This window comes from Siphateles boraxobius, unplaced genomic scaffold, assembly GCF_051911475.1.
Source record: "Siphateles boraxobius isolate OS27281-9 unplaced genomic scaffold, OSU_SipBor_1 66, whole genome shotgun sequence".
In the NCBI taxonomy this organism is placed as follows: Eukaryota; Metazoa; Chordata; class Actinopteri; order Cypriniformes; family Leuciscidae; genus Siphateles; species Siphateles boraxobius.
The window spans coordinates 25,670,971-25,815,149 of NW_027509193.1; the positions used below are offsets into that span (position 1 = coordinate 25,670,971).

The 144,179-nt window shown below is 38.9% G+C and overlaps 3 protein-coding genes and 2 long non-coding RNA genes across 11 annotated transcripts in view; 3 read left to right on the forward strand and 2 right to left on the reverse strand.

Annotated features, from left to right (window-relative positions):
* The first annotated feature begins 15,394 nt into the window (after window positions 1-15,394).
* Window positions 15,395-102,021, forward strand: tnrc18 (trinucleotide repeat containing 18). 6 transcript variants are annotated; one of them, XM_077213293.1, is made up of 30 exons: window positions 15,395-15,571; window positions 16,953-17,288; window positions 44,530-44,676; window positions 54,505-54,609; window positions 57,324-59,072; window positions 60,665-60,767; window positions 63,574-63,779; window positions 64,308-64,454; window positions 64,626-64,810; window positions 65,208-65,634; window positions 66,337-67,296; window positions 67,704-67,855; window positions 68,158-68,291; window positions 68,419-68,568; window positions 68,653-68,845; window positions 69,112-69,481; window positions 70,152-70,412; window positions 73,896-74,132; window positions 74,851-75,254; window positions 75,647-75,775; window positions 77,302-77,446; window positions 78,578-78,695; window positions 85,802-85,877; window positions 86,318-86,426; window positions 86,963-87,079; window positions 87,551-87,709; window positions 88,036-89,333; window positions 90,170-90,406; window positions 90,543-90,617; window positions 90,703-94,749. In XM_077213293.1, exons 2-30 carry the CDS (start codon window positions 17,078-17,080, stop codon window positions 90,907-90,909), a joined length of 8,811 nt encoding a protein of 2,936 aa, XP_077069408.1. In that variant the 5' UTR covers window positions 15,395-15,571; window positions 16,953-17,077; the 3' UTR covers window positions 90,910-94,749. The 6 variants fall into 6 exon arrangements, with proteins under 6 accessions (XP_077069408.1, XP_077069411.1, XP_077069412.1 ...); XM_077213296.1 differs by having other exon boundaries at window positions 77,305-77,446; XM_077213297.1 differs by having other exon boundaries at window positions 75,650-75,775.
* Window positions 102,022-110,632: 8,611 nt separating this feature from the next.
* Window positions 110,633-114,427, reverse strand: actb2 (actin, beta 2). The gene is made up of 6 exons (XM_077213305.1): window positions 114,232-114,427; window positions 112,808-112,937; window positions 112,448-112,687; window positions 111,698-112,136; window positions 111,416-111,597; window positions 110,633-111,328 (listed from the first exon to the last, which is right to left on the reverse strand). Exons 2-6 carry the CDS (start codon window positions 112,928-112,930, stop codon window positions 111,185-111,187), a joined length of 1,128 nt encoding a protein of 375 aa, XP_077069420.1. The 5' UTR covers window positions 112,931-112,937; window positions 114,232-114,427; the 3' UTR covers window positions 110,633-111,184.
* A 1,623-nt stretch (window positions 114,428-116,050) lies between these two features.
* LOC143722115 (uncharacterized) lies at window positions 116,051-122,741 on the forward strand. The gene is made up of 2 exons (XR_013196829.1): window positions 116,051-116,169; window positions 122,649-122,741. It is a non-coding gene; the product is annotated as an uncharacterized LOC143722115 (long non-coding RNA).
* A 5,791-nt stretch (window positions 122,742-128,532) lies between these two features.
* LOC143722477 (uncharacterized) lies at window positions 128,533-131,126 on the reverse strand. 2 transcript variants are annotated; one of them, XR_013196901.1, is made up of 4 exons: window positions 131,078-131,126; window positions 129,971-130,072; window positions 129,765-129,892; window positions 128,533-128,618 (listed from the first exon to the last, which is right to left on the reverse strand). It is a non-coding gene; the product is annotated as an uncharacterized LOC143722477 (long non-coding RNA). The 2 variants fall into 2 exon arrangements; XR_013196900.1 differs by lacking the exon at window positions 131,078-131,126 and having other exon boundaries at window positions 129,971-130,280.
* A 10,568-nt stretch (window positions 131,127-141,694) lies between these two features.
* Window positions 141,695-144,179, forward strand: part of fscn1a (fascin actin-bundling protein 1a) — a 7,207-nt gene continuing 4,722 nt past the window's right edge. The window contains exon 1 of the mRNA XM_077213288.1: window positions 141,695-142,678. Within this exon, the coding sequence (XP_077069403.1) occupies window positions 141,856-142,678 (823 nt within the window). The 5' untranslated portion in view covers window positions 141,695-141,855. The remainder of the gene's footprint in view (window positions 142,679-144,179) is intronic.

Here is a 144,179-nt window from a genome sequence, read left to right on the forward strand (position 1 = left end):
TTGTGTCGAAAAGGAGAGCATATAAACCTTGTGACGTCACTCTTGGCAAGCCAGCATTCAATGAAAGTCATTTTAAGAATTGAAGCTGTGCTGTAACTCTTCTCCAGTCAGGCTTCACAGTTGAGTACAAGTGCGTTTTATTGTTCTATAAACCTGGTTTGTCAGGACAACCACTGTTCTCTTCTTCCACTAACAGTTTTCACAATGTTAATGGTTCAAAAAGGACTGCATGTACTGTAGGAAAACTCATATTTAATTTCTATCAAATGAGTCAGTGAAAAACTTTAGCTGCAGAGGTATGATTGGGCAGTTTTGTTATTAGAAACAATTCTCAGTCAGTACAAAAGGAAAGTGATCTGAATACTGAAACATTCCAACACAGCTCCTACATGCAATATTTCACATTATAATATTTATAAAATGTATATTTATAATTTTATATCAATTATACTTTCCCTTAGTCAAAAAAAAAAATTCTGTCATAATTATAAAAAATATAAATTCAATTTCTGTCATAATTTAGAACCAAATCTAAGGGTTTCCAATGGGATTTCCCTAGGATCAAAGCCCCGATATAAAAGCTACATTTACGGGTAAAAATATACATGTGCCGCCAGGGCCGTGGGGGGTCCTTTCGTGTTCCGTTGGGGCAGCGGTATACTGTTCAATGTTTACCAGCCAGAACGAACTTTTCTGGAAACTTCACTCTGGCAAGCTGTGTCGAACTCCCAAAATTAACTTCATGTAGCCTGATTTTCATCACACCAGTTCATAGCTTGAAGTATATCGGGGCCTTAACAGCTTAACACAAAATAGAAACCTAGTCCTATATATTTTAGAACACGTATGGTTTCCAAAGATTATCTGGATAAAGTGGTTCTCAACCTTTTTGACAGCAAGACCCCTCCCAGCCCCTTGAGTACAACACTATTCAAAGGCCCCATGATTTTTTTTTCCAGATTTGTGGATCTATTGTATAAGGTTTAGGAATAAGGATTTTATTAAGGATAAAGGATTTAATTCTACCCTATATATTAAAATAGGCATAACTATAAGTTTGGCATAACTAGGACATTTTTAATTGATTTTTTAAATTTACATGGTGTCAAGTACAGGTGTCATCACACTTTTAAAACAGGCTTTCTCATATATTCAGATTTTTCAAGATAGATGGGTAATCTAATATAAGAAATATATTGATTTGTAGTTGTTTTGGCTTAATGTAATGCTTGTTTTGTCTTATTTTATTAAATCTTTTTAGGTCATCTTGTGTCTCCCTTATAAGTTTGCTGAGGCAGTGGGTGGAAAACAACTGCTCTACAACCTCAATAGGAATTTCAATAAAATCTCTTCAGGATTGATTTTAAAGCTCATATTGTTCCTGTGTTTTTTTAAGTGCCAACAATACGTCATTTGAAACTACTAGAAGATTTCTGATAAAGATGACACAATATCCAAAAATAACTCTTAAGAATCAACTAGAAATCCAAAAAACCTGTATAGATCACATTTGACTTGATTCCATTACATTTTGAAAAATTCCTCAGGGATTGTTTTTTACCATGAATGCTTTAAACAATTCTTGTAAGAACAGCAACGATTTCAATCTTGAACAAATGCTCTGTTCAAAAGAAGACAGCCAAGTCATAGGAGTATTTAGATAACGTTGTTTCACTGAATACAGCTATAAGGCACAGCAATTCAGACAGCATCAGATTTTGCAGGGTGCGTTTTCAATATCCAAGCCACATTTACTGTCACTATAAAGCACCCCCAAGGATGTCTGGGATGCCTGTAAAAAATTGCATCCATCAATGCTTCGTTCAAGCGATCACAAATCCAGGAAAAACTATTTGACAGCAAGGACATGGGTGTGGGTTTTTGTAATAAAACATGTTGATTGAATCTGTGCAAAATTATAAAAAACATTCTTAGGTCTTCAGATGATGGGATGGCTTCTGTTTGTCATGCTCCCCGGCTTCTGCTCTGTTAAAGGCCATGCAGGCTGGGCTGGTATGACCCAGATTTGCAGACAGCTGTTTCTATGCATTGGACACACCCCAGAGAGCACAGGAGATGGAGCCATTAGAAATTAAAAGGAAACAAAGTGCGATCAGCCTTGCTAGGCTTGAAATAGCATATATGTTTTACTGCTCCTTCCTGCCAATCCTTTATTCAGGTTTTATAATTTTATTCTCCCCACACAGCTGGGTTTCTCGTTCTGGAGAAGGGTTGCTGGTAACAGCTTATTTGGTCTGTGCCAGAAAGCTCATAAGGCAAAATGAGTAATGAAGGTTTCCACCCATGCGGTATGACTAACATTTTAGAGACATTACATCCTTGGAGGAAAAACACTGCTTGCATGTAGGATTCAAACATGGCAAGGGCTGCTTCACAATGCTGTAGTAAATGTGTTTGACAGTCAATCCCTGCAGACATGAGCTGCAATTATATAATGTGTTGCTCGAGTTTAGAACTACACAATGCCAAAGGTCGTTGAAATTTGTGGTTTGCGTTCACCACACATGCTACATTTTAAGCGAGAACATTATTATCCAGATGACATATTTTCTACTGCAGCCCAGCAAAACAATTACGAGTGTGATAATGCTTTTGTACAAGTTCTATAAACTAGGGAACTAGAAGTTGATATGAGTACACTTTAATAAAAAATAAAAAATGTCAATTTTACAGTAATTTTACAGCTGCGGTTGCCAGAACTTTACTGTACAAATACGCCAACTACATTTTACAGATTGACCTTAAATTTACAGTAAAAAATAAAACATGCTACATTTTAAGCCAGAACATTATCATCCAGATGACATATTTTCTACTGCAAAACAATTACGAGTGTGATAATGCTTTTGTACAAGTTCTATAAACTAGGAAACTAGAAGTTAATATGAGTATACACTTTAATAAAAATAAAAAAATCTGTCAATTTTACAGTAATTACAGTAAATTACAGTAAGCTGTGGTTGCCAGAACTTTACTGTACAAATACGCCAACTACATTTTACAGATTGACCTTAAATTTACAGTAAAAAATAAAACATGCATTTCATTAACTGAAGTCATGTTAATTACCAAATCACTCAAATCTGTGTTTTACATTTATAATACTGACAACCATCATTTAGAAACCAGGTGGTTAGGAGAAAGAAAGCCAAAGTTCATCACATGCAGCTTTTACTCAAGCTGACGTAAATACACAAGCTGAGGCACACAGTGTCATACACACAAACACAAAACACCATCATAACACACACAAAACACTAAAATAATGCAATAAACATTCATTTAACATTAACAACATAAAATGTAACATAAAACCCTATATAGCTGATAAGAAAATACTAGAAAAGAAACTTCTTAGTAGCCTATAGAGTAAAGTCCCGTTAACAGGGTTTTACTGCATTTTACCATTAAAATTACAATATTGTTTACAGTGTAACTTACATTTTAGAAGCAATATGGACAGTTACTTTGTATTTTTTGCTTAATCAAAAAAAGATACAAACAAAGCTACAACAGAATGAACTGTTGAGTCTCCGCGGACACACCATACCCTTATCCACCTTATTTTACAAGAGCGGGCGCGGCCATTTGTAATTTTAATGTGTCTTCTACTGTCATTCTCTTTTAGATAACTGCTTTTTAGATCAGAAAGTGTTACAGAAAATCGCTGCTTTTCAGGAGCAGTCACACAGACAAAACACAGTGAAAAGTGTCTGTATTTTTTATCTGTGTGTATCCGTACACAGAATAAACAAAAAGGTTTCTTTCTTCTTCTTTTTGAAGAAACAAAAAGGTATATATATTATTATAGCCTACACCTTAATCAAATGGAAGTTATCGTGAGAAATGTGACCCGAGAGTCTTTATAAAAGCCAACACGATTTCGGCATGCAATTCCATCATTCATCTGAAAGTGTTGTTAGCAACATGCACATATTTCCTGAGCATTAGCACGACACCGTCAGCTGGATATAGAAGATCTACAGTGGCAGTTTCATTAAAGTCTTTCAAACATTTGTCTCTCATTCTTGTAATATGAAGTAGCTTTTGTGCCAAAGCGGCAAAGCTTCTCTCATCTGCGTGCACTTGTCTAGTTTGTGGAGTGACACGAACAGCTGCATCTTGACGCCTTTTCAGAGTAGGAAGCCGATACTCATGATGTCATGATTAAAAGAATGCTGAAAAGACCGAGTGTAACTGTAAGGTATTGTTTGGCATGCTAAGTCTCGGCTCATGGGGTGAGCTGTGGTTTTCATGCCCAGAAATGGTATGCATGTTGCGGTTGATGGAGGCTGACGCCCGCACTCTAGAGGCCTCAGATTCACCGACGCAAACCACACACACGGGTAGATGAAAATGGAGTGTGGGTGCATTCAGAACGAGACGGTGCATATTAACGTGAGTTTGTTTTTGTCATGCTATGCTATTTTTGCACAGTCGCTAGCAAACTTCAAAGCCACTTCCACGCTGGGTTTTTGCAGACGCATACAATGCACATTTGCTCTTTGTTGCATAAAACCTAACTTCCTTTTATTCCAGCAGCTGCTGAACATGATGATTACTGTGATTTAGTAATGAGTAAAACGTTTGACTGTAGTTGATTTCAAGGGTTTTGTGCAGCAATACAGCCTGTTTGTATTAAGCCATCATCCTCTTTCTGTCAAGCTTTATGCTGCCTTCCATATGTCAATATTTCACAACACATTTACCAAACCGAATAAAATATATCAAAATAATAACCTTGATCGTGGTCAGAAGCAATGAAATATTAACAATTTATAACCCTAATGTATGCACTTTATTATTTTTTTTAAATCCATGCAGGATTACAGAAATTTAGGCATCCATCATCCCGGTCATAGTTTCCAAGAGATCAATAATGCAAAATGACACTTTTTATATGCAGGCTCAAAGCGAAAGCCTTCCATTTTCTGTGTGATTTATTTCTGTGCTAGAAGCTGTCACCTTCCATCACAGCAGCTTTTATCACTAAATAAAAAGCTGTGCTATAAATCGCAAGCATCGTGGGTCATTGTATCACAATGCACTGATGCTCACGCTGTGCCACAGCAATCCTGCTCTTCATCTGACCAATTTATTCAAAGCATCAGGCCTTTATTTAACACGGGAAAGGTCAGATGACCTTCAAAGGTAGGTGCGCTTGGGTTAATGGCAAACAGCTGAAGCACATCACATTGTATTTCCCAGAATTCATAGCCAGCTACACTTACCATCCAGCTCTGAGTCACCTTCATGCACATAAAGACTATTCAGACTCAGATAAGCATCACGGTAGCACAAAATCAATATTGTGTTTTTGTTGCTTCATGTCCTAAAACATGTCTTTTTTGATAAACACTCATTTGTGGCACAGTCTTTGATTGCATCACTTGAAAACATCATGCTGAATGTTTACCTTTTTATCTCGTATAGAATGTAGCTTGACGATGACATAAAAAAAAGTCCACACCTGTTAATTTAGATTTACGTACTGCTCTTTTATTACTATCATGTATTTATAACCATTGGCATTTATAATTAGCCATTTAATGTGACTAGGTTCCCATAAATGTTTATTTATGATACCATGAATGCATTCTGCAGGAGTTTTCATCTTCTATGTATTGACACAGAAAGCAAATGCATCAAACAAAATTATTTCTATTGTATGTGATTTATGACATGAAGCAAAATGAGAGCAAATGAGCAAGACTGATGGAGTCCCAGTAACAAAGCAGAAAATGACTGTCATTTGTCCCTCTTCTATGGATCAATACGAATACAATGAATTCTGAGAATGTCATAGGAGGGTTTTGTTCCACCGCTTGTTTGACACGGCTCTCATAACCAAATAAAATAAGCCGATGAATATTTTAATAGCATCTCATGCTCCTTTTTTAGGGTCTCTATGCTGTTAGCACATTCCACTTTTCGACCACAGTCAGTTCTACTACAGTAAGAAGTCCTACGTCTAAAATCGAGAGTGGGAAGCTTTAGCGATGACATGCAACACTGGCATGTATCCACAATTAAGCATTTTAAAGGCAAAAACAACATGTTTTGAGGTAAATTAAATCATAAACGGGTTTTGCAGAAACTCCCAGTGTACATGGTCTGTATATAAACAGATCTAACTCATATTGTAATCCATTATAAGACAATTCAAAAACCTATTTAAAACTTCAAACTTTAATTATTGTATGAAAACGATAAAAGCAGCAGTGGCAGAGCTTGTGGGTACCTGAATAGGTGAAATGCCTGGGAATAAGTGAAAACTAAAAAATTATTTCACTTTGTGATTATTTGGTATAGTTTTCAATCATGTTAATGCATCAGCTTCCCTTGTTTAATATATATCATTTACTTTTACCTTAGTGTTTTATGTAATTGTTGAACAATTCATCCAACTTTTTTGCTGTTTTAAAAATTTTTTTTTACCCTTTTGAATTAAAGGGTTAGTTTACCCAAAAGTGAAAACCGTGTAATTAATTATTCACCTGTAATTTCAAACCCCTAAGACCCAAGTGGTTTAACCTCATTTTTATTTATCGGTGTGAGTAGTTTGTTTGCACAAAATAAACCCCACATTATTTACCAATTTATTTACAAAGAAAAAGAAAAAGTCTCGCTACTGTATATCAGTGCAAGTAAAAGTTGTGAAGTTATTTTATACAGTTGATAGAGAGAATTTAACATTTAAGCGTAGTCATTTTATAGCTTCGTTTATTGATTCTAATGCGTATTTATATTAGCTTTATAAATGTATTCATTTAAACTCTGCGTAATAATAATTGATTAACTAAAATTTTACATGTGTGATCGATTAAGGGTATAATAATTACATAAATATCTAAATCATACAAAATTATTATTCTAAATAAGCATTACTAAAAGCCGGACGATTTTGTCCTTAAAAACCATTTGCTGTTTAGTGATCTTTAATTTGTAGTGGAAACAGGTGGAGTGACTTTATCGCATCAGACATGTCACTTTGCTCACAGCTGATTGGTCCAAGTTCGGTTTGCAACCTCTTACCTGGAACATCACCTGCCCCGGACCAGGTTAGCCGTGGAGTGTAAGTTACTATAGCGATGAACACTGCTAAAAGCCAAACCACTTTCAGGGTGCCTAAAACCCAGGGGTTGCGCAAACTAAACTGAAACATATCGGGATAGCCACCTAAACCGGCTTAGGCCCCTGACGTTTTGGGATGAACAGGAGTTGGAGATTAATATTTTGTAAATAAATTGGTAAATTATGTTTTTTTTTGTTTTTTTGCGCAAACAAAGTACTCCCGTCGCTTCAGAAAATTTAGGTTAAACCACTGGATCCACATGGATTACTTTTACGATGTAGCCTTTCTACCTTTAAAAGTGGTAACTTAGTTGTGTAGCTGTCAATGGAGGGACAGAAAGCTCTCAGATTTCATTAAAAAGATCTTAATTTGTGTTCCGAAGATGAACAAAGGTATTACGGGTATTTTCATTTTTGGGTGATCTATCCCTTTGAAAAAAATTGCGCACTAATGAAGTGGGTGAATTGGGGGAAGGGCCTGAAGGCTGTTGGTTTAAAAAACAACTTTTTATATTTTAATTGTAATTTTAAAAAAGTAAAGTAAAATAAAATAACTGCGTTACGGACATTAAAGCAAATCATTTTACAACACTCCCTGGTCTCCTAGCAATTTTTTCCCCAAATAATATTTCTATTCAAAAGCCATGTTCACTGAATTGACTGTGACACGCACTAAAACTCCACCATAGATGAGCAGCTGAGATAAAGCATGTTTTTTTCCCCTGAAAATCAACCTCTTTCTTTAGAATCTTTCATGCGTCTATTTACGGTTATGTTGTTCCCATGACTTTTTAATGACAAGTTTTCAACCATCGCCGTCCTCAGAACACAGTGCCAGCTTTGTGCTATTTAAAGATGGTGGGAACAACAAAGTGTGTGAACATTCTGATTTTGTGTACTTTTTATTATATTCCCTTTGTACCTCAGCTGTTTAAAAGTAACAAGATCTTTTCCCCATCACAGAAAAAGCAAAATAATTTCCCCATATCACGGAAACATGCGGTCCAGGCGTTCAAAGACACAATAACATAAAATTAAAATCAGAAGCACTAGGAACATAAATATGCATGGTTTTATTCTACAATCTCATCTCTAATCCACATCAGAAAGCATGTAATCAGCTAGTCTTTCTGTGGAGTTTGTTAAATAAATAAAGAAATGACTTTAAAATAATACTATTCTCAACTCTGAAGCCCTAAAGATCTCTTTTGATATTAAGGTTTAATTGCAGCTCTGATGTGCATCAGATCAGAGTGTTTTGAATATAACAAAACACAAACTTGCATAAACAACATCATTACGGAACCCAAGCACACTTACAAGAGGGGAAAAATGGCTTAAAAAGCCAATCTGTAGTGATATGTTTATGATCACAGAGCTTAAATCAAAGCACGTCGAGGGACACCAAATGCTCCATGCTGTATTGTGAATAACGAAATGGTCAGATAAGTCGCAGCCTCTTGAAACTGGGGGGTGCGAACATTGTGGCTAGACGACAGTAGTGTTGCATGAGGGCCTTATTTCCCCATGCTGAGGACTGAGTGTCATGTGTGTGCGAACTCAGCCAAAGCTCAGGGGGAGAAGATGGACTTAAATTCTGCTCTGGCAACAAAATTCTATTCTGACTGACACTTGAGGACCAGAAGTCAGTTGAAGCTGGCAGAGAAAGAGAGCGGGAAGGTCACGGTAGGTCAGGCATGCAGGGTTATTGGGGAAGAGCTCATGTATGTGCGTAATTCGGCTCTGGCTGAAACGTCTGAAGCATTGCCCTTTTGAAAGTCTGCATCTCAACTACTGCTGGTTTGTGATGAACCCAGGGATAATACAAAGCCTGAGTTAATTAAAAATGTCAAACGCTCTCCCACCCACATTGAACACCCCTTCAATAGGGGCTGATTTGAACTGTGTTTAATTTTTCATTGCAATAAGTTTAATTTCCTGAAAGCTCTCTCTGACCCTAAGTCTGATAGACGCTTTGTTTTAAGTCCCTGATTGGATTTCACTGGAAATGTTTAAGCCACAACACATTCTTATTCACAACGTCTCTTTCCAGAGGAAGATTACGGTTTTACAAATGGATTTGCTGTAGTCCTTATACTAAAAACTGGAAACTAAGAAATATTTTGAAAAATAAGTCACCAGAATTTTGAGTGATAGATTAATTTCTTTCTCTTATAGTCTTTATATATTAGATTATTTTCTTGAATCATTTCTGAAGTTATATTAAAACACTTTTTTTTTTCTCATGAATGAATGTCCAAAAAAATGTAGTCTAAAGTTTTGAGGACTTTGAATTTAAATATAACTGCCATTAATAGCTTTCATTTAATTTGTATTTTCATGGCTGTTGGGGCAGATATAATGCTAGTTATTAAATACAATAATTTACAATAAATACAATAATTCTGAAAATTAAACTGTAGGCTATATTTTCCAAAAGAAATAAAAAATGTGTGACTCCAAAGAAAAATGATATGATGCAGGTTTAAACAATACACTTTGGCTTTAAACACATACTATTCCTGAAAGCTAAAAGAATGAAACGAAAGGAAAGGAAAACCTTTTCACAAATATTAAAAACTATTATAGCAATGGTAAGCTCTTGTGGATTATTTTCATTTTTTATATATTTTTTTTCATTGTTGCAATTACCCTCAACAACTGTAAAAAAAAAAGCATTAATTTCCAAATTCAGTATTATGAAATTATTATTATAAGTCTGTCAAAAGTACAGCTTTTGACACATTTCTTAAGTTGGCAGTTAAATATAGTTTGTGAGTTATCAAAGAAAATGGTCAGGCCTATTGATTTCCTTTTAAAATAAAAAGAAGACTATTATTAGATCTAGTGAAATGTGCACCATGAATATCACATCTCACTGTATGATTTGATGTGTAATTCTTTTTTGTGCGTTTAGATCAGTCTGGTCTATCAGCCGTTCTCTTGTCACTCACAGACAGACGCTGCACAGGGGAGAGAGCACTCTAACAAAAGGCAAACAAACTCATGAATAAAAGAGCCATGAATATATGTGATGGTGTAAAGTGGGTTGGGACACACTGGCTGGAATGTGAATATCCTGGGGTACATTTGATCCAGCGCCCATAGCAGACACAGACAGTGCATGATGAATGTTGCCCAGTGAGAATTAAAAGCTGTCATAGGAACGGCCCACCACACTGAGATTAAGCCCCAGAAGGGCTCGACATCCTGGGAAGGTCTCTGAGATCTGTGGCAGGTTGTCTCACTCGCCTGTCAAGCGCTGAGTTGTCATTGCTTATAAGACCGAAGGCACAGGAAGGCAGAAAGCTATATTCCCTGAGGATTTCTACCAAGGATCTCTCAAAAAAATGCAAGTCTGTAAAGCGCAATACATTCACTATCCAAACATATATTTCACATAAATGCTATTCAGAAGACAAGCAGATTTTCTCTTGTTAAGTGATGTAAAATAGGGTTGTGTTTTCTTTTTTTTTCCAGTAGAGATCTCTAAGCTGTTTATTTACCTTTGGATGCACTGGAGTATTTTCCCAGTAAGCAGTTGTGCCTCCATAAAGTGCAGATAAAGCCGTAAAGTATATTACATCTGCCCCAGGCGACCAATGTAAAGCATTTGTGTGACTGAAATCACAGATATAGGAAAACCAATGGAATCAAACAGGCACGGCTGAACTTAAGGGCATCATTTTTACTTGTGCATACCGATTCTTGATTTTTCTTTTTTGTATAGGTTTAGCTCTGCCAGATGTCAAACAACTACAAAAAAATACCTCTCTTAAATTATCACGCTGGCATTCCCCTTGCACTGCACGTCTCTGCTCAAATTCCCAGTTGTTTAACTGGTTTAACATAGCTGTCAGAAAATATGATTAAATATATATTTAAAGAGAAGGTTTTCATCTTTTACACAAGCAGAAATAATAGCCGGCTTCATGTATGACATCATCATTATAACAACGTGCCTGCTGCAATATTTAAAAATTAGGATTTCTTTATTTAATTTTTAATGTGAATGATTTTTACAAATTCAAACACGTATGGCTTTATTTGCCAATGTATTAGTGAACATATGACTTTTAAATTATTAAATAAATATATGGGGAAGGTTAACACAACATCTTTACTACACTTAGTGCACAGCACTGGCATTACTTTGCCCTTGACTGTAAATTATATCTGTTGATAAACAGTAATCTTTATTGCTGATGGAGTAGAAAAGATTGCACTTTTGGCTAGCATCCACAACATGTGAGCTTTTCTGTTTATTGCATAGTTAGTGCAAAAGTAGATGCTTTGGTTTATGTCTATTTTATGGAGGTTTTTCCCCATCCACACTTTTATGAGTAGGGGTCTTACCTTCACTGAAAGAGAGGTGAATTTATTTTGCATGTATTGTATGAAAATTATAGGGTAATAAGTTATAAAAATGAGCTTAGCCAGCTGTTAAAATATCAAGTTTAGATACAAGTATGTTGAATTGCATGGTTGGCTAAGGTCAGCTCTCTCTCCTCCCTTTTTCAGGACCTTGAGATAAGAAGCCCACTGACACACACTACAGTGTGTGGCCGCTACTTTTAGGTGGCGCTGTTTCTCATGACACTTTCACATTTTTTTTTGCGTTGAATCACGATCTTTTCAATCCTAATAATTTTATATCCACAGTAATCATTAATGAGCTGGTGACATAATAGTGCAACAATTTCGGCTGAACTTGAAATTTCATATGCAGCAGCATGACAGCAGGCAGGGTGAAATCATCTTCTTACCTTCCACTAGCCTGTGATCGATCATCAATGAAAGCTAGTAGCCTATAAGCAATTATTTGCCACTTTATACACAATTATCCACTGAATTTACACACAGTGTATCAAACGTCCCATTCTATAAAATTCCATTTATTAGTCTTCCATTTTTCTCAAACCACCCGAAAGCATTTAAAACAGAACATGTACTGCATCAGATATGTTTGAGATTGTTAGAGAATAGAATCCACAACAATCCTTTATAACCCTCTCTCTCTCTCGCGCGCGCGCGCGCACACACACACACACACACACACACACACAACTGATTCAAAAAGAGGCTGTGGGAGGCAGATCTTATCTTTATTTTATAGAACTGACCTTTTGCTAAACTGGCAGAGAGGCAACATTATACTATCATATATTTGGTTACAACAAGTTAGGGCTTTTGTTACTTTTGGAACCTTGCTTGGTAAAAATGTGTCTGCCAAGAACATAAAAGTCTATTGTTTTAGGAAACTGATCCCTCATGATTGTAGGATATTTTCCCAGCATTTTTTTAATTCACCCAGGCAAGATTCAATGTTTGTTTACCTTCGGCTAAAGATATGCCATATATATATTCCTCATAAATTCCTGCCAAAGGGAGTAAATTGAAAACACCTGGACATCAGCCATTTTTAATAATCATCAAATCACAAGTTATTTATACTCTCTGCACAGTAAATGTTTCCACATTTCCCAGAAATATGATTATTAATAACATTTATTTTTGTGAAATTGTGAACACATGAAAAAAGTCCAAAGTTTTCATAAAACAAGAACGGGTATTGTTCAAAATTCATGTATAACTTTGATGAAAGGTTTTGATCCTATTCAAATGTTGATTACTATACATGATGCCTCAAGTCAGATGTCAATAATATAGTGTCAAATACTAATAATGTTTGCTTATTCACAAGTGTGTATGTATATATAGGCTTATATAACGGTATGGCTTGTCGATGGTGATTGTTTCAATGCTTTAATCCTGTCATGAATTTTCTGAGAATTTGCATTATAATTACAAACATACCTTCCAGTTCATTGTACAAGGGAAGTAAGTTAAACCAGTCTGACTTGCAAATTCAGGGCATTAGTTGCTTATATTTGCACATTTCAGGAATAAAGCCTGTTACGCACATCATGCAAAATGTGTGTTAGTTTACATCTGTACTTTGCTTATTATTAAATTATTTAGTTCCGTTCTGGTTTGAATAAACAAAGCTTTGCATATAGCTCAAAAGTCTTCCAAGTCAAGCCCTGCATTACAATTCTCATTGATCTGAGAATTATATAGACTTAACCATTTACACTAACTTGACGTATGAGGAGAGGATGGACAATGAAACTGGCACAATTCTCATATCATTTTTGACATTATTTGATTAAATGTTTCATTTTATTTTAGCCCTCATCTGAAGCATTCAGAGACTAATTAAAGCAAATTAAATACACCAGACATTTATCTTTTTAAATGCATTTAATAACTTTTTGTTTGGATACATTGCACTTTGCTTTGAGGCATATAAATGATTCTGATCAAATATAAATTGTGTAAAAAAGAATGGGTAAAATACAATAATATGCTCATGCCAGAGTTTATTTTGCTAGTCCCTCAACATTTTTCTTGGATTCATAATATAATACACTACTAAATGAACGCTTAGGCTTCAAAATATTTAACAATTCTTAATTTTCTTTAAACAATAACCATGAAAGGCAGAACCATTAAAAACATAGGCCTGTTAACTTATGTGTAAAATGTTTACTTCCACGACACGCATTCAACACCCACCTTAACAATAGAGAAGTTGGGTCTTCGAGAACAATGGACGAAAGAAAGGATCCTAAATCAGCAATCCATGCTGATTTTAGGCATTGGGAAAGGCGCACGTATGCAACCAACATCCAAAGGAAAACAGTTATTTTATCAGTACAGTTAAAATTGCCAACACGAAAAAACCCGACTGCGTCAGCCATTTACTGTCGCTCCGCTGCTAATGAACATGAACGCGTTCAGAGAGCCATGAAGCTGTAGGGCTCTGCACTGATGACCATGCAGAGTCTCGAGACCAGGGTTTCCACAGCAGATCGGCGCTATTGTTCCCGCGGGTCCTTGGAGAAAACCACCAGTCCTGAAGCTCAGCTTTTCCCGAAAGTGTTGTCATTTTGGTAGGAGTTGCAACTGAGGCTTGGTCTTTTAAAACCTGACAATTCACGTAGGTCTTTTCCTCCTGGTGACCCGTTTGTACTGCTTTCACGGGACGCCTTGAAACCGCCTCACTGGTGAGGCGCACTAAGGGGCGGTTAGAAACCGCACCCGTTTTTTTCCTAATCATCTTTTTTCCCTCCAGTGTGGAAAGGTCTCGTGAACTGATCGATTGAGCACCCTAGAGTTTGCGGTTCAAGTTCAGATGAAATCGTGATGTCATGCTTCACTGACTGACTTTGGAGTGAATGGGTGATTCAGAAAACTGGAAAAATAATCTTTGATATTTATTTCTTGAGCTTGTTTCACAGGCGGTGATTTGTCGTATGGAAATCATCACACCCGGTTATAATTAATTTAATTAAATTTAAATAAATAACACGCCTTCGGTAAAGTGGGTTAGAGAATCGTATATGTGTTCAACTTCACACTATTCAAATAAGATTATATTTCCATTTATAAAAAAACAATTTATACTTTGTGCAAAAATATATCAAGTGATAAATTAAATAATTCAAATTGTATGGCCATTTTACAAAAGCTAAAACTAAAAACATTATCTTGAGATATGGCTTGACAGGTTATTTTTTCCGATTGTCTTGCATCCTTAATGTGAAGACGACAGTATGAAGATAAACTCGATAGAAAGATAGACCTATAACAAAATATTCTTGGATGTAGGCCTATGTGTCGCTAAACTAAAGAGGCTATAACTTAATTTTATTCAGTTAAAAACTAAGGCTGTCAGTATAATAAATTATTTCAGCGTTTTCGGGATTTCTGATACCAGAATGGAACGGTAATAAGATCAAATAATGTGTTGAACATAATAAATTAGGTTAACGTGTAACCCCCCCCAAACATATTTTTCGCGGAACCCCTAGCCCCCTTGCGATACCCGGTACCTCGAAAATGCCTGGTCTGAGCTACTAAGTAGGCCTACAACTACAACTCATACAATGAATGCTTTAGACTAGAGATTGGACTCATGTAGCTATAGTGTGTGTTCATTGAGTCAGCTATAACCCAAGTCCGCATCCGTCTTTTTTTAATGAGTCGAATTTGAGCGGCCTTGAAACTGCCCTCCAAAAATTCTTCGCTTGTTTTTGATCATCGAAGTCTTGAAGGAAGGGGAGCTTGAAACAGTTCAACCTCCTTGTTCCATAATTGGTTTTATAGAGCTGGCGAGGAGCCAAAGTGTTTACATGGAGTTGATTGACACATCTGTAGACCAATCATATGCTTCGCCGTTGAACGTATCTGGTGAGATTCACGGAGGCGGAGCTTGTTAAACAATGCTTGTTTCATTGCAGAAGAGTTTACCGAGAGCTACAGTGGTTTGAACGCAGGGCCTTCCCCCCGTATGTGCTTTCGCTCTGCGTAACTACGGATGGTTTGTAAATGGAGTCTAAGAAATTTTCCAACACACGTCTCACGGATTTTGCGAAGAAGCTGGATTTTATAAACTGAGTCGCCATTTCAAGTAAGATGTCGCCAGCCTTATCTCCGCACATGATCCGTCACACAGTAACATGATGTTTATGAAGCAAAATCGGAGACTTTTAAAAAGAATGAGCTGCTTTCGCGATGAAAAGGCGGGGGGTAGTTTGACTAACAACAAGCTTTAGTATTGCTCTATCTGCAACGCATTTAACCGTTGGTTCGAGCGATTAACGTTTGGGCGTAAAAGTTTCGTTGCTGGAAATGGAAACGGGAAAGTTTGAAACGTGGCTGTCGATCGGCTTGGTGTTGCCATCATGAAGCATGGCTGTATAACATACCCGTATTTAAACTTTGATTCGTCGTGATTTTCATTCGTGTTTGTTTTCGTACCGATTACTTAACCTTGGCATTTGCAGCAACGTTCAAGCTACTAAAAGTTGCCGCGTGAAAAGGTCATTCGAATAACGCGTTATTACAATTCCTGAAATAATAAACACTTCAACTTCATAACGTAATGCGTTAAATTATTTTAGGAAAGGAAGAAGTGGAACCGCACAAATTATATTTTAGTAGCTAACGTTACCATCTGTTTGAAGTAATAACGCCTAAAATTACGATGAGGGTGCAGTGACAAACTGTTCAGCAGGGTATTAACGTTAGTTACATGATTCAAACTGTTTGTATCTGCATTCAAATCTAGCTATTAGTTTTCTGGGGTACTACCGTCATAATTTAGATATTATATATTACAGACTTATGTGCATTATGCTGTTGCAGCCCATTTGCAGTAGACAAACCTGGTTTGTTTTCAAACAAACCTTTCGCTGAGGAAAATAACAGTCCGTTAAAAGGTAACCTGCAATAAGCAAAAAAAGAAAATAATAGTGTTTTATAATCATTAACATGTTTAGTTTACCTAAATGGACACCAATTAGACATTCGTAAGTGGTGGTTTTTACGTCCGTGTTCTCGAAATAATTTGTTTTTGCTATTTCGTGCACGTCGCGCGTTGAAGCGCTACACGGACTGTTCTTGACCGTTAATAGCCTACGAAGAATATATGTTTGTAATGCGTTTGAATTAGCCTATCGGTCACTTATTGCGCGAAAAATCGGTCAAGTCCCCACCAAAAGGCTGGATTTTCGCCCAATATACTGCCTGCATGCAGATTACGCGATCCATTGCCGTCTGTTGATCCTAAAACAGACTTTTCGAGAGTGATATTAAACGTTTTTTGATGTCTGTGTGCAGCCTCACCACTCGCACTTGAGATTTCTCTCTTTTTCCAATGATCTAGTTCAGATTAAAACTGCGTCATTATGACAGCACTGTTTGTGTTCATCTCCATGTAATTTTGGATTCAGTTCGGTAGTGATCTACAGCTATCAAGAATATTTTCTTCTTCTGTTTTGTTTTTGTAGGTCGGCAGAATGCCGGATAAGGACACTGATTTCCCTGGGAATCTAGGGACATTATAGCCATTAAGACTGGCTCATTCGGATTACCCCGACCGGACTGTTTCTTTGATCAAGTTGGGTCATTGTGGATGATGGATGGCCGAGACTTCGGACACCCCAGATCTGTTCACGTACCGCCGCCCCATCTCTCGGGGCTGCCCATGGAGTCACACCGACTCGGCGCGGCCGCTGCAGCCGGCAGAATACCACCGTCTCCCGGTCATCTGGGCGCGGGCCACCCGGCGGCTCTACACACTGGGAAATATCTCTCATCGGCCATGAACCTACATTCTCACCACAGTAAGTTCAGTTTTAATTTCCCTCGTGTCAGTAAACAGCATTTTATTTGTTTTTAAAGTGAAAACTATAACGTCGCTTTCTAACTTTTATAGTGGCTTGTAAACAATTTGCTGTGCTGGTCATATCTTCGCATTTTTATATCGCTTGATACGACTTTACAGAAATCTGGGAATGAATAAATAGTTTAATAGTGTTAAATAATTATTTAATGCACCGTTTTAAGTTTATGCGGAGGGTTGTGAATGTGCGCTAACACTTGTGTAAAATACGTACAATAATGAATATATTCACAAAGAAATACTCGCGTTCGGCTACAGATAAGCACTTTCTCATTAGCGTTCAGCTGTCGTTATAAACATTTATGCGAACAGTTGTTTTTAAAAGCTGTAGACTAGCCGAGTTTAAATCACCCGTGTAATAATTGTTCTCTGTTCGCTCTCAAACAAAATTAAAAAAAATACTAAAACCACGGAGAGTAATGCATTTTGTCATAACTTTCAAATTCAGCTGTTTGAGTGTAGCACGAGGTGTGTTTTGGGCAAAAGACCTAATGTTTTAACTAGCATCTATTGAAAATCGACAGTATAGATTTATGACTGAAATTGCCCCATTTGTTTTCCATCACTCCCCCTCCACTGGTTGGGGCAAACACTACAATTATTGCTCTTCTCGAGTGAACTATTGCCTTCCCTGTCACTCATTTAAGGCGCAGTGTCTGACCATTGTGTTTAGAAATGCTCTTTGATGTCCACCCTGCATATTAAAGGAAATTATGTTTCCTGAGATGGATTTGGTTCTGTAAGTGTTATGAAGATCTTACGCAGAATGCATAGAGCTGAATTTACTATTGTAACATGTTGATATGTTGTATAGTCATATGGGATTAGTCATGATATAGTCATGATATTTGTTGTAGTTCTTTATTAGGGGAAACAGATCTTTAGGTTGTGGACATTATAAGATGCCTAAAGAGTAACAAATTATTTTTGAAGTTAAAAATGTCATACCTAATGACCCTTTTCAAGCAAAATCCACTAATTTGTACTGCATAGACATAGTTTACTGTGTTTAATTGGATGGTGAGGAGAACATTGTGTTGTAATGTCCCTTCAAGGATGCAAAAAAGCTTTATTGTGAGGATATTGAGTTCAGAGAAAGAACTCATGGTGTATTATGTATTTCTGCATAGATTTGTGTTACTGTCTCGGAGTTTTGTAAAATTGTGGCTTCTGTCATGTGCACTAATTGAAATGAATGTTACATCTTATATGTCTAAAATAATTCAGTAGCTATTGTTGTTTATTGTTATAGTTGTTAAATTCTAAATTGTAGGTCTTCATTAAACAAAGAACAGCGTTAATGATGCCACATAGAATATGCCTTGTGTCCTGGGGCTGGACTCAATGCAAATTATTTGTAACAAATGTAGAAACCTCCATCTACAAAGGCTGTCACAAATGACGACAATGCTGGTTGGGATTGTTTGGTGAAGAAAAAAAAAAATCAGTGATGTTTCAGCTTTAAAATTAAAAAAAGGTGTACTGTGTTGTATCACTGTATCTCTTTTTATGTAGTGATTAATGAAGTTTCAGACTTTCTTTTCCTTTTACCCCTTCCACTAGATGTTACACTCTGTTGTTTAGGGGTGTGTAGATGTCGACAGTTTACCCATCCATATTTCCCTTCTACCTGAGAGAGCTTTGTATTAGTTTTAGTCACCCTCACCTTAACCTTCGTCTATCATGACATTTTTACATGTTATTGGATGCATTTTACTGATAAGATTTGGATAGTGAGTGTAATAAATGATATCACTGCATCTGACAGCACCTTACCGTTGGATGATTAACTTTCAGAGATGATGGTTTTTATTATTGCTTTGAGTCACCTTTTTTTTTAAGTATTAAAAAAAAGAATTTTGTTGCATTGTACAAATACGCATCTAACTTTATCTAGCAATTTCTTACAATAATCATTAGAAACAAGACCTTTAAATGGCATGTTCTCTTTGCTCACATGCCCAAATACATGCTCTTGTTTATTTTTTGATCTTGCAAACATGGGTGCTAAAATTGCATATTGAAACTAAATATGTTGTATAAAAACCATAATTCTGGCAACATTATATAAGAGCATTTATTGTTAAAACGTACCTCTTCCAAGTGGACATCACACTGACTTGTTTCTCATTGAGATGTTTGTCTGTATTTTATGACCCAATACCCCCCCCCCCCCCCCACCCATAAATAGTCGTCTTGCGTAGTTGTAACAAGTGTCGGATACATCATGTGTTTATAGAATGACTCAGTTTCCTGGGAACTGTCTGAACATTCCATTCTTTCCAATAATAACTGTTCAATAGCCAAAATTCCTCTGTTTGAAAGAGAAAACAGATTTCAGTCTCTTGTTCTGCCGTTCACCAGATTCTATGGAATATGTTCTTTTCGTGACTAGATGCATTAGTTACTGAATAGGATAGATGGAAGAGTTAAGAGCAGTAGCCTATGTAATCATGCTATAAATCAAATTTGTTCAATGTTCAGTATGGTGCGCAGTGTCGGGAAGTGAGATTTTAAATTATATTTTCAAGCACTTCATACGCGTATGTTGAAGTTGTAAAGGACGGCTGCTTTTGAACCCCAGTCTCAGTGCCAGGTTACGAGGAGGGTGGCTTCTGGTTTGTTGGATTTAAACCAAGTCACATAGTGGGACATGAGGCTGCATGTGAGCAAAATTTCATGTGGAATATATGAACATATTTAATTTGAGTTTTGAATGTACATGGCCTTGTACATGTGGGGTGGAAAGAAAGCAATCTCATTTTGTGCCATATGTGTGCTTCCCAACAGATTCAGAAGTATACTGGTTTTAACCTAGCCGTTTGTAACGCTGCATTACTTACTGCTCTGCTGTTTGATTCTGTAAAACTTTATAGAATTGCCCACTTTTCAGAAGAAAGAATAATGCAGTAGTTCTGGATGGGATAGAACTGTTTAAATTAGTAATTTAGTTTGTTATATTGATTGTCTCTTACACGAGAAAAGTAGCTAAAGCTAAATTAAATGTAAGTGTCACTCTGTTTTTAGAAAGGGGTGGTTGAACCTTTTGGAGTTTTTGCACCAGCTTGTGAAGCAAACATGTACAACATTGAACACTCGTTCCAAAAATTTCACGCATGAATCCAAGTCACCAGATGGCTGTTATTGGATTGCAAAGTGACAACATTCTGTCCCTTAACTTTAATGCTATACATTGCTGAGATGGAAAAGCTTTTTACTGAAATGTAGTTACAGAGCATTTCTATAGGAAATGCTTTTTTCCCCTCCACAGATTTAATCTGTAATATGTCCTAATAGCAACCAATTTTTATTTTCCAATCTGAAGAGGCCTTATGCATTATGAACTGTACATCATCATAATGTTAATAGAACTACAGTTATTTTCTTTCCCTTTTTTAGATGTATTAAAATGGGAAAATGTTATATTTATTTAATGGCCATTTATTTTCCTGAGCAGAAGCATGTTTGTTTCCTTTTGACTAACGTACAGTTTCGATTCTTAGAATGTTGCACATGTATCTACTCATGTAAATCAATTGATCTTTAGAAGCAAATCAAACATGTTTTGAACACCTCTTGATATTTACAGTGCAGCAATTTAAAAGCAACCCATAAACACGGCAGAAATTATATGTATCCTCACCCAAAGGGCCGTGTTTTTGGGCGTCTAGTAGGAAATACCAGCGGATGTTGAGAGCTTAAAGTGATGGTTTGAGAAACATGAATCCTGGAGCATTTTATAGGTATGTAACCTGCCCATCTGCAGGTCTTTACATTTAACAAGGAACTGAAAGAGGAATGCAGCAAAGCATTATGCATAGCACTATATGAGTCCCCTTTATTTTATATATGATATAATTTATATGATAGTGTAATTGATGGTGATTTGCATGGCACGTTGAAACTAGGTGGATTTATTCACCTTCATGGTAACTGTAGTTTAGGGACAGTAGCATTAACATGGTTTTTCTGGAAGGAGGATAAGGAGAGCAAGCTTAAATTGTGTAATACTCAATTTCTGGGCAATGACTGACATGTTCAGAGATTGTTAAAGGATGTTAATTTACCTGAAGATTATCTGGCTTTCTAAACTTCAGAGAATGATTTACTAAGTTCGTTTTGACTTGCATTTTCTGGTTGATGGTTTTTCCTTTCGTATTGTCTTGGAGTCAGTAATTGACTATTATTCAGATTAAATGATCATCCATTAATTTTTTTTTCCTTCCTTGTCTTATATTAGTAATGCTAGCTTTAGCAATTGTAATAGTCTTACTAATAGGGGGATGTTAATGTTTGTTTGACGTGGAGAACATGAAATGTATTGTGTGAAACTTGCCTTTCTACTCCACTAAGCACTCGTTTAACAGGGTTCCCATGAAACTTTGAATTACTGAAGCATCATGGGAAAAGGCAAATCTTTGCTTGATTTGCCTTTGAAGTGCGCTGCCTTTTAGAATGAACGAGTGATCGATTTTTATATGCCGCATCAGAGGATCATGGAGTTGCAGCCCTGATGGTGGTTTATGGGCTGTTTTTAATAGAGGACCCTGGTGTTTGGCCTCAAGATAGGAATGACTGCCTCCACATGGTTCACTCCCCTCTAGATTTTGGGGTTGGTTTTATTGATTCCATTTGAGCACCCTCTTTTTGCAAAAACCCCAAATGGCAACTCGGTTTTCTGTGAAATGGTCTATTTTTGAAGAACTATCTTAGCTCTTTCCTGTCGTTACACTAGCTTGCGGGTATCCAGAGCTGAGCATGAACGTTCTTGTTGTTACATTTGTTATTTCAGCCTTTTCTGTTTAATAAGCTGTACATTATACCGTTGTTTTGATGACTTCACCAGAAATGGCTGCGCTGCCTAAATCAGGAAGGGAACAAACCCTTATTTATACCCTGAGGGTGCTTTTAGGGGGGAAACCCACTTGTAAAAATGGCCTTTGCCTTCCAGGTGTTATCCTTTCATGCTCTGTATGCTGAGGTTTCAAGGTTACAGGAACCTTCCTATGAAGTGCTGAGAGGGGGAAGGAGCTAAACCAGTGATTTGTTGCTGTTTATTTAGCAATGGGATGCGGCGAGAGCCGAATTAATGTGTGACCGTCCTCTGTGCTGTCTGGTTCTATCACTGCAGTGGAACTTACTCTGTGGTCTGCCTGCAGCGTGGGCCGGGAGCAGGCCGTAGTAGACAGTATGAGACCTGTCCTTCATTGTGATCTGCTGTGACAGGCGAGGAGCTCGGCTGAAAGAGTGAATGGTAAAATACAGGAGTCCAACCCCCTCTTGTCCTGAGTGGTATGGAAGGAGAGAAGAGACTGATGGAAAGAGAGCAAGTGGGGAGGATGTGTGTAAACGTCCTGCAGCCTTGGCTTTCCTCTGAATTAAACATAAAGTGTTTAGTGTCCTACCGCGTAGACCCCATTTGGTCATCCTATATTGGTTATGCTCTGCGCACATTTGAAATAAAATGCCCCGGCTGTTAGACATGCTCACATGAACGTGTTTTACGAGGAGTGCTGAGAGTCTCACTGGAGAGTGTTTGCCGCTTTATTTTTCCGTTTTAAGTGCCCGGATGATTCGGAATTTTCTTTCTTTCTTTTTTCTCATTACCGTATTTTCCGCACTATACGGCGCACTGGATTATAAGGCGCACCTTCAATGAATGACCTATTTTAGAACATTAACTGTATATAGGGCGCACCGGATTATAAGGCGCATAAGATACTGCAGTCAAACGTTTGACTGGGTTTGCGTTATGCATCCACTAGATGTGCTATTTAATGTGCTATTAGTGCTATTAGTAAGTAATATTAATAAAGATGCGTTTATTAGTAAGCGTGAGCGTGCTGGGGCGGGCACGTAACTTACATTCGTAGCCAGCTGACTCATATGAGTATTCATGTGCGGCGGCTCGCTGACATCGATGGCACGCTGTTTCATATATGACGCCCCGGTTACCTTGGCTTGAACGGGGAACGTTTTCTGAGAGCTTTGTAGCGAGTGCGCGGCGCCGGAGGCGAGGCGTTTATTAGTAAGCATGAGCACGCTGGGGCGGGCATGTAACTTACATTCGCTGCCTGACTCATATGAGTATTCATGTGCGGCAGCTCGCTGACAGCAACAGCTGGCTGTTTTGAATGAGACGACCCGGTTACTGTGAACGGGGAACGCTTTATGAACATTTTGTGACACGCGAGCAGCGCCGGGGACAGTGTGTATGTTCGTATGTCTGTTAGTAAGAGTGAGCGCTCGTGAGCGGGCACGTGACTTACACACATAACCTGATTTATACGAGATTGAACTGGCCGTGTGACAGAGCGGGCATAAGATGGACACGAGCGCGAGTTCGCGGGCGAATTTAATAACGCAGAGCGTTATTAACCAATTGATCCAATTAACCAATTGATCCATATATAAGGCGCTCTGGATTATAAGTGCGGAAAATACGGTATTTGAAGCTCTTCTCCCTGAGTGTTTGATCTTTAGTATTTCTTCATAATGCTGCCCGAAAAAAAAGTGGGAAAAATGTCATTAAAACGTGATTTGACTAAGTGATTGGAAGGGTGATTAGGGGGCTTTCACACTGTTTGCCAGGGTCCGAATCCGAGTGCGTTTGTTCGAGGCGTTGGGCTGGTTTCACACTCACTTGATTCTATCGAACCCTGGTGCCTTTGCATTCATCTTACGTCATCACATTCAATATATTGTAATTTTTTTATTTTATTTGGTGTGTGCTGCAAGAAGGCGGCTTTCTGCTGCTTGCAAATGGACTCTTTTCAGGAGACGGCAGATTCCGAGCCATTCATTTGCCTCTCAGATTGCACTCATGTGATTACACTAAGGCATAAAAAAAAAAAATTTGGTTCCGGTTGGTTGTCAGTTGAGGTCATGGGTCGGTAGGGACTTTTTTTTTTTTTTTTTTGTCCAGTGGCAGCAAGTGATAGAAAGGAAATTATTCATATTATTTTTTTAGTTTTTATTTACAGTAGCGATGGAAAAGATACTCTATTTTTTCATAACATAGCCTACCTATACATGTACTCTACCACCTTGTGTGTCCCAGCATGTTACACACACACACGCTGATTTTAAATGTGTGCGCGGGGGCAAACGGGACGTCAGACGTCTCGTGAGTTCAGTGTTGGAAAGATCAGTTGTTTTAACCATTCATTAAAACGAATCGGTTCAAATGAGTCATTAGTTCGCGAATTGGACGTGTCATTATCGGACGTGTGCGCGTTGTGTGATTATCCCGGCGGTAAGGACATCCCACAAGATTTGTGTCATCATCACAGAAAACATTTCATCACTGGATAGTTTTTTCTTTTATTTAAAGTGTGGTTTATATGTCAGCTGAATGTGTGGAACGCTTTGCAGAGAAGAAAAGGCAACGTATTTTAGCACAATTCCCACCCAGCGGTAATTCAGGAAAAAATAAATCTCCGAATGCTCCACATGAAACTTTAGTCTTCCGACCTTGCCATCGTGTCGATTTATTTTCATTAATATGTGCGAGGGAGAGAGAGCACGACAGTGCTTAGTTTTGAGACGGTGAAGCCTACTCTTTCGCCGCGCGCACGCGCGACCGGGGCTCTCTCTCTATCTCTGCTCGTTCAGTTCATGCGCCCTGTCACGAGTGCAGCAGTGCATCTACATGACAACAACGATGTGTGAACGCCCGTGGCTGCCTCGTTTGTTCGCATTGCTGGAGGACAAAGTTTTTTATTTGTGTATTTATTTAATTTGCATTATTTCTTCCCCAAGCTCATAAAATAAATTTGGGTCGCACATAAATTGACAGGGTCGGTCGGAAACCTGAACCAAACAAATTTTTTTCTTATGCCTAAACACTCATTCTCGCTCGTATCCTAGGTAAATCATCACCATTATCATTCTAGGGATGCTAACCGATGACCGTTTGACCGATGGTTGACCGTCTCAACGTTAACCGATCAAAGTTGTCGGTAGTCGGTTAAAAAAAAAAAGTGATCTCTAAATTAGGCTATTATAGACAGTGGACTAAAAGCTACTACAGTTAGCCATCTCATTCCAAGATATTTTTGTGTGAAGTGATAAAATCCCTCACACTCAATTTTTCATAACTCGCCTGTTTGTAGCCTACTTAATTAACCAATAAAAACATTTGGCGCGAGGTCACAGCGTTTGGGTTCGCGTGCTCACAAGGTTTGCGAAAAGTAAAGGCTACAGGCTAAAACACTGGAGGTTAGAGCCAGGGCAGACGACAGGATGAAGCGTGCAAAGAAACGTAGTGTGTGGGACCATTTCACCAAAAAGAATGACACAGTAAGTTGCAACTTGTGTGATACAGTGCTTAAATACAGTAGTAATACTGTAGAAATACATTACATCTACATTTCAGTGGTAACAGATAAGGTGATGATGATCATCATCTTTCTTTATTATTGTTAGCACTAACGTTACCTCAAACTAAAGTGGAGTCTCTTCGGAGCAGTCATTTTCTTAAATGAGCCGCTGCAATGTTTCAAATGAGCTTCTAACCCTAGACTAACGCCTTTATATTCAACGCAATCACCTTGTACCCAAACCATTTAAAAACTAAGGAGCTATTTGTCCTCCGATTAGATACAAGCTCCTCGGCGCCGCGTTTGCGGTACTCATGTTTCGCGCTGTAGGGGATTTTAAAAAAGTGATGTGAGTGGAAGCGCGGCGCCGGGGCAGTGTGTGTGTGTGTGAGCGGGAGGCAGAGAGAGATGCGACAGAGTTGCAAAATTGCAGGCGTGGCTCGAAATGGCTGTTATTTCAAATAGCGTGGCATATTTTAAACTAATCGGTTAACCGGTTTCAACCGGCTAATGAGGCTCGGTGGTCGGTCAAGAACATTTTTAGTTTTCGCCATCCCTATATCATTCCCTACATGTGTTTTGTTGAACTAATGAAGCCGTCATTGTCTAAAACGCATGTGCATGTTATTTTACTTCCTGAACCAGAGCACACCCAAGTCCGAGTTGCTTTCACATTTACACAAATCGCACCACAGTTCCGGTGTATCCGAACTCCTGGAGGTAGTCTCGGGTTCGGTACTCCGATGCGCTCACAGGTCCGTATTACAGCTTTGGCTAGAGATGCGCCGATTGATCGGCTGGTGATCGGAATTGGCCGATTTTCCAAAATGCACAGAATTTGCATGTCTGGTGTGTTTTAACAAGAACTGGAGTAGGCTGTGTCAGAAAAGAAAATGAAGATTCAAAAATGTTTATAGAAAATTTACCCATTTAAACTTTGTTTATATTATTTCCCAATCCTCGAGCTTACCTCTTTGCACCATGTACAAGCGTTGACAGTGAGCGCTTGTTTAGTCTGGCTGGACATGTGGCAGAGAGAGAAAAAGCAGACTATCTGGTGACAAAGCAGAAATTCTTCTGTTTCCGAAGAAAAACTTGCCATTGATGTACAAGTTATTGCAATAGGGCTGTGTGTGTGTTTTGAGAAATATCTTTATACTGCAGGGCTATATTTATTTTATTTTTATTTGTTATTTATATATTATTTTATTGCCATTACTTGTTTTCATACAGAAGTTTAGTTTGCTAAATATATCACATTTTTTTTAGTTGGATATTGGATGTGAAAAAAAGAAAATGGTTCTTCCATAACACTGCACTTTAGATGTGTGTGAATTTCCCACACCAGGAGAAATTTATATAGTTCTATTTTATAGCGATTATCTGATCAAAAATATTCTATGTAAAATGTTCTATTAAAGAAAAGATAGAAAATAAATATTTGTGTTTGCTGTAAAGTGGTTAGAAAAAAGGAAATAGGAATCGGCTAAAATCGGTATCGGCAGGTCAAACTCAATGAAAAATTGGAAATTGGAATTGGTGCATCTCTAGCTTTCGCATTACCTTTTTTTTTTATGCAAACCATGCTGCGTTTCGATCTAAACAGCCAGTGTGAAAGCAGCACCCTAGATCAAGTTTCTATGTTGCAGAACCTCATGGCCTAGAAAAAGCACACCAATGTCTGTTGTTTAGTTTGGAATTCTTTGCAAATGGACAACGCTGAAATAACTTTTTATTTTTTTATTATGATTTATTCCATATTTAGGTTTTCTCACTCTTCACATTAATAATTGGGATTTGTACTTTTTTTGTGCATTTTATATTTTAATTTAATATTTCACATTATTTATTATTATTATTATTATATTGCATTATTTGATTTTCAAACCTTTGCCCCAATGAATGCTTTGCTGGAAGTTCTTTTGTAAATTGGTATCTAAAAATGATTTTATTGGCTGATAATGACATTTTACAGTACATTGAGTCACTAGCAGTAATAATTAGTGTTCTCATTTGAAGTTGCTGGGGCTGCATGTGCACACGAGTCTGAAGGATGGGTCAAAGGGCAGTGAGGGTGGTGTCGAGACTCGAGACCGGTCTGCATGAAGATGAGGTAGTTTGTGTCGGGGGAAGGGCCATACAGGGTAGCAGTGACCTGACCTGGGATTAGGCCGTGCCTCTGAAAAGCTAACAAAGGATGTGAAATGAAAGCCAGCACTACAGCCCTGCTCTCATATCACTGACTCCAGTTACAGTGCCTGGAAATAAGTGCTGAAGAGGCTTGTACTATTTTAGCTTGCCCAGCTGTGGCAAAAATGTACCAAATGCATACTGTTGTATTCATTTTAGTTTCATTTACATTAATTATTTGGTACTTTGTTCTTTAAATGTGCAGTTTTGGGTTACAAAACTATTTTTACATTAATAAATGGATTGCTTTATCAAGATTACTCATTGTTATTTATTAGTTACTAGGCTTCTGATCAGTTGTGAAGTTTAAGGAGGAAAAAAGAAAATCTAAAATTGATCTAAATTGACCGATCTAAATTGGATTTGAGCTTCTAGAATGTTTTCCTACTATCTGTAAATGGTCATTTCTATTTGTTTAAATCATTTATATTTATATTTAATTTGTTCTTGTTTTTTTAAATGTGATCATCTCATGAAGAAATTTGCTATTTTGCCTTTTCTATTTATTTTATGATTAACTATAGTTTATTAACTATAGTTAACATATTAACTATGATGATTAATAATAATAATAATAATAATGGTGAATAAAAATAATTCTTCACAGTACCCTTTGTTTACTCAGGTTTTTTCTCCTCAGGCATGTGCCATCATGTGCTAATTTGTCTGAGGAAAGATGAAAGGGTCAGGTGAAATCACAGCTCCCTGTGTAATATCTGGAATGGTGTGATCTTGAATTTGGATACAAAGCCTTATTTTCCATGTCACTGAAGATGTACAATGTTGTTCTTGTGTAATGAAAAGGTGATGAGCAGCTTTTCTTCAGTGCAGATATTAATGTTAGAAGGGCAGTGCGTCACATCGCACAGCTGTTTGAAGTAGATATGATGAGAAAGCTGTCGGAAACTACAGAGTTGCCTCTGTGTGTGATTCATGCTGTGTTTTTTTCTTTCTTTCTTCCATGTTTCATTGTGGGCAAGTAATTGCGAAGAATTTTATTGCATGCGCACATTGTTCATTGGCCACAAGGTCACGGCTCTGTTCGCTGACAGTACCTTAAAAAGACACACTGTGAACAAATGCTACATTTGTAACTTTAACAGAATTCTGTCTTGAAAGGAAGGATTGAAGGCTGGTGGTCATAAATGTGCTTGACCTTTCCAGTGCTGGCTCATGTTTCTCCCTCTCCTGGTAACCAATCAGGTGTTGGGTGGAGCTCAAAGGCAAATCCTCTGACAGCAATAGAACTTTTTTTTTTACTTGGAGTCTTTGTATTTCAAGTCTGCTTAAATAGTTAAGAAAAATACCCTTTGTCCTGAATCATATTTACTTCCCATGTGCTTTGACTAGGCCAGTCATGATTATGAAATTTGTTTGACGATTAATTGTCTAAAAAATCATTGCGATTATGCCGATTCATTTTCTGTTTTAGGGCTTTGACTTTGTCGTACATTTTTTGTGTACATCATTCATTAAATAATTGTGATAAATTTAATGTTTTGTAAGTTATAATTTTGCTGTGTAAGATTACAGTTAACAACTTTAAATATTAAATAAATGTATTCAATAGCTATGACAATTTTTTAAATTAAACTTAGTGAGTTTATAAATCAACAGCAATAAGGAATTCAAGTTTTCTGTAATTTTTTGTTTAAATATGCTAATCAGGCTATATCTAATTAAATATGCGCTAATTTGCATATATTTTGAAGTGACGTTTTTTGAAGATGAAAAAAACAAGGTTCAAAATTATTTTTGCATTATTTTGATATATTCAATGAAAAGACATTTACAGAGGGGATTATGAATATCTCCTTTTCTTACCCTGTAAATCAGAAAATACTCCCAATAGCCTTAAATTGATTTCCGGCCTATTTTTAGGCATAAAATGTCATATAAATCAGGCCAAGAATGATATATCAACAAATCCCTCTGAATAAACCTTCACAATATAGTTAGGAATAGGACTGTAAAGCTTGTTGAATGTAGGTGCTACAGAAGTGGAAAATCATCACTAGGAGTGTGAGAAAAAACTCATTTTGAGAAAATGGCCTTTAAGGATTTTAATGGCAAAATTCCACTAATTTCTATTGAAAGCCATGAATTACAGACAAAATATGCTTTAGGTCCAAGTAGGGCTGGGCGATAAAACGATAACGATAATTATCGCGATATAATCTTTCTCGATAAAACGATATCAAGAGTTCGATAAATGTTTGATAATCTTTATGCGCCAAAAGCGGAACGAAAGTCATTTGAACCGCGCGCCACACGGACCATTTATCTGCTCGGCTCAAAGTCCAAACGGCGGCGCCGCAGCGCGAGCTCACTAGAGCAGACGCGTTACTCTGATCGTCTCGCTCACGAGATCCAGTGAAAAGCGCTTTGAATTCAACGAAGAACACAAATGTCTCAGTGATTTTAAAACAGTTTAAATGCAGATGAAACGGCACTGACAAACAGGAGAAACACTCTGCACAACGATACAGTCAGAATCTGAATTGTTAATGAATCCATTTACCATGGATTTACTGTAATGTTAGCTAATATTAACTGCACCATGAAATGTGGGATATACATATTGAATTGTATTATATTATTAATGTAGACAATGAATGTATTAAATGACTAATGGAATATAAGTATTTAATAATGTATTTTGGCTACTGTTTTTCATACAAATACCATAGAAACCATAAAGTTACATTTTGCCATGATAGTGAGGTGCTATAGGCTATGCCTGGTTTTATCTGTGGTTATCATGATCTAAATGCACGATACTTGATGACCAATGGTTAATTTTAATAAAACTCTAACAGTCAGAATATTACATTTTACCAAATAAAAATGTGGTTGTTAAATTTTTTTTTAACAGATGTTACTGTTTTTGTTAATGAACATAAATTTAACATAGTAGTATTAGCTTGAGTTAGGATGCAGATTTACTGTCAACTCACTGTCAAATATGCGTTTCGAGACAAAATATGTAATATTAATATTGCAACCTGCACTGCAGACTGTGTTGAAGATACGTGCCATCAAAGTCAGGCAACAAAAACCTGTTTCAAGACTTGAAACAATATCCCCCATTAGCACATGCAGAAACTAAGAAATATATTTTTCTGTTCAGTAATGTATTTTGTTAAGGAAAATTACAAATGTTTAAATGTTCTACCTCAGATTTGTGAAATGTTCACCTGTTTGGCAAGTGTTTGTCATGATATGTTTTGACAATAAAGAGTAGTTTAAAACCACAATTAACGCTCTGGTTTCTAAAACTTTCACTTAGGAGCAAAAATCTGCCTTCAAACTTGAAATAAAGATTTGAAATTTATTGTGATAATTATCGATATCGACTGATATAAAAAAAAATATCGTGATCATTTTTTTTGGTCCAAGGGAAATCAATGTATCACACTGTTTAACATCCAAAACTCATCATTGCTTCATCCATCACTGATCTGAGGGACTCACAACCACTTTAGGATCCCACAATTACAGATTTGTTTAGTATTATATAGTAATTATATTATACAAAAACTGAAATGTGTTGTGTAATGTAATTGTTTGTAAAGTATAATATTATGTGATGCATGTATATAATGTCAGAGTGCCTCACGTGACGATTCTGAACGAATCACGTTTTCAGAAATTGGCATCAGCCAATGAGATTGCGCATTTCTAGTTATATCGCCCCTTTTACTTTCATAATTGGTTGCTGATAAACAAGAAATGACCATATTTGGATCCGACAGTATTGCAAAGGAGAGAGAGAGAGCTTTCTAACGGTGTGTGTGTGATGACAGGGTGCAGGCAGCGATTGCGGAGCAGCATGATTTAGAACGCCAACTTTTGATGTATTTATGTAAAGTCAACACGTACGCAAACAGACAAAGTGTAGTAAAATAAAGACCTAAATGTGTATTTTGGACTTTTTTTCAGCACAAGGCTGAAAGAAGACATGTTATTAAAGACAAATAGCCCAAAATCTCAAAATTGACCAGTGAAAAAAACCCCTAATGTTTTTGCCTGCCGTGCCTCGCCTTAAATGATAATGAGCAACTGCTCACCCCACCCCTCTCTTCCATGGGGTGTGTCGAATGGCTGAGGTAAAAAATATGCTAATAAGGGACAGTGGGTCAGTGGTCGTGGGTGGAGCATGAGCATTATGACATCATAGTGCTCAATTCCAAACGGCCTGATTGTTGAGTGTTCAGACTTTTTGAGGATTAAAAAAAAAGGAGTGAATAGATTTTTTTCATTGTATGATGGTTGTGTCCACACTAGGGCTGCACGTTTTCAAGTTTTTCATTAACCGTTAACCGAGGCCCTTAGCGGTTAATACTCGGTTAACCATAGTCTACGCGCCGCAACCCCGAGATAGAGACACACGAGAAAGGGGTAGTTCATTTTTAACACCTTTAATAACTGCACAAAACATCTTTAACTTTTAGGTGGCAAAATATTGTTTTAGGCTACCTAATTCTGTGAATTACACTGCACAAACCAAAAGTACTAGCCTACTGCCGAATGAAGAAGGGCCAGTTCTCCCCAGAACATAAAATATTCATTTTATTTTATTTTTCGTGTTCGCATTTATATGGAACAAACAATGGGACGTGGCAGTTCTGGAAGCGGCACTAAAACTTTCACAGAGACCTCAAACAGAATGCACAAAGCCTTTCTTTAAAGTAAATTTCATTTTGTATTAATTGTATCTTAATTTTAATCAATGTTTCATCAACCAATTACCTGGAAATAAGAAGTAAATATAGGAGACATTAGATAATACGGAGCCGCCGGCGCGTGAACTGGAGCTCATCTCATAAACGAATTCCGAAACTCAGCGTAGGCTATAAGGTAGCCTACTTGTCTCACAGACCTGAGAAATAAATCTATATTGAAATGTCTACTTTTAAACACAACAATTCAAAACGAAAGAAAACAGACTGCTCTCTGCTTATGTAATCCGTATGAAAAGTGCATTTCTCTCTGGCGGGTTCACTGCAAAGATCGCGAATCAGCATTGTCAACTTCATCTTTCCAGCTGAGTGAGCCTGCAAACAATTAAAATGTCTCCTTGCTATATTTGACATATTCATAATCATTACTTTTGCCTGTTCTTTTTGATAGCTTTTAGGTTATTAGCAGCGCAACCCAGGCTACATTACATGAACGCGTCAGCACCGAAAACATGGAGATGGAGATTTTTTTTAAATAATCGCACAACCTATTTGATATTCCAATTAAATAGGCTACTCAGTTAGGCTACTCATCCCAACCAACTATTAAAAAAAATGTTTACTTGTAAGCGGTCTTTTTACATGTTAGTTTTTTTCTGTGAGCGGGAATTGAAAACCAGGAGTGGACTGTTAGCGAAGTGATTACAGAATGCTAGAGTGGAGAGAGGAACGTGCTTTCGCTCCACTCCAGGCTTTGATCACATCCCCCTCAGCAAGGTGAATACACCTCGTCTTTCCTTAATTTAAGACCTATTCAAACTAAAATTAAGACATTACACTATTTGAGAAATGAAAGCCTATTTACGGCCTTAAAATTATGAAAAGTGAACTTCTTGTGGACAATTCAAATGTCTGGGAGCGCTCTGGCGGTGCAAAAATGTATTACAACTAAATTCAATGCACGCCATTGACGCCACTTAACCTAGCAAAATGTTTCACTCGGTTACGCAATTTTTAACGGTTAATCGGTTAATCGGTTAACCATGGACACCCCAGTCCACACACTACAAAGACAAATTTATATGCAAACCATATAAAAAGTGAATACTGCATCCGATGACCCCTTTAAGAAAAAGGGGTTTTGGGTGCTCGAGCCCCTGCCCTTTTTCAAAATTAATTAAAAGTGCACTTCTCAAACAAATATCAATGATAATATTGTGGTCAATAATAAAAAAAATGCATTTGATTTATAATTAACATGACAATGTGTACAAAAACTAAAGTAGCCTAAATTCACAATTATTTTTACGTTTCTGTCAGTCTGAGGTGTCGTTGCCATAACGCTTTGCGTCATTTGCGTGTGACTGTCTTGCTTCGGACTTGACTGAAGAGGTCAGTTTTCGAGGGTCGAAAACTCCCGAGAGCTGTGTGTGGACGGCAGGCGCAACTAGCGAAGGTTATGCGTTTTAAAATGAAAATGCACTGGTGTAAACATATAGCCTACTTATTCCACAGTCTGCTCGTGAACCGATGCTCTCAAGCCAAATATGGTTCTTTCGGTGAGTAGGCCTATATGGCTCAACGGCAATTGTTAACCTTTTTTTTTAATAATAAAAGGTAGTGTCGATTCAATTGAAAATCAACATATCACATATTTTAAAATATTACATAATTATTTGAAGCCTGTTTGTCATGTATAACACCGACCAATTGTCATCTGGCACAAGTTCAAATTTCATGGACAGACGAATTTACATTTAGGAAGCGATTTGAATCTGTGTCGTTGAAACAATGGATGTTAGTTGACTACAAAGCACTGCACAAAACCAGCACCAAAAGTAGCATTAATGGTAAGTAGTATTCAAGTCACTTGTATTTTTCTATTGTAGTAATGTTTCACAATATTCCTGTTTTTTTAAGCATTATAACGTGAATATATCATCTTGGAGAAAGTTTTACTGTGCATCTTGTCATAACCAGACGAGACGCGTGCTAAATGCTGAACAGAGAATGATTGACAGCCGCAGAGGAGGGAAGAGGAGTTTCCATGAACTTTAATTTAACCATGTAAATATACTTCTGTCACTCACATTAAGCAATGGAGTGGCTTCAGATTACTTTGAATATATTGCAGGAAAACTTAATTAGTGCTTGTCTATTTCTTTTGGTCCATGACCCCCCCTTGTGCTGTAGGCCTAAAAAAGAGCACAATAATCGTGGTTGTCTGAAACAATTGCGGTTAGATCAAATAATCGCGATCAGACGGTTATTTAATTATCGCGACAGGCCTAGCTTTGACTATTATTCTGCTCAAACCAAGCGTGCCGCACAAGCCCTGAAAAGTGAAGCCAAACCGTCTCTATCGCCCCCCTGGTGACTATTCCTAGTATTGGTTATAAACCCCGCCTCCCCGTGTTATTCAGTGGGACGTGAGACCAACTAAACAATTAAATTACACTTCACATATCTTTTTTCCAAAGATAGTTTCTGTCATTTACTGTAGTTTTTATCACGCTGATGTAATTTAAAGTGTTTCTTTTTAAAGCTGGAGTCCGTAGCTTTTCCTCTTTGTCGCCATCTCTGTTCGAAATCTGTAATTGCAGTTTTTCACAGAATTATAAACTTTACGTGAGTTGTACATCGACATGAAACAGCGCGGATGAACACAATGTTTTGATACGGTGTGGATACTGGCATTCAGAATCACACATTCTTCTTTTTGGAGGTACAGTATGACCTAGGGCTGGACGATTTTGGCTAAAATCATAATCGCGATTAATCCAACAAGTTACCTCGATTACGATTATTGAACGATTATTTAAAATAAATTATTTCTCATGTGTCACTGGCAAGGCTTATACTGTAAATATTCACGGTTATTTTTTTTAATGAAAGAATGCATAATCCTATCTTTGTGATTCTAAAATAAGGAAACACACAGATAGCTTTTAATGCTTAATTATTAAATATTTCAAACAATTGAATCAAACAAACAATTGAATCAAACAAAGCATACAATGCTTGAAATAAAAACGTCTTATAAAAAAGTAATTAAGTTTTAATGTAAAAAGAAAGTTTCCTAAAAATGTAGAAAATAGTTCTTTTTGTAAAAAAAAAAAAATTATTGTAAATATTGCCATCTTAAAAGTAAAATATAACTTGTATAAAACTAATCCTTTTCATATTGTGTACCATTTGTAAATGCTTGTGTTATCGAAACCAGCTTTATGGAGTGGAGGCACTTGTTGCTGGGCGTTTGTCAGTCTCTCTCTTTTTTCGTGTGTTTCTTTGGTACAAGCGGCTCCTGTTGCTGAGTTGACTCAGTGTTTGAGTTCCCTTTCACACAGAGATTCCGGAAAATACACGGATAAAGTGGCCCGGGATTTGACCCGGGTTTGTTTGACTTTGGTTCATTCACACTGCCATTGATTTTCCGGAATCAACAGAGTGCGTTCACACAGACACGCACAACCCGCAAAGACACGTGACATGTCCCAGCGGCGTCTATAGTTTGCTTATGAGCTGTGATTTCTCTCGAGAAACCACGCTTGTGCATTTTTTTTTCTCTCTGATTCGATCATAAACTAGCGCATTACGAACCGTTTCACGCTGGCGAACGATCCCGGCTTAGCGCCATCATTACGACACTGCATTGATTATGGCTTTTGTTCACACAGCGCGCGTTCCGGGACTGAACACGGCAATGTTACTATGTCCCCAACCTGGCATCAATCCCGGGTCGTGTTTGCGTTCATAGAAGGTGTTCGTTCTGGCAATTTCCCGGGATCAACGCGCTCTGTGAAAGGGGCTAATGTTGCTTCAATGTCGCAGACTGGACGGGGTGGAGTTACGTGACTACACACGCGGTAATATGTTTTAAGGGGAAAGTACATTAACACACAGTGGGCGGAAATATATTTATAGGATTAAAAAAATGAAATAACCGACATGGTAAAATCACGTCGGTTCTAGGCTCTGAATTTCGGTTTCGATTATTTTTCGATTAATCATCCAGCCCTAGTATGACCAACATAATAATTTTCACCGGAAAATGTCGTCTGAACAAGTAACATCCACTTTTGTTCTGATCAGCTAAGTGGGGAAAAAGCATAACATCTTACGACAGGAAAAATTTTCACTTTACCGATCTGATTCAGCTCTAATGCTTGACAACGGAGAAGGCGGGTTTAGTTTTCTTGGAGTATTGGAGTAGAGGTGAATTGCTCCCTCTCATAGCTAGCACAAAATAATTCATATTTACCATAATAGCGAAACTAAAAAAGCCACAAAAAAGTAAACTCCGTAACTGTGTGAATTAGTGTACAAGTGTGCTACTGTTACACGATTGAACTATTGAAAATTCTTACCTGTCCAGCAGAAAAAAAGACGTCTGTGTTTATCCTTACCGATGTTTATCCTTGTTTTCGCGTAAGTCCGGTTGCAGTCTCTTTTTACCACTCCGAAGTCAGAATTCTTTTGGGTTTTACAACTGGTGAATCTCCAGTTGTCACTGGTGATTGTCGTTTGAACCTTTCTGGATCCGCCATAAGTTTAATTATTTAAAGTTCTGTGAGAAAAGGCTAAAAATTTCCACCTCCAACATCCTCACGCAATATAGCCTACTAGCCAAAACACCTTCTTTATGTGTACAGATGTGACGTAATGACGCAAACACATGCTCGAGTTTCCCGCGGAAATCCACCAGTACCACTGGAATTAAAATCATTATTACAAGCTAACTTTTTTGAATCGAGCTAAGGCCAGAAGATATTTTTGAACACTGGCTGGTTATGTTTATTATTATTATTATTTTGCTATAAAAACGGTGCTGTGACGTCATGATTGACAGGTTCTCTGAGCGAGGTAGTCACTGATGCACCAACGGACTTCGGGATCTTTGCAGGACTGAGGAGATTGTATTTACTTTATTTTAACAAGTCTCTTGTTGTACTGCAATAAACAGGCATCAAAATCGGAGCAGAGCGAAGGAACAGACCAGACATAGGCCACTTAAAAAAAAAAGTGCAGTGACTGGGAGAGTGCATTTCGCGGCTTTACTTCCTGCTCACTACTGTGCAGGTCTGGTCCCGAGATCGCAACTGTGCAGACTCAAGTCCCAAGATGTCAGCGCCATATCGGGACACTGGCGGCTTCACTTCTCACCAATGGAAGAGAGCGAAGGGGCGTCGTCCATCTTTTTTAAGCCCAATTTATACTTCTGCGTCGAACTCACGCCGTAGCTACGTTGTAGGCTGTGTGTAGCGCGCGTACCCTTCGGCGTACCCTGACGTGCACCTCTCCAAAAATGTAACAACGTCTCTAATCTACGCGGACGCAAGCCCTGTGATTGGTCTGCTCAAACCGCGGGTTTCACATGCTCCCTCTGCGTGCGTCAACGCGGACAACGACGCAGAAGTATAAATTAAAACCAATGCCTAGTCTACGGCGTAGAGGCTCTGGCGTAGGTCCGACGCAGAAGTATAAATCACCTTTACACTCTGCACACAAACTCTGCATGCAAAACTAAACATTCACTATTGTATACAACAAAGGGCCATGTATAATCCTTGCCATTTTCTAGGATGAATTGCTGCCCAGACACATTGTTTAACACAGTTGTAGGCTCGGTTGTTGAATAGGCAGTGACGCCTACATTTGACGCTTAGAAGCTAGTTTATTAGACAAAGATTACCTCAGTATGTTGGATTAACCACTATAGGCAGCAATTATATTGTCACTCTTATCTTGTCAAAACATCTAAACAAAAATTTCAGTTTGAGCCCTGCAGTGCAAGTGAGATGCGGGAATTCACTGTATTATATAAGATCCAGGTTGACTTGTTAGAACTGGTACAGTTTGACATGTTTTTGTTTCTTTGCAGGTGATGCATTGAGCTGAGATAGAATCCCAAATTACTCGTTTTCCATTGGGCCATAAAAATACACCAAACTTAGTGGATAGGAATGCTTCCAAAAATAACTCTTCAAAACATCTTAAATGTATACTTTTCCCAAGTGAATGTTGCATTGCTCAACAAGGATGGTGTTTAATTCTTAATAGTAGGCTAGTTGTAAAAGTTGAACAGCTGTTTTCCACCATAATTATTGGCTACCAGTAGGGTTAGTTAAAAGAAACTGGCATGTCATTTTTATATATATTTATAGATATATATAAATAACAACAAAACTAGTGAGGAGCTTGTTAGATCGCTGTTTTGATTTAGTGTTTTTGGTTTTTCTTCTGTTATTTATTTGGGTATCAAATAAGTAATTCCATGACCATGTTTTAAAGTCACATGCTTGAGTGGAAGATGATGTTATGAGACATTAGGGTGTAGTGTGTATACAAAAATATAATTTCAGGTCCACTGGTGTCTGCTATTGGTCAACAAAAAACTTTTCATTGTTCCTAAAAGTAATGGTGGAAATACCCGCTTTTATCCGTGTTCACAGCGCGGGAACCGGGAACTAAATAAGCGCCAACTTCGGAGTAGAGTCTAACTCGGCAGAAGGAACTACCAGTGACTTGTAAGTGTAAGTTGATTGGCCCGAATGCACTCGAAACACCTGGTCATTAAAAAAGTGTACTACACAGTTTATAGCCTATATATTTACTCTCCGGACATGGAAAACTGTGATCGATGGACCTCTCAACCTTTACACGAAGTAGAAAATCCAATGTGACTTTCAAGGTGACCATGATTATTTCTGCTCAGCTAGCGACATTGAGCATCAAACACATGGCAAAGCTAATACTTTTTCAAATACGGTTTACTTTGTATAACAGTTCTGTCTAATTACGTATTAGACAGGACTGGTAAACCTATCGTAAACTAATGAAGACGGAGAATGGGAGCGCTATGTGCTCAGGCTCTGGCGTTCTCAGCGCTGTCAAAATAAATGTCAGCCGCACGTCAAAATAAGTCACAACAACAAACACGGTTTACGTCACTTCAGAGTTCCTACTGCCGGTGTGAATGCAACCAGGAAAATGGCTCTAGGGGAACCATCCTGGTGGCTAGTTCCTATAACTAAGTTCCTATAACTACCTAGAAAGTCCCTAATGTTTCTATGTTGGACTAATCATTGCATTTTATTGTACTTAATTACTTGGTTATAAAGTTGTTTCTGAGCATTAAAGTTGGTATGACATGGAAATTGAGACCAACTTCTGCATTTTAATGAATTTTTGAGTGAAACTGCTTATCAAACTACAGAAAAACCAACATATAAATGGGTTCTATTTTGATTTTGACTTCGAAAAAATTAGATTTAGGTAAGAAATTTTTTAACTTAAATATGCACTCCACCATATTTTGTGTATATTCACAATGTTTTGCATTCTTGTGTAATTCCGTCATGATTTTTGGTTTAAATGACACTAAATCCAGTTTCCCCTTGATGTGTGAATTGGTTTACTGAGCATGCTTTGTCTACAGCATTGCAATGTCTATCATAATGTCATCTTTTGTCGTGTGGGAGTGCTCTTTATGTTTTTCAGAGCAGGTGGTGGGCTTTGAAGGACCAGTTAAGAGTGGCTCTGAGTATTTTAACGGCCCCGTTTTTTTTTTTTTTTTGCCTCCGTTTAAGGCCTTATTCTAATTAATGTCTCTCTTTTCTCTAATTTACAACAGTTCTTTCTGAATTGTTTTTAAGGGTCTGGCTTTAATTATAAGGGGTGTTGGTTGGGGAATTGCGAAAGCTCAGTGCTAGGCCTGTTGGGTTGCAGTTAAGTTGAGCAACATGAACAATTAGGAAATTCCTGTGTCCTATTCAGCTGGTCTTCTGGCAGTGGCCATTTCGTTTGGAGGAGGAAAATAGTCAGCCTTTTTCTCTCATGTTAAGGAACTGAACTTTTTTTGACCTACTGAACCCCTTGTGTTTTTCTTCATGCATCCTAAATGACGACTGAGTGCTATAAAGCTGAATGATTGGAAACAATTAACGTTCCCTGCAAACTCTGGGTTCAGAGGGATTATATGGCATTGGGAAATGTTTGCAGATGGGATATGAATATTTCAGAGATAATGTGAAACAACTGACTTTGTAAATTCCCATTGAGGCCTTCTTGGACGTACTTCTAGGTAAACGATCTTGTGGCACTGATCAGGGCAACCGTTTTATGGTTGCTGTTGTGTTGTGGTTTTCACACTGTGCCTGGAAAATACATACAGAAATGATGCTGGCTTTGAGGGTTTAGTTAGATTTATTTGACAGGAGCTGCTGCTGCTAATGTTACAGGCTGTGGCACAGGCATAACTGTGATTCCTTTTGAGTGGAGCATTCACCCTACACAAACTTAAAGGATACTTGTACTCATTCAAAACTCAATTTGCACGAATATATACTTTGCATGATCAAAAGTCTGGACAAACTTGTGATTCAGTCAATCCAGCCTCACCCAGCAGTGAAGTCCACAGCCATAGACAAACACTGACAGTAAAATGGACCATACTGAACCGCTTTACCGTGACTTGGATAGGGTGGACAGACAGACAGGGAATAGCAGATAGCAGACATACAGTTACAGGACAGTCATGTCAACATACAAGGTTTAGATTGGTGAAGTGTTGATTTTTCTTCAGAAAAATGTATTCGTTTCGGAAAAATGATAAAATACTACAACGTAAACCCTATTAAGTTTGCAAAACTCAAATGTGGGGTAAAAAAAAATTGCTCAACTTGAAATATTTGAGTAAGCTAACTCATACATTTAACTTAAAATTATCATGTTATCTCAACTTAAATATTTTTAGTAGAGGAAACGCAACTAGCTAATTCAGTAAATGCTGACTTGCTAATTGGCAACACAATGCTTTTACTAGCATTAGCATATAATTGCAATTGCTGAATGAGTAAAGCAATGTAGAACACTTAACATATACCTGTCCTCAAACCAAGCACATGCTCCACTCGTCACCATGATGGTAACCCCCACAAAAAAACCCAACATTACAGAAACTCTTCTAAATTAGCATAGCAAAAAATTAAACACTACTAAATATCCCACTTAATATTAATATTGCACACCACAAAAACAAAACAAAACGTATAACACTTTATTTGATAATTTTTACTCTCCCTTGCAAGTGCTATGGCAAATAATACTGGGAACTAGAAATCCCAGCCCAGATGTTTTAGACTCTTTGTACTTTTTGAAAAAGTTCAGGCAAGTCCCTTTTCTGTTTGGATATCAGTACACACATTAACAAAAAACATAGCCAATGCAGTTGGTTTGTTGAGGTGGGAATTGAATAACTTGATTTACCTGCACAGAGCATTTGAACGGAACACCTTAGGCATAAAGCTGAATGCCAGCATGACTGCCCCATATCAATGTCTGACATTAATGTTATTGAGCTGAATGGAGCCAAATCCCAATCCAACATCAAGTGCAAAATAGCCATAAATGGAACATAGGCATGCAAAAATGCATTGTGATTTTATTTATTTAGCATTTTTGGCGAATATACTTAGAAACTACTTTTTATGCATGTCTTGGGATGGTTATTTTTTATTTCATTTTGTTACATTCCCTTTTGTTATTGTTAGGTATTTTTTATGACCCAGCATGATGTTATTGGTCAGTGCGTTTTGCCACATTATATGCAAATCTGTTATGCATATTTAATAGTCTACTAAGCATCTATTTGCAGACTTGATATTATACTTTTTCTATTGGATCAATAATAAATGTGCCAGGAATTTCTTGTATGAAATTTAGTTTTTGATTGAGACATTGTATAGCCTGATGTATTTTGTTAATATTCGACTGTTATGCAAACCGACTCTCCAGTTCCAGTTCCAATTAGTATTCAGCTTATTTTTGGAAATAAATACGAATCGTTCTAAAACAATCAAATCACACTAAATCATGACTTGGTTTCAGATTTCCCTAACTTTAATATCAATGCTTATTATTTTATATAAGAAAGTGTGTCTGGTTTGATGAACAGTTACCTTCATACTTTTGAAAATCCTCGGAGTATTGGCGTAGACCCTAAAGGTTCTTTATTCAAACCACATAAGGACTTAACTGTAAAATGGACAGTTGCTGAGTTACCCAGTAACCATTGCACTCTCGAGTATGACCCTGTAGTAAATATGTACCGCTCTTTGCTTTGGATTAGACGTGTCTCCTAAATGACTCCTCTCTCATTCTTTGCATTATAGGACTGGACTCAAATGGGTTAAAAAAAAAAAACATGACTTATTGTCATGTGACCCATGCCATAGTCCAGTTCTTCTGTTTGAATAAATAAAGCAGTGCCCTTGCTGTGTGTTTGAAGAAAAGGCTTAGGAGCACCCCTGACCCGGCCAATAGACCCAGAATCACAAGCCCAGTAGTGTGCAATCCTGCATTTAGAACTTTTTTTCTTTCTTTCTTTTCAAAGCAATGGGGAGTTGCAAATGCAATGGGTTATAGTGTTTGTCTTGCATACTGCACTATATCCTTCCACATCTCCCAATTATGGATCCCCTCCTCCTCTACTATCTCCTCTCCTCCATTTGCACCCCATCCAGAGGTCTAATCTGTCCTTTGGTTAATGTTTAGATGCAGTCCAAAGGGTTCACATCTGCTGTTAGCGATGTGCAATACAATGGCCCAACGGTTCATCAGCAGAGCAAGACTGCTTCCCTCCTAGGTTAATCGCATGCTAACCTCTTCTACAAAAGGCTCATGTTGCCATTGATGCCTTGTTGTTGTTCCTCCTCTTGTCATGCTAATGCAATATTTACACATGCAAAAAATGGACCCATTGTGCTAAGGTGTCTGCGGCACAGGAGGAAGTGCTGTGTGTATGTGTATCTATGAAAGTGTGTCTGAGTCCATCTCTGGTTTGAGTAATAAGTGTGAAGTGCCCCTCCCACGGTGGATTGAGGAAAGGCATGTGGGAACGGAGAGCGGTTGAATTGAATTGGGGGAAGGGCTCATTAATTTCCACTGCCATCCATTTATACGTCATGCTTGAATAGTTTGGCATATGGGTTTAATTCGTTGGTTTAAAGGGATAGTTCACCCAAAAATGAAAATTGTAATCATTTGCTCTCTCTCATGCAAACCAATCTTCGAAATTCAAATTACAATATTTTAAATGTAACCTCCGTTGGCAGTCCAGGTAACCAATTTTTTTTAAAGTATTTTATTTTTAAAAGTTTAAAATTAAGTATTGTGAAGAGATATAATGGCTTTATATGATGAACAGATTTAATTTATGCTTTTATCTACTGTTTTGAAAATTAGATAAAAATTAGAACATTTTGAAACGTTTTGAATATTAACCTCATGGATTTGGAATGACATGAGGATGAGTAAATGATGATAGTTTTAATTTTTGGGTGAACTATCCCTTTAAATTCAAGCCGTATCCCTACTAAGGGGGAAATTCCAGTGGAATTGTAGTGACCTGTCCAGAATCATTATGGACTTGAACAGCATTTATAAAAATTTCTGCAGATCTCAGTGGGGAAAACCGCATGTCCTATCGATTGTTGTTTTTATCTATTTTACTTTGAAAGCTCCAGGAAGGCAGCGGACCGAATACCATACGCGCCTCTGCGTCATCTCCCGCTCCAATGTCAAAGCTGGCAAAAAGAAAACGCACAATTTAGACATTCCACCTTTTGAAGCTGCACATCTGGTGGCTATTGTAATGACAGTTAACATAACATTTAGGATGAGTAATAATTATTCAAGACATTTGTTTACAAGCAAAAGCAATTTGTGTTTGTGGTTTTTCTCTGCCTCTCTGTAAACATTCTTCTTTTGAAGGGAATTAAAAGGCTGTCCGGCAGTCGGAACAGGTTTGTGACTGGTTCCTAAATTTCAAAAGAAAACCACAGAGCCTCACAGACTAATCATTCCACTTTTGCCAAGGCTATTCTCCTGAGTGGAATGTCATCATATCAAATGACAGCGCGCGCTTTTTTTTATGGCCTCATTTTATGCTGTCACTTCATAAGCAAACGTTTGATCCTCTCTTTTGCAGGTGATGCCTTCCCTGGTGCCTCGAGCCCATTCCTTAGCGGATACGTCAGCGCCTCAAGCGTTCACGGGTCGTCGGATCCGGCCTTCCGAGCTCCCAACCAAGCCAGCCTGCAAATGGCCCAACTCTGGGCCTCTCACCCTCATGAAGGTAAGAATCACTGCAGGTTTTTGTGCCGCAATAGGAAGGTAGTAACGTCAAAGCATGTCACTGCTTAAAGCGAAGCGGGACCTGCATTTGCGCACGGCAGCTTGAGCGTATTGGGTTTAACGATTAGGTTTGTTGGCAGATCAGTGAACTCAGACAAAGGCTGTAGTCAGAGGTCTGGGTGACAGGCAGGGCCGGGTGGACGGGCTAATGGAAAAAAAACACCCTCTATGATACAACCCACAGGCCTGCTTTATATCTTAAGTTAATGGAAATCGACTTGGTATTAGAAGTACGAGCATGTGGTGTGGACTCTGCTTAAGCAGATAACGGTGCAGTATTTTTTTTGATAAGTGGTGTGTGTGGCCGGTTAAGGCTGTCGGCTGGTGATGCGTAATATGCAGTCATGTCAGATGTCTGAGGTGGATCTCTCCCTCTCCCCCTCTCTCCCTCTCTCTCTCTCTCAACTAGATTTGTGTGAATGGTGTGCAACGACTGTAGAAAAGACAATAAAAAATCAATTTCATCCCTGCAGTCCTAATGTAGAATAGTCCACATCTGACATCCACTCTGCTGCAATGTAATTGTAACGAATTCCTTTCTTGAAATGGATGGTGTCAGTCAATATCCAAGAGCTTTGACAGAGCTTAAGACTGATATTAGTACTGCTGTCCTTTGTATAACAGAACTATGTATATTATAGTGTTATGTAACTCTAAGTTTTCTAGCAGCTTAAAAGGTCTCAAAAATAAGATTTAAAAATGTATTTATTTTCCTGTGATGCTGAATTTTCTGCAGCCATTACTCTAGTCTTCAGTCACATGATCCATCAGAAATAATTTTAACAAATCCTTCAGAAATCATTCTTATATGCTTTTGCTGCTCGACAAACATTTATTATTATTATTATTATTATTATTATTATTATCAATGATGAAACGGTTGTGCTGCTTAATATATTTTATGAAACTGATGCATTGTTCTTTTCAGGATTCTTTAGAATTTTTTAGAATGAAGATCAGCATTAATTAGAAATTGAAATCTTTTATAAGCCATAGAAGCTGGAATGGTGTTAAGAAAGGAAAAAAAAAAAATGTTTGTAACATTTATAAATGTCTTTACCATCACTTTTGATCAATTGAATGCATCCTTGCCAAATAAAAGTATTAATTTCTTTAAAAAAAAGTTGTGGTGTACATTTTTAAAACATTACATTTAGGTTTATAAATATGGCAATAAAATCTGGAACTATACAAGTATAATGCAACTCTGTGGCACGGATGGCATATGATGATTAATGTTTTTTTCCAATCCATTTGAACCAATGCTTCTAAGGCTATCACAAATCATTCTTGTAGTTTTAATAAAACCTCATCTATACCTATTGTCTCCATCGAAGTAAAAAAAACAACAACACTAAAAACAATATCGTATCTTAAACAATATCTTAAAAACATAACAAATAAAGCAGCGTGGTAGTTTGTGCATGCCTGCCTGAATGAATAAATCAGCATTTATTTATTCATTCATCCACCACAAGCAAAGTTTTATGCACATTTGGGAATTTATTCATATCTCGCTTTTATCCAGCATTTTACCTTATATATAATATTATGAAATATTATTTCAGTTTGCAAAAGATCTGAATGTGATCAACCACTGTAAGCTTTAGTGTCAATGGAGTAATAGTTCAACAGGGCCAATGACTGTTACGTCATCTGGCTTAAAAGTCAGCCATACTTGTTGAGCCTGGAAGACTTTTGAGATTCTGTTATTTTTGCACTGCAGTTGCATTAGACATTTCCTTCATATTCTCTCTTCCTCATCTTTGTGTATAAAGTCAAGACCTTATCTGTGCTGTATCTTCAAACTTGCATGTTCAAACAAGATGATTCATTCGGCACTGAAGCCGTTCCAGCCCCTGCCATTTTGAGAAGATGGAGATTTCAGCTTTCAAAATGGTTCACGTGTATGCCAAACAATCGAAAGAAAAGCAACGCTAGCTCTGTAAAAGGGTGTGGGCGGATTATTAACAAGGTTTGTTGAAGGGCCTTGTACCCATAGGCCTTTTTTTCAAAGTACAGATGAATTGTCTAAAACCTTGGCACAGATCATAGCAAGCCTGCCTCGCTCTGCCTGTGTAGAAATGCGATGAATAGCTGACATTGAAGTGTACTCTGTCTCTGCAGCCTGTGAAAATATTTGAACATGCCTGTTTATTCTGAAGGGTGCACCTGGCTCTTATTAACTGAAGGAAGTCGAAGTAGCAGCTGTGGAATTTTTGCACGAAATGTGTGAAACAATCAAGCACGCCGCACTCGCCCCACTGTGGATTGCAAATACTCCATAAATAGAGGGAAAAACCACTGCCTTTCTGTCAGTTTATCTTTGCAGTTCAATTAATAAACATGAATTGCAGCGAACTGTGAAATGTTTGTTTGTTTGACGTGGGGTTTGTATATGCGCTGGGTCTTTGCGTGATAACCCCTTGAGCGGTGGTTAACTTGAAAATACACAATCTCTCTATACGCTAAGATTTGAGGATGAGGCGTTCCGCAACATGGGATGCCTTGTGTGGATCAGGTGAGCACAGATGACGGTTTGAACCAGTTTATATTAGGCAAGAATCAGTATCCCTGGAATGTGTCCTCCCTGGTCTTAATTCACGTGCCGCTGTGGCTTCGCAGCTGCATTTTTTTTCTTTTTTTTTCTGCGAGCATGTGTCTGTGACCGTTATCTGCAGCGGTTTGTAATCAGATGCGTGGCCCTTGAGGTCTGCTCACCTTTGGACTGTGGAGGAGATGATGGTGGCTGCGGGGCGGCGCTCTGTGATTGATAAAGCGTCCATGCCTGCTGCTCCTGTCACACGTTGGGCTCGGCTCAGAAAGGAATGCCCCTCTTTGACTATGATGATGGATTTGTGGGCACAGGTAGCGCTTTGATGTTCTGCTTCCTGTGGCGTCCCTGGGGTCCGGATGACGTCGGTTTTGAATGCTGATGTGTTTGTGAAATTGGAGATGTTTAATAAATATAATAAAAAGAGGGAGGGTGGAGGCAGATGTATGTTGACAGAAATTCTGGTAGGTGCCTCTTTCTGGTGCTCATAAATGGGTTTGTTGAAATTGTTGCAGCTTCTTCTGACCTTTTGCAGCCCCTCTGTGTCTAAAATACAGGTCTTGAACCACATCCTCTCCTTCAAAGCCTTTTCTATGACTTTTATATAGTCCGAACCTCAGGGAACAGATTTTCTTTTTTTATTTCAGCAAGGGTATGTCGTAGCATCTTTGCTTTTGAATGTTAATGGCCTGCTTTTTTGACTGTTCCTTTCTGAGCTAAATTCCCCTCTCCACACGTAGCCCATTTACACGTAACCTTCCACTGTCCTTCGTCATAGATCCCTAAAGAATGAGCTAGGTTAAATGGTTCCTGTGACACACACACACACACACACACACACACACACACACACACACACACACACACACACACACACACACACACACACACACACACACACACACACACACACACACACACACACACACACACACACCTTTTCCCTTTACAGTCACACTAAACCAAATGTTATGGGAAAATGGCATTTTCTTTTTCTGGTTTTCATTATATTTATTTATTTTAAGTATTTTTAGGATGTTCTCATCTACATTAAATCCCACAACTGTGGAAAATTGACCGGAAACATTATGGAAATTAATAATCTTAAATTCTATCATGCATGGAAATATATTATTATTATTATTATTATTATTATTATTATAGTTTGCGTTACTTGAGTTTAAATTGGCTTGATATTGCTTTTTTGAACAATTTGTGTAGAGTGCTGTAAACATTGTTTGTCCAAATGTTTATTAGAGAGAGAAAAACTGACAATTTAAATGGTTATATTCATTTATTAAAAAACTGCAGACCTTGCATACAAATAGATATTCTGTCCAGTAACTGATATAAAATGATTCTGAATGATTCTTTCCAGTAATCATGAACACATGGAAATGGCACTGAGAATTCATTGGTCAACATGTGGGAACCCTGTATCTAGCTTCCTGGTTTTTCAGGAAGTTTCTCTGCATTAAGCACGTTGTGTTGCAGAACTGTAGGAAATGGCAGTGGCAATCAAAACTAATTAGTCTGCAGATATCATGTAGGTTGAGACTTTCTCTCAATTTCACATGAGAGAAACTGAGATTAAATGACATTAGATTTGCTGTACATTGAGAGCGCTCCTGCCTCCACCACACCCCTCTCAAAGCATGCAGAAAAACACAAATAAATGTGGCACTGCAGTTCTAGCCCTGTTGCTAAGAGTAGGACGCCTTCAATCATCTCTCGTTATGGTGTGGGAATGCAATCAGCGGCATAGCACTACCCAGTTACCTGAGATGTACTAAATAAAGTGAAAGCCTTTGAACCACCGCTCTTCTTACTTAAAGTGCCATAAAGAATCACACTGTGTACTTTAAGACAAGGTTGTATTTTTAGATGTTTTGTTTTTGGACTGTCGATAACACTTAATGTTCTCATGTTACCGTTATCACTAATTATAAAGACTTTGCTTTGACTGCGAGGCTGTGATTGTAGATAAGCGTTGAGTAACCCTGGTGTTTTATGTGCAATGTTTGTCTCTGACTCTCAATTAAAATAAAAAATGAATGCAGTTTTTCCATGTGTGTGTAGCTTATTTAGACAGATAGACAGAAGAATGTCTTTGCCACTCATGCAATGCATAAATAAACATCTCATCCACTGTCATTTTGGCAAACATGTGACTAGATAATATTACCACACTAGCTTTGTGGGCTGACTCAGCCCTTTATTTAGCATGCTGTTGACACTACTTGTTTTAAGCAGCACTGTCTGGTCTATCTGAGGAATTTAATCAATGGCATATGAAATCCACAGTTAGACCACGCAGAGGCTGAAGACACTGCTTCTTTTTTGTGAGGTTTTGAGACCGTTTTCATGTGCATCCAATAAACCTTGCTTTAGAGCTCTGGTAACACTCATTGAAATGGTGCCGACCTTTGACCCTGCCCCTCCAGGACCCTGTATCTGTTATCGCTCTCTAAACATTGCTTCGGAGAACTGACTATTCCAGGGCCTTGCAAGTCAATCCATAATGGTTGATGTGGCCTGATTTAAATGGCATTGACGGTAAGAACTAATCCATTACACCCAAGACACTCCTGCTGTTGTTCAAAATCTGAACTTGTCAATATCCTAACACAGATCTTGTTGTTTGAATGTTCATTCAAATTTGAACGCCAAGAATCAAGTTTGCTATGCATGGACAGCTGTGTTGTAAATATTCTCCCTTAATCTCTGTTTACTTGGACATTATTCCTAACCCTCTGCTTTCTGGTCATCTTCAGTTGCATTAATTTGTTGTGAAATCATAAAAAGCTTTTCAGCAGCCCCTGTGCCCCTGTAGCTTGGCCAATATAATGGATGCTTGACCTTTCTCCAGCAAAGCCTCTCTGATTGTGTTGCAATTTTGCCAAAGGGATGGGAGAAGTGCACATTCTGGCTTCAATTTTCTCAATTCATTTGCAGCAGAAGCCGCTCGTCTCGTTTCCGCACTTTGCATTTAGCGCGAACACATTGTTTACTTTGCTTGGTTACTCATTTGTTCTTATGAGTCATTTCAGCACCACCTGAACTCTTGCCAAACCGTCACGCCTGCATGACGTAGCCGCTAGTGTTCTGAGTAATTGCGTGCTTTAAGACCCAGCCGTCCGAAAACAAACATTTTATTTGCCTGTCCTCATGCAGAGTCGCGCTCGGATCAGCATGCACCGCGGACCAAGGTGGTATATGCCTGCCAAGCCGCTCTGTAAAAGCAGCAACAGGTCTAGAATGCACTTTGGGTCTTGCTGGTTTTAAATGCAAGCATAACCCACCCACAATCAAAGGCCCTGTCCCATTTCTCCCCCCTTAAAACTTCCACGTGGTTTTGAGTGCCCTCGAAATTAAAGTCCCCTCAACAAGGGAAGTGGAGTTGAAGATCTTTCCCTATGAAATGGGACACCACTATATGCAAATTAGCGCGGCAAACCTCACTACGTCATGCGCAGCAAACCTCACTACGTCACGCGCAGCGTCAACGTGTCTACTACTATTTTCATTCAGAAAATGCCGGTTCCAGCTGTTGTGTGGCCTGTGTTCGTTTATCTACGCCTGATGAATCAACAGAGACATGTGGAATATAGAAGACGCATTCGCCATATTTTTGTCTGTATTTAATCGTTTAGACGCGCTAGTGCTGGGCGGTAAACCGGTTCAAACCGAAAACCGGTTTATATTTTCGTCACGATATTGATTTTGAATAAACAGCCATACCGGTGTATTTAATTACACAACGTTCGGAATGAACGTTACGCTGCGCGACACTGTTTCAGACGGACCCTTTACAATGTTGCACTTCTAAGCAGCGGGGTGAGGGTGAGGGTAAACAAACAGCAGTGCTCTGTTACGTTACATGGACGATGGATGCTGAGCGCATTATTGTAGCGCGAAAGTACATTAATATAATGCGCAAGCGCGAATCTCTCTGCTCGCGCGCGGAATATAATGTGCTGCGCTCTCAGATACACGCTGCTCTTGTTAAAATAGGTCTATTTTCTCTGGGCTCGCTCAGAGAATCCTGCACTTAAAACGTGTTCAGTGCAATCGCGAATCTCTCCTCTTCCCCAGCTAACAATTTTAGGTTATAAGAACGTTTTCATAACGTTCCCATCAAGTTATAAAAATGTTAACGTTATTTCAGAATGTTCTAGGGACATTCAAAATGTCCAGTTTTTTACACGTCGTATTAACGTTATATCTTGGTTATAAGAACTTTATTCAAAACGTTATAAGAACATTCAATTCTCCCGTTATATAAACGTTGTATTAACGTTCTTGCTTGGTTATAAGAACATCATTCAAACGTCATTAGAACGTACAATTCTCCTGTTATATAAACGTTGTATTAACTTATTTCCTGGTTATAAGAACGTTATTCGAACGTTAAGAAATAACAATTTTAGGTTATACTGGGCTCTATTCTATTCTACAATATTCACTAATGACAGTAAAATAGACCATCCTAAGTCAATTTACTGCAGTAATTCCTCTCTCAACCAGTATAAAATGCTTTGAACACCTGATTATGCATGAAAAAAAAAAACCCCGTCATAAACCGGAAAACCGGCATAATTTTGAAAAAAAAAAAAAGTGATTTTTTTGGTCAAACCGCCCAGCACTAAGACGTGCACATGAAACCCAAAATATAGTTCGCTTTTCTAGTTGCAGTCCGTTTCCGAGCGCGCGCCGCCATGGGAACAGGGTCAACGTCTCTTGCGCAGATCATTGTGCTTATAATAGCACTTTTTACAGTCAAACACCTCCCGCAATTTAGAATCAGCAATTTTACAACAATCACTGATTGTGCTCAGTGCAGTTTGGGTTTAACGTTATGGAGAATTTCATCTTTTTCTTCACAGCGCGCTGTCATTTCTTCCGGAGAAATTACAGCGCGCTGTGAAGAAAAAGATGAAGCACTAACGTTAGACGAACGCAGCTAGTTTTTAATAGTTTTACCTCACATCTTCTTTTTATAATCCTTGGAAGCAAAAATCGAAAATAAAATTAAATGAACCAGATCAGATGTATATTTGATGGACAGACTCTCTCGAAGCACTCGGCAGATATCATGAACATCGTCGGATAAATAGCTTTGTGAAACATTTTCTAACATTAGTGTTCAAAACTTAACAGTCCATTGGATGTGCATCAAACTAACATATTTCAACATATTTAGAAATTTTAACATGCTTATTTGTGAAAATATACTTCAATTCTTCCTTTCCAGCGGTGTCCGCCGTCTTGTTTAAAAACATTTGGCTTGCTGAGTCCGCAAGGTATCCTGGGTAATTTCATCTTCCACTTCGTTTTAAGCCTGCATCGGACTGCACTGTGTTTTGAGGGTTGATTTTAAGGGGAGAATACCACTCCCCCTTGCTCTTTGGAGTATTGGGACACCCTACCCCTACACGAGAACGCGCAAAAATAAGGGTTAGGGCAGAAATCTAGGGTAAGGGGAGGTATTGGGACAGGCCCAAAGTCTCACAATGGAGGTTCTAAATGAAGGATTTGATCCACTCCCATTTGATTTGTATCTTTTACAGCTAGGAATGATGAATGTACTTACATGATCCTCTACTCCAGAGTAGTGGTCGACCGATATATCGCCAAGGCTGATATATCGGCCGATATTTGGCATTTATAAAATATCGGCATTGACCGAAAAGTTTTTCTGATTGGCCAATGTGTTGGAAGCGGGACATTCTCCGTCTTCATTAGTTTACGATCTCTGTCAGTAATATCTAATACTTTGTTAGACAGAACTGGTAAACAAAAAGTAAATGGTATGCGAAAAAAAGTACAGAGTTTGCTTTTATATTATTTGTAACAGAAAAGGCAAACAATCAGGCTAAAATACTTTTTTATTTACCATCAACATTCAGCAAATGCGCATCTACATCATTTAAACAAATCTCTGAATATCTAATAAACATTTAATTTCACAAATCTTGCAGATTTAATCGAATCCAGACGTGATGACTTGTGAAGTGTGCATTTGTAGCTGGCATAAACGTGTTACTGCGAGTTGGTCCGTGCAAAGTGAGTGAATGCGAACAGAAGATCAGCTTCGCAGGAGACGTGATCGAAAAACTTTAAAAACTTCCTTTTAAAATATGCTGTGCTATATCCAGTTGCCCACTGTGACGCATCCATAAGGTTTTCTCTGTGTGCTGTATGTAAAATTAGCGTTACCTTGTCTTTATTTGAAAAAATATGATTACCAGTGTGCACGATATTACCATATTACGGAGTGCCCTGTTACAGTGTTTACTTCCTTTTTATTCACACATTCATATATTTTTAAACACTTAATTTATTTGTGAAAAAGAGTGTTATAGTAATGCATATTCAAGAAGTTGCCATCTAAAGTATAATCATGTTTATTTTAAAGATTTGTTTTTTTTTAAAGAATTTATTTATTTGCATATACAGTAATCAATATTTAATAAATTATAAAGTGTGTGTGTGTGTATATATATTACTGCTTTATATCGGCCACCCTGCTCTCTAAGATATCGGCATCGGCCATCAAAAAAACAATATAGGTCGACCACTACTCCAGAGAGAATAATGCTGTAAATATTTTGTCCTCCCCTTTCAATGTCAAGCATTTCTATCTTTAGAGGGTTGTTTGTTCTTAGCTCTGACAACCCTTTTGTCTTTCATTAAAGCTTTTTTTTTAAAGGAGGGATAATGTTATGTGTCAGCACTATTTGTGTGTGCCTTTTGTGCTTATGTTTATGGCTGTTTGTAGTGTTTGTGGTTATGAATGTGCATTTGTGCCCTTGGTGAAATCTTAGATGGAATTCATGACTTTGCATGTGTGAATGGCCGCTCCACAGTTACCAGATGTCAGATGTCAGAAATATTTCTCTCCCTTTGCTTTGGGTGGTGGTAATAAGTCAATTTTATGATTGGATCGAGGTGAGCTGTTGCTCTGGCTATTAAGCAGATTCATGAACTGATAAGATAATAAATTGTCAAAACCATGTGTTTGTAAATGTGCATAATTTTAATGACACAGGGAAAATTTTGTTCAGCTGGAGAAAGGTCTTGTGGACCGATGTACAGTCAATGACTCAAATGCCATTGTCATAAAATATTTTCAAAGGTTATAGTACCATCGTTCCTTCTGCCTATTCTCTTGAATAGTAAAATCCTGACTTGGCCATACTCTCTCCTTTCTAGGTTTTTCTCACTTGCCAAGCAGTTTGTACCCCAGCCCTTACATTCCCTTGGGCCACCTTGAGCATCCACAGCTCAGCCAACATGCACTCTTTGACTCCCAAAAAGGTCTGTATACGTCTGTAAAATCATGTTTAACCATTATCTCTGTGATTTATGGGTGTGTGTGACTATCATCATAACATTTATGCCTAATGTGTGTATATCAAGTGAATCTCCCTAAACTGTGCAGAAATTGTGTCAGATTTCATCCCAAAATTGTAGGGCTGCAGCTATCGATTCTTTTTGTAATCGATTAATCTAGCACTTAATCGATCGATTAATCGAGTAATCGGATATTTTTTTGTGTGCGTTTTATTAACAGAATAGTTATATTAAACGTGTGTCTATTTCAGTTAAAGCTGTTATAAGTTATATACTATAAGTTATATAGTATGCAAGTTATAAAGCTATCTTATATGTGAATTTTCCTTTAAGATGTTATAATAAAACCACTCTAAGCATCTAAGCACATTTGTGTATTCTGGTAGTTTAATGCTGAAGAAGAGCTGTAACGTGACTTGTTGTTGAACACGCAGTAAAAGCTGACGCACTTTTTGTTCCCTGCGTTTTAACTGAAAAATGAGTACTCCGAATCTTTATTAAAAACCAACAGGCTGGGGACTTTAAGTTTTTTGTTGTTTTCTGTTAACTATTTGGCAGATGTGAAATACAAACAAGGTCTCGCAAAGACTGCAATACAATATTTGTTCCTCCATCACGTCCCGGTGTGTACAGTGAATGCATGCTGAAATTATTGATGCGTGGCTACATTGCTGCAATTGGTCTGACTTGCGTGTGTATGTGAAGAGGTTCTTTTTTTTAGGCTATACTCTCTCGCAATTGAACGTGATAGTTACGTTTACTACTTAAAAATGTCATCAAAGCTAAAAATCATATCTAGTCGAACCGCATCACGACATCGCTACAAATACAGTATGGGATTAAAATCAGCAAACATCATTAAGCTTAGACTACGTTACCTTGTTTCAGCGAGTTAAGTGTATTAAGTGAATTAAGTGTGTAATGATCCCACACTTTAGACAATTTCTGCCGTTTATTTACATATTTATTGTCCGCCATCGCGCCAACTAAATTCAAAATATATGCTTCCTGAACAGGTCCGTGTGAATAAACGGTCCGTGTGAAACAATCAAATCCCTGCGCCGCGCGTATAGTGCGCGTCATAAGAATTTAACGAGGCTTCGAGGCAGAGTTTTTCCTCAAAGAATTTTTGTAATCGAGTAACTCGAGGAATAGTTTCAGCCCTACAAAATTGAAGAGGGAATTGTGCAAAGAAAGTGAAGCCTATTATATGACTCTTGATAGGCAAGTAACGTACTGTAATGCATAATAATAATAAGATGCAACAGCACAGTCGGTTAGGTCTTAAGTGATTGGATTGGGGGGATGTAAAAATAAAATCTTGCATCGCAATAAGTGTCTTGTGATTGTCAAAACATTTTAGTAACTAAACAGAATTTTATTAGGTTTAGTGACAACATGTTACAATGTTTAGATACATGGTACAATTTTTGGTAAGCTACGGTTTTTTATTATTGCTTGACACAAATTTCACGATTTCAATTAAATTCTTGTGATTATTTCAATATTGATTCATTTGGATAAATATTAGAAGTACACAAGATAGGCGTTTTTTCTCAAGAAAACTCACCTAATGCTGTAAACATACAGAGAGCCCTATCAGCGGGTAGTATTATTTACAGTTAAAAATAGCTCAAATTAAATATAATGTGTTTTTTATTATAACAACTTTATTTAATGATATTAGTAAAAATATAATAAATATGTAATATATTACACATTTAGCTATATACTCTAGCTCTTTTTTCTAGCCAACTAACGTGCTATATATTATGGTAAATGGCTTTCCTGAGGTAAATGTTATGTGACATAATTGTTCTCCAGCTGTTTTATTGACCTCTTTCTGCGGTTGAAACACTGATTGATCGATATTATGTATGAGGAATATACATTTCGGTAAGTTGTACTGTATCTTTCAACATTGTTCATTCGTTATTATTTACTATTAGCTAGTACGGATGATCGGTTCACGTGCTGCTTTAACTAAGGCGCTAGGAATCTGTCACGTCACATTTACAAGTGCCAAAACGGTATTTATTGTTTGAATTTCGTAATAGAATTGACAGAATCTGAGAGCTAAATATATATATATTTTTATAAATATATCATAAGTAACCTGCTCTGTCTTGTCTGTCTGTCCTCTTTGCTTCGTAGTTTTTCTGTGCGTGAGAGTGTGTAAAAAGTGTCAATTGCGTGAGGCTCACGCTGAATGCGTTAGTTGACAGCCCTGGTGCTTTACATAATAAATGGAAAGCAAAGTTACCAGTAAGCGTATGAATGAGTGGTTTACTCGATTGCTAGCTATAATGCTAGATGGGCTATTTAAAGCAATTGCAAAAAATGCATGGTTTTAAAAATAATAGCTCCATGTCTAAAGTAATTTACCTGTGTCAGTATAATATTACCAAGTAAAACTTTAGACTTTATTCTCCCTCAGAGCTGAGGGAAAAGGGCAGCACACTGTTTTTGTTAGCATTCACCAACTAGTACATGAACTTTTCAAGTCTTTTGATTTCTGTTCTGCTGTACTCGAACATTGTGCCTTATTTAGAGTGTTTTAACCAGTTAGTTTATGGTCCATCTCTTTATACTTTCTGCAGTTTAGGGCCTTATCTTTTACACCAGATGTCCTAAGCTTTGTCAGGCTCACTCTTTCTACTTTGTTCTTATTCTTTCAGAGGGGTTTTACCTGCCAGGTTCAGTGCACTCCCAGTCCGCACTGGCCAGGAGCCCAGTGGCTCACATGCCCTGCTCCTTCTCCAGGGAAAAGGAGGCCCTACCTCCTCACAAAAGCTCTAAAGACTCAAGCAGGGATCTGGGAAAAGAGAAGCCCTGTAAGAGTGACCTAGGCCACTCCCTCCCAAGGAAGGAACGAGAAAGGCTAAAAGAGGAGTCACGGCCCCACAGCGTGGTGGACCTCACCTTGGATGTCAAGACAGAAGATGAGCGCAGAGCAGGCAACTCAGAAAGGTCTACAAAGACTACAGAGCATGCTCGGCCTTTCTTTCACCAGCACTCTCCTGCTCTGAGCACCACGGACACTAAGCCCAAACAATCTCACCAGATTTTACTTGGCAACTGCGGGACAAGTAGTGGCACGCCAGCCCGACACCTGAGTACAGAACAGGACAGGAGGGACAGAGACCGGGATGACGAAACCAGCCGGCCAGGGGGCCACCTTTCCACTGACAAGCAGAAAAGATCCGATTCAGTTGCTACATCATCTGGCACGCTGCATGTGTCGTATGCCAGTCCCTCTTCCCTGCAGCCGAACCCGTCCCATCTCCCGCCCAGGCTGGTGTCCTCTGGCACCTACCCTCCCCCTCACCACATGCCGCCCAACATGTACCCGCTCTACTCTACAGCGAAAGAGCCAGGAAAAGAACAGAGAGTGATAGCTCCTACTTATGTGCCTTCTGTCGAGGTTTACGATGAGCGAAAAGGGCCAATTCAAATTGCTTCCCAAGCTCGAGATAATAAAAATGACAAGAGCAGGGAGAGGGACTTGCACAGATCAGCCCTACAGGTGGGGAATGAGAGAACACATATGGACCATGGTCGTTCCTCCATTAGGAGTGAGTCGCCCCCTCATGGGGACGTCAAGAGAGACATTTTACGAGAGGAAGGCTCGATAATTAGGTCAAATGGTTTGGCAATGAAAAAGCCCTTGAATTTAGAAATGTGCACGAATAAATCTGGAAACAGCCCAGATGCCAGAGACTTAACCAACACTACATCAAAACACATGATCAAAACAGGACTCGAAACTGAATCCCGCAGCCAAGAGCGGGATAGGGTTCAAAGGTCTGCCCATCCGTTCTCTGGAATGGATCCAGGTACACTTCACTCGGAGCAGCATCCGTTAAAGGGCTTGGGTTCTGCTGAGCCCAAATGGAAGCCTTTCGAGATGGGCAATTATGCTACCAGTCACATCGCCACATTGGCGGCCCAACACAACCATGGCCCCCGAGGTGAGGAAGAGGGCAAGCGAATGTACCTAGATACTACTGGCTTGCACAGACCGGTAGGCAGCGGCAGAAGTCCCGAGGGCCACAGGGAGGTTTCAGCCATGCAGAGCCTCATAAAGTACAGTGGCAACTTTTCCAACGAGTCTGGCTCCAGGCACGGATCCGATAGCCTTAGCCCATTTGGAGGACTGGGCAGCATGAAACTGGAGGCTGGTTATCCCGGAGTGACTAGGGTTCAGCACCTTCCACCCCAGCAGCCTGGAAAGCAGTTGAAGAAGGAGCCTGAGAGACCAGAGAGTGCTAAATCCTTTGGCAGAGACGCAAGCTCTTCTCAGGGTGAAGCCGAGGTTCGTCATCCCCCGGTGGGCATAGCGGTGGCTGTTGCCCGTCAGAGGGACAACAGCAGCAAGCACAGCTCTGTATCAGACAGGGAGAGGCCAATTGGAGGAGCCATCAAAGGTGTGTTACCTCATATCTTTGCATGAATTGTTCTTAAAGGTATAGTTCACCCAAGAATTAAAATTCATTTAAATTCAACCCCATGTTTTTCTAAATCTGTACAACTTGCTTTCTTCTGTGGAACACAAAAGGGTATATTTTGCAAAATGCCTTACAATGAAAGTGAGTGGGGTTTAGTGTTGTTTTGGGCACTATTGACTTTCAGTCTATGGGCAAAAACAGTTGAGACATTGTTAAAAAATGTCTTGTGTTCTTCAGAAAAAAGAACAACTAACCCTATAAGGTGTGTAAATTGTACATTTCTGGCCCCTGTTGGTATGAATTCACGCCTTTAATGGAATCGAAGAACAACACAGTCTCATTTTCTGTTGTTATAGCCCATTTACATTGGCCTGCTTAGCAGCAAGGTTTCTCCCGCTTTTGTTTTAGTTTCTTAAACAGCATGAGCTTTGCTATTGCTTTGGCCCACAGTGTTTCCTGTTAGCCTAGGGAGTGTGTTTAAACCTTTCACTAAGACACCGCATGCCTGACTTCTTATAAACATAATTTACAGAGCTCTACTAAAGGTGGCAAACAAGCAGTGCATTCTAATATGACTTTAGTTTTGTTGCTTAGCAATCGAATCAGCTTCAGAAAGGGGCAGAAAGAGAGGTGGGGAGCAAGGCATTAATTTATGTCCTCTTGTGTGCAAGGAAATTGCTGTAATAACATTAGTCTGCACACTCTTGAGTTTGAATTTACATTTAAAACAAGTGTTAGGGACAGAGCTTTGCTTGACTAATTTACCCTCTTTTGGATGCAAACGGATAGCATGTCCGACAGGCTTTTGGTAACCTTGGAAACAGTCTGAAACCTTTTCCCTGGAGCATGACAGATCTATGTGCACCCTTGTCCCCCTCCTCGGTTTAAAAGAACACAATCTCTTCTCAGCCACTGTCAGTACTGAAAGGTTCAATACACTCCTAACTAAATCCCGCTCGGATACGTTCTACGCGTTTACCTTTTACAGGGCTGTGTTACTTAGGTATTTTGAACACAAACTTCACAGGCTCTTTTAGTTTAGTTTGGTATGTGAACTACTGCTTGTTTTGTCTGATGATTCTCCAAATGGCTGCTACTCTATGAAGAGCAATTTGAACCATGGATGATGCCACAGTGGTGTTGAAACATTGATATATGATTGATGGGCCTCATTGGGTTCTTGTAAATGGAATATGTTACTCAGCATAGGTTCTGAGTGTTTTTTTTTTTTCTCTACACAGTCTGTCTGTAATCTTATAGATGTGTAAGACACTGAATATGACTCGTGCTGAGTGTTAGGACTGATAAACACCATTAGAGTTTGGGCTATTTATGGAGAAGTATATTTTTAAAGAGAAAACAGTAACATTTTAAGTCTTGCCAGACTGGCAGACACTACTAATGTTTGACTTTGTTTTTAGGCTAAGAAAGGTTGGAAATGTGTAAATTGGGCTTAAACGTATCTGAAATGGTGAAAAATTAGATATCATTGGCAAACACTATGAAGTTAGCTTATTTATTAAAACCTGTTTGTCAACATCTGTAATTAGTGTAATGTCCTAACCTTGCAGGCCCAATCCACACAGTGGAAGAACAAGGAGTCGAAAGGACGCGCCACCGTGACGAGCGCCTGCTGTCGGGACGTGTGGAGCGTGAGCAGGAGAAAGTATTAAGGTGAGAGTTTGTAACCACTGACGTAAAGCACCCTGAGCTAGAGGTCAACCCAGTGCACCCGGGATCTTACCTGGGACCCATTCAGGTCTATATTTTACTTTCTCCCATTTTTATGATAATATAAATGAACCATCTTGTTTAATATTTAAGTTTTGGTGGTCAAACTCGGCACAAAGAGCACGGAGATGATAGCAAATAAATAATGCTATGGCACTGAACGATAGGGGTGGGGGAAAAAATTGATTCTTAGATGCATCGCGATTCGGACGTGGACGATTCTGAATCGATTCACAAATGTCAAAAAACGATTTAAAAAACAAAAACCTTTTTTTATAGATATATAGCCTATTTATAATGACGTAATATTGACGGAACGCAAAAGACTGAACTCTGAAGAGCGGAAGTGCAGTGCCCGGACCGTCTTTCTGTGGCGTGTGGACATAACACAGACGCGATGGCTGAGCGCGAAATCCAAACACCCTCCTCGTTAAAAGCTGACGTGTGGAAATATTTTGGCTTCTATGAAGTTGAACAGGGAAAGGAGCAGGACAAGAGCCACACTAGTTGTAAGCTTTGTAGAATAAAACTAAAATATTTCGGCAACATGACAAATATGAGAAGCCATACACGTTTCCACCCAGAGGAGGAAAAACACTCGGCTGTACCAGCCGTTTCTCTCTATGGCTCTGGGCTGTACCGGTGTTCAGACGATTTCTGCTGCCTTGTCGAAAAAATGCTACCCAAGCGCGAATCGATCACAGATAATGTTGATTCATTCTCAATTGTTTCCATAATGGTGTAAATCTCACAATATTATGAAATCGTTATTTCATTTTAATCAGGGTAAGTGTATGGGGAGCATATTTTGATGTTTTAAATGAACTAGCAATTATCACATTTGATATAACAAGTAAAAATGACATTATTATATGAAATAAAATTATAATAAAATTCGAAGTTAAGAGTACAGTATAATGTACTGTTTTTATTTTTACAATGGTGTGAAAAGTAAAAATTATCATCAAATATTCATCTTTGACCTGTCAAAGTTTCCTACAAGTCTCCACAGCAAGGATGCATAGATTTATGGGCGTGGTCAGCAGAAGTAAAATGAGTCTGCACATGTGCATAACCAGTAAGTAGCACATCTCGATGGGTAGAATGAATCGTCAGAACACCTGTTGTTGTTATATTATTAATTTACTACAAGTATGCTGCTAGTTCAGGCACACATTTATTTTCCTGTTGGTTCTTTGCAATGCTAATAAAATATATTGTACGTTAATTCTTTATGGGTCATTACTTTGTACTTTTAAAGCAAAGTATTTATATTCACTCACACACACACACACACACACACACACACACACACACACACACACAAAGATTCAGATAATCGATAATCGCTTTAGCATCGAATCGCAGCCCTCTGAATCGTAATCGAATCGTGAGGTGCCTAGAGATTCCCACCCCTACTGAACGAGCAATCGTTATTATAGTTCAAAACAAGTTATTTTGTGAGTTTAGAGAGAACAGCTACTAAAATTAGGTAAGACAAAAAATATTTTTTTAGCGACAATCCTGAAGTGTTTATGTGTTAAAATAGATGTTATCTTTGTTCAGGTAACTCTAAAAATATGTTAGAAGCTTGAATGAAAGTCTGCTAATTAAGGCACCCTTTTATTAATTCATTCACCTTGTAGTAAGGACTAAGCATTTCCATCCAGTGTGAAAGGATTCTTGTTTCTTTGATTCCACACACTGGCTAAACGGAGCAACATTTTACTTTCATTGGTCACACTCTCAGTGTGATTTTCTTTAGAGTGGACAGATTTTATGGCCACAGTTCTCGGCAAATATGAGCCCATTTTCAAAGTGTGGCTCTCATTTCGAGGACTAGAAAAAGTCAGTCTTCCCCACTGGGGAAATTGGTGCTTATAAAAAGTGACTGGCTCTCTCAGCAGGATTCCACCCTCAGTGCCTGTCCTTAAGTGTAAGGCAGGATAGAAGTCATAGACTGGGGAATTTGTGTCACAGTTGGGGCTAAATGGCCACCAGTTCTACTTTTTGCCTTAAATAAGCATTATTTTTGCAATGTAAAAGCATCTGTTATACATTTTTCTGGTTGTCAAATGCGGGCACCTGGATATTGGGCACTTAGCAGACTTTTAAAGAAATAAAGTGAAAATGATTTACCCACCTTCATATTGTCCAAACTGTTTTTCTTTCCTTTTTTTTTTAAAGACTTGGTTGGTCTCTGTTGGGAATAACTAACCAAATTCTAAATATTTTGTAATTTTGTTCTTCGTTCAGGTAGCATTACTACCATTACATTAAGGTTCGAACAACTTTTGAGAATATCTTTATTTTTATTTTTTATATTTTTATTTTTTATTCTTATAATTTGTAGTATTATGTTTCCTGTTGTATTTGTATTTGTATATGTCCACTGGAAGCCTCAGTACCAAAACAAATTCCTTGTGTGTGCAAGCACACTTGGCAATAAACCTCTTTCTGATTCTGAATATTTTTACAATATATATTAAATTATAAAACTGACTTTTGGCTATTATAAGAATAGTTCATTAAAAATATAAGCATTTTTTTTGTCAAGTGTTTAATAAATACACAGCAAATCTTTGCCCAAAAAATGGATGTTTTCTTTTCTTTTTTTTTTGAAGCAAAGGTAGCATTTTTTTAAATGCAAATTTTTTTTATGGAGATTGAGACTTTAATGTGCAATTAGGAAATGCAAACTAACATTGCCATAGATTGGTTAATCACTAATAAGTCTCTTCATTCACAGAGAGAATAAAGAGTTAGCAGACTACACTCAGATGCATCCACCTATGGTGTCTGCTAGTGGACTAAACCCCAACCTGATGGTGACTGGTGGACCGACTCTGGCTGGTGGGGGCCGCTGGCCTGCTGACCCCGCCTCCCACCTGGCCTCCCACCCATGGCTGCCCCGACCAGGAGCCCCCTCCATGTGGTTGTCTAGCTCTCCATATGGTACCCACATTGTTTTACACCTATGGCTGTAGTGTAAGAATTATGTCATGTGCTGGAATGCTCATGTCAGTCTGGCATGCTGTAGAGCTGGGTTGTGAATGTGATTTGGACACAAATTATTTCCTCGAGGCAGTCTGTTGACCCTGCCAGACGGCCCAAGCATTTTGTCTAGGCTGAGTGTTTTAGTCATTCTTAGAAACAATCAGTCTCACTCCACAACTTCCATCCAAGAATAACAGCAAACAGCACTGTCAGTTCAGTTCTCTGACGTTCGAGTTTCTGTCTAGACTTTACTTTAAAAACAAAAATGTCCCATAAGAAAATAGCTGTATTTAAAGTGCTGTGCATCTTGGCAGGAAATCAACTAGGTCTGTGCTCCATGCACAGGGGTGAGATTATGCTGGGAATGGTGTTTCTCTTGGGGATTAACTCTTGAGTGTTCACAAAGCTGCCAGAATGCAAGTGCAAATGGACCATCAACTACAAATATGGTGAACCCAACCATTTCTTGTCTCTATTGTTGAACAGGACTGGGTCCCCCTTCTCTTCATCAGACGCTGCCTCCAGGATATCCTCCTGCCTTGACCGGTTCCATCCCCCCACCTTACCAGTTTGCCCGAGATCCACAGACCGGACAGGTGGTTGTTATTCAGACAGAGCATCTGCCACACTATGGTAGGCCCTGTATATTCACCACAATTTCTGTATTCATATTTTACCATCTTTCCATTCACGCATGTATACGATGTACATTTATAAAAGTGAGTGGTAGTGATATTTCTGACGTGTAGCAGAATAAATATACTTGATTCGTGATGCTCAAATATTCCTCTTGTTCTTTAAAAGCTGAGATGTTAGAGCGAGGCCCCCCACTGTGGTCGGCCATGTACCCGCCGGCAGGAAGCTCTCTGCAGCATGCCCATCAACTCCAGCTCCTCTCCCACCAGCAGCTCCTGCGGCAACAGGAGCTTTACATGATCCAGCATCAGACCGCACAGGTCATGGAACTACAGAGGAACGCACAGTTAGTGGTATGAGATTCTTTCTGACAATATCATTATATTAGTGGGAAGACACTCCTGTATTTTCCATTTTGTAGTCCTTAAGGTCTATTTGCACCAACTCTGAATGTTCAGCATGGAAAACAGGCATAAATCCAAATGCATAAATTAAGCCTTCCAGTCAAGTTCAAAATATTGTACTGTGGTCTTTATTATTTTTTTATGTTCAAAATCAGGGGTTCTGTTTTTTTTTTTATGTATCTATTTTTTATCATTTATAATTTTTTATAACCGATGCCATACCAATTTTATCTATTTTGATTTGCAGTACTTTTTGAGCAAACTTGTAGTTAGTATATATCTTTTCTTTTAAGGGGGGGGGGGGTAAATTCAGATTTTTTTTTTATTTAATTTTTTTCTGGTGCAGGAGAGATTAAATGCAAGTCACTCTAGGACCGATTTGGATGAAAAACCAGACAAGAGAGGAGCTGAAGGGGCCAAATCCAGTCTCTTGGGCATCCCCACTCAAGCCCTGCACTCACGCAAGCCTCCCCCACGCTCTCCAACCCCCTCCACCTCGTATAGAAAAGCCCTGACGCCGCTGCCCGTCCCACCGTTGCCTTCAACTGTCACTGCACTGAAGTCTCAGGAGAGACCCAAAGTGGAGAAGTCGCTCCCTCAACAGACCTACTCCCATCCATCATCTCCTGTCCCTCATTCAGTCAGCCCCGTTTCGGCATCGCCTCTTACTACATCTCCCATCCAAACCAAAGAGGAATCTGTGGAAGTGCCCGAGAAAGAACCACTCAGTCTACTGAAGCAAACTTCTACTCCGTTCCCATCCATGTACCATGGTAAGTGGGAAGGTCAGCTTTCCCAAATGAAATGTCCAGGATTGAGCCTGCTTGATTTGTCAAAATTGCAACAACTATGAATTTGCATGATCATATGGAGTAGTTATTGTTTATTTGCATATTGCACAATAAATGAGAAGGAAACTAATCAAAATGAAAGGAAAGCGGTTTAATAATCCAAGGCCATTCCTCTCCATATTGCTATTTTAAAAAAAATATGTTTGGAAGGGTACTGAGAATACTCACAGGACAGCAATCAAATGCAGTGCGCTATTCTTCATGTGAGAATGTGCAGGGTAGTGCAGTCTTAATGAGTAGTCTGTAAAATATCTCCACATATGGGATTACCAGCTGTCTCTTCACTGGAATAGAGACTTCTTATGACAGCAGCCCTTTTGTACCCGTATCCCCTGGCGGTTTCCCTTTAAAAATGTTCAATGCTCAGGATAAATAGATTTTCTGCTCATGGTGCATTCTGAATGTATGAGTATGCACGAGCGTGTTGGCCTATGTGTATATATGGGCTTTTGGGATGCTTGTGCTGGGGCCATTTGGTTCATGAAAGTTTCATAAAGCCCCTGTGCTGAAGAACATGTGGGGTTATTAATCACTTTGTCACTGTGTCGCAGGGAACTAAAGCCTTTCTAGTCTTTGCATAAGCACTCCTAGCCCCTCAAATTGTTCTCTGTTCTGTTTCTTCAGCAGAAATTCCTCCTGGCTACCCATACCAATCTATAACAGCACCGTTCGGCAGCCATTACCCCTACCTCCTCCAGCCAGCCGCTGCCGCAGACGCTGACGGCCTGGCACCAGATGTGCCATTGCCGGCTGAGACATCCGAGCACTTGGCGACCACCGCAGATGTCAAACCCCAGCACTTGTGTTCTCCAGTGGTAGTGGAGTCACTTCAGGCATCCACAGAGAAAGAGTCCATGGATGAGGGCAGTACTGTGTTAAAAAAAGAGCCAAACCTGGAAGACAACAAAGACGTCCTGAGCCAGAACAGCCTGAGGCTTGCACCCATCACCACTCAAGACCCTAGAACCCCCACAGATGACGAGGCCCACCCTAGAGCCACAACCACACCATTGCCAGAGGATGAACCAGACCAGGGAGATGGGGAGGCTGTCAAAATCGAAGCTGCCACCTCAAGGCATCCAGGGCTGTATGAGCCAGATGCTGAAAGAACGACCAGAGCAGAAACTGCAGAGGACTCGATTGGTCTGGTAGACCAAGTTTACAAATCTTCAAGTTACACTGACACGCACCTTGTGGCTTGTGACATCCAGCCAGCAAAACCCTCTGATCTCTCTGATAGTTTGAACCCAGTAGACCTCAGAGATCCTGTCCCTGACGCTCCACACCTGGAATCAAAACTTGACAATCTTTTCCTGCCTAGCAGCAGCCCTCCTCACCTTCAGCCCTCTCCCATACCGGTGGCCATCCTGCCTGAAGACCCCATGGCAGGCATGTTCGCCCTGGTCACGGCCAGCGAACTTCCGCAGGCCAGAGCAGTGTCCATCCTGGCAGATGCGTGTTGCTCTAGGTCTGAGCTCTGCAAGGGCGTCAGTCCCCTAGAGTCCACTGCTCTGGAAGGCATGGCCCTGCTTAGCCAGATGGCAGAGCTGGAAATGCAGAGGCAACCCAGAGATGACACACAGGGTGAGTCTCATTTCAGAGAGAGGAACGGTAATCTGAAGGATGGAAGTTCAAGTGGAAGTGGTTATTAGGGAGGAAGGTTTGCTCACTGTAGTCTGCTGTAAAGTAAAATGTGCTGAAACAAGCTCCGGAATTGTTTCAGCTCTAGAAAGTATATTCAGAATTTGCTTGAGTGATGAACTGTGTGCCAGTGCTGCTTGTTCATCTATGAATCTTTTAGAGTAAATGCGTTCATTGAAAGTATAAATAAATGCATCTATCTGGTATTTTGGATGAATCTTTATGTCAAATACGTTAATGCACTCTGACACAAGAAACACCCTTATACTGAGGTATTGGAGAATGCAGGGCTGTCCCATGATCCCTAGAGGTAATTAATGTTGGTATCGGTTGTGTGCTTGTGTGTGCAGCTGTAATACTCTGTGGACTGGAGAGTCTGCTGGAAGCTGGCAGGCAGGTTCTCCTGGAGGCCATCGAGTGTCAGCCTCAGATTATCATCCGCCTCCCCCGAGAGCTCAACCCTAATAAGAAATACAGCTGGAGACAGAAGAAAGATGAACCTGTATGCTTACCTTTTTATGACTTCTTTTCTTCTCCTTTTTTTAAACATGTTCTCAAGAAGTTAAGATTTCTGTTATCACTTTCATTTGCTTTTTCTGTTATCGGAATAGTAATTCTTGGATGTTTGTAGTTTTAAATACAAGGAGTGCAAGCTTTTAGCTAATAATACTTAAGATTTCCAGCCTCTTTACACTCAGATGCATGTGCACTTGATTTCAGCCAGATGTCCATAGCCAGTGTTTACAGCTGCTGAGAGATCTATAGAAGTAAAACCACAGATGCTAATCTTGCTCTGTCTCTTAGATGTTCTCCAAATCCTCTTTGGAGGGAACGGACAATGTAGAAGTGGACTACCGTGTGAGACTCGCTGAGCTGCAGCAGCGCTACAAAGACAAGCAACGAGATCTTATCAAACTGCAGAGACGGAGAGACAAAGAGTGAGTCTCTCAATTAACATGAAATCCCTTAACATCACTTTATTAAGACCAGTAATGCCAATCTACCTCACTTAATACTACTAACAATTAAACAACCTGCAATTTATGATCCCTGTGCGATTCACAGAGAGAAACGTCAGCAGCAACAACAACAGATCCAGCAGCAGGAGAGGAACAGAAGTTTAGCCCGCAGGGGCCCGGGGCGTCCCCGAAAGAGGAAACATGCCCTGTGCGCATTGTCTCCACCCCTCAGCAAGCTGGATTCGAAGTGTGCAAAGTGAGTTTGTAGCTCAGGAACCTATAATGCCCAGCTGTGCTCACCACAGCCTGCCCTGCAGCTGAACGTTCTGTTGTTTTGCAGGTTGGGCAGAAGCGTGCTGTACTCAGAGGACTCTGAGAGTGGGGAGGTGCTGAGGAAGCGCTTTCGGGCCTCTAACAGAGATGAGGAGGAGGAGGAGGAGGAGGAGGAGGAGGAAGATAGCAGTGCGTTGAGATTGAAGAAGAAAAAAAAGAGCTGGTGCCAGCAGGAGGCATCTTCAAGCTACTCTCACGAGGTCTGTCTCTATTATACTGGAGTTGAACAAAAGCCCCTAAATATCTGAAAATGTGAGTTTTTGTTAAACAAACATGTTCCAGTCGGAGCCATGGTGCAGTAGTAAGTGCACATGCTCCAAACACGTTGAACCCACATCACTCGTATGTGCAGCACAGCTCAAGTCTTGCTTGCAGCGTGTCTGATCCCATTCCTGCTCTTTCTTTTCAGTTCCCTGTCCTATTTGTTTAATAATATACATTCAATACTTTTATCTCTTTAAAACAGGCACCTAAAATGGTCGTAAAGAAGAGCCGAGTGAGCGAGCAGGAGCAGTTGGCATCCAAACTCGACAAGGCCTTGTCTCTCACTAAACTCAGTAAACTCAGCAAGTCCTCTTGTAAGTTCATAGAGGGTTCCTCAGGGAAGTCCAGGGACTCTGGAAGCAGAGTCCCCATGCTCACCGATTTAGACATGAGAGTCAAGATGGGAAAATCCAGCCTCTCAAAAGATCTCAGCATCTTTCACAAGTCTTCCAAAGGAGGTAAAAGCAAAATGGCTGCAAAAACGAAGCCTTCAGATCCATGCCTTAAGGGAAAAGGCCAGCGGAAAGCCCCTTATTCTCCAATGAGGTCAGAAATCAGCAGCTATTCTAACAGTAAGTCACGCTTTTTGTAAAAAAAAAAAAATTTGTTGTTGTGACAGTATTTATCACAATATAGGAATTTTTGTTTTGTAAAAATAACAAAAAGCTGTCGTGATATTGGTCTACTTTTTCTTAATGTTTAGAATGAAGTATTTCATGCTCGACAGGGCTGCATTTATTTGATCAAAAATATGGTAAAAATAATTCATATTTTAATATATTTAAAACTTTAATTTATTCCTCTAATATTAAAGCTGAATTTGATCACATGATCCTTCAAATAATCGGTCTGATATTCTGATTTGCTGCTCAAGAAACAATTTTTTTCTTGAGGATTCTCTGATGAATAGAAAGTTCAAAAGAACAGCATTTATTTGAAATGGAATTTTTTTGTAACATTATGTCTTTTATTGTCACTTTTTTGCTTTGGAGTTCTGTTTAATTAAAGGGTTAGTTCACATCAGAGTTATATTAAAAAATATCCCGGCACTTCAAAGCTTTATAATGGGAGTAATAAGTAACTTTAAAGCTCTTTAATGTGTCCTTGCAGAATAAGTATTTATTAAAATACAAATAAAAATCTTACTGATCATGGATTTAAGTATAATTGTTTCAAATCATTTTTAATACATCATGCTTTTGGTCCCCCATCCTGAGTGAAGTGTTTTGTGATTTGTGCCAGACACTGATTCAGAAGAGGAAGATTCCCTGAAGGATGGCTGGCCTCCCAGCTCCTTGTTGGGAAGAACAGTGTCACGTCCACAGCTCCCCAGCCTGTGCAGCACTGCAACCAAGAAAAAGCGCTCATCGTCCAAGAGAGTCTCTTCATCTTTGTCTTCATCACTCAAGTCCAAGCAGGCGGCCAAAGAGAGGAAACATAAGCACTTTGCTTTATTGCTACAGGAGGCAGGAGTCAGCTCCTCTGAGGACTCATTTGACCAAGGTTAATAAAGCATACCTCACTATGCACAAAATCGAGATGGCGGCTGCTCGGTTTTATTTTTTTTATTTTTGGTCTGTCTTGTATTTTTAACCATGACTATTGGTCATGGTGACATTTTTCATTGCATCAGAATTTGCTACCTCACATCCTGTATATAATTTAATCGGCTCTTGTTAGAGTCCCTTTTAAATGGTTACTTTTATAGGAATGTCTTGCCATTGTGCATTAAAATGTGTGTGGCTGTGTGGAAAGTGTTCTTTATTGTATTGCAGTTTGGTACCCAAGCTTTATTAAACATGCTGATTTCATTTTTACTGAAAGTAAAGAAACGCAGTGTTCTGTCTCTTTCGCTACATCTCTTGCTGTAGAGTGTTAGATTGCAACGCTCCACACTCCTGATTTCCTCTGTTGTTCAAATATCCCTTTCATCAGTGAAGAGCTGTCACAAGGATATCTCTGCATAAATTCAGCACTCCTGAGCAGTGCTGATGAGATTCATTAGGCCAAATGACTTTGAGAAGCATAACTAACTTGTTAGGTTCTCCCAAGAGATCAGATTTTTAACAGATGAGAAAATGCTGAAATTATATTAGATGGATGTTGGATAATTTTTATCTGCATTTACAATATTGTATACATTATCGTTTTGATTGGTGCCATAAACCAATGTGAAACTAATGGCAATAGAGCGTACTACCATTATAACCAAGTTTAAGTCAATAAATCAACATTCACACAACCAGAATTTGTAGAACTTTAAAGCATAAATCTTGAACCGTTCCAGCTATGTTTTGTCACTATGATGAGTGAACAGGCAATGCGTTGTGGGATATTTGAAAGATAGGGAGACACTAAAAAAAATGAATAACCTAGCTTCTCCAGACTGCTCGCTCTCTCCCTGCAGCTGCTTGGCCACCCCTCCACCTCTGACCCCTTCTCCTACCCATGATGCTTTTGAATGTCTATCGGTTCTGTGCATTTGCTTGTCCTGCCGCAACAAAATAAGAAGCAAAGGGCTTGGCTGGGAGTAGGGCAGCCAGCTGTTCAGCGTGAGGTCACTATCCATGTCACCTGAGCCTTGAGCATTGTTCTGTAAGTAGGCCACCATCCTCTTTTGCTGTGACTTCTCCATAATTTTTACTAATTTGTGCTTACACTGTTACAGAACAAAAACGCAAACAAAAAAAGACTGGATAACAGATTAAGGTGTTGAAAATGCCTTTTTAACATGCTCACCTCCTGTTACATCACCTCCTGTTACATTACCTCAAGCCATGGTTATGTTTGTATTTGGTGGGGAAAGTTTTTTTTTTTTATTGAATTTTTTTATAAAGTTCAGGATGATCTTCTCCCTCTCCTCATTTTCCTTCTTGCCCATATTAATATTATTTTGTTCATATTAATAATTTAAGGTCTACAGCTGCTGTTTGTTTATATATTTGCCATTGTTGTACCATCCATAACAGAGTAATGTTTCCCGTTGATGTTGAAACCAGTTATAATTAAGATTTTGTTAGTTTCTATATATAAGATTTAATTATTAATTTGATCTTTTTTTTTTCTTAATGAAGACGGTCTATACATTTTTTTTTAAATTATTTACTGCTTAGGTAATTACTAAGGAATTAAGAGGATTGAATTGAAAGAAAAGAACATAACCATGGCTGAAGTGGTTGATGGTCTGAGTTGCATCCAGGCCAGACTGAGTCTCAGGAGCCATGGAGGACTGTCCTCACAAAGCCTGCTTTGTTGTTCTTCAGCTTCTTCCTGTACACATCTTTTGCTTGCTGTCAGTCCATGTAATACATGCTTCAGGTCTTAACTCTGTGGCATCTATACAGTTATGTTCACAACATAACCAATCGAAGTCCTTGTCTGCTACACAGTCCTTGTCTTTAACAAACTCACCTCTGGCTTCGGCTACTCACAACTGCACTCAAACATCCTGTGTGTCTGTTACCATCTCCAAACTTGTTCCTCACCCTCCAGAGAATGGGAGAAAATGGAGTGTTGCTTAAAGTGGGTACCTACTGTCTTATAGTTAGTCCTTGAGAGGTTTTTTTCTTTTTCTTTTTTTCTTTATCAGTTTAGACAAGCTCCGAGCTGAAAAGACATTTAATAATTGATGACTTTCTTAGTCAGGGATTCTGCCAGCAACCTTAACTTTCTGCAGCGCTTGTGGCTTATTCTATTCCCTTTTTTCCTTCAGTGATTCAGCTCATTCAGCACATTGGGCAAGGCCACTTTACTGGCTTCTCTTATTTGGTTTGGGATTTTGCATTCCCTGCCCCTCTCAATTTGGAGCGAGCCAGCAGCCATGCTGATTTTAAATCCTGCCCTAAAGCTCTGAAGGTTTGAAAGCTACGCTTGCGAGATCCTGCCTACCCAGCTTAGTATTTGCTGCCCGCATGAAACCAGGCTTTGTCCCCCACCAGTAATCTTATGTAGCAGTGGGTGGGCTGCAGTATTTGAGCAAGAACACATTAATCTAGAGAAAGTCTGCTTCTGCGGTGCTAGATTACAGTGGAAACGTAAAATTGAGAAAACACTACAGCTGGCAGAATGATTCTTTAGGGCTAGTCCTCTAGAATTCATCACTATGCAGATTGAATTCTATGGGTTTATTGTTCTACAGAGATAACTAGTAGGGAAAATGGTCTTTAGATGTTGGATATTTTTTTTATTTAATTGCATGGGATTGAGGCTTTAATTTTAACAGGATATGGTTGATAGTAGTAGTTCACCCAAAAAGGAAATTATTATCATTCACTAACCCTCATGTCGTTCCAAAGCTGTATGACTTATTCTTCTGCAAAACAAATTATATTTTGAATAATGATTTGATGTTTTGTTTATGCATTGAAATTCAATGGGGTCTTAACATCTATTGGACCCCGTTGACTTTCATTGAAGAAAGTTAGGCTGAAGTCAGTCAGTCAGTCATGCAGGTTTGGAATGACGTGATGGTGAGTAGATGACAGAATTTTCATTTTTGGGTGAACTATCGCTAATTCTGGGCTCTTCAATTCCAGTCCTGGAGGGCCAGTGTCCTGCAAATTTGAGAAACAATCCCAATTTAACCCTCCTGTCTGTACACTCTTTAAAATAAAGGCTCTTTATTGGCATCTTTGGTTCCATGTAAAAAACCTTAACATCCATGGAACCTCCACTGCACAAAAGGTTCTTTATATTATTCAAATGTTCTTCTTTGGTGATCCCAAAAGGGTTCTTCAGTGGCATCACTACGAAAATGCCTTCATTTTAAGAGTGTAATTTAGTTGTCAAGTAGTTCTGAACGCCTTTATTAGTTTGTTTGGGTATGTTTGGTTGGGGTTAAAGATAAACTCAGTAGGACACTGGTCCTCCAAGACTGGAGCCCTGCTTTAAGGAATGGGTCGTGTCACAGGCTTCATTTTCATTCATTTCTGAACCTTATATATTTTGTCAAACATCCTAAATGATTTGTCTTCCCATTCTTAACAGAGTATTTCACCGAGCGGGATGATTATGAGGATGATGAGGATGAAGATGGGTATGGTAATGAGCTTGATGAAAGCGACGGCCTGTGTTCGTCATCTGTAGAAGAGAGTGGGCTGGGTCTTCTGGCCCGCTTTGCCGCCAGCGCTATCCCGAGCCCCATTGTCACCAATCCGCTCTCCATCGTCCAACTGGAGGCTAAACAGAAAGCCAAGAAGAAAGAGGAACGGCAGAGTCTACTGGGTAAGGAAGTGCTCTTCCAGAATGGATTGCATCTTTTTTTACACTCTGTTATCTCTCTGTGACATCAGCTGCTTTTCCAAGTCTGCTGGGACTTGAATTCCCAGGTGACAAGGTGATGCATTGTTATTGGCTGTCTTTTGTTGAGCTGTGTCGTGCATGTGCATCGGCGAGTGAGGGAATTGAAAGGTGCTGGCAGATGAAAACACATTGTGCTTGGAGCATTCACTCAGTAGGGGTGTTATTCAATATAGACACCCATCAGTTGAGCCCCACCTTGAGAATGGAGTGTCGTTATCCCCTAGCCGCATTTGTGTGTGTGTGTGTTTGCTGTGCCGCTTGCACTCATCTTCGAATGTGATGCTGACAGGCCTTACTTTGATGAGGTTGGGCTGTGATCCTGAGCGGGTACCCAGCAGCGCACACGACAGGCCTGCCAGCGGAGACCAACAGCCCCCTTCATTAACTATTAAGGCCCTGCAACAATGCTGGGACTTAATTCTGCTCCCACATCTGGCCCTGTTTATTTCTTACATGTGCACATTATATAGTCGTTCTTTGTTAGCAAATGTGTTGACCACATGTAGATGGTTTAAATTATATCAGATGGCCTAGTATTTACATTACTGTTGTGTTTTTCATAAGACACTTTGTGTTTGTGCAAGTGCATTTCGTTTGCATGCCTTAATAATAACCTAAGATTGTATCTTCTGGATTGTAGGTACAGAGTTCGAGTTTACAGATTCAGAGAGCGATGTTAAAATGAGAAAGAAGTTTCCGTCACTGTTGCACGGCAAGCGATCGGCTCCTGAGCTCCCTCTCTTGCCGCCCGCAAGCATCAGGCATGACGATTCCAGCCCCAGCAAGCGTGGACGCAAACCGAAAAAACAAAAGTCTCCGAGGGAGATCAGTTTCGACCTTACCGTCGACGGGAGCGAAGACGAACAGTGGACACGGCGGAGGAGTGAACGCATCTTTCTCCATGATGCTGCCCAAGCCACCCCTATCACCCCGTCTGGCAAAACTCCTCTTCCAATCACTCCCAAACCTGCCCGTGGCCCCAAAGCGTCTCCGCAAAGCCCCAAAGAGCTGACCAAAGCCAAGGAGGTGAAAGACCCCAACAAGGTAAGCCCTTGTTTTATTGATGTAGATTGAGTCCTCTGTGCCAGCCCCAATGAAACAGTGAGGGCGCTTGATACCAGCTGGTGTCCTGCTACATTTGTCAGACAAGAAAGCCTCCCGCTGTGAGTGTCATGTTGTTGGACACAAAAGGATGGCTGCCGCTTGCCAGGCTACAATTACCAGCCATCACCGTTCCTCCCTCCGAATTCTCTATTGTTTTTTTTTTATAGTGTTCAATACATGACTGCCTATTAGTGTTTACTTGTCTATCCAATGTTGTTAAATGGCTGTAATGTCTGGGAGAACTGAGCCCGATTGTGTCATGCATTTGTATAAGGCTTTTCACTCTTGTCCATGCTGTTGGTTTGGCTTTGTATCTGGTGTGAATGTTTCAGAAGAAGAGGATTAAGGAGACCCCCTTGTGTCTGCCCCCACCCCAGCTCTCCAGCACACCCTCGGAAAGTGCCGGAGCTCTGCCTGTCAGCCCAGGCCGCAAGAGCAAGGTGAAGGCCAAATCCAGAGAGGTAACTTGCCCAACTCAGCTGACATTGCATTGCTAGTTAGTGATAAATTGGCCAATATTTCACAATATTCTGGCTGATGAACAGAAATAGTATTTACCCCTTGAGCAAATTCCAAGATCTATCAACATCTATCAACATCCATCAACTGGGATGGTAATTTTTTTAAAAATTGTTTATTAAATGTCATTAATAAAAAGCAAGTGTTCAATTAATTTTAAGCTCATAAAATTATATTTTGTAGCAAGTATAGTATTATTGCAACCTAAATTGATTTAAAAATATATTATATTAACCCACAAAAGTTTGTGGTCAGTAAGTCTTTTGAAAAATTACTTTCATTCAGTAAGGATGCATTAAATGGATCAAAAGTTACGGTAAAGGCATTAATGTTAAAATTTATTTAAAATAGAAATATTTTGATAGGTGCTTTTATTTTAAACTTTCTATTCAAAGAATCCTGGAAAAATTTATTGGTTTCCACAAAATGATAATATGATAATAAAATGATAAAACTAATAAAATGTTTCTTGAGCAGCAAATCAGCATAAAAGAATGATTTCTGAAGGATCATGTGACACTGAAGACTGGAGAAATTATGCTGAAAATTCAGCTTAAGGAAATGCAACATCAGAGCAATAGAATACACGACAAAAGAATACAATTTATTATTAAAATATAATAAAAATAGAAAGTGTTTTAAATTGTAAAAATATTTCACAATGTTATTGTTTTCCTGTATTTTTGATCAAATTAAAGTTCGTGCGCATTAGAGACTTTCCAACAAAAATTCTGACCAACCCCAAACTTTTATATATAAGATTTACTTAAATTTTTAGCATGCCACATAATAAATATTTGAAATGGACCCAGTGTTGAGCAGCCATTTTGTGCTACACTATGACTCTAAGGAGAAACACCGAAAGGGATTAGAATAATTTTACCTGGCAGGCTCAAGGCCTGTTGGGAGAAGCCTTGCATTTAAATGAGCTGCCCCTTCCTGCTCCCCTGTCCCATTCTGTATGGGCCTGCTCTCAGTACCCACCATGACCAAAAGGGATGGAGGTGAGAGGGGGAAGGAGAGGGAAAGAGAAAAGGGATGGCGCAATAGAGCAGCAAGCCTAATTAGACTGCACACTCAGCGGGAAAGCAGGGAAAATTAACCAAACGCCATCTCGCTCCATCCATTTCTCCGCCCCTTCTGCACAATTTATTTTTTCTTCTCAAGATAAATCTCCACTGCATTTTAAAACTCTCCACCGCTGCTGTTTTGTCATTGTATGTATAAATCATGTGTTATAATGCACAGTGCAGAAGCTCGGGAACTCCTCTGGGTATTTGCCCCATTCGAAATCAAGAAATCCTACATCTCGCGAGCCGAGCTTGTCAGTCATCTAAATAGGTTTTACTGAATCAATTCTCTAGTAAGCACATGGGTCTCATCTTTAGAACTGAACCAACTATGGCTCAGTGTTCAATATTTCATATTGTCACTGGAATTGGGGCAAAATGTGCTTGAATTCCCCCAGCAGGCTCGAGGGAAGGGCGGTGCTGTCAGTAAACTGATGGAAAGTATGGCTGCTGATGAGGACTTTGAGCCCAACCAGGACAGCAGCTTCTCAGAGGATGAGAATCCCCCTGTGAGTGCTCAGCCCGAAAGACCCTGCACCCCCGGTGAGACTCTTCTCATTCCCTCTTGTCATCAAGGCCGCAGAGCTCTTTTCCTTCATTACCTCCCCATTTATAATTGCTGTTTAATGACTAAACCAGACTTCTTTTTCTTGTCCATGCATGCAATTAAAAGTGAATGTCTTTTGAATGACGTGAGGGAGAGATCATTTCACAGCATATCTTATCTTAATACAGCATTAAAAATCAGAAAATTGATTCGGCCTGATTGCATTCATACGTTAATGGGACGAGCTGAGAGGTATTGCACGCATTAGCTCCGTTTCAAAACCTTGTGAGCTGCTTGCTACCTGTATTGACAGCATCGTAACCATCATGAAACCTCATAAGTGACAGATTTTGAAGGTTTTACACAGAACAGCACACATAGACTGGGGGGGAAAAATGGACAGGGCATCTCTGCTTTCTTTCAATGTAGAAAGATGAAGCCAAAATATCCCAGTAACGGTCATTGGCGATTATGTAGTTCGGAACCTGTCCAGCCCACACTGCTTCTCCCGCAGACTCAACACAAGCACGCCTATCAATCATGACGTTGGACCACTTTTTTATAGCATCAAATAACGAACTAAAACCATACTTTTTTGGAAAACCATACATCTGTGTGATGAGAACTACCTAAAATTATAGAAACTATCTTTGGACAAAAAAATATTTGAAGTGTAATTGGATTTTTTGTTTGGCTTGCGTCCCATTCGATTACATGGAGAGGGCGGGGTTTATGACTTATACTGCAGCCGTGTGTTCTGGTATTGCCTTCTTCGAGATTTGCTCGAAGTACATTTATAATTGACATTCATTTCATTCACCATATTGGGATTTTGTTTTCACTGATCTGGTCGGATTAACTTCTCCACGATTAACACATGAAATTGGCTTAGAATTTGGCTATGATTGGGTATCTTGGAAAGCTGCATAATTAAGCTAACCTGTGGGAACAGTTTTCACATTAAAATGCTGAATCCATAAGCAGCTCCCTGTCTTTTGGAACATTATTTTCTCTTACATTTGCAACTTTAAGGTGGCAATGAGAATTCAAATGTTATTTAGGAGCACAAGTTTCGACATGTCTCTTTCTAACACTGCTTATCTCCCTCTGTTCTGTTTTTCCCCAAGCCCCTCGGAACTGTGTCATTAACAAAGATGAACTGCAGGATGGATTACGGGTCCTCATCCCTATGGATGATAAACTCCTGTATGCCGGCCACGTCAGCACGGTTCACTCTCCTGACATGTAAGACCGCCAGCCGGAACTGTTTTCATTCTCTATAGCTCTGCTGACTCTTCAGTAGGGCTTGGTATTGATACAAATTTCACGATTCGATTTTGATTCACCAGCTTTCGATTCGATATTTATTATTTTGGATATATATCAGGTACAGTACATAGCAAATTGTCACAAGGGAAAAAAAATCTCAACTATATGCTGTAAAGTTTAAACTATACATGGGAGTCAGTTGGTACTACATTGCTATAATATTAAAGGTTAAAATTAACTGATTTGTTTATAAACACTTAATACACTCAAGTCTTTATAATAATACATTTATAATCCTAACTTTACTATTGCATAATTATATTTCTACTCCAATTCATGTTTGGGCTATAAATATTAAATGGTGGCTATCAACTTGACGGATTTATTCAACACGCATTAAATATTGAAGAACATTAAAAATTATAATGAATATAAAAATAACACTTTTTTTCATGAATATGTAATAGTACACATATTTAGCAAAATGCTCCTTTCTTTAATTATTTTTTCTAGGTGACTAACAAGTAACGGTCACCGAATATGGTTTTTCTGAGGCAAATGTGACGTTACGTGACATTGTTTACAAGCTGTTTTATTGACGTCTTTCTGTGGTTGAAACACTGATTGATACATGATACATACCTTCAGATGTTCATTCATGTTTATTTGTTGCTGTAACTGGTATTAAAACGGAGGAGATGATCAGTTCGCGTGCGCGCCGCGCTGCCACTTCTTTTAAACTGAGGTGATCAGTTTACATGTGGTGTGACAGCGATCTGTCACACCACATTAAACAGCACAAACAGGGTTTATATTTTGAAAATGGACAGAATTTTAAATATGAGATTTTGTTTCATATCAAAAGTAACAATGCACAAAGCTTATTGCGATTGGATGCTTAAAAGCTTATTTATTGGATGGAAGGAGCACTACAATGTTCCGGTCATTCATCAACTGAAAACAGGATAGACTAATCGATATTTCGGATTTAAGAATCCGTATCGGTTCATAAAAAAGAGAATCAAATAAATTCGAGAAATCAAATTTTTTTTTTTTACCCAGTGCTAGTCTTCCATATTGTTTGCCTAATTAAGAATCACTGAAAATAATCAAATAAATAAATTGCAGGCAAGACTCCTATTTACCTAAGTAGGGAAATACTGAAATATCTAACTGCTTGCCAAATTCACATTTAAATAATATATTTGAAATGAGCAACAAAATTGGACAAACTGTGTCCATTAATGTTGTTTCTTGTGCTCAAATCATTTAAAAAGCGTGCATTTCATATTTGTAAAGTCAATGCTCATGTGCAGTCATAAGTGAACGTTTTAGGACATTGACTATTTCTATGAAAACCGGTGCTTCGTACTGCAGCTGCAGTCATGTTGTAATTTTACCAATTGCCGATTAGCTTTTATTTGGAAAGCCGGACTTATTCTGCCTTATTGCGTGTTGTGATTTCTCCCGTTTATAGTAACGAGTGAACCACCTTGGTATATGAATGACGGCACTCTTCTGTAGACCCAATAAGTATGTGATGAATAATTAGTGTGATGTGTTCATTTATTTTTATAAAAAATGTTTAACTGACAAATCCATTGCAACATTCTCAATTCTGAACTCTCAGTAAAGGTATCTAGGTAAAAGTATCTAGCTGCCTAAATCCGATTTGATGCATTAAAGATCAAAAGTTGCTGTTTTTTATTGTATGAAAATGCATTACAAAGACAAAAGTCCTGTGACCATTTAATCGCACAATTAGTGCTTTATGAGAGGAGAGTTGTCTAGTTTTGCTCTCAATCAAATGCATTGTTTTGGCTAATCTCAGAGCCGGGTGGTTTGGTTCAAGGCTTAGAACCAAGGTCGCTAAAAAATTTGGATGTCATTACTGCGCTCTATTTAACTGTAGCTCCCTGGCCATTTACAGATTCTTTTTACCCAACTGTTTACTTGAGCCACTTAGTGTTACAGCGAGTGAAATATTGCCAAGTTTTCCCATTGTAAGGTCCAGTTCAGAGTTCTCCATGGAAAAATTTGGAAGTGAAACATTTTGTTTTTGGTCAGGAAACAGAAGGGGTGTGAAGTGTCTTGAGGGAGGCGATGACAGAAATGGGCAGTTTTGTTTGGACTTTGTATGCTTTCTGTGGTCTCCCATGGCCTATTATCCACTTGGATGAACAAGTTTTAGTCTATTGAAGGGCGAGAGAGTTCCTCTCAAAGTCATCCCTATAAAGGATAATCTAATTTAGTGAAAAATTTCAAACTGGTGCAGCATCTGGTAGGGGGATCTTAAATGAGAGGGGCTCTGTTGCATTTCTGCCCTCTGTGAAATGTTGTCCTCCATTTTAGTTTCATTAGAGTGGCGGCCCACGGTTGCTCAATGACTGTGTTTAGCATTCAGCACAGAATCACATCTTCCTTTTATCAGTCCGAGAGCGGCGAGGAGCAGCCATCCTTCAAACTCCCATCACAGTCTTTCTCCCAAATTCCAGCGGTCTGAGAGCCAGAGGTCAGGCAGCATGCTCAAAATCTGGATGCTAGTTCTGGTTTAATACTAAATGTGTATTCCTAAATTAAGGGAGCAGAAAGGTGGTGCTTTATCTGTTAATTTGCAGCACGTTTGCGTGGCATAATGAGATAAATTTGTCATATTTTGTCAGTGGAATATCCCTCCCTCAGTTGCTCGCTCTGCATGTGCCTCTTGTACTAAAAATAGCCCGTTCCAGCCAAGGAAAGGAAGGTGCCTTTGTGCAGGACTGTTACTGCAGCTCTTCAAAGCGGGTAGTTCAGTGTGACGCGAGAACTGGTTGCGAGAGGATTTAATATGACGAGAGCAGGCGTTTGTGCGGAGGGCTTGACTGCAACAGATCGCTTGTTGTCCACCCTGCCCTCTGGAAATGTAATTCTGTGACGGCTTGTGCTACAACAACACCTTTAACGCATCCAGAGATTGAAAATCCGTGCTTGGGCACTCAAATGTTTACATGCCGCCGCCGACGCCGCTGCTGTTTATATGCCTCGCCCGTCTTCATTAATTGAGCCTGTTGTGGAGAGCCTGGGCTTCTGCAGGCATGAACATACTTGCATTCCATGAGAGCAGGCTGGTTAATTGTGCAGTCAATAACTCACACAGCCGGTGTCGAATTGGAACTGAAATCTAGGATAAGGAAAAGTGTCTGTTCTCAGCCTGAGCCTCTGCTTTCATGAAGCCTGTGTGTTCTGCTCAGAAAAGTCCTTTGGCAAAGCCATTGTCACACTTTCCGACGTGAAGACCATGCTAATGGCACTGGCCCATTATTTATGGGTAATGGAAAACTAATTGAAGCTTTCACTCCATCCTTCGCTGGCTCGACATATTTTTCTCTGTTGTGCCTTTAATTATGCTTTAGAAATGTGGTTCTATGTAAAGAGTGGGAAATGTTGGGGGGGTTTTCGCAACTAAACTTCCCTTTGTCTTACTGCTCCTATAAAGATTACTGAATGCCATCATGTCGTCTCAAAGTGAAATATATTATTGGAGAATTGCATTTTTTGCCTCTACAAAACGACACTGCAAAATAAATATATATACATTTTGCTTAGTATTTTTGTCGTTTTCCATTAAAAAATATCTAAAAATCCTTTACTTGAGATGCACAGTTACTTAAGATATTAAATATTGCTTTCTGAAAAGAAAAAAAATCTAAATTCAGCGAGTTAGTGCTTAAAACAAGAAAAGTATTCGTCAGTCACTGAGGTAAGAAAAATACACTAAAGGTGCTCAAAGCGATGTCACGCGATTTTTAGGCCAAAACATTTTTTGTCACATACAACAAACATCTCCTCACTATCCGCTAGCTGCCTGTCCCGTGAACACACTGTAAAAAACACGGTCTCTGCAGACACCCCAGGCTCCACAAACGGCAACAAAAACAAACTGGGCTAACCCGCACCACAAAACATAACAAACTGTTCCAGCCAATAACCGATAAGAAGGATTTGAGGGTGCGGTTTGGGGGGTTAGTGTGCGGATGAGGAGGAGGGAGGGTCTAGCTAGCCTCCGTTTTGTTTGACAATACTTTAAACGTCAACAAGAAGTGACGTCACCCGACATCGCTTAGAGCACCTTTAATTTAAAAGCAAAACCGCTTTTTTGTTCTTTACCCCATATAATATTTTATCTTTTTATTTAAAGAATATACTCTCTTCATTTTGATCAATTGTTCAGTAAACCAGACTTAATATCTTAAGCCAATTTGCATTTCAAGTAAATGTATCTTGATTTAATATATTTTTAATGGAAAACAAGACCGAAATACTGAGAAGGAATATTATTATTATACTTTTTTTTTTTTTTGGTGTACTCCTTTCTATTGAGTGGTTTTCCCAATGACATGTAAACAGTCATTTTTAAACCACCTCCAGCATTTCAACAGAACAGCATAAAAGGAAGTATTTATTTATATGAAATGATGTTTTGCAGAGTGTGTGTGAATCATCAATTACAGTTTCAAGTTTTTCAACAGCAAAATGAACCCACACGGGGCGACTTGGACAAGGCTACTTCCAAAATAAATCAATAAATGTGAAAAATGTATCTGAGCTAAAATTATTTTTATTATCTGAGAAGAGACTGTGGAGTAATAAAAGACAAATGATACTAGCCATTTAGAAAATCATTTACTTTTTTTATTTTTGTGGTCATTATACCAAAATATGCAGAGTGACCAGGATTTCCAGGATTGCAAGTATTTCCCAAAGGACATTTTTATTACAATGAAGAAAAAAATACTTCATACTGACCTTTACTACCAAATACCTTCCCTTCCACTTAACAAACAAAAACAAATTTTAGGGTGACCCTTCCCATGTCCCAAGCCCACATCAGGCGAGCAATCCACAAACATGACAGATATTTAACCCTGCTCGGCCGGTCGATCTTTCTCCCCCCTGAGGCAGCTGGTGTGAATTTATCCCAGGCTTTGCAGAGAGAGCCAATCAGGTTTGGCCAGCAGAGTCCTCCCCCTCAGGCCAGATCCAGGAGGAAGTGATCTGGGGGAGGCTGTCCCACATCACCTCCCAGGTCCATGTCACAGTAATAAGGCTGCCACTCGGTGATGGACACCTCTGAAGCCTGGCTCTGGGTCCATGCTTGAACTGCAGGCACCCTCATGAATCCAAATGAAAAAATGCCAAACATCCAACCGTTTTTTTTGTTTTTTTAGCACAGTAGCCCCGTCTTGGACGCCACACATGTATCCACCCCTGCTGAGTGCATTACCACAAAGGCCCATGTACTCATATCCAATAATAGAATGACCTGCACTTTAAAGAGCTGGTCATTGTTGTTTCTCTCTTTCTCCTACAACCAATAAAACTCTGAATGCTTCCTTTTTTCTTTTTTTTTAACAATATTGATACGCTTGCATGTTGGTTCACTTTAGTAGTGGAAACAAAAAAAATTCTTGAGCTGGAAGAGGGCGTTGCAAATTTTTCTAAGGTGAAACCTGCCAACTTCCAGAAATAATATTCCAATAATACTCCAGATCTGGAAGAGAGAAACCTATGTTTGGATTGTGCTCCGCCTACACACTGGCTTAGCCTGGTCTGCCTCTTTTTATTCCTGTTTTCCATTTGCATTAGAGCCCATTTTGGCTCTCACTTGTGATCTCAAGAAACCGTTTGACTTCTCCCCCTTGATCCCCAGGGCTCTGACTTCTTGACAGTAAAGACAATAAAAACGCTGCAAAAGGATACATTTATCGTGCAAGGATTTTTATTTTATTGTTATTTTTTAAAGGGTAAGCCCCTCCAAATTTTGTCCTTGAGGGTTGCGCTTGAATAAGGAGGGGAGTGAGGGGAGATGGACAGAAAGCCAAGCTCAGTTCAAAGATCAGTGTGTTTCTCAAGAGAGCTGTCTTCATGCTCTTGGGCTGCTGTGTCTTTTGGTTTAGACCCCCTGCATCTCCCCTCTATAGCCTACTACTATGTAATTTTAGACACAGCCATTAAGCTCTGGGTATAGACAGCTCCTTTCCACTGTTGACAAATTGACCCCATTTACTTTATTACACCTTTCATTAGTGAATGATTCATCTGTATGTTATACCAAAGAATGCAAACAATGGTATTCTTAATCTTTCATCACATTGTAATAACTTGCTCGACTTTCACTTCTTGCAGATATCAGCTAGGCATGTGCAGTTCATGTATAAGTTCATGTTAACTGATAGCCGTATAGTCTGTTGTTGTTAATGCAGCCTTTCTAAAATATATTGTCGATATTTAATATCAGCATTAAATTTCATGTTAATTTTTTTAAGATTTGTCTGGTGAAATAACAGATTTCTCTCTGGTGACTTATGCTGGACTTCTCTGATCATTTAGTCCTCTTAAACTAAATAACTATGGCCTGGTTTCACAGACAGGGCTTAGATTATGCCAGGATTAGACCTTGGTTCAATTTGGACATTTAAGTGTCTTTTATAAACGTGCCTTAGAAAAAAACATTACTGGTGTGCATCCTGAGACAAACCAATGGCATTGTCATTGTTTTCATCTTGCTTTCAGTTAAAACTGCTCAAATGTGCATTTTAGTCTGGGACTATAGGCTTTAGACTTGTCTGTAAAACCAGCAGTACAAATTCACATTTAGATCTGCCTAAATCCAATCAGTAACCAATGGATAGAACAAAGTCCCCGCCCTACATTTTTTCCCTTTTTTAATTATTGCTCTCAGATGTACGTCACAATGTGGAAGAGATGATCTGTCGCTACTTACATTTAAAGCCAGATAACATTCAATTTAAAAATAATATTGGCTGTGTTTCAGGAAGGGAGTATTCCCTCCAAAAAACTGAAAACTATTTTCCTTTATGGAACGAGCACTTTTCGCCATCCGGTCATTTCCTGATGGATAAAATAAAGTCTTGCCCTACATTTTTTTTGTTGTTGTTTCCATTGAATATCCTGATACATAACTCACATTATGGAAGTAAAATTGGTTGCAAATTTCATTTTGATGTTAATATTACCCTGGCATCAGGATGTGCAGTCCCTAGATTTTGGTTTTTGGCTCATGACTGTGTCCTGTCTTACAGATACAGTGTGGTGGTGGAGGGCGAGAGGGGGAACAGGCCACATATCTACTGCCTGGAGCAACTGCTACAGGAGGCGGTCAGTACACCACACTGCCCTACACCGTTCGTTGACCCATATACACGTTACGACTCACCACAACAGGCCTGTGTTTTATACTTCAGGCACACTCCTCAGTTTCCTCTCTCTGCTAACAGGCCCGGGGCACGCTGTAATATAGAAGCTGTTTAGCACCTTCCCCTGCTATTAAGCTAAGGGCATGTTTTGCTCCAATACCTCTGTCTGTTGGTATAGGCACATGCTACCGCCTTTCCTTCCTAATGTACCGTTGGAAGCGGACCTCTGCCAAGAGCAACCTTAGCCATTACTGCCTCTAAGATGGATTATATACACAATATATATGTTTCCTCGCCAGAAAAGGATTCATTTGTTATTCATTCAAAAAGATTGATGACCGCGAATGCACACAGGTGTTGATTTAATAATCCTCTCTGATCCACACTTCCTTTGTTTTACAGATTATTGATGTGAAACCACCCTCCGTCAGATACCTTCCCCAGGGGACCCGAATCGCAGCCTACTGGAGCCAGCAGTACCGTTGCCTCTACCCTGGCACGGTCGTCAGAGGTATAGCTTTCCTTTTCAGCTTAATTGAGCTCCTTTCGCTGGCTATTACAGACTATTAACTAATGCGTTTTACTGCATCTATGTCTCTTGAATGGAAACATATGCACAAATGTCCAATGTCCTCCACACAGAGGTGCAGTAAGAGAACCTTTCAGGGTTGTTTCATTTCCTTTAATCTAAATCTTTTAGCCAAACCCAGAAGCACTGCCAGATAAACCGAGCCGGGGAATGAAGGATGGTGTGGTTAGCTTCATGCAGAGCTCTGCGCTTTTATTATTTATTTTCCCTCCTGCTGAGGAAGGAGCGAGCTGGAGGCTTGTCAAGAAACTCTTAAAGGGAGGTTGCTGCTACTGGTGCTGTCAACCAATGAGAATGAAAAGGCCCTGTATGAATCCCTACAGCTGCTGCTGCACCACTGAGAAATATGCGGTCACTCTTTTCGCGCAGCAGTATTTGCTGTTTCAGAGAGTGGAAATGAAAATTGAGGTGATACAGGTTCTTTTGCGTCAGTCGTCAACTCTGTTACGTGTCCACAGGGAGTCCAGACATGGAAGATGTGGACGATTTGATTACAGTGGAGTTTGACGATGGAGACACTGGCCGAATCCCTCTCTCTCATATTAGACTGCTGCCGGCGGACTACAAGATTCAGTGTGAGTATTCAGATAAGCAGGGGGTAAAAGCCAAGGCATGAAAGAGCACATGAAACGTTACCTGAATCTCCAAGTTATGTAAACAGCCCATATGTGCTCTGTTTGATTTGGAGTCCATGCAGCCACTGATTTTTGTTTGGTTTTGCTCTTGAAGCTTGATTATGGATTCAGTAAAATGTTTTTCCACTAGTTGCCAGGGGGTTGCTTATGATTGAGGATGAGACTGGGATTTTTGAAGGTTTGTGTATAGTATTTAAGAGCACTGGGTAAATATTAATGTGTATGTATTTGACTCTGTATTTGTATATGTATTTGACTGTGAAAATGTTTATGTATGATCATTATCAAAATATATGAGGCTGAAAAGCACATGGGAATGTTCCAATATTTGGTATTTGCTATTATTTTATCAATTGTCTAACAGAAATGTCCCAAAGTCTGTTATTAATATTTTCAGTATTTTCTGAACAGGTGCAGAACCGTCCCCTGCCCTCCTCGTGGCCAGCACCAAACGGCGAGGAAGGAAGTGCAGTAAGGATGTACCTGATGGAAAAGAAATGCCACCCAAAAACACAGTGGAGTCTGCTCCAAAAAGTAGAGGCAGAGGAAGAAAACCCAAACCTAAGCCTGGTAATTTCCTCCTCTTTTAAACCAAACATTTACCGTCATTTACATTTTGGCTTGTATAGAAGAGACATATTTTTGTAAAAGTGGTTATTGCTTTGGTTCAGATTAAACATCAAGTAGTCAGAACTGGTGTTACTGAAATGAGAAATGCAGTAATCTTACAAAAGTGTATTGGATTGGTGGTTTCATAGATAATAAATCACATTCTTTTACTTGGAAAGAACTTACTGTCAGAACAGGAACAGCTTTTAGCCTCCCAGCATTTTTATAGAGGTAAGTGTGTTTTTGGTCTGGCATATTAAAACCTTCCCTCCTGTTCTGCTTTCCAGAGCCTGAAGTCGCTCCAAAGGAGCATGAAAAGTCTGACACACCAACCCTGACGCAGGTCCCTGAGAGGCCCCTGTCCAGCCAGAAAAGCGGCCCACGGCCAGGTAGAAAAATGAAGCAAGTCGGCACAGCCAGTCCCTCCATTCCCGTATCTAATGAAAGCCAGAAGAAAACCGCAGGAATCAAGCCCCCAGCCAAAGTGCGTTCCCAGCCCCAGTCTGTCTACTCGCAGCCACTCTATGGAAAAGTTCTGTCTGTGGATCTCTATAATGAGCCCTCCACTTCTCTGGCCTCCTTTATATCCAACAATGAGACTCTGAGTCCCGCAGGGAAAGGAAAGCCAGTCAAACGCTTGCGAAAGCCTGAAGAGGAGGCAACTGGGTTTGGTGTAAAAATGCAGCGCAAGCAACCTCAGACTGAGATCCTTATCAAGCTGGACCATGAGGGAGTCATGTCACCCAAAACTAAAAAGACCAAAGCCCTGATGATGATGGAGGGCCAGAACCTCTCCAAAAGAGAGAATAAGTCTGTGATGGGTGTCAGCTACACTACGATATCCACTGCTGACAAAGCACTGAAGGCTAAAAACAAGGCGGTTGAGGCAGAGCCGCCTACTGCTGAGAGCGTGTCCACCTACAGCGTTCGTAAGATGGGAAGCGGCAGCGAAGGTCTGATGAAGGTAAGTAACTCGGGGGAGAAGGACAAGAAGGAACTGGAGTGTCCCAACTGCAGCAGCAGTAGCAGCAGCAGTTCGGAGTCAGACGGAGAGGAGGAGCAAGGGGCCTCACAGGACAAGAAGCCCAAACAAGACTCAACCAGCTCCAATAGCTCGCGGGCATCAAGTCCCGCCTCTTCCAGCTCATCCACAAGCAGTTCCTCATCCTCAGCTGGATCCAACTCCTCCTCCTCATCATCCTCCTCCTCCACCACCAGCGATGAAGAATCCTCCTGTAGCTCAGATGAAGAACTGGTCGCTGGTTCTCAACTATCCCCTGCCACAGAACATGCACCTCCTCAAGAGGAGGAAGATGACGAGAAGGCCAAGGTGAAAACCGGGCCTGCTGCCAGCATCCAGAAGCTCCAGAAGCAGCAGGCATCTGCTACTCAGCAGCAGAAGCCCCAGAAAGAGCAGAAGGTTAAGCAGGGTGTCGGTCGCCCCAAAAGACGAGAGGGAGTCCACCTCCCAACAACTAAGGAGCTGGCAAAAAGACAGAGGCTACCCTCTGTTGAGAACAGACCCAAGATCTCTGCTTTTCTTCCTGCCAGACAGCTGTGGAAGTGGTTTGGAAAGCCTACTCAGGTGAGCCCATGGATTTTAGGTTTGCGTCTTTCTGAAAGTCCCACAAGTGCCATTTCTACCACATCTCAAATCATGTGTTGTGTTTAATAGCATTGTGTAAAGTCTAAATTATACTTCAATTTTGAGACAAACGTTTAGCGTATGTGTACAGCCAAAAACATGACATTTTAAAGTATAGTTTATTTGTTAGCGTGCACGAACACATTACAGACACTGGACAAGGATGAAATTTTCTAGAGTCTATTTTCTATCGAGTGCCTATTTCTCTTCAGAAAATATGACCAAGTTTGTTGTTGTTCTGTTTCTTTTCAATTGGGAAACGACGAGTTGGGCCAGCTAACCAATTAATGAATTAATAAAAAAAATGTAAGGGACATATGAGAGCTGAACATACAGTGTATCCGCGGTTAGAAAAATGTAGATGTGCATGTTCTATGCTGGTGAAATTGATGGCATGCACACTGTGCGTATATCCTAGCATATGCACAAAAACCAACGTATAATTTGGGCTTAATGGAAAAACGGTGATGGAAATGACATTTTGTATTTTTGGCATAAAATAGTCAACTCCTTTGTCTTGCCAAGGCTAGACATTTTAAAGCTAGCATTTTATTTTCCCACACTTTTTGCGTGCGACAAAATTTCAGCTTAAATGGAAATGATACATATTGAAAATATTATGTTCATTATATTCACCTTGATTTTTTTTCCACATCACATACGTCATCATTTAATGTGACCTTCATATCATAAAAGGAAAATGTTGAAATCTGTTAGTTTTAATTAAAATCAACCCAAAGAAACATCCTTTTTTACTTTCCTTCAACTTCTGACAGAGGCGGGGAATGAAAGGTAAGGCAAAGAAGCTTTTCTACAAAGCCATAATGCGTGGGAAGGAAATGATCCGTATTGGAGACTGTGCTGTGTTCCTGTCTGCTGGACGACCCAACCTCCCATTTATTGGACACATCCAGAGCATGTGGGAGTCCTGGGGAAACAACATGGTGGTCCGTGTCAAATGGTTCTATCATCCAGAGGAAACCAACCCTGGGAAGAAACTTCATGACAAAAAGGTTACTTTTTGTCTCCCTTTCCTAAACATTAATATTGGTTTGCGGGCATAGTAATATGACCTTTGTACTGTACTTGGACTTGTCCCAGTCTTGCCTTTTTATCTGGGTTTGTAACTAATCAAATTTTGTTTGGCAGAACTGGGATCAAATGTCCGGCCAAAGTCTTCCTGCTGTTCTGCATGCTTCCAACCAGAGGAAAGACTTCATGGAGGTAAGAAAACCAATCAAGGAAATGGTTTGATCATCTTTGTCTGGTTGAAAACAGTCTGATAGATCGCTCTGCTTTCTCTTTTCAGCGGGCACTTTACCAGTCCTCTCACATTGATGAGAATGACGTCCAAACCATTTCTCATAAATGTCTGGTGGTCAGCCTTGAGCAATATGAGCAGATGATTAAAACTAAGAAGTACCAGGACAGCGAAGACCTCTACTACCTGGCCGGGACTTATGAACCCACCACTGGAATGATATTCAACACAGATGGGGTTCCAGTAATCTGCTGAGAATCAACAAGTGAGACATGTGGAACAAAACAAATGAGACATAAGGGCTAGACAGATGTGTTGGCTTTATCCAAAGCCTGACTAATCAATCAAGTATGGAAAACGTCCTGACAAAGATACAAGCATCAGTTGAGATCTGAGACTACTTCAACAGATGTCATGTTTGCTCATCATTTCATACACAAGTCAATGGTGTTGGTATTGTGAAATTGCGCTAGTAGAGATTCAATTGTTTGGCCTGTTATTGGAGCAACCCTAACCTTGTTTTGACCCAGTGAAGTGATTGCAGTGGACAAATGATGTTCAGGAATCTCCAGTTGAAGAGTTAAACGTGTCAAAAAAAAAGTAAAGGCACGTCAAAAATGTCTTGAAGGTCAACTGCATCTGCTCTGCTGAGCCCAACCATCACCGATGCGGCTGGAATTAAGGTGACACCACTTCTGCAGGACCTGTTCTCCGGGTGAGAAGGCCTGCTAGGAACCCGCTTCCTTGGCCGTGGGACCAACAACAGAAAGAGTAATTGAATCTGACAGGATGTATCACACTTCTGTCCAGTTACTACTGGTAGAACCCTGCCGGATATTCAAGGGCTGGCTAATGAACTTGAACAGGGAAAAACGAAACCCGACGTAAATCTGCGGCCCATGTGAGAAGCACTTAAAAGAATGGACAGAACTGTGGTCTGCGAGCCTCCAAGGACTGTTTATTAATAGGAAAGTGTGAGTCACTTTTCCACTGAGCGGCCCAGAAGATCTATCAGAATATTTATATGCGATCCTAATCCCTCAGCTGCGGCGACAGAAAGGTTTCTTTTTATGAGTGAAGGGCTCTACTGGGATGGAAGCAGATGCAGATAATACCCGTTTGTAAATACATGCATACGAGCTATATATGATATGGACAAATATATTTTATTTTCGTGTACCATAGATTTATGTGACGGTAATTTTTTTAATGCAGCAAAAGATGAAAAAAAAGCTTTAATAAACTGTGAATAAAGTTTAAAACGTTAACAAATATCAGGAACTAGTTTTAAGAGTACAGATCTTGTAAGACGTTACTGGAATCTTAGATGCCCACTACATTGACCACGTAATGTAATCTTGATATCAAAACTACTATTACAGGACAAATGGTTTGTAGGATTTGACAGTGTTCAGAGCCAGTTGTCCCATAATGCAGTTTTACAACAAAAAGCACTTAAATTCTGCCCTTGGTCTTATACAGGACAGACTTCCCTTGACAATCCCCTGTTCAGGTGGACGTGAAGCGTTTTGCGGGAAAATCATTTTAGTTCTCTCATTGCTTCTCAGGGTTAGTGAGAGATGGAGAGTTTAAAAGCTACGCTTGCTTATCATGTCTGTTATACTCTACTTTCCCTTTTTACTAGAATTACCCCCCACAGAAAGCAATTACTTCTCATGCATGAAAGCACTTTCTTCGAATAAACAAATAGCAGCGGTGCAGGTGACGTTCTCTGTTAGCGCTGAAAGTTGAAAGCGGAGTTGTTTTTTGCCTTTCTCACGTCTGCGTTTTTCTCCATGTCGACTTTTTACTCTCCATTATTCCAAGCCGTTCTTTGGTTCGTTCTTAATAGCCTTAACCTTGGTCCCTAAAAGCTGCCGTATACCGGCAGAATCAAAGTCTGAATGTTGTCTTAGAAAATAGGTCCTACTGATTGATATTGTGCTCCGGCGAAAGTGCCATCAGTCATCAGAGGCTGTTAGGACCAGGCTATGTATTCGCTGCTTCTCTAATCAAGACCAGTGAAATGTATTTGATTTATGGCGTCCTCACATGGATGAAGAGACTAGCGAACACCTTATTTGCTTAATTGTAATTATGGTTCTTATTTGTGCCTCGTTTTTATGGTTCAAAGGGGTATGAATGTTTTCTCTTTTCTTTTTAAGTTTAGACATGTGTCAGTCAAGTACACGTGTTGTGTTTTATGCTGTAAGGAAATCGTTTTCCTTTTTTTTTTTAAATTATTTGTATATCTTTTTAAGTAATGAAAGAAAAACAATTAGATGATCTGTACTGACTCTTTTTTCTTTTATTTTTTTTTTAAACAATTATGGTTACCAAGATATATGTAGAAAACATGAGGTTAGTGGCTACATTTTGAATTTTTTTTCCTTTTTTTTTTTTTTCCTTTTTTCTTTCTGTAGTTGCCCAGCCAAATTTTTTACACTCTGTTATTCTTTCTACCTCCCACGTTGGTTCAACGTTTCATGTTTTTGTTTGATATTTTCTCTTGGTGGTATTATTATACTTAGTGCACATGGGCTTTTAAACCATTGCCTATTTTTAATTATTTTGCCATGATGAATACCCTCTGTGAATGATGTTGATTTGATACTTATTGATTCTTTCTGTCGTTTTGTTTAGTTTTTTCCCCCGTTCTTTGAGGGAGTGAGATCAAGAAGGGTATGGACACTAGAGCCTTCCAGTCTTTTTGATTGGAAAATATTTGGCCTACTCAGTTTTTCGTAAATTTCTTTATATTATAGAAATGTTGACACTATTACGTATAGTAGAGCGGTCTGAAATGTCTGAAATATATATTTTTTTTCATGTACGTTTCATATTACATTGCCCAGTCTCTCTTAAAGAGATATTATCTTGTTGATATTCAATAGGTTGTATTTCTTAACATGTTTTATCATTGTATGTGTGTAGTTTTGAGGCTTAAAACGATATTCAGCCCATTCCGGTTTGGACTGTTTTTCTAAGTCACCTAATTTGGTTGAGGATTTTACACATACCCAAAGCTAATTCAAATGCCAAATGATCTTCAAATGCACAGTGAACCTGAAGCAACATTAAGCAAGCTCTTTTTGATTTGACACAGTCTTTTGTGTCAAAGATTTTTGCCTGTTTAGCGAGTTGTACAATTTAAGTGCCCCTCAAAACAAAAGTTTACTCGGAGCTTGAGTCAAGCTGTAAAGCACTTTTTAGAGTATTTTCGTCTGCATGTTTTAGAAACCGCATATATGCTTCTAGGAATAATATTAGAGCAATCTACAAAAGTATATTTTGCTTATTGTGACGTATTGTAACGTGAATGGAGGTCTGAGTCCATTCCTTCCCCTCAGGTCACTGTATGAGACAGTGGCCTCTGTTGGTAGCAGTCATGTGGGATGAATCGCTCATGTCCTCAGCCACTCGTCCAGGGTCTGTTTGAGTGTATCTTATGACGTATAAGGTTTAACTGGCTTATTATAAAACCGCATATAGCCGACTAGAAGCGTAATAGAGTTCACTGTTTGCATGATTCTGTTCAACCTTTTCCGTTTTTCTTTCTTTCTTTATGACATTCCCCCTCTCTGAACAATCGTCCTCCATGCTTAATGTGCAATACTGCTGAATTTGGATTCTGTGAGGTAGCTGCTAGTGAGGGAAGGAACGTGTTCATGAATGTGGGAGATGAGAAAGTTAGTGTGGACTGGAGGCTGGTCCTTCACTGGTCTTCATCTGCTGTTCCTTCAGCATTGGTATGGTCCTGTTACAAAATAAAATAATACAATTTTAAAAAGCTATAGTTTTGAAAATATTATTTGAAATTTTAAAGCATCAAGGTGTTTTGTAAATGATCCTTTATGAGAGGGGGAGATGAATACGGATATACTTTGTACACACTTAATCTTGTAAAAAACAAAATTACTAAATACATTTTTTTTTTTACTGAAACCGATGTTAAAGATTGCTGTTAACTTGTGTGTGTAAACCTAATGGGATCGGATTTTTTTTTTTACAGATGCAACCAGCATTATCAGTGTTTTTCAATTCTTTTAGTATCTCAGTATTTTCTAGTTCATCAATAAATGTCATGAAATGGAATTGAGTTTGTCTCTTTATTCATGTATTTTTTCATTAATTGAGTGTGTCGAACCATGTGGCTCTGAATTGCAACTATGATCCATCTTTTTGAATCTGTAATACTTTAGCTGAACAAATGATAGCCAAGCAATATGACTTGGCATATGACCATCATCATACTGAAGTTTTGGTCATGTGACCACAGGAATGCTGTAAATGGGATTCATCTCACAACATGGGCATGGTTGAATTGCATATTTGATGTCCACATTGAGGAAAATGAATGTTGTCCTCAGTAAAAATTTTGTGGCGCTCTGTTGAAAGTGTTATTTGTGTTATGGTAGTAAATGTTGAGCCATTTAACTGGCAATGGAATATCCCCCTCCTTTAAAAATCACATTTCTGAAAGAGCGTTTTTCAGCATGCGTGATGATTCATTGCACACTCGGTGCTGTTCACAGTGGTGCAATAGATTCAAAAGGTCAACGGGGTGTTTTGTTAGGCAAGAGGTGGTTTCTGAGTCTCCCTTGTGGGCAATCACATTCATCAGGATACCATTTTTGAGCTTCCTGAAACATTTTACAATTTATAGCAGCTGTTACCATTGAACTGAAGCTGTGCTCAATTTGCTAATGCTAGTGAATGCTAATCTTTAGTAAATTCTCCACTCGCCGACAGAACGACTTTTGCTTTACAGGGAAAAAAATTGTATCCTGAGCAATTAAAGGGAATCGTATTTGCTTTGTTGACCATTCATAAATTAGCTCTTCAACTGGAAATGAGCCGCCAAAAGGCAAAACATGTTTGTGACTATGCATATACGGTAATCCGTGGTCTGAAATTGAGCTAAAGTGAAATGCAGGGAACTCCTATTATAAGTGGGCTGTTAGACCGTGACCTCACTGTTTGAAACCATCTGAGCTGCTGTTCCACCATCCTAGTCTAAATAAGGAAGGGATTGCATTTTAAGTGCTTGTGAAATTGGAAAGAATGGTTGCATTGTTGTCACAAATCATGTTGAATTTAAACCCCTGAATTATTTCTTATCCATCAAAGGCACAACTTCTCAATTTCCATTAACACTGCAGATGAGATTTGAAAATGCATGTCTTTGATTTTGCTTGTAGTGGCATAAAATTAGCATAATGCAATCTAATGGAAGTGCTCCTTAAATTTTACTACTGACAAAATGCATCTTGCTGATTGAGGCACATATCATGAATTCTCATACTTTTTTAATGTTCTAAATAAGCAAAAAGAATGTTTATGATTAAACACGACTGCAAAAGTGGTTTAACTGAAATATTTTACCTTTTAAGGGATACTCACCCTTATGTCATTCCAAACTTTTGCAGAAACACTATTTTTTTCAAAATATCTTTTAAATACATATTTTTGGCCATGCATTGAAAGTCAGTTGGGTTTTTTGACTTCCATTGTATTGACAAAAACAGTTAAAATTTCAGTTACACTTTATTTTAAGGTGTCATTGTTACAATGTAATTATACATTTTAAGTACTGGGTAGCCTAATAATAATTGACTACGTGTATTTACTATAGGATTAGGATTTGTTTGAGGGTTAGTTGCATGTAATTATGCATAATTTACTGCTATAACTATGGTAAGTACATGTAACATATGTAACAAGGACACTGTAAAATAAAGTGTTACCAAAATGTCTTTAATTTATTCACATATATGATATTTATATTAATATTTATACACGTATACATGTTGGGAACGACATGAAGCGGAGTAAATGATGACTGAATTTTCATTTCGCCCTGAACTGGCCCTTTTATTCCCAGATTTGGGTTCGCTCTATTTCAGGAGGGTTTCGTGATCCTTTCATGAATCACTTTCATAAAGACAAAAGGGAAACAAATCCCTCCATATATCCAGTGTAAAATCATTCACAACCGAAGCGTCTGATGTGCAGCGTTCCATTCAGGCCAAAGACACGTTTGAACCTGTTGCTTTGTCAAGTCAACTCAACAGAACTCGGGGAGTTTTTATGTCAATCATTTAAGAAGAGGCATCACATGAAAAAAAAATTTGTTTAGGGACCTCTGCTTCTCTTTGAGCACACAAAAACTTGCCAAAAAGCACAATCTGGTAGCACTTGCACCCCGTAATATGTAATGGTCTTTGTGTCTTTTGTGGGGGGGGGGCTGAATCCAGAAAGAAATTACAGACTAATGACTTTCCTCACACTGCTTGTGCTTTTAGCATGAGAGAAGTTGCTTGTGACTAAAAAATATTCAAAGGTGAATCACCTCTGAATTATCATGGAATTTCATTTGAATGAGTAAGAGGACCGAAGCTCTAGGGCAAATGCAGCTACACGGCTCAATAATGTGCCCTGAGTAATCTGCGACCATGTGTGAAAATGACAACAGTCAAAGGGAGCACACATTTATACTCTGTTTACATGCATTATCATGACGAAAAAAAACAAAAAAACATTGAGTATTTTTAAGAGCAGCACTGCGGCCTTGCGGGAGTCAAAGATTGCTGTCAAAGCTCATAAAAGCAATTAAACCCTCCAATAAACCCACCAAAGACCACCTTCCTCTCTCTTGACAAGCTATGATTCTCTGTCAGAAGGGGCCACAGCGCAACGCAAAGAATCATTATGCTAATAAGACCAAAAAAGCAGAAAGCAGCCATGCAATATTCATACCCTCCATCATGATAAACTATTCAGGAGTCATTTAGCTGGAATGCTCATTTAACGAACTGAGGCGTGGAACAATTAAAGCGCGCCGAACGATGGAAGCGTACTGTGATGGAGAGGACGTCGGCAGCTCAATCTCTCACCAGGGATGCCATTTGAAGTTCTAGACACTAATGGTTGACTTTTCCTCAACACTTCCCCTCAATATCCAGGGTCCATTTTGTGTCTTACATCACCAAGGCCACCATAAAATGGCTTCCGAATGGAAGAGTGGCTGATTTTCGCTGTGACCCTTCACTGCTCAACGCAGGCTTCAACTGGAGATATGATTGAGTATTCGTTTTAGGACTGCATTAAACATTAAGGTCCTCAGAGCAAGGGTTGCCCATATTGCGAGAGCATTTTACCATTTATGACCTCTTAAAATGATTGTAGTATAAAAACAAACATTTACCGGCTGTCTCAGTCCATCAGTTTAAAAGGGAAAGTGTAATAATTCAGAAGTGATTGCTTGTTAGAAAATGGCTTCATTTCAGCAAAATGGTCTCTGGGTCTGTGGAGGGGAAGGAGTCTCAGTTCAGAGCCTCTGCCTTCCTTCATTACATCGTGTGCTGACAGCAAACAAGCCGGCCAGCATTGCTCGGGGCCACGAGGCCCAGGACCCGGTCCTGTCATGGCCCATATTGCTCTCCCCACCAAATTGCTTCCCCCTCAACAGGAGCAGGATTTATGGCAGTATAAAGCACGGAGATGCATGTCTGACCGTGCTCTCGGCTGTACAAACTGCTTCAGGGAGGGGAACATTCATATTATAATCTCGGGGGCATAGCAATCACTGCCTCAACATTAAGACAAAATGAGAGAACAACACTCGGCGCCAATGCATGTGCATGCCCCTGTTAGAAATAAACCAAGAAAATGTGTGCAATGGACCTCGGCTACTCACAGGAGAGCCATTCGCCTTGTTGTTCCAATATCCTGCTGTGTGGATACATTAGTAGCCAGCTCCCCATTCAGACTGTCACCGAATCTCCGGGCTCCCATTGTGGTGAGAGAGAGACACCCAGAGCTTTGGTAATATCACACTGTCATTTCGCTTGAAATGGTTATCTTTTACAGGAAAAAGATGGCATTTTTTAGTAACAGAAAGCAATAAATGACCAGTTATATTGTGTTTTTGTATGTTATAAGCTGAAATTGTATCTGTTTTAAGGAAAATTACACAGGGAAATTTCATGATGGAAGTGAATCATAGTATCTGTGAGTATTCAGCCCTCAGAGTACTGAACTTATTTACCAGACTTCATAATGAAATCTGCAGTCAAGCGCTTCCAATTTGTTTCACAGTACTTCATCGGCGAGGTGTGTTTGTTTAGTTGAGCTGACTTGCGAAGATGTATTTACTCTGATGGCGCCTTTGAGCACGCGTTGGCTATCTAGTTGCGGCATATGCTCCATGGCAATTTAAAGGCAAATGTAAAATGTAGTTCACAAGCATTCCCACTTGGTTTTTTATTGGCCAATCTGTTGCTGAGTTAGTTGTATGATGAACTTTGCATGCGACTCACGTCAATGAATTCACAGCGTTCAACCTAGTCGCACATGCTTTGCTATTGATTGCAACAACATCATCATCATCAACAACTACAGCTGTGCTGGTAATAAACTGCAGGGCAGATGTGCCAAAGTTGACTTATGGAGGTGAAAAGCCATGTTCCAGCTCAGCGTTTTCTTTCAGGTTGACTGTGCGTGAATGAGAACCAGACAACCGGAAATCAATGTGAGCAAATGGCGGTTGAGAGGGGGAGGGGTGATTGCAATGGTTGGATCAAGAGCCATTATATTCAACAAAATGGGACCTTCAAACCCTGCAGAGCACTTTTCCCAAAGATTGCCAAAGTACGCGATCTGAGGGGAGACTGGGTGGGGAAAAAAACATCTATCACTGGGGGGATTGCGTTTCCTGCTGCCTTCCTATCAAGTCACCGTCACAAATTACTGCCGATCTATTTGGGAATTAGCAGTTGGATCCAGTGAGGGGCTGATAGACAGAGGTGTTAATAAAGGCTGCTCACCACCTCTAGCTGTGATGATTGTGAAAGAGGAAGACGAACAATAATCAGCGATAGGCCACCACGCTCCTCTGCCAGCAGAGCGAATTCAGTGGCCACAGGATCCTCAGGCACGCCGCACACACCTGGGAAGAATGTCTTTTGAAGAGGGCCATTTAACAGTAATTCTGGCTCTGTTGCAGAGAATGGTTTGACATTGGTGGGGCTGATGTCTGTGACGCCCCTTCGGTTTGCTGTCGAGGAGGAGGAAATCAGCTGGAGGGGAATTTGCGCCCTCAATAAACTCCACAAACCATTCAATCAAGGACTGATTTCTCAAGGCATCCATCAAAGCTTGGCCTGGAATTAAGTGTTTTTACACAGGAAATCACTTCAAATTAAGTTATTTCCAATCAGTCCAGTGAACATTTTGCCATTTTGACTGTCACTGTTTTAAACGGTCGGACAAAATGAAGCTCAGCTTAAATGCCAGTATTGACTGTAGTTCTTAAGAATAACTCACAAAAGCTGCTATTACATTCTGTCTTACAGCAGTGCCCAGTTACATTTAGGACCCATGATATTGTGGGTTCAATCTGGTGATGATTAGTTGGTAAAACCTTATTCTGCAAAACTCACAATTAAAATGTAATTAATATTTAGATTTACTGCAAACTAAATTAGGATTTATCTGACCCACTCCATCATTTATGTCATTTTGACCCAGGTTCTAATTTGTATTTAATTTGTTTGCATTGAAGTTATTTTAATTAGTCTCTGTCAATAAAAAAATAATAAACTTGAAAACGGCCACTAAATATTTTTTTTCACAGAATTAGATTTATTCAACATATTTATATAATTAAAATATCAATAAAAGGTGAACTAAAAATAGAATGCATTTATAATATAGAACATAATACATTATATTTACCATTTTATTTATTCATTTTATTAATAAACAACATATTTTGAAGGCAAAGCAAGTTTTTGATTCAATCCTCCTCCTCCCTCCATCCTCTCATGATTCTCCCAACCTCTGGATCAACGATGTCCCCATTTTGAAGAGTGATATTGTTGAGCATATACACAATAATAATTCAAATTGCTTTACATAGAAAAGGAATTAAAAATAATCATAAAATAATCACAACAGGTGCCTAAGAAATAAAGATTGACAATAAAGGCAGAGATTTAAAAAAAAAAAATATTCCTGAATTGCCCCTATCTATGTATTGCCACTACTCTAGAGTGGAGTGAAAACTGAGGCGTTGTTTAATAGAAACAATATAAAACACAAAAGAATCAAAATTCTATTTTTTCTTTTATTCCCAAAAACGGCATATTGTGATATATATTTATATGTATATATGATATATATATATATATATATATATATATATATATATATATATATATATATATATATATAAATGGATATATTTTCCCCTCTGTGTTGTCATGATTAAGGTATTTATGGATTGACTGACTGGGACATTTTTGTGTTTAGTTTTAACATACGTTTAGCTTAGAACAAGATGCAATCCTCCTCACCCCACAGCTTAACAGCCTGAATTGGGAATAATGAAAACTGTTTCCATCTTTTTCTTTTTCTCATTTCTATTATGTGCCTTTTCAAATGTTTTGATTGTGTGAGACATTTTCTTTTTACTACTTCATAATAAAGAAGCGGATAGAAGACTGCTGTGTTCTCAAATGGCTTACTATCTGGTTATTAATCTGACAAAAGCATCTTCACCAAGATCAACTGAAAGTACTTGCTGTGCAGCTCCTTTGCCAGTAATAAAAAGCATGCTTTTTTAATATGCAGACACAGAGTGCGAGTGCATAAGCAGTTTGCACTCAGGAAAGTGCTAAGACGGTTTTGAATTTTAATCCAATGTTGACTGTTTTTTGTTTTGTTTTTTTCATAAAAGAGCGCATGTGACGTGAATGCTCTGAAACACACACTGAGGTTCTGAGCGCTCTCGCTGCATGCTAACATACGATGCATTCATCTGCTTGAAGAGAGGCAGAGGAGGCCATTGATCCGTGTTGCCTGGAGGGGTGAGGGTTTCCATTCCTGCGGGATCCATTGGGTCTGCCTCAAATATTCTAACAGGAGTCCCAGGTGGAGCTCTCCCATCCCACTGCTGCTGCGCCCCTAAAGAGAACAAACAGTGAAGAAGGAGCTGTCAACACTCAAACTGCCTGGAGGACCTTCACCTTCTTGCATTAGATGGTCCAGACCGCTATAAACACACCTGAAGCGCTGAGCTTTATCCTGTAAACTCTGTGGTGAAAGCAGAGTTCACTCAGCAACGACTGACGCCAGGATGTGAAAAAGTAAACCTCGTTCCTCTTTTCCTTTCAGCTGCCCTGCGGTGCCAGGCCTGCCGAGAGAGTTGGTCGGAAACTGTCTCTCTGCTCCCTAGACAGCCGCTGTGATGTTCAATCAAGCCTCGCACAGCTCTGCACTTTATAACTGGAAAAGAATCTAATCCATCATAGTCACCATAGCCTTTTTAGTTTTGCACAGCATTCACGGGCACTGCACTGAATGTATAACACCTCTACCTGTGGTACTAGTGCTGTCTCTATACATGCAGCGAACAATCCACAATAACTGATTCAACTGACTCAACCCTGAGTAAATGAACAGAGACAGGCAGAGAGGCCAAAAGGTTCAGTGTTCCCTCTGAGCTCATTAGTTTCATTCTATACCCAATGTCCTTACGGATTGATTGATGACCTTCATCTGTAGATCACAGCATCTGGAGAGCAGCAGGATAGCTGAGATTGTGCTGCAGCACAGGGTCCATTTAGTGTGGAGTCCAGCTGCTCTCAGTCACGGAGTTTGGAGTGAGTGACCATGAGCGATGTGGATTTCTCCCAGTGTTTGGAACATTTCTGACAGCTTTCAAAAGCTTGACGGGGTGAGTCACATAAACAAAGTGGCAGTCTATGACAATAATCCATTAGCTCCAAAACACATACGTTTAAAGGAAGAGCTCATCCAAAAATGAAAGTTCTGTCATAATTTACTCGCCACCATCACGTCGCTCCAAACATGCCTTACTTTATTCTTTCTTTAGAAATTTTGAAGACTGCGATCTTCCCACGCTGCTAAATCTATGCGGCTGCAGCTTAATATTTTAGCACCGAAAATCCTATTTTAACTGTGTTATATTGTGAATACGCAGTGCATAAATTGACAGTAATTCAATAAAAAATTATTTAAGGATAAATAATGGCGAGAAACTTCTTTATATTGAGTTGTTTAACGCGGACTGCAGGCGACGTTACCAGCGTTCGCGAATATGATTCCTATGAGCATATCATGTAACATCTGTCCAGGAACTACAGATTAAAAAGACTGTCAAATCATCCTACCTGTTTATTTTTCTACTGGTAGGACAATCTAATGAGGTATTTTGCACTGTAAAATCATATAGCCTAACTAAGCCTACCCATTTTTAGGCCTAGTGGTAGGACAATCTGATGAGGTATTTTTGCACTGTAAAATCACTCTACCCGTTTATTTCATATTGGTATCTGATGAGGTATTTTGTACCGTAAATCATCCTACCCGTTTATTTCATATAGGCCTAGGCTAACGTTACTAGTAGGCCAATCTGATGAGGTATTTTGCACTGTAACATCACCCTACCTGCTTATTTCATACTGGTAGAACAATCTGAGCACCGTAAAATCACCCTGTCTAACAAGAATATTCGGCAAAGTTACACTGAATTATTTTTGTGTCACAGACACGAAGCAGAAACCCTTCTTTTTAGTGAGTCAAAAACATACGCCGCGACCAATGTAGCTAAAGACATTTGCTGAATTCGGAACCGCACAATAGCACACTATTCTTACTATTTCTGCTAAAGTAGGCTACGATATAGTGAACGTAGTACGAGTAGCCTAGTAGCCTACCTGTAGGCTATGCGGTTCGGAATTCAGCATTTTGAACTGTTTCTTTTAATTAATTTGTTTTGTAGCGCATGTTGTAAAAAGACTTGAAGGACGAATCCGTCGCTGAACAACCAAAGCGGTTACTGAATTATCTGACTCTACTGCAAATCATTGTTTTTACAGATGTCCATATTGAAATCAAGCACATTTTTTTTAATGGTGAATTTTTTAATTAATGAAGGAGGACTGCTTCTGTATGCTGCTGCTTAAACAATATTCTGCATGAAAACATCTTTAGAAGGGCGGATGATTTAAGGACTTAACTTTTAGTCCGTTTCTCACCAGTTATTTAGCTATTAACTATATAATATACTATTATAGTTTTTATTAATATTTTTAATTAAAAATGATGTTTAATTTTTGTTTTATTTTTAGTTGTGCTTCTGTCATTTTTTAAATTAATTTTTGGGTTTAATTTATTTAATTTCATTTTCAGTTTTTAATTATTTCCGGTTTGTAATTTTAGTGTTTCAACTTAAACTAAATAAAAAAAATTTGCATTGGCAAATAACTAAAATAAGTTTTAATCAAATAGTTCGTTTAATTTATTTCAGTTTTATTTTAATTAACACATTTTTTTAAAATAGTTTTAGTTAAGGATAATAACCTGTTTTCTCACACAAAGCTATTGTACTGTATGGCTTCAAAAGAATATGTAATATAGTGCAAAGTGTTGATCACTTTTAGAGTGCATTTACTTTAATGGTGCTGTTGCTTGAAAGCTTCAGTCCAGTGGAGTGCTATAGGTTGTGACGTACTTGCCGAGGCCCACTGTGTCAGGCTGTGATGCTGCCAGCCTCAACAAACACACCATTATTTGTCTGATAGCTTCTGTTCTTTCATTTTGTCTGTAAATGTCACGCAGCAAGGGAGAGACAAAAAGGCTGACCGCTAAGCAAAAAATAATTCCTCTTTTTTGGGGGGGCCATTTGTCTGCCATTTCCTGAGAATTCAACCTTCCCATCTCGTGCCTGCACTGTAAATGTGTTGGATGCTGCAGGGATGTCTCCTCCAGCTGTGTGAGTGAAAACCCAGGGGGGAGATGTATAGATTCAGGGATGGAGTGTGTTTTTAACAGGTATTCTTACACCCTGAACGGGACTCTGCACCTGCTGTGCCATCTGGGCACCGTCTCACGAAACCCTATACAAACATTAGTAGCGTTTCTATGATTGATATATTCATATACCGTGCTATTAAAATGGTATATGTCTAAAAAATGCTTTTTGGTAAATCTACCTTGACAACACATGCAAACTGAGCACAGGGAGCTGGTGTTACTCACTTATGTGCACATTACAACTACTTACACAACGCTGTGTTTAAATGAAGACAGCAGGTCAATGAGCTGTGAAGAGATGAGTCAGAGAGGATTAGGGCCTGTAGAGGATCTTCCCAAAAGACTATTCAGGTGTCATTATAACACAAATGTTATAATAAGATAGTCATTAGTGGGGAAGTATTCATTTTGTCTCAGGACTTGATTACATGCCTTTGTGTACCACATCAAGGTCTCAATGAAGCAATAAGCCACTTAAAGGGACAGTTGCCCCTAAAATGAAAATTAAAAAATTCTGTCATCATTTACTCACCCTCATGTCTTTCCAGACCTGTTAAGTGGCTTCTGTTTTCCCTACAAATGAAACTGATTGTTGATCGAGTGTTGTCAAGCCCAAAAAATGACTCGGGTTCATGACTTTTGAAGTCATATGAAAGTGAGGTTTAGAATAACATGAGTAAATAATGCAAGAATTTTCATTTAGGTTAATATCCTTTCACATACATACATTATGAGGGTTTTATATTATGATGTTTGATGCGATATAGATTTAGCTAATTGCTTTTTTAACGTCAGCAATAACTTATTGAAAATTATTGAAATGATTGATTATAACATTAATAATAATCAAAATAAACAATTAGTCTGCAAAGTAATATAGTTCATTAGATTTATTGATCTAGCACATTAATACAAAAGTCAGCTATTACAGATGTGCACTTTAAAATATTACTACTTTTAAAAGCATTTTGAAATTATATTGTTAAGATCTGTCAATGATTTAACTGAAAATCATACTGTACCCCTTATTGTAGCCTACAGAATAAAAATAATATTAGATTTAACAAGGATGATGCATGTGACATCACTGTAAATATTATGTTAATATTAAATAATTTGATTATCTTATTTAAATAGTATTATTGTTTTTTATCAGTTAAGCACATTTTGGTTATGTTTCATTGTTTCAATGTTTATAGTCGTGTTTTACACTGATGGCGTTTTCCAATAATGCATTAGCATTAGCCATTGTTGGCATATTATGATGAGTTCAACACGTGGCCTTTTGTTTTATCAGTATTCTTTTATGGTACAAACCAGATTTTAGTATTTTAAAAAGACTGTTGTATTATTATTATTACTATATTGGTCAATGAAATATGGGCCCATACAGAGAGGTAAAATAGCCACCAAAATTCCTCCCGGATGCCTGAAATATTGTCGCCGTTTTTTATACAGTGAATATTTTTATTCTTTAACACATGGATAAATGAAACCTTGGTTTGATTCTTTCTAAAGTGGCATGACAGTATTTGTAGCACAAGTCAAAGCAAATCAAGGATGATCACAACACCTTGACTTTGTGGAGTGACAGTGTAAAGCAACTTCTTGCACATCATTCAGTGCGAGCCTGTGCGGAGCTGTAATGAAAGCCATGATGAATGTGACATCCAGTGAATAGGGACATTGTATAGAATCCCTCTGACGGCTCAGAAAGCCTCTAATCCGCAAGCAAATTGAACTTGGAATTAAAGAATCTATTTATTTGCATGATTTGATTTATTATTCCAAGACTAGAAGATGAAAGATGAGATATTGTTTATTAGAATAGCTGAAGATTTGACATCCAGATGGCCATAGTTAAACTGCTCAAAGGACAGACTGGCTTGCGTTTGGTTCTCCTCGTGGATTATCCATTACTTCAGACAACATCTTTCTCAATTTCCTTCACTGCGGCACATTCCTGATGCTTTTAATGACACATTTTAGTTTATATTGGGGGTTAGGTGACATAGCAGATTTGATCTATAAAAACATTTTATATATGATTCTAGAAGGAAAAATGCAAATAGTGGTCATTTTAATAAAATGCATAATTGAACTTATCTTTTTTTCTGTTCTTTTGGGCATTCATAATACTAATTCATTTTGTGTCATGCAGTCATTTAAAAACTATATTTCACATGGATTTAAATAAATAAAAAAATAAAGCAAAATGGAAACAGAAGCATCTGCGTCTCATAAGTATTGTAACATGAAGTGAAGTGTCTTCTAATGATGAGTTACCTGCCATTATAACTGTCCCCAGGCTCTGCAGGAAATGGGACTCTGTACTAAAAGTGGAAAACGCTCTTTTCAAATGAAACTTTACAAGGACACTGTAACCAATCAATTATACTTCACTGGATAATGAAAAGATTTATTTCTTGAAGTTAGAAGGCTAGATCATCACAGATACTGAGCATATGGTGGCCTAGATTTATATCTTCTTTTTTCCCCCAGATTTATATTTATATCTGGTCACAGATATCTGATAATTTCTCCTCTTCCAAGGTTTCATATGAAGAATTAGGGTAGATACAGTGTTTAAACAAACAAAACAAAAAAAAAGCGTCACTTTTAAATAAAATAAAATAAAATATAAAAAACTTAAAGTCACCATGAAATCAAAATAGACATCTCTTTTTTATGGAATATTGCAGTATTTATTATAAATGATTTATTTGTGCACATCATCATCATAATTTATTTTTAATGTCCTCATAATCTATAATAATAATAACTTCCCCTTCCCCTCTCTCTCTTCTCTTTTCTGATGATGTGTTTACAGGCGTGAGGGCGGGGCAACCTGTCAATCACGTGACATCACAGCAGTAGCAAACCACAACCATCCAATCAATTCCTGGTGGAAAAAATCCCTCCCTAATTTTTATCTTGTTCAAGAAGCCATTTCACTCAGATATAGGATTAGGCTACTTCACAATGGAAGAAAAGACTACCAGAACTTCCATTTCATGTTGACTTTAAACATTTTATTTCAGCGAAGTTGTGTCCCAAATGACACACTATTCACTATTTACGTAGCCTACTTATGCACTACTCAGCCGTCTGGTGTATGAATGTTTTAAGGTTATTTTGTCATTAAATATTAAAGTCTGATAGCCCCTCCCCCTCCGCTATGTAATTAAAGCTGCAACACTGAGTGCAAGAAGAGTCCGACATTCTACACGTCGGCAGTGTGCGAAATCGCCCCCTTAAATAGGGTAATATTTGAGGGGACAGTCATTTGTAGTGGTGTCCGACTCCGAAACCATTGTGGACGTTATCGAGTACACCACAATGCACCGCAATAACGGGTGAACAGCTGATACACGGCTAGAGAATCCCTGTAAAATGCGCTGTCAGAGGCAATTCCCGCGTCTCGCCAAAAGATGGCGCCTGCAGCTGAATCATCCATCCATCCATTTTCCAAACCACTGAGCCAATGTGGCTACGGTGTAATAACATACAGGTATACGTTCCTTTTCAATTGATAATTAAGTAAATAATTAAGGTTTATAAATGCTAGTTTCCATGATATCTAGTTTAAGATAAATATTTTCATTTTGCTTCTAGAGCTGTCAGTTTGCTATTAAGTGTCTAAGTTACTTAGGCTAAGTTACTCCGTGTCCGAATCCACTCACTCGTTTTTATTCTCTCCCTCAAGTGAACTACGTATATATGTTGACTAACATAATAGTGAATACGTTTCGATTTCGGACACAGCATTCGTTTTTTTCCCCTTGTTTAATTAAGATGACTACATCATCCGGGTATTTAAAGTGTAGCCTACTTTTTCTTTTGGCTATTTTCAATATGAACACTTTGTAGGCCTACTACTACAAAACGTCATAGAATAGTGTATAAGTATGCAAATTAAATTGGAACTGACCTCTAGTTGCCAAGGCAACATTTCTCATTTTCGTTTAGGTTGACGTAGGCTACCAAAATAAATAAAACTGAAATAATAATTAATAAAATAACTCAAAACTAATAACACAAGCATAAAACAAACTCTAAAACTAACTAAAATTTAAAAGAAAACAATATATAAAAATAAAAACTAATTCAAATTTTTATTTAAAACTAGGCTATAATAGTATCTCAATGAAACTAAAATAACACTGGGTAGACAGAGGGTCTGTTCTGGAGGTGACACTTCCTACACACTCAGTTGGACACTGTGAGGAACCACAAAATTGCTCTGAGACCTCCTGTGCTCTAGAGGGGCCCCGAACACAATGGATCTAATGGCACTGGAGTTCGTCCATATCACAGACACTGACACAATACATCCAGCAGCACCCCTCGATTCTGATCATTTTAAAAACACAACAAAAATAAAACAGTGTACTCAAGTGCATTTTGCATGAAGCAATCAATCATAAATCATGTCTGTGGGATAGGACGAAATGAGCCTCTCTAATAATTGTGCAATCACTGAGAAACAGCACTGTGAATGCTGATGTCTCTGTCGCCCACTACTCACTTATTAGTGGCTTGTTTCTCAGTGTAATTATTTCATCATGAATGGAGGGAAACATTTGTGCATGGCCTGCGTCCCTGCGTGAACATACCCCACCACAATCAAGAGACACACGTCCCCGTGGGATGTATGAATGTACGTGGGAAGCTAAATTAAAGGGATGAATGACATTTGGTGCTTGTGTTGGGGGTAGGGAGCGAATTCAGAGTAACTCGGCTGATTATGAGATTCACAAGATTCATGCGTTTCATTTGTAAAACGTTTGTGTTAGCTGCTTAATGAATAAAAGATTAAAGGCAGGCTAGTTTTTGAGACAGCTTTACAAAAATAACAATTAAATGCTTAGTGGTAATAAAAGATGCAGCTAAAGTAAATAAATCTAAAGAAGCTATGTAGGTTTGATAAATAATGAATATTGCTTAGTTTGATGTTATTCAACAAAAGGCTACCTCGGCTATTAAGTACAATCTGTATTATAGGCTTCTCTACACATGCACAGATGTACACAGCAGGAACATCTCTTGATCATTTTTCATCAAGTGCTGTCAGACGAGAAGCTTGCAGTAAATCATATGCAACTAGGGCACCCATATTTATCATCAATAACCAAAGTTCAAGCACACCAGGATCAACCTAAAAACTGAAGCCACTTATTAGTGTTTATTGTTAGCACAAATTGGATATGTGCCACGTTTTGTTATTCTGTCATGTCACGTACTGAAAAAATATTCTTCCCAAGAGAAAACGGTCTTTTGCACCTTGATTGAGTTACCATGAGTCGGTGATCAGTGGCTCTTTTCTCAAATTTAAACAAGAATTTTGTTTCCCGTGCGTGTAGCGTCATCTGCTGTACAGTTATGTGAAGTACACATTAAAATGGAGTAGCTACCATCTGACCATGAGGCGGCATAATGCTTTCATGTTCAGACTTCAAACTAAAGGCACAAATATGTGTAAGCATTACAACAGCTCCCTAATACTAAAAGCAAGATGTAAATAACTGTTTAATAAACTGTTCAGATAAAAATTAAGTTAGATGTAATTTAACCAGCTCTCTAAAATGATCGTCTTATGTTAATTTGAACTGGACTACTTTCCCACATACTTCAGATGTCCCATAGTCATGCTGACATTTAATTTGATATTGGAGTTAATATGCATAAGCAGTTATAGGCTTGCCATGGTGGCAGAACTATATGTGTCATTTACTTTAAATGTGGTCCTCATACAAAGTGTTTGTGTAGTTTAATCCCATGTAAACAATACACACCAATCAAAAGCTACATTTATAAAGGAAACCTTTAGATAATTGATCAAAATTCCTTATTTCTGCTAGTTTAGTCTCATTTTAGAGCAAGTTTTTTGCATGTACACCATTGATCACCTCAAAACAGTATTAAGTTCATTAAAGCCTGCTACAATATTCATTTTAAGTCGGGTCATGACAACCCATTTAACTTTCACTAAAGTTCTCTAGATCTGAATGTTAGAGAAGTCCAATTTATAAAGTGGATATAACACCAAGAAAAGCGAGACTATTTTATTAAAAGAGTCTACCAAGATACTTCAGAGCAAGTTCATTCAGCACCAACACAGGAAGTCACACAGGAATAGGTGTCTTACACATGTGCACTTTTATTGGAATTGAATTAGTCAGTGTACAGGTTGGCCCCACCAAATGTCTGGCACCGCCACGTTCCACACAGCTTTTACAATATGCCCAGGGGGAATGGAAACCTTTACATCTTGAATGGTAAAGCTTAGTTTTTTTGGAACAAAGAAGAAAAAAAAAAATAACCCAAGATTTTAAGGCTGAAAGTACAAAAACCCAGACATTGTTTTGTTACATAATTTACATACAATACTACAATGTTACGTATGCTCCCAATTACTGGGCAGCCTTCATAGAGGCAAATAAGTTTCGGAACAATGCATTTAACAAACATTTGGAATGACTAAAGAAACAAAACAAAACCATTGAGTCCTCAGATGCATTGTAGAACTTCGGGGATGCTTATTTGCCAAAAAAACTTGCCGTCACCTTCACCGTTCCAGTTTTTAGATCCTGAGTCAAGCGCCAAAAATAACAAAAGCCATGCCAATGTTGTCGTTTGAAGTTTTTCTCTGCGCAGTTTGAGTCGGCGTGAAGTGGTAACAGTCCGTTTAGAAGCATTTACGGTGGACAATGGATGGTCCAGACTCATCATACTCCTGCTTGCTAATCCACATCTGCTGGAAGGTGGACAGGGAGGCCAGGATGGAGCCTCCGATCCAGACAGAGTATTTACGCTCAGGTGGGGCAATGATCTGAGGAGAAACGACAATTAGCACGATGCAGAGTTGCCATATGCGTTTGGTTACAGACTGATATAAGAGGCAAGGGTCAAAGCTCACCTTGATTTTCATTGTGCTAGGGGCCAGGGATGTGATCTCCTTCTGCATCCTGTCAGCAATGCCAGGGTACATGGTGGTACCACCAGACAATACAGTGTTGGCATACAGGTCCTTACGGATGTCGACATCACACTTCATGATGGAGTTGAAGGTGGTCTCATGGATACCGCAAGACTCCATACCTGCAGAGCAAGACAAATGATTAACCAGCATTCTTGTACTCTCCTTCAAATTAAATCAGTGTGCATGCACACATCAGGTAGTGTTTGTCAGGAAACCTACCCAAGAAGGATGGCTGGAACAGGGCCTCTGGGCACCTGAACCTCTCATTGCCAATGGTGATGACCTGTCCGTCAGGCAGCTCATAGCTCTTCTCCAGGGAGGAGGAGGAAGCAGCGGTGCCCATCTCCTGCTCAAAGTCAAGAGCCACATAGCAGAGCTTCTCCTTGATGTCACGGACAATTTCCCTCTCAGCTGTGGTGGTGAAGCTGTAACCTCTCTCGGTCAGGATCTTCATGAGGTAGTCAGTCAGGTCACGGCCAGCCAAGTCCAGACGGAGGATGGCATGGGGCAGGGCATAACCCTCGTAGATGGGCACAGTGTGGGTGACACCATCACCAGAGTCCATCACGATACCAGTGGTACGACCAGAGGCATACAGGGACAACACAGCCTGGATGGCAACGTACATGGCAGGGGTGTTGAAGGTCTCGAACATGATCTGGAAAGAGAGAGTGGATAAGTTAACTGATGCTCAAATATTTACAGCACACAATCCACACATCCATGCAGGGGTTAGTTGGAAATCCAGAGTAAAGAAGAAAAAAAAAGTGCACAAAGAATAAGTGCAGGAGACTGCAAAACAGGCAGGCAAAAATATAGATAACCTGCTGCTTCCAGCAAAAGATGAGAAACTCAGGAGCTCAGAGGAAACAAAGCCTGGAGGAAGTGAACGAATGAAAAGGAGAACTTAAAAACGACATCAGGACAGACAAGAGAGTTCAATGCACCATTTGCTAGCCAAAAACCAACCTGTGTCATCTTTTCCCTGTTGGCCTTGGGGTTCAGGGGGGCCTCTGTGAGCAGGACGGGGTGCTCCTCTGGGGCAACACGCAGCTCATTGTAGAAGGTGTGATGCCAGATCTTCTCCATATCGTCCCAGTTGGTGACAATACCGTGCTCAATGGGGTACTTCAGAGTGAGGATACCTCTCTTGCTCTGAGCCTCGTCACCAACATAGCTGTCCTTCTGTCCCATACCAACCATGACACCCTGTAACAAAGAAAGCAATGTTATTTTTTAATAAAATGTTTAGGAACTAAAGTTACTTCACTTTTAAAGTAAGAAAATAATTCTTATTACAGGTCAGCCCATATCTATTTATCTCCTCACCTGATGTCTGGGGCGACCCACGATGGATGGGAAGACAGCACGGGGAGCATCATCTCCAGCGAATCCGGCTTTGCACATACCGGATCCGTTGTCAACAACCAGTGCGGCAATTTCATCATCCATGGCTAAACTGTAAAAGAGAGAAAACGTTTAGAAGTGCACTTCTGCCATGAAAGAAAGTTTCAGTGAGCATGTGACCATGTGGAATCAACTTCCTGTTTCGTGCTGCATTCTACAGTCTGACCGCTAGCGGGTGCTAGAGTGACAATACGCGCCTCGGAAATGCCAGACAAAGGAAGTCCCTCTGCATTCTCTCGTTATTACCATAAAAGGCAATGGATTGAGCCGCTTTGCGGCTGCCGGCGGTGTGGCGCTTAGCCAGAGTTCAGTAAAAAGGAACATATTTCGAAATTCATCACGCCAGGGCCACTCCCTAAATTCTACACGAATTAAGTTTTACATCCTCTTCCATACTCGCCTGGTATCAATTACACAACCGAATTTCTACGGGTGTCTGCCCAACATTACTGCGTCACAGATCTGCAGTCAATTGAATGACTCCAAAAGAGCAGACTTGACATCCAAAGCACCACCATCCGCCGATTCGGTTTATATTATAGTCTTATCAATGAGATTTAAGTGATTGTTCGACACAATTATAAAACTTTAATTGTAACCAGAACAAATTTACACCAACTGTTAAAATTGACCACACCTTATATTTCGAAACAGGAATAACGTAACGTTAGTGCTTCAATAATATTCAGTCTTAATGAAAGAATGAAGGGCTGCATAGAACGATTTAAAAAGCCAATATTCACTAAAACACCTGGATATGATAAAAGCGAACTAATTCTGATTATTTAGAGACCGAATAACTTAAAGTAACGTTAAATGTCAGATTCACAGGAGGTGAATGCTGGTTAGCCGGCTAGCTAAAGTAGGTCACACCCTGCTGCAGCACTGCCTGATGCACAAAGAACTTCCCATGCCGGCTATCCATCAAGTGTGCAATATGCCTCACGAACACCCTTAAAACTGTAAAGTCATGTTAATAGCTGTTAAAGCACGGTCAACCAGACCACATCTTAATGTTGAGAAACGTAACTTAAATGCCTAACGTTAACTATTTCACATCGGCCCATTCAATGTGTCGTGTCTACAATGGTTAAACGTTACCGTCACTTCCTACTGACATGTCCAGTACATTAAAGTTATGATAATACAACAATCATTTACATAAAAATTACCACATACTTACCTACCATTTTTAAGCAGGAATTAGTATTTAACAGCAAAAAGACCGGTAACTTGGTCTAACGAATTTATCCAGTTTTATTTATTCATTCTAGTTAAACATTTAAATTAATATTAATGAACTAAAAATACAATAAAAGGCTTTAAAAGCTGAAAATTTAACTCACCTTAGGTTTGGGGGGGGTTTGTCGACTTAAGAGAATTGGTTACAAGCTGATGATATTCCGCACTAGCTGCGTGTGGAGGAGCTCAAAGTGAGGATGAAAAGCTGGGCGCGCTGTTTTATACGACAGCATATGCCCGGCTCTAGCCATAAAAGGTAAACTTTCGGAGCTCTGCTCTCTGATTGGTCCAGCGTCACACACCCGGCTGTCGCGTGCACATTGCTACACTTGCTTTCTTGCAACTTGAGAGTGAAAGAAGGGGAAGCTGGACTAGTTGAAGTATAAGGCCTAGGTGAATTTGATCAAAAGTGACCCTTTTATTTACGAATTGTAATATATAGTCATTCGTAATTGCGTATTTTGTTGTGTTAACGACGATAAGACTCTCTTCAAACCTTTCAAAAAGTCTGCACAAGGTTACAAATGCTAGTTTTGGTCAACATAGTGGTGGACAGTGACACCTTCATAGTCCTGTGTTGTATTTTCATATCTAACAGCAGCAGCTCTGTATAGGTAATTTACTTCTTATTGTATTCGCAATAATACTATAATACTTGTGTGGGAATCTACCAAGTACCTCTCTTGCAAAATAGGCGTATTTTTCATTGAAAGAACTTATGATAACCAAGTGACAAGCCTGTTGTTTCCTGTAAGAGCAACTAGCTGGTCTGAGCTCATTAGGTAATGTTGTCAAAGAAATTGTAATGAAACTTGGAATGAATGGGGCTTTGCATTCCTGTAATTATGAGTTGCCTACGCAAAACTCCCTGTTTTACAGGAGTAATATTTTCATGTGCATAGGTGTGTGCATGTTACATGGTGATGATGATAAAGGTATAGTTGTTGTTTGCTGTAAGTGGGCCTAGGCCAGGTTTATATTAGACATGACGTCAAATGTCAGCATTCAAGTCTTGGTCTTGATCAGTTAAATGTTATCTTAGATGTTTCATAGGCAAGTCTGGTTTCTCATTCAAACATATATTACACATTATTTATTTATCATCATACAGACATATGAACTTTGACTTTTTGTTTGGTTAGAATTATAATAATGATAATTCTTCAGAACATTGTTTCCATTGTTTAAAAAACGGTAAAGATGTTCATCGTCATCTTCATAAACAAAATATGTCTTGCTTATTTCAGATGTTGCCACAGTTTGGATAATATAGGGCTGTGCTTGAGCAGTAGTGATGTTGGCAAGCTACATGTGACTTTTTAATGTGTAACTTGGGAGTAATGCACATGGCCTTCAATGGCAGTTATAAACAAAAACAGCTGATGTCAAAATCTCTTGCTGATACCAAGGACAGTGTGGTTTTGTGACTTATATTTATTTATTTTGTCTTCAAAACATTTACAGCACATTTGACAAAAATGTTTTCACATTTCAAGTGTTTTGTTGTTGTTTTTTGTAAAAAAGTACAATGATTTTCTTTGATTTAAGTTCTTAGATGCGATAAGTTGAGTATGGCTTATCAATGCACAACAAATATAACTATTTTTGTATTATTATTCTAGCATCAGCAATTAAACAGACATGTATGGCATTAAGATATTTAATGAAAAAATGGTTATAAGCATAAAAGTAAGAAAGATTTTTCTACAAACAGGACATCAATAAGGACTTATCAGGGCTCTTCCTCCCATCCCCCAACATTTATTTGAAAGAATGCCAAACATCCATACCCCCTTATAAACACACCATTTGCAAATAGAAACTAGGCATCAAACTATGGTTAATGTGATATACATCTTACAATGCAGGCAGCTTTTTTACTTTGAACAACAATGCTTCTCTTTGTAACATTTGTAGGTTGGACTGGGGTCTTGTTACAGCAGATGTGCTTTTGTGAGTCCATAGTTCCCCTGAGGACCACCACCCTTCCCTGATAGCAGCCTGCCTTCCCCCATTTCAGTGCTCATTTATCTCTAAATAAGGTACTGTCCTAATGATCTTCAGCTTTGCCCCTTGACATAAGATATCCGAAGCAATAAAAAATTATGCTGTCACCATGATAATGTCATTGTTCTTTAGAGTTCATAAGTTCTTATCTAACTTCTGATACCAAAGCTCTTCTAACACACAATGCAACATGATGATAAGAAATATATTCATGAAGTTCTTCTCAAATGACCACTTTCTGGGCGTGTTGTTTTTGTGAAATCTGTTGCATTTAGCAGTTTGCTGTCTGGCATGAAACTCAATTTAACAATTCAAATCACCAAACTAGCCTGTTTTTCCCCCATTGCTTTTAAGTGTTGAACAGAAACACTTTCATCTTGTAACAAGCATTTAAGCTGAGCAGAAGGCCACCATTTGCCACAGATTGATTTTAGATTCACTTATATTTGGTGTCTTGATGGGGTGTAAGTAAAGTCAAATACTCAAGCTAGAAAGGAAGTCACATTTATACTGCCAGCTGGCCTCTTAGTCTAGAGATTGGATTATCCCTCATTTTATGGCCCAAATGGATTCAAATGCACTCATCTGTCTCCTTATATGCCTTTTTTGCTCTGACTCAAGTATTATGTGGGAAAGCTTGATCTGAGATACATTTATGGTGGTTTTACGTTCAATCAAATGATTTCCCAAAGAGACTAAGCAGGGAGTGAATGTTTTATATCTTTGTTTATGCTGTCAAACCACTTGCAACAGGATTTGATACTGACCAAGAAAATAAAACACTGTTCCTCATTTTTGTGTTCCTCAGCATTACAGTTGTGACTGTTCTCTCTTACCATACCAAATTTTCATTTCCTCTTTGCTGTAATAACTAGTGGAGAGTTTCCATTTATGGCTGTCTGCACACATTTGTCAACATATAGTTTTGTGTACCCACCTAGCGTTTTTCATCATTTAAAGCAGGAATAGTTCAGCAAAAATGAAAACGTTGTCATTATTTACTGACTCAAATGTTGTTCCAATCCTGCATGCCTTTATTTCTTGTAACATTAAAGAATAATGTTTCAACTGTTGAATGATTTGTTCCATACATTTCAAAACAGTCATTCTATGGTCAAAACAGTTCTTTAAGAACATTCAGACAAAAGCACCTTCTTTAAAATATCTTCTTTTGTGTTCCACAGAGGAAAGAAAAAGTCATGCAAATTTGGGACGACATGAGAATTAATCTTTTTGGGTGAACTCTCCCATTAATGCTGCATATGTTTTGGCACACTCTTGTACTATGAATGTATACTAAGAAAATTCTGCTCACTCCAGTGCTGACTGTTCAATGGAGATCAGTGGCTTATTAGCACCCCACTGTGACTACTGCAGGGGCTCATTCCCTGTGACTGAGATATAAATAACTTATGTTGATAGAATATATGCATGCTGCTTCAGATATTGCATTAAAACCATATTTACCATTTTAAGTCAAGACATTCTCAATGCATACTTATGATCATTTAACATACTGGAATGCAGGATTCATTCATGGCTAATGGCTACTTTGGTATACTGTGGCCTGCAATTTTCTTCTCCAAATGCACTGGGATTTACCCAGAGCTAGAGTGGGATGTGAGATGGGCCTACAGTATGGGTCAGTTTCTAGCAATATCTGCTTTTCTACTAGGACCCTAGGCCTGCTAATCTACCCTCCACCATCTGTCTGCTCGCAAGAGGAGGGCTGAGCAGGGATTGGCCCTGGAATGAGTCAGACGTGCCCGTCCACACTCCAGACTTAGTCAGCCTTTAAACCAGCATGGGAGAGATTACTGTGCCAAGCAGCATAGCTTAAGCCTGCCACAGGAAGTTGAGTAATGCCAGCAGGAAAGAGATCCTGCACGCTAAAAAAAAAAAGTATATATCTGAGAGCAGTTTTGACATTCATGACCTTTGGTCAAACATATACTTAAAGGACAAGTTCGGTATTTTACACTTAAAGCCCTGTTTTAAGATCGTTTCTGATGAAATCGAACGGTTAAGATTGAAATTTGGACACATGCTGCTGGCCCGAGAATTTTAGGTTTTTGTGTTAGCACCCCCCCACCTATACAATGGTTTCATAGGGGCACTGGAACAATCATTCATAAAACGCATTAAACTGTAGTTTACAAAGACGTGAAACTTTGGGGTGTTCATTGATATGCTCACACAAAAATCGCTGCAAAAGAAGCTTTACAACAGGTTTTATCATAGTTTTTGTCCTGACTTAAGTCAATGGAGTTGGACAAAAACTACGATAAAACCTGTTGGAAAGCATCTTTTGCAGCGATTTTTGTGTGGGCATATCAATGAACACCCCAGACCACTCGGTGAGTTTCACGTCTTTGTAAACTAAAGTTTAATGCGTTTTATGAATGATTGTTCAAGTGCCCCTATGAAACCATTGTGTAGGTGAGGGGGTGCTAACACAGAAACCTAAAATTCTCGGGACAGCAGCATGTGTCCAAATTTCAATCTTAACCGTTCGATTTCATCAGAAACGATCTTAAAACAGGGCTTTAAGTGTAAAATACCAAACTTCAAATTATTTTTTCAGAACATTTGCATTCATCAGTTGCACATCATAATTTCATACCCTGTATAGCACATATATGTCATGATTAGTGGGGCTAAAGTGCCCCTACTACTATTGCTCATAGCGCTCATTTCCAAAACCCCTTAACCCTAATTATTAAACTTTAGCTGATAATTGGTCCTGCACAGTTTATTCTATGGAAATTGCATGATGACATCATGCAAATTTCATAGAGACATTATGGCGGGCTCTGTTGAATTGGGCAAGTTAAGAATTAATTAGCAACTACAACAGAAATAAAGCAATCAAAAACTCACTTAAGCCGGACAATGACTTTCTTATAGAGCTGCTGTACTGCCAAAACAATGTTTGTTGCATTCATTTCCTATTATCACTGTAAAGCTGCTTTAAAACAATCTGTACTGTAAAAAGCGCTATATAAATGAAGATGACTTGACTTACTTAGAACAGCATAACAGCGCCCTAGCAACAAAGAAGAATACTTTAACATGTCTTCAGAAAATGTTTTTAAAAATTGCCAGACTATGCTAATCATGCCAGTCATGTTGGCTCCACCAGAAACTATATCTAAATATTGTAAAGAAAACTTGCTGTCATTTTTTAATTACCCTATTCATCAGACCTTTTATTCTCAAGAGTTTCAATGAATGTCACTTGTGCATGAAATATCTACCATTCCTGAGTGATGCCTGTGTGAAACTGATGAGGTGTGGCACTCACAACATCTCTGGCTAGAATAACAGTTTTGTCTCAAATCAATATTAATATTGGCAGAGACCTATATTGGCTCATCTGTGCACAAAACATACACCAACTCTCCACTGAGATTTAATACCTCTGTCAGTCTAACCAACAGCTGAGCATTGACCTAATAATTAACTACTAAACAATTTTCATTCTCCCTAACACAGATTTTTCATAACTTTGACTTTAAATAGATCCAGATTTGACCCAGTCAAGAAAACACGTTCATTAAAATATAGCTCCTTCCTTAAAATATTCAAATTCCACAGCCTGAAAACTGAAGGCAATTGTTAGTTGCCAAATAAGGAAATGATCTACGCATGTCTTACAGGAAGTGATTTTTTTAAAGGGATGTCATTTCTTTTGCAAGTTTGCACAGGAAATCACATTCAAATATGTTGGTGTGGAGAGAGCTTTACTCAGGAATGTACATCTGAGTAGTATGTGCTTACTGTTTCTCATCATGCCATGCAATGCAAGCCTCACTCTCATACTGATGTGTAAAAAACAACATTACAGCACACAAACTGTTTTTTGATGACTTTGTAGACAGCTGCCCACCTAATTACTTTTAGCTGAATCTGGTCTAAGTTAATAAAGGCCATTTTAATTGTCTAATTGTATTGTCTGATTATTTTATCAATATAACTCCTTCCACCAGAAGGCATTTTATTTATTTGTTCAGTTGTTTTGTATGTAGGCTACTACTAATTTTATCAGTCATTAATGTAATGCTGAAAAGAAAACAAAGAAACAGTCATTTTATTTTGTGACTTTTGAGCTGAACATAACATTAACATAACCTTATACTGAGGGGTTTGTTATGACTGTTCTGTTGGTAAACCTTTGCCACAATCCTTACATGTATTTTGCTCTTTCTTCGGTGACTCCAGAGGCACTGATTGTGAATGAGAAGCAATAGACAAGTCCTTTCATGTAGAAAAATGTGGGAACTTTTTTTTGGCACAGGTGTGGCGCAGAGCGTGAATATACCCATTGGAAAGAGTAGCTTTTGTAAATGTTTGAAAAACGTACATGTAATGTACATTTAACTAGTGTAATATAACGTCATTTACATGTAAATAAGTATGAAAAGCATGTTTTTAAACAGTGAAATATTTTTATAGACATTCAATCCTGTGAAACTATGTATTTCATTTAAATATGACAGAAACCCATGACATCACCCGATATGTTAAGAATTCAGATGCCGAGAGTTAAGATCCAATATAGCAAGAAATCCTGCTTGGCATGTGCTGGATTTTTTCCGTCTAACTTTGTCCGCAAAAGGATTCTACATATTTATTTCCTCAAGGGCTTTTGCTGTAGAGCGTTTGTGCACTTTGGCTGTTATAGGCCTCGCCCTCTGGTCGATGTAACAGCAACCGCCATAAAAGGAAATCTTTAAGTGTGTCACATGGTAACAATGTCAAGAATTCAAGGCCCTTGTCACATGGGGCTTTCTCATGGAAATCAGATTGAAACTTCTGGGCCTAATGAATGAAGCAGCGCTTGGTCAAAGATACTGGGGAGTTTTGATTAAAGAAAGAATATTTTTTACTTCTGGATTAAACCAATATAGAACAATCTCTTTCATTCACACATGCTTGCATATTTTAATATCTTATGTAAATCCAATCGTCACAATATACAGAAAAGTTCCTGATATCCGTTTATAGTATTTACTATAGGTTACAGTTGGATTTTTGTTTTGTTTTTTGAGTGTTCCTTATTCATTGTTTTAGTTAAAAACTGAAATGAAGGTTTGCCTACAATCTGCCTCACTATGAGTAAGTAGGAAGTGGTTTAAAATGATGACGGCGAGCTCATATCCATATATAGTCAGCCTTGGCAGGGCAATGATGACTGATGATGTCTCACCTTCAGATAGCTGATTTCATCTCTCTGTTTTTTGCTAAGTCCTATCAACAGCACTCGCTCACATTGCACTTTCACACACTTACGCTTGACACAATACATTAAGCCCAAATATACTATCAACAGTCTCTTATCCTTTTCAGAATCTCTCTTACTCTTAATCTGCCTCTCCCAAACATGCACGCATTCTCATTCTTTCACCATCCCTCTCATGCTTGTCCCCTCCTTAAACTGTTAAGACAGCAAACAATTGCTAGTAGAGAGCCGGTGGGCGGAGCTTAGCTTTAACTACAACTTCTCAGGCTCCGTATATGGAGAGGACTCGCAGGTAGTGATTGCCAAACTTAGTCATCAAAGCATGCGTCTCATTCATTGCACACTCAGCTTGTGTTTTGCTAGGGCTCCGAAGGTGTGCGACTCTTGCCTTGTAAGCTCGGACAGCTCTCCGTTTTGTCTTTTTTCTTCACAAAATTCCATGACATTATATGCTAATGGTTTCTTCAGAAGCTAAGGTTTTTTTAAAGGAGTTTGGGGTCGCGCGTCACTTCCTTCAGCTGGATTTGCTAGAGGAAATGGCATTGTGTTGCAACAGAAGTCATATATCTTCAGAACTGACTTGTGGATGTGGCCACAGCAGATTTTCCTTTGCGTTATGAGGCAGTAAATTCCTCTCAGCAGATTCTTTAATGGCTGTTGATTATTGACTGAACCAGTGTCGTGTTTAAGATTAAGAGACACAAAAGATTTCCCTTCGGCCAAAAAACAAATGCAAGTGACCACGTTAGCCAATAAAGATCCAGTTTGAGTTGTAAAGAATTATGTTTAGGTCTCAGCGTGTTCATTGCACAATGCCACAACTGTTCTGTAGAGAGGAAAATGATATGCTGTGCACATGATTCTTGACTCAAAAGATTTGCTAGGGTGAATATGGTTGATATTCATGGTAATCATCAACTTGACATACTGGGATAAAAGTGTGGTTTTGTGTGAATGCTTGCCCATGTCAAAGTCTACTTTTATGGAGGCACAGTAAGACGTTCCCTGAGCACCCACTAGAATTAGCTGCAGCTCTTATGTAACTAAATCTTATAGGCTCATGGAAAGCTGACCCTGACGACCCTGTAATTAAGAGTTAAGCACTAGTATCAGTCAACAACATGTCAGCGGACAGAAGGATACAACACAGGTAATGTAGTAGACAAGGTTTATTAATGCCGGTGGTAGAGAGCAGGTGAAACAAACAGGGGAGTAGATGGTATGCAGATCGTTTGAAATAACTAAATCATAACAGTCTCTGTTTCTTTGTAGATGCTGATGAGTGGAAGACGGATGATCATAACTGAAGGATCATATGTGTAGCAAACAGGTCGGGAGTCAGGTAAGTTGAACGGTAGGTATCAACAGAGACCAGGCAATGGTGAAGGGAAGAATGACTGTTTATGTCCGGTGTACTGATGAGCTGGTGCATGTTTGTGCAATTAGCATTCAGGTGAGGCTGAACGAGTGGGTGTTGAAGGGTCTGGTGTGGACGATGGTGTAGCCTCCGGGACACAACCACTCAGATGTGCATTAAACATTTAATGTATGTGAGCAAAGTGTACTGAATTAAGAAATATTGGGAAATATAATTATTTATTTATTTATTTAAATATATGGAAGCTTGTGTTTATGGAATGGAATTTAAAAGGTAAATGAGGCTTTATATCTCACAGTTCTGACTTTGCAATTCAGAGTTCATAACACATTTGAATTTTTTCTCAGAATTGTGAGTTATAAAGACATAATTGTGGGATAAAATGTCAAAATTTCCTTTTCTGTGGAGGAGACAAGCTTACATATAAACCTGATTAGTGTTTAATAGAAAAAACACATACAGCTCATGTAGGCAGTAAAAAAAAAAAAACACACACACACACACACACACACACACACACACACACACACACACACACACACACACACACACACACACACACACACACACACACACACACACATACACACACACACACATACACACACACACACACTCACACACACACACACACACACATGAAATAATACCTAGATTTTATTTTCTTTAAGAACTTTTTTTTTAAGGTCTCCAAATGATGTGACTAAACAGTGTTTAAAAACAGTGAGCACTATAGTTCAAGACATCCCTCAGTGCAGGCATACCCAACATACAGAATGTAGGTCAGGAATAACATCCTCGTGTTACATAATGTTCGTTTTACACAGCTGGAAGACCCGGGCCCGTTAACAATGTAATGAGGCAGCAAAGTGCACATAAAGGCTGCTGATTTTTAGAAAGCTTTAAACATCACTGACTTGCAGTTCAGGAATCATGCATTCAAGTAGGGGCTTAGCATTTAAGTCTAATAATTTGATTTACGTCATCCAGGATTTGATGCTATTAATTATTCACATTCAGACTTTGTTAATGCTCGAACTGAGTCTTCCATATTATGACCTGCTTTTTGACTGTAATGCAACCAGCTTTTCACACGTCTTCTCTGGTAAACACTCTTTCCAGTGCATGAACAATTCGAAAAAGGGGAGGCACGCCTGTTTTTAGGGGCTCTGCTGTTTTCCAGGGTATTACAATTGAGACATTTAGTATTCTGGATGTCCCTTTGCCTACCCTCTCTCTCTATTAGCTCTGCCTCTGCACTGGAAACCCTCTCCGCCCCGATCCCGTCTCTTTCAGCAGCATTTCATTCTCTCCCTCCCTCCCTAAAAACACAGTCAAGCCAACTGCCGCAGGCAATAGAGGGTCCGTCAGAGGCCTTTAAGGGTACCTTGACTGCAGCGATAATCTTGCTAAGCCATAGAAAAGTATTTATTTTCCTACAGACTAAGTCTGGGAGGGTGTGTGTTCATACTGTGTGCCCATCCCCACCATAACTATTTATGTGTGACTGACTGGCTGATACTCTGTTGACTGGATGAGGGCTGACGTGACGTCACCTGTTTTTGACTCTGTAAATATTGCTTCCTGTAAGAAAGGGGGAAAAGCACTGCGCAAAACCATTGTCATTTAAAGTGTGGATGGAGGTCATGAATGTTTAAATGAAATATTAATTTGCAGAGAGAGTTTTCTTATTGAATATTGATGAAACATCATCATTTGTGTCAAGGAAAGTTTGTTTTGATGTGAATGCAAAGGCAACCTGGGGCTAAAGGCCCTGGAACAGGAGTGTGACTGTGATTGTGATATAGTTTACATATAGGGACAATAGTGATAGGGCAAATTTCTTCCAAATCCTTTTCATATTTTAAGCGCATATTTAGCCTAAGTGAACACTTTAACAAATAGTGTACTATATTATGTTATATTATTCATTTATTTTGTTTATCTCAAGAAGTTCTGTACATTTAGAAGACGTTCTGTATATTTCACTTACGTTTTGATATACATTGATGATTTTACAGATTGATGGCTACAGAGGAACTGTTGATTAAATCAGTTTAAAAAAATCACAAGTCTTTTTTCTCTGAATATATGATCATTCCAGAGGCTCGTCATTTTCATCATCGTCACTCGTTCACATATAGCCTCATGGATCAGGACTATTGGTGCGTTCAAGTCCTCCTGGGAAGTTTGTATTTACAAGTTGGAAATTCGTAATTATGATGTCAGGTGTGTTCAAATCAGTTTGTTCTGAGCAAGATGGCCATGTCCATTTCCTACAAAAAAGGTGTTTTAACTCTACTTTTCCTAAATGACGAATAAAGAATGTGCATCAAGTGTGTTCAATTTATAAAGATTCTGTAAACCATTGTTACATATTATACTATCATATTATCCACATACTATCACATAGATACTATCACATTAATTAATCAAATATATCATATTTTGTTGATATTTGTAAATAAAACATTGTAATTTCAAACATTTAAACAAATGTACTATCAACTAACAGCTGCTGCATCAATCACTTCCACTATTACTATCATCCATCACTTCATTGACTCCCCCATCTCAGAAACTCTCAAAGAAAATCCTGAGTTTCCAATTTCCAACTCAGAAATACAATCTTTCCGACATGACTTGAATGCAGCATTTCGGGTTGTTTTCTATACCAATAAAACTAGAAATTAGCATAAAAAACTGAAATTGTATGTTTCTGAAACTTTGACAGATTCTGACAGAAAGAGATGGCAAAGGATACTGTGAACTGAAAGGAAAGGAAGCAAGGAGCCTGCTGAAGGTCTTTGACAGCTACGTCCTAAAAAGGAAATCCAGTCTGTGGGCATGATGGGAGGGGCGGAGAGAGCCAGGAGCTCAGGCCAGGTAACCACAGACAGGTTTCCCTCTTGGAGCCGGCAGTTCCAGCTAATTAGCTGCCACATTGCTTTACTTTATGACTGTTTGAATGGAGCTGGGGGAAGCCACAATCCCCTAATCTCTTTAGCCATCTCGTTGACTGTTGTGTTTACTACAGGTAAGCACTACCCTCAAATCACCTATGCCTTCAACACATGCCACACTGCCTTAAAAGGCAATTGAAGGTTGACAGCGGGTAAGTGGCAAAATATGTCTGGAAATCTTAATCCTGTTTTTTTTCCATCTCTCTCTTTCAATTTTTTTTACTTTCTCTGTCTCTCCTTCTCCTCTCTTCTCTCATCCTGTGTTCCAAATGGAAATCAGTCTATAGATATGATGAAAAATGGAGTTTGTCACACATTACTGTGAACATGAAGACTTCCCATATTAGATGATATTTCCGTATATAGGATGGAATATTTGGGCCATTTCAAGGGAAGAGGATGTTGAAATAACACATTTACCATATTCAAATATTTGTTTGTTTCCTGCGATTAATATCAGTGAGGAACACTGCGCTATCTAGAGAAAAAACGTTGAAAGTGGAGCATTTCTTGTTTCCACTCTTCTTTACATATAGATACAGATCGAATAGAGATATACAACCTCACACCCACACTAATCACATGTAAAACCTACTGTCTTTGTTGCTTTCATTCTGTTTAGGGTGTTGTCTTTTTTTATATTGTCCTACTATGTCCTGTCCTATGTAAAAATAATAATAATAAATGGAATAACTTGATAAATAATTTTTTTTAGACCTTCAAAGTACAATGTACACATTTTATGTTGAGTATGTGTTTTTAGTAAAATACTTTGATTTGACAGGATTTAAATACGTATTATTTCTCAGCACTTTGTATTCAGGTGAAATCCTGCCAATAATTGTCCTTGTCCCTAGAATTTAAACCTGAATCGGTGAGAGGATTTTAAGCATAGGCCTAACAGTAAAGCTCATCTCTTTCTCATTGTAGAAGAAAGCTGCAGTCAACCCTGCCAGTGGCACTTCTCCACAGATAGATGGCAGAATTCTTCCTTCAGAGCATTTATTCTATGATTCATCCCAAAATACACTCAAATTTTACATATATTTCATAAACCATCAGTTTTGTATGCAAGGAGACTGGCTGTGCTCTTTTTTTTTATCAGATCTTCCCTGAAGATAGCACATATGGACTGGAGCCAGATAGATGTGTGCCATGGAAAGCAGATTGCGGTTTGACTAATGAAAGAGCGAATGTGTGTTTTTTGGGAGCTGGACAGATGGGCAGTGGTGAGCCAGGATCTCGGATCACAAAGACTTGGCTCAGCATGAGATGAGAGGGTGGTGCCTGCAGGACACTTTCCTTCACCAGCTTCAACCTACAGGCCTGGCCGCTGGTCACCCCCCACTACTCTCTGATACATGTGGAAAGCATGTGTGGGCTGCATGAGGGCATGGTGGGCTGGTTAATAGCTTTAGGACATCATATAGGCTTCTATTTTAACGCTTTGTTAATATTTTCATACATATTTTACCATATAGTTGTTGTTTTTTAAATTTTATTTCAGAGAACGGTTCGAAGACAACCCTAATATAGAGAAAGGGGTTTTGGCACAGTTTCACAGTAAACAATCAGCATCCAAAAGAGTGTCTGCCAAAATGAGACAATGAACATGCACCTTGCAGATTGTTCTCTGATATCAGTATGTGTTTGGCCATCTGTGCCAGATGTTAATGAAACATCACTCTGGACAGATGGTTTGTGTCCCCACATATAAAGAATATGACACTTGATTAGAGACTCTGACTGGCATCAGTGTCAATGATAATATCATTTTTATTCATGATAGAGAATTAAAACATTATAATATTGAGAAGACAGTTTCAATAATTGGGGCAGTTTTAAATGAAATCTCCTTGGCAACTTCTTTAGAGCTGCTATAAGCTGGTTCTTAAATATTTATTTTAATTTCTAACAACTGGCCCAATATGTGTGGAGAAAGAGAGCAAACAGCTGGTTGTGAATGGTCTAAAGAATCAGTCCCCACATGAGAGCTGAAGCTCTTTGTTGGACCAGAGCATATCATTAGCATATAAAATACCTTATTTACCCCGTGGAGACAGAGAGCTGAGTGAGGACAGAGGGGGAGGGAAGCCAGCGGGATCTTCAGACAAGCACATGATATGAAGGCTTTGGTTACACCTCAAAAAGTAGATATGTCATTCAAAGTCCTGATGCACAGCATGAATGACAGTTGATTTTATAGGGCTCGCTTGATACACAGTAAAAAACGCAGTGTCAAATTAACACTTAAAGTGTTAATTTTAACACTACTCCGGATCATATATGGTCCCACTCTATCTAGAGTAAAAAGTACACTGTTCGTAGTGTTGAATTTACAGTGTTAATATAGCACCGTACAGTGTAGAAAAATTACACTGCGAGTGTCAAGTGTTACACTTACAATTTTTACACCATGGGGTTTTAACACCCCTGGTGTTGATTTAAATCCATTGGATTACACTATAAGTGTCATTTATAAAGTATTCTGTTCAGTGCAAAAACAATTTACATTATTATAGTGTTAATGTACAAGATCAGACATAAAATCAAGAGTCTTCAGACAGATGTACAAATCCAAAGTTTATTCAACAAATGGGCAAAGTGGCTCCTTTAAAACATATGCCAGATGTGAAAAGGTCAAATTATCACATTCATGAGGAGTTGCAAAGAAAAAGCAAAAAAATAAAAATAAATTAAAAAAGCATAACATCATCTAATTTGCCAAGACATGAACAAATATGACAGGTAGATTTGAACAAGATTGCAGAAAACTACTTGTCGACAGTTGTGTACCATCCATGAATGCAGTAGTAGTATTTGAGTTTATTGCCACCGGCAGCGAGCAGGTATGCTGTGTGGTCGGTTCAATGCAATCAAGGTGTTTTTGTATGCTGGTCTCTGCCAAAGACAAAAATAACAAATCAAAGTCAGCTCTCCAATTGGCCGTCTTTATAGTTTTCCACAATACAGTCAACCCAAATGGCAATATTTTGAGGCAGACAATAAATTCTCTTCTCTTCTATTATATATAAAAAAAATAAAAAAAAACTGCACTAAAATTAAAATGAGAGGGGTTATAGCACTTACGTATAGAGGGAATGCGCATGACGTCACAGTAAGCGGAAGTCACTGCTGTTCCGCTCACTGAGTGGCAGAAAGACTGAGCGGCAGCATTGGTTTTCAGTGTGAATGCTGCGGAAAAACACACAAAACGCGTCTAAAACGGGAAAGAGCTTTGAGACTGACTGTACAACTAGATTTGACAAGAAATATGAGGTATATTTTTACAGACTACCTAAAGCTACAGAACAGAGAAGCAAATAGATCGCTGCAATTCATAGAAACAACTGGACTCCAGGCAGCGAAAGGTGGATTTGCAGTTATCCTTTTTGTGTCAATATGCTGGATTTAGTGGTAAAATCATTCTCTATATATTGTATTGTTATATATTGCAGTGACAACTCATCAATCAAATATTTACCACTGTATATTCTGTATAATTTGACATTTTTAAATAAACACTGACAAAAAAACTACACAAGTTTTAAGTCTAGACGATATGATGATATATATAACATTGATATAAGTGATCACCTGGATTTAGACCTGCCTATTTTGTATTTATATAAAGCATTCACAGGCAAATTTGCTGTATGTATTTCCCTGGTGTCGAAATCAGGCACATATAAATGTCAGGAAACACGATTCCTGGCTGCATGTCAATATCCATGGCTCACTGGATCTTTAGTAAGTTGTAAGGAACACTATATTGAGTCCAATCTTTAGTTTAAACTGATAATCGTTTGTTTTACTTGCGTTTTCGCAGTTTCCCCTATTAAATCCAGTCACGCAGCTGCTCTTCTGCCACTCAGTCCGGCTGAGGGGGCGTGTTCCGGCGGGAAAGTGACGTTAATGCATTCCCTCTATGTCCTACTGTTAGTTTAACTGCTTCTGTATTGTTCTCATTTGTAAGTCGCTTTGGATAAAAGCGTCTGCTAAATGAATAAATGTAATGTAAATAGTGACAGAAATGCCCAAATTTACCTTTTTGAAGACAACCAGGTGTTTTTCAGCTTGATATGAGCACATCTTTCCAGGTCTCTTGCAGCCTTGTGGTGATGGTGGAATCAAATCAAGGAGGAGACAAATTGATGCAAGATCGCTTCCCCATTCTAAATTACAGATGTGACAACTTCAGCAAAAAATGCATGTGCGCATATAGATAATCTTATTCTGAATTATAGTCTAACCTGAATCATCAGTTTCATCATCTTTCACAACAGATTCTGCAGAGTCAATCAGGTCCTTGAAGCTCTTGGGAGAAGCCTTTCCAGGAACTTAGTTGAGGTCTTCTAACCAAAAATCAAAAAACAAAAAAACATCAACAGTTACATAGCATAATGACAACCCAATCTCTCTCAGTGCCGGGCAGAGTAGTGCCGTTCACACCTGGCATTAACATTCATCTTGGGTGACGCACAAGTGAACAACTCGAAGTACAGGTGTAAACGCCCCCAAGACGCATTGAGATTCGATTGTTCTGATGAGGTCTAGGCCACATTCTTTTAATAGAGGGTTAGTTCACCCAAAAATTTTAATTCTGTAATTTACTCACCCTCATGTCGTTCCAAACCCGCAAGACTTTCTTTTGTCTTTGAAACACAAATGAAGATCTTTTTGATGAAATCTGAGAGCTTTCTGTCCCTCCACTGACAGCTACGCAACTACCACTTTGACGCTTTTAAAAGTTCATAAAGACATCTTAAAACTAATCCATATGAACCAAGCAGTTTAGTCCAAATTTAATTTTTCTTCTGTTTATGTTTTTTGATTAATGTTTATATGTGAATAAAAGTCTAAATTCAATCTATTTATCACAAAGCGATCGAGTCTCTTCAGAAAAATTGGACTAAACCGCTCAATTCATATAGGTTAGTTTTATGAACCATTTATGACCTTTTTGAAGCGTCAAAATGGTAGTTGCGTGGACTGTCAATGGAGGGACAGAAGTCACTCAGATTTAAAATACATTCATTTGAGTTTCGAAGATGAACGAAAGTCTTTCCGGGTTTGGAATGACATGAGGGTGAGAAAAGACAATTTTACACTTTTGGGTCAACTAACCCTTTAACTTTTTGCAGTTTAATATCTTGAATTTACACAATTCATGATGACACATCAATCACTATGCCATTTTGACAATCAAGACAAATCAATCACCAACGACACATGTAAATTCCAGGTCTGAACAAAGGCATTGTGTGGTTGCCCAGTTAGGTTTAGATTTTTCATGTTCATTTGTCATGTATTAAAATTTGTACTGCACATAGAATAAAATATAGGCTAATGATACTCACAATTATGGATTAATCTTAAGCATTCTGTTGCTTTCTTCACTTCTGTTGCAATCTCATAAGAGGAGTTTCCTTCATTCGATTTAAAGACATGTTGTTTAGAATTTATTTGACCCATAATTTGTTAATGTTATTTATAATGTGAACAGAAAATACAGATTCATATTAATAAAATACAGACAGATAAATAGTTAGTACATCATTTATAATAACATGCAGTATGAATTGATAAAGACTGATTTCAAGCTAAAGTACCTGTATGCTCTGCCAGTGCTCACGCAAATACCTGTAAACTGAACTGGAAGACAGACGGATTTATAGATTAGCTCACTTTTACAATGTTTGAATTTAACTGTCATAAAAAAAAAAACTTGATGGTAGGAAGTTTGTGTCTTGACGCAGATATGACGACATGATATTCAGTGCTGCTAAGAACAAGTAACATAGAGATTAAGTTATGTCATTCACACTTAACGTTAAACATTGACTGCGTTAATAATGCGCATGCGTCACGAAAACGGAATGGTTAACGTTTTAATGTATAACACAGCTACTTTTATACACACAAAACAAATATATAAAATGTATTACCATTTTAAGAATTCTCTCATCTGCGCAGAAAAAAAGCCCAAATAGTGCTGCTTCAGACCTCCTCATCAGCTTCAGTGCCAGGCTCGTCGTAAACCCAGGCCTCGGCGAGACTGGAGGCGGGAATGCTTACTTTCATGAAGGCTGTCAACAAACCAAAATGAAAGAAGCTAAATATATATACATAACAAATTGTAAGCACATTCCAACAAATGTATTTTAAAAGTTTGAATTAAATCGGAATGAGAAATGTTTTCTACTTTTTTCTTCTGTACATCTCTGCATCTCATGAACTTGACGAGCTTCCTTAATCCATACAAAAACGCGCAATTACTCATTTCTAAATGTGTTCACCACCATAGTTTACTAAAAATGTTAATAAATGCATTTACTATTTAATTTTAGAAAGAGAAAAGCAATTCAACCTACCGTCTCGGTCGCATGAAGATAAAATGGCGTTGTCGTCTTGCGAGGCAGCAGCAGCAGTCATCGAGGGGCGGAGTCAATATAATTCGGCGCGGTTTTTTGCACTTTCAGTGTAAAAATAAAATTACACTACGTAGCACCCTGTAATTACACTGAAGAGGAGTACTTTTTAACATTGTAGATTGTTAATTTAACTCTTTAGGAATTTATAACTTTTAACACTGGAATTTTTACACTGGCGATTTTACTGTGTATTATCAAATTAACATGCAGCGAAACTGACTGAATGCATGCATAGGCTATATATTTAGACATGTTATGTACAAAATTTTATTAGAGTTATATAACAATATAGTTTTAAAACATTGTACATACAACTAGACCAATAAGCAACACACTTTAAACGTATAAATGGTGTTGCATTAGGTAATAATGCATCAAATCAAATGGCATCTGCCATAAATGACTTTAGAGCTTTCCTCTATTCTAACTTTTCTTACAAAGTAACGCAGTCAACTGGTCTCAATGGGATTTTAGTACATGTAAGTTATTTCCCATCAAGTTTACACAGATGTCCTATACCAGAGTAATAACATTGTTGCACTTTTGTGTGTGTGTGTGAAGTGTCCAAATACTTCTTGGGTCCTTGGTATTCAGACATGTGGCCTGGCAGTAATTATAAGTGATGCAGTTGCACTAAAGGTTCGGTAGAGGGCACAGCAGCGCCCCATCCAGCCACAAAATCAACATGACGCTGCACCCAAATGGAAACCATGTCAGTGTGACAACTGGTTCAATCAGACATTGTGATTGCAGTGTAATTTATTGTCAATAATGGAGCTTAGCCTAATGGTTATTTGTATTTTCTTCTTAATAATGACACATCATGCATCAACTAACTGTTAAAGGTTATTGTCTGTGTTTTACTGCCACCCTGACTTTGAGCTCTCTCTATATCAGCAGCTTCGAGGACATGCATTCCAGCTCCTCAGATCCTGTTATTCATCACTTTAACACACTCTGCACATGAAGATCAATGAAGCCAAGGTCAGCGTGTAAGGGGATCCAGGACCAAGGAGGAGAGCAGAGTTATGTTTTATTTGTTCTGTGGTGCAGCCCCGTTTGATTTGACCCTCTCCGGTTTCATTCATCCGGAAAATCTGCTGTGTGTGAGTGAAAACTGAGGGAGTGGGTCTCACTTGATACTCGGATGTAATAAGGAACTGCCAGTCATGTTAAACGGATAATCCACCCAGAAATTAAAATTCTGCCATCACTCACCCTCATGTTGTTCCTGACTTTCTTTCTTCTGTAGAACATAAAAGAAGATATTTTGAGAAATGTTTTAGTATTTCACCCATACAATGGACGTCAATGGTCACGAAACTTCATAGGTTACCAGCATTCTTCAACATATCTTTATTTTATTCTCTGCAGAAGAAAGAAATTCTTAAATGATATGAAGGTGAGTAAATGATGAACCAATTTCATTTGGGTTGAACTAAAAAACAGCAGTTTTAGAAATGTATAGTTGAATGCTTTAAAATAGCCAAAGATATGATATCCTGTCAGTGATAGAAAAGTGTCATTTTACAGTTCTAAATTTTGAATATTGGTATCTTTTTAAAGGTGATGTGTATAATTGTTCTGATCTCAATTTCATATTGAACATAGTTTCACAGAAATTGCGCAGAAATATCACACTATAGAAAACAGAAAACATAGGATGCAACAAGAAAAATTGTTTTAGGGTCGCTGAGTGCATTGCTTGTATAGGCATGACAGAGAAATGACTTTAATACAGTCTTTTGTAATTAACCTCCGGGCTTTCCTGTGTGCTCCTAATTACTCCGCATAAACAATGTGGGATCAGTGCTAATCTGAAAGAGCCCATTCAGAGGCTTTCATGTGGGGCATCTAACGGGCTCTGCGGGCGGGGGAGTGCAGGCTGATCTGGAGGAGGAGGTGGTGGTGGGGGGTGGGGGACAGGGGGGTTCACAGGAGGGAACCATTGACAGATCAACCACTACCAGGGCTGAGGACATAAACTCAACCATGGTTTCAACTCTGAAGCCATAACCACTAAACCAACACCACAAATGCAGCTTCTGCCTGTCTTGACGCACGCTTACCGGTTAAGTAAATTGATCGTGTGACTGATGGTCAGATGTTCTTCATCCATTGAAGCTCAAGATGCTCTTTCCAATTTATCCCAAATCATGCTGGAGAACATCATCTTCAGATTTTACACAAACTCACAGAGTTCACGCAGATCAAGTACTTCTGTCATCGAGAGGAAAGACAAAGAGGGACAATCCAAATAATGAGACATACATTTGTTTGTATATTTTGTAATGGAAAAGAAAAAATGAATTAAATGATAACAATGCAAAATGGAAGCATGGGATGGAATGTAAATGGTCCCAGACATTTGGATCCCACTAAATGCATCTTTGAATTGTGTGATTAAATTAAATACTGTAGACATGTCATTGTTTTCCTATTCTCTTTTGGTAATGATTTCACTGCCAACAGTTTTCTCTGTGTGTTTATTTGGACACAGAATGATCACCCTATCTCTCACACCATGGGATCTACTTTATCTTTCTATTAGGCAATCAGCAAGTCTCAAAAACAGCTGTGCTGATAAGAAAACCATTCATTAAATCGTAAGTGGATTTATTTGTTTACTATAGCCACATAGTCAGAACAACCTGGATTAGGAATGTAATGGCAAACAATATCCTTCCTGAATGAACTTAAGAATGGTTATAGTATAATATGTGAGGATGTACTAAAAATGAGTTTAAACAAACTTATTTTTAAGAAATTGTCATATAAAACCGCAGAAAAACAATAAAGGTACTTCAGTTTTAATGTCTGTTATGTACAATATTATCCATTTGTCGAATCAGACACCGCAGTCTCAGGCTCCTTGAATAGCTTTATTTGATCAGGCAATGTCAGCAATGTAATCTAACGGCCCTTTTTGTGTGTCAGGAAATTTAATTTACTGAAGTGGAAATGGGTCAGTAAAGGCGATTATGATGCTCGACATCATCATAAAATGCCTGTGTGCTGAGTCTTGATATAGAGGAAGATTTGCATCTGCAGGAACAGAAGCCACCTTCCGACGGGCTCGCGCATATAGCCTACTAGTTCATGCGGTCAGTGGCGCACACTGCAGTACCCCCTCCCCTCACTCTCTCCTCATCTCTGCAGTAGGCCTACGACCGCCTTTCCTCCTCCCTCACTGCCCTGTCTCAGGGTCTGACTGACCTATATCTGCCTGCTCACTCAGAGCGTAATCTCTAGCGCTCTCTCAGACTCACTCACGCCACACTCAGGAGCCCCTGCTGCAGATGTAGGGCAGCCCCGCCAGTTATTCAGCACTTCGGAGTACTGCAGTCTGGGTGGAGGGAGGGACTAACCCACTGCTGCTGGAGTGATGAATTAAACAGGACACTCACTCCCCGCCTCTCCCTTTGGAGAAGCTTTGCTTTTTTTGCTTTTTCTGCCGGCTTTGCTGCTTTTGGCTCAGGCAGAGCAACCGTTTTCCTGCCGGCATGACAATGGCAGGAGGGAAAGAGGAGGCAAGTGCTCTAGCAGGCTTGGAGCCTCCACAAAAACAAGCCTGTGACCTTTCACCCCAGCCGCTGGAGGGGTTTCAGGCATGCCCTTTTGTTTAGCAGTGGAGGCCTTGATGAAGGAGCTGCAGTTGGAAAGCAGTACATCCAGTGCTAAACAAAACAGCACCATTATTCACTTTTGAATACCATTCTGATTAGGTGGCATTGTTTTTGACTGGTATCACATTGTGGATTGTTTGCGACTTGGTGCATTTAATTAAATAAAGCTGATACATATAATTAGGGGTTTCATGCAGCTGTTTTTGTGGGTGCTCCAGTTGTAGCCATGACTCATTTGATTCCCTAGGCAAGATAAAACATAATCTAAGCAATCATGTGTGTTAGATGTGTTATGTAGTCATACTGCTGTTATTCAGTGTGCAAGGAGATCCAGACAGGAATTCAAATCCCAACCAAACATACACTACTGTTCAATAGATTAAAGCCAGTAACATTTTTAATGCTTCTGAAAAAGTATATTATGCTCACCAAGGCTGCATGGGTTTGATCAGAAAAACAATAGAAACACTAATATTGTTACAGAACAAAACAATGTTTTTTATTTATATATTTTAAAGTGTAATTTATTCCTGTGCTGTCAAGCTGAATTTTCAGCATCATTACTCCAGTCACATGATCCTTAAAAAATCATTCTAATATGATAATTTGATGCTCAAACATTTCTTATAATCAATGTTTAAAACGGAAACTGTGACGCAATTTTTTCAGAATTCTTTGATGAATAGAAAGTTCAAAAGAACAGCATTTATTTTTAAATCGAAATCTTTTTTTTACTGTCACTTTTGATCAATTTATTCCATCCTTGCTAAATAAGTTTTTTAAATAAAACTGAACCCAAACTTTTGAACAATAGTGTAATTTAAAAAAATACACTGATTAAAATTGCATCAAAAGACAAAGACAACTCTGACATTGTGATAACTTGTTTATGTTCCGGGAGAATAATAATGTTTTATAATTAAATAAAGTATAGATTTAGTGGGGGGCAGTGAAGGTTACCCTTGTTCTCTCTTCCTGCTCCCCTCACCCCATCTCTGGACTCCCTCTGCTTCTTCCGGTGCCCAAAACAATGTCATTCCACAGTCTCCAGCATGTGGAATAGTCATCAGAAAATCTGCCTCGTCTGGTAATGAGGTCTGCCTTATTATTATTAATATCATTTTGTGCATTGTACAAATCTGGGTCTTTTATAAAAACCTTTACACTTAATGGTGAATAGAAACATGAAAACATCAAGATTTAGTACAAATTGTAAAACCATAACTAGCTCAATGTAATCAATTTTCCTGTGCCATATCATCATGTTGTATAGGTGTGATCCAACTGCTTTCAATGCCTAACCCACAAAGAGCATCTCGCTGTACTGTATGTAGGTCAGTGAGTCAGTGCAAACTTTCCACAGCTCAGATCTGTGGGAAACAGGGCAGTCAGTGTTCAGTCAGCTGAGAGGAGGAGACCAGGAGTTGTGAGAGATGAGAGGGAAAAGTGCTCTTAAACACTGCATTTGGGTCGGGTGACCTTGTGATGTGTTTCTGTCTGATTTGCCTTGCTAAGTCACCTAACCTGAGTTGAGAGGAAGTGTGGCAGAAACACACGCCCATGCAGGAAACATCCCTTAACATCCTCTTAGATTCTTCCACTGTGGGCTGGTGTCCAAAAATATGGGCTATTGAGCCCGAGGCTGACGTGCAACGAAGATCCACAGTACATGTCATGTTTCAGGATGCGTTTCAGTGTATGTGCTCTAGTCTGATAAGTGACCCAGCCGTATTTGGACAGATTTAGGAACAATTAAAAAATGTATGAATGGGATTGCATTACAAAATATCAAACCAAGTGGTATTTAAACCCTTGTGAAAAAGAAATACACGTCAGCGTACTTTAATTATGGAAATAAAGGAAATATGCAATTGCAAACTGAGTGTAATGTTTTTGGACACTTAATTTCATGTTAATTGCAATTAAATTAAAATGTATTATAATATAAATTTATATTAAATGAAAATAGCTAAACTTTGAGTGATGAGAGAGATTCCCCCCCCAAATTAAGTAGGGCTTTACTTACAAGCATTTATGGTAAACTAAAACATATGTTGATGTTAATTTTTGCGTAGAAACTTGTATGTTGCATATTTAAATATATTTGTAATTACATGCTTGTAATGATAAAGTTGCAGTTTAGTACATTTAAAATATATGAACTTTAAATGTAATATCAAATAACACTACAATTAAAGTTAATCTAATATTTCACATGTGTGTTAGTATGTTAGTCAACATGTTCTTCTTAAATTATGACAAAAGACTATTATAATGATTTAAAATGTACAACATTTAACTTTAAAAAAGTGTACTTAAGTGTGTTAAGAAACAGTCAGGAATACTCTCTTTTTAAGTACACTCAAGTGACCTTTATTTCATTAATAATACATTTTCTGCCTGTACAGTTTTGTAAAAATGTTCTTTTAAGATTTAAATTACACTGCAAGTGCACATTCAGTACAATTAAGTGCACTTCTTTTTCATAGGGAGAACGCAAACACACTTTCCAAGCAAGTTTTTAGATGATAAAATATTTGCATATATTGCAGATGTAATTTACTGTTCAAAATTAGGACAAACATGTATGTAAACATTTTTGATTGTCAAACTTTGTGGAATATGTCCGTATAGTTCACGTGTTGAACCACACCTTAATCCACATGTCCAAATATTTTTCGCGGCCACTGTAAATCATCTTAACATGATTGACTATAGTTTCATGTTTAGTTGTAAAGGAACATTTAAACAACATATGAGTTAATGTGCATATGTTGTTTATTGTATCACAATCACTATTATTAAAGCATATGCAAAGAAAGAAGTGCACAGAAACAACTGTTTTGCTTACTTTGTCAACTCGTGAAGGCTCTAGTGCCCCGAAGCTAAAAGTAGGCTACTGCTGAAATTAGAAATTACTCATCATGGTGAACACAAAGAAGCTCTGTAATGCAGACTCTGATGGTTTCACTTAGAGGGAGGGGCTACAGGAGGCTGTGTCTGATTGGCTGGGCTCCAGAAGGGTGTGAGTGTCAAGGATGTGAGTCTGCATCTGCTCAGAGCTGCCAGGTCGCATACTGACGCAGCACTGCAGCATGGCATCAAAACGCCAGGCACTGCACCTCTTCCTCCTCTTCTTCAAGTGAAACAGAGGCAATGCAAAATGTTTCAAAAGATTTCCATGTGCACATCTGCTGTTTGGAGAGAGAGTGGGTTGAATGTGAGTTTGTGTGCTGTTGCCATGCCGCGTGGCTTCTGGCATCTGCAAAGTCAGCCTCACATCAGCAGTCATGCCCACCCCGCTCTGCCGCTCTCGGCACACAAAAGACTCTGTCTGGATCAGAAAGAACATTATACACAGCTGGGCCACAGTTAGTGCTTAGTTGCTCCGCTTACTTAATATAGGCTTATTTGATTTTCTCAGTGTGCTTATTGAGGCTTTAATTAAGGTTTAAAATTATCTCACTAAATGTAAATTACAGGATGATATGAATATGATGGGGTATATGACATGAACCCCCATTTAAAACACATAACCTTGGTTTCACAGACAGGGCTCAGATTAAGCCAGGATTAAGCCTTAGTTCAATTAGGACATTTAAGTAACTTTTATAAATGTGCCTTAGAAAAAAAAACATTATGTGTGCATCCTGAGACAAAACAATGGCATTGACATATTTTAATATATATCAGTGAAAGTTGCTTTCAGTTGAAACAGCTCAAACATGCATTTTAGTCTAGGCAACTGTCTGTGAAACCAGGGGTAAATGTTGGTACAAGAACCATTTCTGGTAAGATGTATTGACCAATATGCCATTGCTCTCTACAGATTCTGTGTCTGAAAGTCCTGTTGTGTCTGCTTTGCTGTGATCAGCTTTCATTGTGCTAACACTCCAGACCTTGGTTTATTTTAGCACAGCAGATTGGAGCATTGTCTCCATGGAAACTGCTCTGGCTTTGCACTGTTAACAAAGATAGCCTTCACTTAGAAATGCAGATAGATTCCCATTCATTCTGAAACAGCTTTTGGAAGGATTAAGGTGAAAATCTGTGCGGTAGACATGAAGTGATTTGCACTTAATCTCTTTAGGTAAACATCACCCTAGACAAATGCCATAACTGTCCGCCATTATGCATGAGGATCTAAAAGGAGATGGCTTTGCTAAATGGGCACTTCCTTTTACATTTGTGTGAAGTAGACGACCATTCTCAACTCGTTAATCACCCCAAGTAATGGAAGCTAAATTGCAGTTGACTGGAAGTTGTGGATTTCATCTCTGTTTCTTGCTCCTGTCTTTATGGAAGTAATTGTTTTTACACAATATACCATATAACAATATTACCAAAGCACTATACAAAAAAGGTGAAAAAAATGCTACTAATATGAATACAAAAAAATAAAACAAACAGTATGGAATAAAACATGATTTTAAGAATATTGTATTGTATGGATATATGTGTACTCAAAAAAAAAATTTGTGCACACATCCCAAAAAACGTTTTGGCAGGTGCACGATCAAATGAAGCATCAAATTCAGAATAAACAAGAATCGGCAGAAGTGGCAGTGTGCCTATTCTTGTTTAGTTTGAATTGGATATATCTGTACAACAGTGAATATGGTGATCAAAGCGATCATTGGTTTCTAAAGGGTGCGCAATTTAGGCAAAAACAGGGCAGCATCGTTTTTATTTCACCAGCTAAATGTAAAAAAAATGTGTTCTCTTTCACTAACACATTCACCCTTTTTTTCTTACCTCGTGATAAATATAAATAACCATACAAAATGAATACTGTTTTGGGAAGCCAACATCTTTATTCACATTTTAACAGTATGTCTGATAAATATCTAATCTGACATGCAAATATAACGGGTGACTCATTGTCTGATCCAGTTTCACCATATGCTTTCATTTGCATGTATTTCATTAAATAATCTAATAATAGAATTTAGCTTTTTATGTTAAAATAGTTTTTTATTGAAATAGCGTGAGTTCAGTGTGATTGGGACACTTTTCCACTTTTCCAAGTCATCTCAAAGGCAAAAAGTGTCCCAATCACACTGAATTCACCCTAACATGTAGAGGATTTTTCAAACAAATGTGCTTGTGGATTTACAGTAATGCATTTTGCATAGTTCCTGTAGTAAATGTATGCCAGTAACGCATTTCTTTAGGAATATGCGATTGATGATGAATCCTATGAAAGAATCATAGAAGCTACGGAATGTATGTCCTGCATCATTTTCTCATGCCTGTGTCTGTGCTGCTGTTGAAACTGTGCCAGTGGTATTTGGATGAAGTTGCTGTTTATTTGACTAGACCGTCCTGAACCCACTGACCAACATGTGCAGCCTATGAATATATCTTTGTGCAGAATAAACACTGCATTGTTTTTCCTCATCCTCTCACTGGCCAGTGAATTGGCATTCCTCCTGCAGTAAAACAAATGCTGAGAGATATCATTGGAACATGAACATAATGTAAATGCATGGTTTATGTAAATCCTACACCAAGATCTGTTATGTGAATTGCCGTTTTAAAAATAAAATTTGTACATGCTTACTGCTCTGCATTATTTATACTATTATTTAGAATATCTGTCTTCTGCCTGTATACAAAATAAGAAATTTTGATACCCCCCCCCCCTCCTCCAATCCAGTAAAAATCAATGTGGTTTGAACAGATTTGTAAAAACATGAGGGTGAGAACTTTTTGAGAATTTTCATTTTTACGTGCACGCGAGAGTTCGATGTCTCCGAGGATGCTCGCGTCTGTTTTACGCATTAGAACCACTCCTGTACTTCGAAAAGTGGTAGTATGTTAAACGCCTCCACTGATGATCATATTATCCATTTCTGTGTTTCCCAACTTAATTTGGGATGTGTGAGCGTGATGGAGGCGGGACGGCGCGCGTGACATCACTAAAGTGTATAAAAGCCACAGCTGTGTCTTTGCGCTCGCGCTGTGAGGCTGCAAAGACAGAGGCGCGCGCACGCTCGCTCTTTTAAAACAAAGAGACTCATCAACATCATCCTCAGTCCACCAGCAGAACCCATTCCAGCAAGGCCAACAGGAAACATGACTGAAAACGGAACCAGCGACATGCTTAAAATCCAGTTCGGATTGATCAATTGTGGAAATAAGTACCTTACGGCTGAAACGTTCGGCTTCAAAATCAATGCATCAGCCATCAGCATGAAGAAGAAACAGATCTGGACCTTGGAGCAAGACGGCGATGACTCAAACATGTTCTACCTGAAGAGCCATCTGGGAAGGTACATCGCAGCTGACAAAGACGGCAACGTCACGGGTGACAGCGAGACCCCGAGCGAGGATTGTCGGTTCGTAATCACTGCACATGATGATGGGCGCTGGTCACTGCAGTCTGAGCCTCACAAGCGCTACCTGGGCGGCACCGAGGACAGAATTACCTGCTTCGCCCAGACCATCTCCATCGCAGAGAAATGGAGCGTGCACATTGCCATGCACCCGCAGGTCAACATCTTCAGCGTCACCAGGAAAAGATACGCGCATTTGAGCTCCGAGCAGAACGAGATCGCCATTGACCGAGATGTTCCCTGGGGCGTTGATTCCCTCATCACCTTGGTCTTCCAGGACCAGAGGTACCACCTACAGACCTCTGACAACCGCTTCCTGAAGAACGACGGAAGCCTGTCCCAGAAGCCCGACAATACCACGGGATACACTCTGGAGTTCAGGTCCGGAAAGGTTGTCTTCAGAGATTGCACTGGGAAGTACCTGGCTCCCTCTGGCCCCAGTGGAACCATGAAGTCCGGCAAGAGTTTGAAGGTTGGCAAAGACGAGCTTTTTGTTCTGGAGCAGAGCCACCCTCAAGTGGTCCTCACCGCTGGCAACGACAGAAATGTGTCCACTAGGCAAGGTACATGATGCTGCTTTATTTTTACTTAATGATGAGTTCATCTATACAAGAGATATGCTATTCCATTTTATGTGGGCATCATCAGTCAAGGTTGGGTTCCTGTAAATCCTCCATAATTATCTACATTCATTCTTAATTATAGGTATTCAACTCTTTTCCCCTTTCTTGTGGTCCCTGGTTGGATATAGGCAGAGCCCAGGGGTGGATCAGTGCAAATGTGGGAAAAAGTCTGCCAAAAAAAAAAATCCATATACTTCACTTTGCTGCAGTTTAGTCCACTCACAAATGTTTCCTTAAAACATTATTTTAATGGTTAATCTGGTTGTGCATTCAAGTGAGGCTCCATTTTGCTTCCATTTTTCTGTCTGATGGCTCCCAGTGGGTTACAGTACACTGGTTAATTCCACAATAGAAATGTTAGCTGAGAATGAAATCCATACCCAAGCCCTTGTCTGCAGTTTTGCACAACCATTCTTTTGTTAATTCTATAACGCTGAATTTTGGAGAGTCCAGCATACTGTAATTAAGTTGAGAGTGAAGGCAATCATTACTGTAAACACCCAGAGGAATTGACCTGAGACTGCCAGACTGAAATAATGGATCAAATTATATAGTGCAGGACTGGTGAAATATTGCAATTTTCAGTGTCACCATAACAGCTCCACTACCCTATTACTGCTGAAAATGAAATGAGATGTTCTTCTATGTTTTAATAACTGGAAAAAATTGGCATCATTAAGAGAGGATGTCTGGGATTTTTTTGGCAATCCCAGCTCTGGTTTATCGGTATTGCTGGATGGGCAGGACAGTGCCTGTGTGTTGGGCCTGTGCCAGGAAACACTTGGTCTTTGCAGGTCATGATAGGCTCTTCTATAAATATGTCCTTTGTTTCATAAATGTTGCCTCTGTAAGGTTTGTGATTTATTTAGCCTTGTGGTAGTGCAAGATTTCTATCTTTATAGCGGTTCATGCCAATTGCTCCCAGCAACCTGGACTTCATTTTGATCTACAACATTCAAATTACATCTTACTACACTGAGACCCCACCAGTCCTCTCCATTCACGCTGTCCTAAATCAAATATTTGCCTTCAGGGATACAATCCCAAGACTCAATGTTTGTGGCATGTTCCTTTGAGCCCTTCCTCAGAAAATTTGTGAGGGGGTCGAGATTTCAGGCGTGTGCTGAGGGTAGAAGGAGAACAAAGACCGCATGCTCTGGGCCCCAGCTCACCATGCAGCCCAGCTGCTGAGAGTCTTTTAGGCAGCCCAGAACCCAGAACAATAGAGCCTCGCTATGCACAAGTTTAGCCATTTCATCATGCACAAAAAACACTTTTGCTTAAATGCATCTGTCTTAAAAGATTAGGAGTGTCCCTGCTCGCTTGCCTGCTTTTCCTTCCTTTGTGGCAAGGACATCGGATGCCTGTCATTCCATAAATGCTAAAATGATTTCCCAACCGGGTCTTGCGTTATATTTTGTTAATTTGAGAATTGTTTGTC

Coding starts and splice junctions, on each gene's coding strand:
- tnrc18 (XM_077213293.1), top strand. CDS start 17,078: ATGATGGATGGCCGAGACTTCGGACACCCCAGATCTGTTCACGTACCG. Junction 75,776..77,301: donor TGAAGGCCAAATCCAGAGAG/GTAACTTGCCCA, acceptor GAATTCCCCCAG/CAGGCTCGAGGGAAGGGCGG. Junction 85,878..86,317: donor AGCAACTGCTACAGGAGGCG/GTCAGTACACCA, acceptor TTTGTTTTACAG/ATTATTGATGTGAAACCACC.
- actb2 (XM_077213305.1), bottom strand. CDS start 112,930: ATGGATGATGAAATTGCCGCACTGGTTGTTGACAACGGATCCGGTATG. Junction 112,688..112,807: donor TGGGTCGCCCCAGACATCAG/GTGAGGAGATAA, acceptor TCTTTGTTACAG/GGTGTCATGGTTGGTATGGG. Junction 111,598..111,697: donor GTTCCAGCCATCCTTCTTGG/GTAGGTTTCCTG, acceptor CTTGCTCTGCAG/GTATGGAGTCTTGCGGTATC.